We start from the raw sequence: 140,707 nt of genomic DNA, 5'->3' as shown, positions 1-140,707 counted from the left end.
ACCTGGACAGGTAAGGTCACACCCACCTCTAGTCACATGCAAAGGAAGTATGTCCCAGGAGATAACAGGAAGTTTTCGACTGGCTGGACCAAAAATTGCCCCGCATGTCCACTCTAGGGAAACAAGGAATGTTGTACTTGACTGCTACTTATGTATCACATCCCACAATAACAAGATCCCAGGGGGTTCCAGGCACTCACCCAAGGTCTGTGTTTCTTTGGAGAATTGAGACACAGTGGAGACTGTCATAGCTTTAAGAAATAGGGTTATTCACCTATTTACACCTTCAGTATACAGTGGTACCTCGGGTTACATACGCTTCACGTTACATATGCTTCAGGTTACAGACTCTGCCAACTCAGAAATAGTACCTCGGGTTAAGAACTTTGCTTCAGGATGAGAACAGAAATCGTGCTCCGGCGGTGCGGCAGCAGCAGGAGGCCCCATTAGCTAAAGTGGTGCTTCAGGTTAAGAACAGTTTCAGGTTAAGAACGGACCTCCGGAATGAATTAAGTTCTTAACCCGAGGTACCACTGTACATGGAGTTGGAAGGAACCATGAAAGTCATCTAGTCCAACCCCTTGCAAAGCAAGAATCTTTCGCCCAATGTGGGACTCACATCTATGGCCATGAGATTAAGAGTCTGAAGCTCTACCCACTGAGAAAGATAGCTGTGTCTTCACCTGGAGGACCACAGGTGGCCCACTTCTGTCCTAAAACAATGTCCATTCATCCTAGCCTGCACTGCCTCTTTGCAGAAAGATATGGGCAGAGACTACAGGTATAAGTCAAGACTAGGGATACAAGGATCTGTCAGTTTCAATTCTCTTAATTTCCAATTTTTCCAATCTTAAATTCATTCTCCACATTTCTGCAGCAATTCACCATTTAGAAAAAGAAAACCTCATGAGAATTCTTCTGCATTTTGATACAAATTTATCCTACTATACACATCTCCCCAAATGCAAATAACTTCCATAGCCTTCTAGTTATGACGCATTTCCCCACGCGATACAAATACAGCAGCTAAAGTGTAGCCCCGAGATTTTGGATCCCCTCCAAACCGATGCCAAAGTTTTGTGCTCATTTTTGCGCTGTGTTGTGTCAATTACTCCGCTGGGGAGCAGCACAAAACATTGGGTCTTTTTCCCCCCTCTTCCCGTTTTGCAAACTAATTGCAAAATTGTTTAAGCATCTTGTAAACGGTATGGCTGTGCTATAAGTCATCTGCTACATATGTCATTTTACTTGCTCTTCAGACTTGCTTTGAACAGTTTAATACAGACTGTAGGACAAATAATATAATTTATTTCACACACGCACACTTCCCATTAAATATATTTCAGTGTTTTGACAATAAAAACACCAGCAACGAACACAACTAAATATACAAAACAAAGCAATTTGTCATACTAAAAAAAAAAAATCAGGTCCAATACAGACGGAAATGTTACAAAGGTTTAGGAAAAAACAGACTGTTAATTGGTGAAAGGAGGGAAAGTAAAGCTATATTAATATTAAGATAAATTACAGGACAAAAATTTGAAAAGAGGGAAAGGATTTGCTGAAATGGATAATCGATCTAGAATACAAAAAAAGGAGGTATGAGGAGGTCAAGGAAACAAGTAAATGAAAGATAAGTTATGGGAAGATTTGCTGTGTTTTTTAATTGTTTGTATTTTTCTGTTTTTTTTCTTTTTGTTTTTTTCTTTCTTTTTTACTTATTGTGATGTGTTGTTTTGCTTATGTTTAATATGGTGTCTTTATTTTTGCTTTTTGTAACTTTAATAAATATTACTTTAAAACAACAACCAGATGTACCTCCAGATGACACCGGGTCTGTGGTGTGTCCCTCCCCGCCGCGAAAAACGCAATGCATGATTGAGTATATAAGGAGTGCTACTAACATGAGTTTGACCAAATTGCGGGAACAAAACAAATTTCCTTCCAGTAGCACCTTAAAGACCAACTAAGTTAGTTCTTGGTATGAGCTTTCGTGTGCATGCACACTTCTTCAGATACACGAAAGCTCATACCAAGAACTAACTTATTTGGTCTTTAAGGTGCTACTGGAAGGAAATTTGTTTTGTTTTGACTATGGCAGACCAACACGGCTACCTATCTGTAACTCAAATTGCGGGAGGCAGTGGAAGACAGGAGTGCCTGCCTGGCGTGCTCTGGTCCATGGGGTCACGAAGAGTCGGACACGACTAAACAACAACAACAAGAGTTTTCAGCAGCTTTGAGCACAGGCGACCCCACTTGACGAACTAGACTAGGTTGGGGGTTTCCATTCCGAGCACGGACCACGAACAGAACTGCACCACCTACTCCCTCAAATTGGATGGACTGTGACTTTCCACCCTCTTCTCTTTTTCTTTCTTTCTTTCTTTCTTTCTTTCTTTCTTTCTTTCTTTCTTTCTTTCTTTCTTTCTTTCTTTCTTTCTTTCTTTCTTTCTTTCTTTCTTTCTTTCTTTCTTTCCTTCCTTCCTTCCTTCCTTCCTTCCTTCCTTCCTTCCTTCCTTCCTTCCTTCCTTCCTTCCTTCCTTCCTTCCTTCCTTCCTTCCTTCCTTCCTTCCTTCCTTCCTTCCTTCCTTCCTTCCTTCCTTCCTTCCTTCCTTCCTTCCTTCCTTCCTTCCTTCCTTCCTTTCTCTTTCTATTTATCTACACTGCCCCTCCACCCCTAAAGGAGCTGCCCCCATGCTGGTCTTGCCAGCCAGTCACCCTTCAATCCCGGAATCAGAAGAGGCTGCCTGTCGAGGCACCTGAACCAGCCCTCTCCCGACGTGAACCTCGGGGCTGCGCTACGTCTCCAGCTTTGGGTTGGAGAGAAGCCTCCGGTCCCCGCCCCGCCGCCCCAATGGCTGAGCTTCAGCGTCTAAAAGCGAAACCTCTCTCTCACTTTTCTCTGCGCTTCACCGCGGGCGGTTGTAAGTGGCGCGCGGCTTCTGCAGACTCGAGGGATGCGGGTTGGTTTTGCCTAACTCTGCTAAGGACGAGGGATCTCAGAGCGAAGACTCCGCTTGCAGAAAGAACCGACCCGCTTCAGTTGCAGAGCGAGCGAAAGTTCAGGTATGCGGTGGAATCCCTCGCGCAAAATCCCGGAGGCGGGCGACCCCGGGGTGTCAAGCGCACCTTCAGGCTCGGAAGCGGGGGCTGGAGGAAAGAGGGTTTCCTTCTGATTTTTTTTCTGCTTTCTCTGGTCGCTGTTGCATTTTAGGTGCTGGTTCTTGCACGCGCGTCCATGTCTCCCGACTGCTGTTTCCTAACTAGTTTTCATTTTATTGCTTTGCATTTTATATTCGTGTTTTGAGATGTTGGGAGCCGCCTTGAATCCCAACTTGGGAGAAAGGCGGGATAGAAATACACTGACCAGTAAGAATATCCCTGGATGGCTCAGTTGGTTAGCATGGTGCTGATAATGTCAAGGTTGCAGGTTTGATCCCCGTGTGGGATCGCTGCAAATTCCTGTATTGCAGGCGGTTGGACTGGATGGTCATTACTCTGGAGACACCAGGGGTTGTTCCAGAGATCTCCAGTCTGTAGAGCATGGCGGGCTGTTTCTTTAAAGAAGCTGGATGTGTGCCAAGGTGGCGGCTAACCCTTAACCCATACTGTTTTCCTCACTGTCAATCATGGAATTGTAGAGTTGGAAGGGACCCCGCAGGACATCAACCTCCTGAATTGCAGAAATCTCAACACGTGGTCCCTCGACCAATTTCAAACAGGCTTGGACGCTGCTTAGCTTTGCAGATATGCTAGTAGTTTTATTGCTGCTTCACCGCTAGGAGGCTTTCATCCCCTTCTGTGCTTTCTTTGATTCACTTAACTGAAATTGCCATGTGGGGTAAACTGGTATAAGGGACTGTAAAATCAAGGCAGGTGTCAACACTGATAGCAAGGCTTTTTTTCAGCCAGAACTCAGTTCTGGCACCTCTTAGGTTGGTGCCATTATAAGAGAACATGGGAGGGTTGGTTTTTTGTTTTGGTATTTTATTTATTTATTAACGTTCTTATGTTACATAGGTAAAGAATATCATATTACAATACAATGCTTATGATCATATAATTTTCAACATGTATACAAAATTTATATACAAAGTTTATATACCTAAGGATAACAAAAAGGGGGGGGGGGACAAGGACAAAAAACTATTCCAAAGTCATATCTGTACCAACACTTTGGACCTTCAGGAACTTAGGGCCTCATCAAACCTAAATCCGACCCGGACTGGATGCATTTTGAACACAGTTCCGGCTCCTCTCAGGTGGGTGCCATTGCCAGTTCCAAGAGAACGAGGGAGGTGTTCATGGTGAGCTCTGGCACTTGTTTTTCTAGAAAAATAGGACTGGTTTTATGGTGTGAATTTGCCCACAGGGCTAAAATTGGAAAGTCCCTAGTAGTTCATGTTGAGGCATGCCCTTGCCACGGTGTAGCTGCTACCTCAAGCAGCTTCCTATCCCATGCCACATCCTGCCTCACCTGCAATAAAGACTTTAAACAAGCCTTCAGGAGTGGTTTATTATTATTATTATTATCTTGTTCAGCATCTGGGTTTGTGTTTTAAATTGTGTTAATGTATTTTTGTGCGGAGACACAAGCATACATTACCTCCACCCACAGATACAACAACTCCAAGCCGCTTCCTTCTTTGCTTCAGACTTCTCCAACTCCTTTACTTAATATTTCTTGCTGTTTGTCTCCTTGCTTTAATTCCTTATTTTGAATCTCTTAAATCCTGTATATATCTTTAACAATTTCAGTTGATACCCCCATCTCCCTCCTCCAAAACCCATTGCTTCCCTCCACCCGTGAGCAACCTTCTTTACCTAATATTATTTTTGTTATTGTTGCATTACTCACTGTTTATATTTGTTGTTATCCTATCTCCTTGCGCCTTTTAAGCTACTGCATATTAATTTTTAAGCTCCAGCAGCTTACCTATAGAGGCTAGTGACATGGGGTGCTGGGGTGCCAAGTTCTGGAGAGCGCCAGGGAAGAGGTGGAGGCTGGACATGGCGCCTCCCGGCCCCAGTTTGCCACCCTCACCCACCTCCGCCATGCCTTGCCAAAGCAGGGCAGCGCCCAGAGCCTCCATCTGCTGTGGCCACCGCAGCCAGGCCCAGACGGGGGGGGGGGGGATATGGGCCACTTGGCCCGGGCCTCCGATTCCAAAGGGGGCCTCGGTCAGCATATTTATCTATATTTTCCATTTTGTCTTTATATGCAGATACGGTCAATCATTGAAATAAAATTATTTGTCAGCATAACTTTTCTGAAAATTATTTATATACTTACTTATTTATAAGACTTCAGTTATCCCCAGGGTAAAAAAAGGGGGGGCACATTATCTACCTGGACCAGACCTCTGCCTGGCTCTGCAAGGCCCTGACCACAGCACGAAGCTGCCAGCTGAGCCAGGAGGCACTGCGTCCAGCCCCCTCTTCCCCGCTGGAGAAGCAGCCCTCCAGTCACTGGCCGCCTCCTCCAGCCCTGCCAGCAGCACCCTCCTCCCTAAAAAACTCTGGGAAACAGGGTGGGGGCAGGCGCCTGAGGGAGCTTTGCACCACAACGTCGGATATGCTTAAGATGGCCCTTTGTGGACTCAACAAGGTTGAAAACCTTTGGGCTAAGAGATGGTGACTGGCTCAAGGTCACCCTGTGAGCTTTATGGCTGAGTGAGGATTTGACCCCTAGTCTCCCAGATCAGTCCAACGCTCTAACCATTATGCCACACTGGCATCACTCAGACACAGATTTCTCCCTTGTCTATCACTGCCCTCCCTTCCCCCTCCATTTCCACTGGCTGAAATGGATTTCTTCACCTTTGGTTCTTGGTAGGGCTTTGATGAATAGGGTGGTGGGTTGGTGGAGACCCTGGCAAGACTTACATCTCCTCTCCTTTCCTTGGCTCAGGAGCACTCACAGGTTTGTGCTTGTATTCCCTTGTAGTTAACAAGATGAGCTGCAAATGTCCATCAGGTAATAAAAAAGCATTCGTTGTTTTTTCTGTCATTGCGGCCCTGGTAATCGGAATCGGAATTGGTGTTGGAATTGGTAAGTTGTCCAAACTGTTGCTACCTTAAATGAACAAACTAAATGAGCTGTGTTAGATGGGTGTCCCTTTTCTCCAGCAACTTGCCTCCCTCTTCCTTGGTGTGTGTGGGGGAGGGAAGCTTTGGAAAGGGCAAAACAGGGGAAATGATAATGACAATAATTTTATTATTTGTACCCATCTGAATGTGAGTTCACCTTTAGCATGGAAGTGGGTGCACGGATGAACACTGGCCTTGGGTAGGGATTTTTCAGGGAAGTGTCAGCAGGAAAAGGGTTGTGTCCCCCTAACTCATGGGTAGGCAAACTAAGGCCCGGGGGCCGGATGCGGCTCAATCACCTTCTAAATCCGGCCCGTGGACGGTCCAGGAATCAGCGTGTTTTTACATGAGTAGAATGTGTCTTTTTATTTAAAATGCATCTCTGGGTTATTTGTGGGGCCTGCCTGGTGTTTTTACATGAGTAGAATGTATGCTTTTATTTAAAATGCATTTCTGGGTTATTTGTGGGGCATAGGAATTCGTTCATTTCCTCCCCTCCCCCCCCACACAAAAAATATAGTCTGGCCCCCCACAAGGTCTGAGGGACAGTGGACCAGCCCACAGCTGAAAGAGTTTGCTGACCCCTGTCCTAACTGATTCTCCCATACAAATGAAAAATCAGAGAGCGGGGTTCTCAAAGAACCCTAAAAAGTTTGTTGCAATTGTTGACATGTTTCAGAAAAAGGTACCTTATAAGAGCACCTGAAGCACTTACCAAATCCCCCCCCCCCAGTAATACCAGGGATGGGTAACCTCTGGTCCATGTGCCAGATTTCAGCTGCCAGGGGTCCCAATTTGGCCTGTGAGGCTGTTTTCTCCTGACCACACTGGCCTATGCTGTCATACCTGATATCAGGTATGGGACAGGAACAAATGTGGCTTCAAATGAATGATGGTGAGCTCATAAAGTATGCTTCTGCTTGGAGCAAGTTCTGCTCTCACTGCCTATCTGCTGGTGGGTGGTGGTGGGGTGCTTGGTCAAGTAGGGGCAGTGCCAGTGTTATTTAGGCAGCCTGAGATGGTTGTCTCAGGTGGCAGAATCCTGGGGGGATCCAGGAACAGCAGATCCTGCTGCTGCGCCCGCTGCTTCTGAGGTGCCAGCTTTGGAGGCAGCTGAGATCTGCACCTGCTTCTCTTCTCTGCCCTTGGTGGCAGGACTGAGGACAGAGAAGGGCAGCAGCTGGAGAAGCAGCCCAAAGACCAAACCACAGTTTCTTCAATAGTCTTCTGGCTTCCGGCTCACCTGATTGGTTTGCCTCCTCTTCCTTTCTCTTCTGATTGGCTCTTTTCCCCCTGGGCTTCCATTCACTTTGTGTTCGCTGCTGCCGGGAGCAACAAGGAGTTACTTTTTTCCGCTGCACTGAGAGGTGCAGGTATATTGATGCTTTTAAGAAAACTATGCATTTACTCAGAAGTAAGCCCAGCTGATTGCATTGAAATTTGTTTTCCGCTCCCAGTAAAAGTGCATGATCACCATCATTTTATTACCTCACCCCTCTGACTGGGTTGCCCCAGCCACTCTGGGTGGCTTCCAGCATAAGGTTAAAGCTTGACTCGGGGGCATTTATAGACATGTATAGGATTGGGATGATGCAAGGCTCCACTCTGGTCCCAGTACAATACAAATACACTTCTTATTCTTGTGGTTCTGACTGTAGCAGGTGTGTGTTCCCTTGGGTTGTGTGGGTGGGTGTGCTCAGTATTTTAGAAATAACAAAAAGTATGTCCCCCCCTGACTTAATGTATTCCACGGCCAGAGCTGGTGAGTAACTATGTGCTATGGACAAATTTGGTGGGGGCAGTTTAGTGTCCCTTAAGTGTTCAATGTCCTTCTCAGGTCAGGTTACATTATTTTTGTGAGCTTTATTGGGGGGGGGGCACTACAGAGTGGTGTGTTTTGGAGGGTTGCTGTTGTTGTTTTGGAAGCCTTGTGCTTTTTCCAGATAAGCAAAACAACAAACCTGTGGTTACGTGAAACATACTCAATAAACACACAAGACGTAACCGGCTGTACTTTTGAATAAATACGGTATACTATTCATTGTATCAAATTGTAGGTTACAACGGAAGTCTCATAAAATTCAACGAAAAAAGCAGAAGACCCAGTGGATCGGTTCATTCTCTAGTCAGTTCATGCCTAAGATCCATACATGTATAAGTGTCTATTCCACCTGTCTGTTCATAGAGTCCAATAATCCACATGAAGGGTTGTTACAGTTCCACAGAATCCTTTCACAGAGTCTAAGACAAGGATTTCCGGAATATTAGCCTTGTTTCCCCATCCTAGGCTTCATCAGTAGAACAGGCTCATGTGTAATATTACAGGATAGTGGATCTTATAGCATAGTAGTGGCTATAAATTTTCAATTTTACGTTCGCACATATCAACGAAAATGTGGGTTTAACATCGACTTCCCTTCCCCCTCCCTTCCGTATTCCTGCTGCCATGCTTTAGCAAATATATCGTTGGAAGAAAATACTAAACCACATTGTTTGCTTTCTGGAATGCATCGAAGCTCATTCAGATAGCCCTTACAGTAACAGCTACCGTAATCTGATCCCCTCTGTTTTTCATCAGAGAGGTCCAACGAGAGAAAACACAAGGAGACAGGCTCTGACTTAAAATCTGCTCTGCCTGCGCACAGCATCCTGCCATGTCCACCTTTGTGGCTTTGGTATGAGGGAATATGCTATTTCTTCTCCGATAAAGAAAAGAGCTGGATATCTAGCCAGGAATACTGCTTGTCATTTAATGCTTCCTTGGCTGTTATTCCAAACAACGAAAAGGTGAGAGGTGTAACTAATGATATTTTCTGGGTAACATGCAAAGCAAGGCATGGACGGATCATGTTGAGTTTGCCTGCGGCAAACATTTGCCATACTATAAAATTGTTGGCTAATTCTAAACGCCTGTGAGTGAGTTACAGTTAACTAGCATAAAGGTTATGTATGTATGTATGTATGTGTGTGTGTGTGTGTGTGTGTGTGTATGTGTATTTAAATGACATTTATTTAATTAAACAATGCATATGCTGTGTGACTGCAATAGTCTCTAAGCAGTTTACAAGGATACAATATGAAAAATGAAGATCAGGTCAAACTATAAAATCTAGCATCAATTAAAATGCCTACTGGAAAAAGAAAAAACAAAGTCTTCAGCAGGCACCAGAAATATAGATAGATATAACTGGGTGAGAAATATTGCAAGTCAGGGCTCTAACATCTGTCTCTTCTGGTATTTGAAGGACATTGTCAAGCGTTGGAAAGGCACAAATTCCTACTGGATTGGCCTGAGAAGAGATCCTGGTCAGCCCTGGAAATGGACAAATGGAGAAAATTCCACGTGCGTCCTTCTCCTCTTCCTCTTCCTCCTCCTCCTCCTAATATTTAATGCTGTATTGTTTTTAACACTTGATTGGAAGCTGCCCAGAGTGGCTGGGGAAACTCAGCCAGATGGGCGGGGTATAAATAATAAATTATTATTATATGTGAGTTCCACTCTGTAGAATAAGCTAGTTGCTGCACACATATACATGTTTTCATGCAGGCAGTCAAGAGATAGTATTGGGGGGCAAGGACACCTTCAAGCCAAGGAAAAAATAAAACAAAAGGGAGGGTGCAAAGCAGGGCTGGTGAGGAGTATGATTTGGAATGAGTCCCAAGGGACAGTGAGAGCCCCAAAGACCCATAACTGGCTCTTGAACCTGAGTTTTCCCACCTCTGGTCTAGAGTCCGCACTCAAGGACACGTGGCCTATCTGTTTGAAATAAATTCGCCCATTTCCAATGTGATTCTACTGCTATAGTCTCTCTTATCAGCTGCTGTCGGAGAAATGCTCAGCCCTTACTTGACACCGGCTTCGTTGACCTTGCGTTTCAGGTTTGAGGTACTTGGCGATGGAGGTGACTGTGCATATCTGGGTGATAAGGGCCAAGCATATGTTTCAAGGTGCAACATGGAGCATCACTGGATGTGCCGCAAACCGGATCCTCCTGCAAGCACAGACGTTGCGAGGAAGGGGTATAACCCTCACACAATTGAAACTGAAATGTGAAACTTTATGTAATTAATTCTTTTTTTTATATAATATTTTTTATTACGTTTCTTTTCATAAGTTCATACATTCCAGAAAATACATAGAAAACAAAGCAAGAAACAGATTTTTTTTTCTTTTTTACAAAAAGATACAAAAAAGATTATAAATGTTTGATAATTCAACTGTTCATAGATCCCTTTTGGACTTCCCCACACCTTCTAGATCTGCGTTCTTTATATTGAACAATGTCAGCAATTTGTTACCTTGTTTCATACCTTATTGTATCTTTCAGTTATTATGTTTCCAAATTCATTATATTGTAACTCAGTTTTAATACCTTTAAAATAAACATAATATGTTTGGTTCACATTGTCTCTTTTTCTCTTTTGTAACTTATTTTGCCGTTTACCTAATCATATTACTATAACATAGCATTTTCTAATCGTGCACCGTCTCAAGATTCATACAACTTATAGTATTTCTGCAGATAGTCTTTAAATTTTTCCAATCCACCTCAATTGTTTCTTCGTCCAAATCTCGGATTCTGCCAGTCATTTCGGCTAATTCCATATAGTCCATCAACTGCGTCTGCCATTCCTCCAGCGTGGGTAAATCTTGTGTCTTCCAATGCTTTGCGATAAGTATTCTTGCTGCTGTACTAGCATACATAAACAAAATTCTGTCCTTCTTTAACACCTTCTGGTCCACCATGCCCAGCAGGAAGGCCTCTGGTTTCTTGGGGAAGGTATACCTAAATACCTTTTTCAATTCATTATATATCATTTCCCAGAAGGCCTTCACTTTTGGACAGGTCCACCAGAGGTGAAAAAAGGTCCCTTCTGCCTCTTTACATTTCCAACATTTATTGTCAGACAGATGGTATATCTTAGCTAACTTGACTGGGGTCATGTACCACCGGTATATCATTTTCATAATATTTTCCTTCAGGGCACTACATGCCGTGAATTTCATTCCGGTGTTCCATAACCTTTCCCAGTCTTCAAACATAATGTTATGTCCAACATCCTGTGCCCATTTTATCATGGCAGATTTGACTGTCTCATCCTGTGTATTCCACTTAAGCAGCAAGTTATACATTCTCGATAGTGTCTTAGTCTTTGGTTCTAACAATTCTGTCTCCAATTTCGATTTTTCCACCTGGAAACCAACTTTTTTATCCATTTTAAAAACCTCTTGAATTTGAGCATAATGTAACCAGTTTCGCACCTTATTTTTTAATTTATCTTGGCTCTGCAATTTCCATTTGTCTCCAATTCTTTCAATTATTTCCCAATATTTCGGCCAGTAGGCCTCCATATTGGGTCTTTTTCGAGCCTTGGCCTCCACCGGTGATAGCCACCTTGGGGTCTTACTCTCTAGTAAGTCTTTATATTTCATCCAGACCGCAAAAATTGCTTTTCTGACAACATGATTTTTAAACAATTTATGAACTTTAACCTTGTCGTACCATAGATATGCATGCCAACCAAAAGCATTGTCAAAACCTTCCAGATCTAGGACATCAGTGTTTTCCAACAGAAACCAATCTTTCAACCAGCAGAAGGCTGCAGATTCATAATATAACCTCAAGTCCGGCAGGGCAAACCCCCCTCTTTCTTTCGAATCAGTTAATATTTTAAACTTTATTCGGGGCTTGTTGCCCTGCCAAACAAACCTAGATATATCCTTCTGCCATTTTCCAAAACATTCCACTCTGTCCACGATCTGTAAGGTTTGAAACAAAAATAACATTTTCGGCAATACATTCATTTTTATAGCTGCGATTCTACCCAACAAGGAAAGTTTCAATCTTGACCAAATTTCTTAATTAATTCTTTACTTTTTGTAAGCACCTTACCGTTATAAGCTATTAAAATGTATTAAACCAAAAACATCTGTTTAGGGGGTTTTTTTAGGTCACAAATAAGCCATCAATTGAGATGGAGTTATCTCTTTCTGTGAAATACATTGTGTTGCATCCTTCGGTGCAACAGTTCGATGGATGGTGTTGACAGGAATGAAGTGTCTGTTATCTGCTAGGAAGTTTTGTGGCAAATATTCCCATTTTGGATGGTTCTGGAGATGTTGGAACAGGCCCTACAGTTGATTTTCTTTACCCCAGTGCAGCACAACTAAACTTACTGAAATGGGAATAGGGTTGTATTAAGCCAGTATATAGGTTTAAGAAACTCCTTGCTGGAGTAAATAAGCTTCTGAATCTACAGTTCTCTGATTCTAACTGCCCCATTATTTGTTCAGTGTTAAGCCAAATATGAGAAACTGTCATTAACTTGACCATCTTTATATGTTAACTCGCTTTATTCTAAAACCAGAGTTGACACACAGTTCAGGGCAAACTGTTTTAGATGGCTAGCATATTGCTACATGTGTCCCGCTTCTAGTAGTGAGACTTCCAGGTACAGTGGTACCTTGGGTTACATACGCTTCAGGTTACAGACACTTCAGGTTACAGACTCCGCTAACCCAGAAATAGTGCTTCAGGTTAAGAACTTCGCTTCAGGATGAGAACAGAAATTGTGCTCCGGCAGCGTGGCGGCAGCAGGAAGCCCCATTAGCTAAAGTGGTGCTTCAGGTTAAGAACAGTTTCAGGTTAAGTACGGACCTCCGGAACGAATTAAGTACTTAACCCGAGGTACCACTGTACAGTTTCCTTGGAATTTTGAGTGTTGGTGTAGTTTGAAAAACTGAGTGCTTGATCCCTGTCTTGAGCAGCCCATTCCTGACTCTGGATTCTGTTTGGAGTCAGCAGCCAACTGCACTGGGTGCTTTAGAAACAGCCCAAGGCTAAATCCACTCTCCCTTTCTCTCATGCTGTGAACAGCCCTGAAATCTACTGATCTAGCCTGGGGCAAAATTTCACAGCTTTTACACACAGAATCTCCCCTGGCTGTGGTGCTGAATACCAGACATAAGGTTTGAAAACAGTCAGCCTTTTTTTTTTTTTTTTTTTTGTTAATGGCTGGCTGTCCATAACATAAAGGAACATATTGTTACACAAGTTGGGTGCCAGCCCCACTGTCTGCCGAGTGATAACTGTGGGAATGTTCAGGGTGGCAGGAGAGGATATATTGTTTATTAATATCCTTCCTAACTTGCGCTAGCAAGTTCCTTTACTTAGCAGAGTTTTACATTCCCCTTTTAAACGCACAGCGGGTAGCTGGTTGCAGGCTTGTATAAGCCTCTCAATATTAGGTTCCTAGTAAGTTCCCTTAGTAAAGGTAAAGGGACCCCTGAACATTAGGTCCAGCCATGACCGACTCTGGGGTTGCGGTGCTCAGCTCGCTTTATTGGCCGAGGGAGCCGGCGTACAGCTTCTGGGTCATGTGGCCAGCATGACTAAGCTGCTTCTGGCAAACCAGAGCAGCGCACGGAAACGCTGTTTACCTTCCCACCGGAGCGGTACCTATTTATCTGCTTGCACTTTGATGTGCTTTCAAACTGCTAGGTTGGCAGGAGCAGGGACCGAGCAACGGGAGCTCACCCCATTGCGGGGATTCGAACCGCCGACCTTCTGATCAGCAAGTTCTAGGCTCTGTGGTTTAACCCACAGCACCACCCGTGTCCCAGTAAGTTCCCTTATATCCCTCTTAAAACAATAAACACACGGCAATCTTATTTAAAGTCAGTAAAAGAAGTTTACTCACATCATCAGTTCACAGTTGGATCCCTGAAGGCAGACTTAGTTACAAAGTATATGCATGTGGATCTTTCAATCCCATGTGGGGATAATCCCTGTGTCCTCTATTGGTTGAAAGCCAACAGAGCATTTCTAGCTAAAAAGCTGCTCCAACGATGGAGGAAGTCAAAGAGAGAGAGTGAGTGCTGCATGCCTTGTCTTTTTGTTACCTGGACAGGTAAGGTCACACCCACCTCTAGTCACATGCAAAGGAAGTATGTCCCAGGAGATAACAGGAAGTTTTCGACTGGCTGGACCAAAAATTGCCCCGCATGTCCACTCTAGGGAAACAAGGAATGTTGTACTTGACTGCTACTTATGTATCACATCCCACAATAACAAGATCCCAGGGGGTTCCAGGCACTCACCCAAGGTCTGTGTTTCTTTGGAGAATTGAGACACAGTGGAGACTGTCATAGCTTTAAGAAATAGGGTTATTCACCTATTTACACCTTCAGTATACAGTGGTACCTCGGGTTACATACGCTTCACGTTACATATGCTTCAGGTTACAGACTCTGCCAACTCAGAAATAGTACCTCGGGTTAAGAACTTTGCTTCAGGATGAGAACAGAAATCGTGCTCCGGCGGTGCGGCAGCAGCAGGAGGCCCCATTAGCTAAAGTGGTGCTTCAGGTTAAGAACAGTTTCAGGTTAAGAACGGACCTCCGGAATGAATTAAGTTCTTAACCCGAGGTACCACTGTACATGGAGTTGGAAGGAACCATGAAAGTCATCTAGTCCAACCCCTTGCAAAGCAAGAATCTTTCGCCCAATGTGGGACTCACATCTATGGCCATGAGATTAAGAGTCTGAAGCTCTACCCACTGAGAAAGATAGCTGTGTCTTCACCTGGAGGACCACAGGTGGCCCACTTCTGTCCTAAAACAATGTCCATTCATCCTAGCCTGCACTGCCTCTTTGCAGAAAGATATGGGCAGAGACTACAGGTATAAGTCAAGACTAGGGATACAAGGATCTGTCAGTTTCAATTCTCTTAATTTCCAATTTTTCCAATCTTAAATTCATTCTCCACATTTCTGCAGCAATTCACCATTTAGAAAAAGAAAACCTCATGAGAATTCTTCTGCATTTTGATACAAATTTATCCTACTATACACATCTTTGTATGCAGTTTTAACGAATGTGCACATTTCCGAAAGAAATTTCTCTTAATGTGAATAATTTTTGCATGTTACTTTCTCTAGTACAGTGGTACCTTGGTTCTCAAACTTAATCTGTTCCAGAAGTCCGTTCCAAAACCCAAGTGTTCCAAAACCAAGGTGTGTTTTCTCATAGAAAGTAATGCAAAACGGATTAATCCGTTCCAGACTTTTAAAAGCAACCCCTAATACAGCAATTTAACATGAATTTTACTAACTAACAGGACCCTTGATCCATAAAATGAAAGCAATAATCAATGTACTGTACTATAAAAGAAATAAGTCAGTATTGTAGATGATAAAATTTTTTATTTTTTTCTTCTTACCTGCACTGATGATAGTCATTGTTTGGACGGGGGGCTTTTATCCATTTCTGCAGTCACACAATCAATCAACCAGTAGCTGAACTGGATTCCACACAGTCACAAAAGCAAATTAACCGAAAAAAACCTCAAAAAGAAAAATGCAAAATAAATAGCAAAAACAAGAGTGCCAAACTTAATCCATTCTGGAAGTCCGTTTGACTTCCGAAATGTTTGAAAACCAAAGCACAGCTTCTGATTGGTGCAGTAAACAATATCTGACAATCACATCAGACGTTCAGCTTCTGAAAAACATTTGAAAAACTGGAACACTTACTTCCGAGTTTTCAGCATATGAGAACCAAGGCGTTTAAGAATCAAGGTACCACTGTATATTATTTTCTATGCACATTTACCCCTAATAAGTGCATTGGCTGAATAATGGCATCACAAAATTTGGTTAAGTGTGAATTTTGAAGGCATCATGTTTTGGTTCTCATATTGTTTCAGAAAGTACAATTTATTCCGCCCCTCCAACTCTTTCCCCCTTTTCTTCCTAATGTAACACTAATGTCTCCCAACAAATGAAACTGATCTGTAGAAAATGCATCTGGGAAAAGCGACGTTGCACATACTTTTGTAAACTAAGAAATCTTTAATAACCTGCCAAGGAAAATAAAGAATTTATTTATGTATGCTACAACAGCGGCAAGAGTCTTGATAGCACAAGGATGGAAGAATGAGGAAACCCTGACAAAAGAACAGTGGCAAGAGAAATGGATGAACTATCCAGAACTGGATAAATTGACATATAAACTGTGAGATAAGGACAACTGTAACTTTAAAAAAGAATGGGAACTTTTTACAAATTGTTTAAAAAGACAACAAAATGAATTGGACTCCTTGGCAGATTTTGAATAAACATACACAAATTTATTAAGGGTTAATATAATAGATAGATAATAAAAGGATATGTACAATTTTACAATATGCAGAGAATAACATAGTTGTGAAATCAGAGAGAGGAGCTGAGGGAAGTCTTGGGGGAGGGTTCTTTGGGAAGGGGGGGAGGGGGAAAATAATTAAGGTGATTTGTTTTGATGATTTGTTATGTTGAAATTGTTAATATTATTTTTTTAAAAAAAGAAATCTTTAATAAAAATAAATTTTAAAAAAGAGAAAAAGGAAGTGCAACTTATACAGTGGTACCTCAGGTTACATACGCTTCAGGTTACAGACTCCACTAATCCAGAAATAGTACCTCTGGTTAAGAACTTTGCTTCAGGATGAGAACAGAAATCATGCTCCGGCGGCGAGGCAGCAGCAGGAGGCCCCATTAGTTAAAGTGGTACTTCAGGTTAAGAACAGTTTCAGGTTAAGAACGGACCTCCGGAACAAATTAAGTACTGAACCCGAGGTACCGCTGTATTAATTTGGTTGTAAATGAGAATTTATTTGGATTACTCCCTCATGACATGAGCTACACCTGTCAGAAAAGGGGTAGGGTGAAGTTAAAGGGGGACTGTGTCTTTTACATGATCCATTAATTTGTCTGTCCAGCTCCGGAAGGTGGGCAAGTTTTGGCATTTTCTAAGAACCCCCAAGACCAGCAAGAAACCACTGCACTAACATTACTATTTCCACTTTGCAAAGGGTATCCAAGGATTTCAGATGTAACTTAGGGTATGGAAATTCTGACTTTCCATGTTCCACCTCTTCCAAGCTAAGTGGGTGAGTCACTGTGGCCAGTCCTGGACTTCAACACTGTCTCCAGCATTTCTGGGAAAGAATCACACCCAACAGGGACACTTCTGCAAAGTTTTAAAAGACCCACTGATTTTGACATAGAAGCGCTTTTCACAAAGAACAAACACTGTCTCAAAAGCAATCTTTCCCCCCTTTGATTCGGCTCCACGTGTCAGGACAATCGTCGCAGGATCTTGCCATCGTTCTTGCATGGGCTGACGTCTTCTCTTTCCCTCCTTTGTTATTATTTACACCAGACGAACTTCCGTCTCGCAGATCCACTTGGCTATGGCACTGCAGGCTTCTGAATTAACTCTGTTCCCCTTCAGCATCCCGCAGCTGTTCGCTTCAGCAAGACCCGTGACTTGCAATCTGCAGAATAGAGGAGAAAGTCAAGCAAAGAGCATATGTTTGGCCAAAGCTGCTTTTTCACCTTGACAGTGATGGCATCTCTCCCTGCCCCCTTTATACTCCTAAGCTGAGTTTCCAAATGTGCACTGTCCATTTTTAGCTATCATGAACAAAGCTTCTGGAACTGAGCACCAGTTCCTTTCTCTTTAATTATTCTTATTACTTCTCTTCAAGGAGCTCAAGGTGGTGTATAGTAGGGAGGTTCATAAAAAACTTTTTTTTTTTTTTTGAAAATGCTTACTCCAAAGGTCTTATCTTACTACACTAGGAATTGTATAAGCCATATCTGAAATTTCATGCATATCAGTTAATATCTTGACCCTGCTCCACTGAATTGAAATTTCAATCTTCACAACATAGGAAAACAGCCAAGTAAACAGCTATTTTCATGGAGGAGGGTCAAGATATTAACCGATATGCATGAAATTTCAGATATAGCTATATAATCCCTAGTGTAGTAAGATAAGACTTTTGGAGTCATTTTCCAAAAAAAAGAGAGGTTTTTTATGAACCGCCCTAGTGTACATGGTTCTTGCCCTCACAATAACCCTGCGAAGCAGACAGAGACTGGCCCAAATTCACCCAGGGAACTTCATGGCCAAGAGGAGATTGAACTCTGGTCTCCCGGATCCCAGTCCAACATTCTAACCACTACACTACAGTGGCTCTCTCAGTGCTGATGTGCAGGTGTGTTGCAGATATAAATGGCTTACTCTGATGCTTGGAGTTTTTTCTGTGCCTGTTTCTTTCTGTTGAAGTGGGGGTGGTGGTTTCCCCTGTTGGAGTTTTCTTGTTTGCTTTATGTATGGTTTATGGCTGGCTTACTGTGTAATGTGTGTTTTCTTGCATCTGTTTCTCACTCTTGATGTGGCACTTTTTTGATGATGTTGTTCTACTCCTCTTTATTGGTTTTTTAGAATGTATGGAAGACATCGCAATTTGACTGGAGAGTGTAATTGACTGATTGGCTCCCCACACAGTGAAATTGTTACATGTATTGTGAATTCATGTATTGTGTATTCCACAGATGAGCAAGCCAGGATATTAGCAATATAACAAGAACAAGAACATCCCATTTCAATGGCAATCAGAAAAGGAAGGAAGGAAGGAAGGAAGGAAGGAAGGAAGGAAGGAAGGAAGGAAGGAAGGAAGGAAGGAAGGAAGGAAGGAAGGAAAAGAAAAGAAAAAGGAGAAAATGAGAGAGAGAGAGAGAGAGAGAGAGAGAGAGAGAGAGAGAGAGAGAGAGAGAGAGAGAGAGAGAGAGAGAGAAAATTATCTGCTCTCATCATGGTTTGAGCCTTTGGTGTCTGCATATTTAAAGATAAATCAGCACAACCAAGTGTAATGAAGCAGATAATGATCTCAAAGGGTAGATAACTGTACAGTAAAATGGAAGAAAACTGTAGAGGAGGTGCAGAATAACACTGCGGGTAGAAGAACCAACACACATTTCCAGCCAAAACCAGTATGAAACTGTAGGATGGAAATACTCACAGTGTGTCATTTAGTGGGGAGCCATCAACCCAAGACCATTCATGAGCAGGAGGTATGGTGGTCACTCCAATCCACAGAAGTTGCCCTCCATCAGTTTTATGACGGATGAAATCCTGTCAAGGATACAAGAAGGACATTGTAGGGTTGACGCATGTCCTCTTTCTCCCAGACACACCCTATTTTTCAGGATTAAAATTTCTTTCTGGGCAAATTTAAAAAATTTGTCCAAATATCCAGGTGTTTTATTTGTTTGTTTACAGTAACCCATTTTTTAAAAAAATAAAATAAAAGCAATTTTAAAAGCCCCAAGTGCCGCACTCCCATCCATTGCCATTTTTCATGAATGGAACGGGAGCATTCCACAGCATGCACATGCCCTCTTCTCCAGGGCCAATGAGGATCAGCAGCTGTAGGCCAGCGTTGTGGTCACATGGGCATTTTGAATTACAGTCAGTGGCAGAGCTTCATACTCTGGCACCGGGGGGGGGGGAGGAGAGCAGGCGGGGCGGCACTGGCATGCGTCTCAGAGGCAGGGCACACATCCTGGGGGCATGGCATCCAGTGCACACATCCACAGGGGCATGGCATGCATCCTGGGGGCATGGCACCCAGTGCAGGCGGGGGGCAGCCGCGATGGCACCCCATCGGGATCGTACTGCCGGGGGCGGTGCACTCCCCCCGCACTCCTCTTCCTCCACCAGTGATTACAGTGCCTGTGGTTCTACTCTGGCAGGCCCTTTAAAGTTAAGAACATTGCTGCCAGGGTTTGTCAATCAGAAGGTCAGTGGTTTGAATCCCCGCGACGGGGTGAGCTTCCGTTGCTCGGTCCCAGCTCCTGCCAAACTATCAGTTCGAAAGCACGCCAGTGCAAGTAGATAAACAGGTACTGCTCCCGCGGGAAGGTAAATGGTGTTTCCGTGCACTGCTCTGGTTTGCCAGAAGCGGCTTAGTCATGCTGGCCACATGACCCAGAAGCTGTACGCCGGCTCCCTCGGCCAATAAAGCGAGATGAGTGCCGAAGCCCCAGAGTCGGCCACGACTGGACCTAATGGTCAGGGGTCCCTTTACCTTTACCTTTACCAGCAATATATCACAACTTTTAGAGCCTACATATACTAGGGGTGTTTAAAATGAGAGTCATCACAGCGATCCGTATTTAGGCAAAGGTGTCCTCCTTTTTTGTTCTTCACAATATAGCAACCCTAGAAATATGCATTTATAGATTGACCTTTAAGGCAGCTGGTTCTGAGGTTAGATAGACCTCACATTTAAGCTCTGCTTCTGAACAATGGCAGGGATGCGGGTGGCGCTGTGGGTTAAACCACAGAGCCTAGGACTTGCCGATCAGAAGGTTGGCAGTTCAAATCCCCACGACGGGGTGAGCTCCTGTTGCTTGGTCCCTGCTCCTGCCAACCTAGCAGTTCGAAAGCACGTCAAAGTGCAAGTAGATAAATAGGTACCGCTCCGGCGGGAAGGTAAACGGCGTTTCTGTGCGCTGCTCTGGTTCGCCAGAAGCGGGATAGTCATGCTGGCCACATGACCTGGAAGCTGTACTCCGGCTCCCTCGGCCAGTAAAGCGAGATGAGTGTCGCAACCCCAGAGTCATCCACGACTGGACCTAATGTTCAGGGGTCCCTTTACCTTTACCTTTTCTGAACAATGGCAGATTTCACAACACGCACCCCCAACTCTGCTCAGCTGTTTGGAGTGACCTCTCATAGGAAGATAGGGCCACCATTGTGACTGTGAACCACATGCTGCATTACCCCTTACCAGCTATGACCGTCATTCCAAAATTGCCCCTCCCCAGGTGCAATTAGGCTTGGGAGGAAAAAGCCTCCTTGTAGCAACAACTGAAGGCTTTTTAAAAGCCTGGTTGCTTGTGTGAACTTCTTGGAGATAGCACCTTGGGAGGGGGAAAGCTCTCGCCTCTGCAATATTCTTGGAAAAGTCACAGCTGGGGAATTCCTTTGAAGATTATTTGTGTTGCTTCATTTTAAGAGAATCTTGGCTGCGGAGAATTCTTCTTTTGTCAGAGGGTTATTCATAGGGAGAGAAGTTGGTTCCCGTGCTCAAAAATAAAGTCTGATTAAAGCATGATGCCACCGCAGTGGCATCATTTTCAGAAAATTTCCTGTTCATGTCAAGAAGACACATGACTGCTCTGCTTGGCTGCTCTGCTTTTGCCAACTTCCTGACACTGCAGGTTTTTGTGTCAACATTTTCCATTCTAACTCAGTTGCAGAGACTCTTAATAATCCACAAGAGTTTGGCAAATTTGGGGGTTGCAGTTTGCATTTGAAAAAGGAAGGAGAGGTAGCCACTTTTTAATTTTTTTACATTACTCTAATTCCAGGAAAACCTGAAAACCTTGGGAAAGGGGCCTATTTCTCTCTCAGAAAAGATGTATTGTGAGCCTACCAGTCAGAAAGCATTCAAGCATTTTTGTAAGCGTGTAAGTCTCTTATGTAGTAAACATTTTACAAAGCTGTGGACTGGATCCCATTGACTTCAACAAGGAAGTTGTACATATTATTCTCAGCACCACTCCTAAAGGCTTGACTATGGCTGTCTTGTAATGTGCACTTACTCTTTCTCAAACTTTTTTTTTTTGTATTGGTATGGTGATACTAGATTAAAAGATGATTATTTTGGGGAAACAAAAGCTCCACACTAGTTTTCAAATTCTTAGTTATAGCGTAAGCTATTTTGCTTGTTTTAGACCTTTCAGCATTCCCTTGTTCGCTGTATCCTTATCATCATTTTTTTCTCATGCAGCATAAAAATATCCAGTCGTTTAATTCCTGGTGTTCATACTAAATTGTCTGATAGCTTGGCCTTTTCATAACCCAATATATAAGGTAACACATGCTCTGAAGAAAAGGTCACTGCCTTTCCATTTCCCTGGCCTGGCCTTCACATCCTCTCAACCAGTAAGTAGAGTACAGGGACTGGCTGGCGCTATGTGCCTCCCCCACCCTACCCCGGCCAAAAAATGCCCCACTAGAAATGCAGCTGGCTACAGGGCCAAGGCATTCCATTCCATATGATGTCAGGGACTAAAATTACCTCAGTATACAGAGTCTTGAAATAACCCTTTGGAAGTCCCTCCTATTACACCTTAGAGCAGGCTTCCTCAAACTCGGCCCTCCAAATGTTTTGAGACTACAATTCCCATCATCCCTGACGACTGGTCCTGCTAGCTAGGGATCATGGGAGTTGTACGCCAAAAACATCTGGAGGGCTGAGTTTGAGAAAGCCTGCCTTAGAGAGGCATCATCTCTACGTTCTTCAGGGCACCTGGGGGATACTTTCTACCTTCAACAAATCTTCTAAGTGGAGATATCTTTCTCACGCAGCATCTATATTGAGTTTAAAACTCTTTTTATACATGTAATTGGTCTTTTATAAGTTTTAATTGTGTGGCGAAATCACGTTGAAGCGCTTCACAGGAAGTGACTGAAATCAAATAAATAAAGGTAAAAAGACCCCTGACCATTAGGTCCAGTCGTGGCCAACTCTGGGGTTGCAATGCTCATCTCGCTTTATTGGCCGAGGGAGCCGGCATACAGCTTCCAGGTCATGTGGTAAGCATGACTAAGCTGCTTCTGGTGAACCAGAGCAGCGCACGGAAACACCGTTTACCTTCCCGCTGGAGCGGTACCTATTTATCTACTTGCACTTTGATGTGCTTTCGAACTGCTAGGTTGGCAGGAGCAGGGACCGAGCAACGGGAGCTCACCCCGTCACGGGGATTCAAACCACTGACCTTCTGATCGACAAGCCCTAGGCTCTGTGGTTTAACCCACAGTGCCACCCACATCCCTCTCATCAAATAAACAAAAGAGCAGAAAACCCAGCTTGACTGCAATAAAAAGAAAAATAAAGAGGTGTAAGTACTTGTAGCATGATGAATGGGCTGTGGATGGCAGCACAAAATGGCTGCCATCCACAGCCACAGCAAAAAAAGGAGGTGAGCGTACGCCAAACCAGTAACTATGGCCACAACAAACAAAGCACTGACTACACGCACCAACAAAAGAAAGTTATTAGTCAGGACTTACCAATTCCACCTGTTTTTGTATCACAGCAAGTTGAGAGTCTTTTGCTGCACAGTCATTCTGGCTCTTGTTCCAGGTTCCCTTCTCTCTGGAAATCCAGTAGCACTTGTCTCCATGGCGCTGCCAGTTTTCCGGGCAGAGCTTGCAATCTGAATTCTCTGGAAGAAGAAAAAACCACGAAGCCAGGTGTGCTGTTAGAGGGCATCCCTTAGGCTCTGAACCTCCACCTCCTCTTTCAAAAGCAGTTTTCTATATTGCTATTTACTGTGCTTACAAGATGGCTGTCTCTCTGAAAGCATACCTAAATCTGCATCTTTACATATGTCAGCACCTGCAGATTTTATGCAAAATTGTACAATGGGCTTGTGTCCTGAGGTTTTTTTTTTTACACAGCTAGCATAGCCAACCCGATGCCCGCCAGATGTTGAAAACTACTGGTACAACTTCCATTATCCATGACCAATGGCCATGCGAGCTGATGGGTGCTGTGCTCCAAAACATCTGGAGAGCACCATGTTGGCGACCCCTGATCTAGCACCACCTGCCCCCAGGCAGAAGCTCATATTGGTTTACTTGAACCAGTTCTTTTGTTAACCACATGTTTTGCAACCTTTTCGTTGGAATCAACGGGACCTGCAAGCCTTTGACTTTAGTTGGATCATCATTGTGCCTTTATCAACCAAAGGCTACTGAAAGCTCAGGTGTTACCTGCTATGTGATTGCTGTGTGGCTTGCACAGAAACTGCCGCAAAGTCTGACACTGCTCTGGGGTGGTCCTGGTCTGCTGTGTTCCATTGCTGGGTCCTGGGCAGGTTTGTGCCTTCGCCAGAGCTTGTTTCATCTGAAAAACTTTAAAAGGCATGACTATTTAGGCGATCAGCAAGATGAGGATAATGGTATGCTTAAGATTATTTGAAAAGAAAATGTGTTGTTGGAAATACAGAAAAGTTGCTGCCACACTAGTCCTTTTCTCTGGAATTGCGATCTTTTATGCAAAAGTATGGGTTGGCTTGTTCCATTTGAGTGTTTTCTCTTTTGTCCTCCAATGTTTCCTAGACCAGATTTCTGGCGTTGTGTGTGTTGCAGTTCCAGTCTCTCCAGTACGGACAGGCAGACCCAGTATCAGCAGCTGCGATGGGCTTAATACTGACACTGTTGCCCTGGGATCCTTTTTTGGGTGCTCCTTCAATGAGCAGTGTGGGGAGGGTGGCTGCCATAGTAATTGCCCATTGTTCCTGTGGGATGCAATCCACTGGGAGCAGTCAAGTATAACATTCCTTGTTTTGCTAGAGTGGACATGTAAGGGAATGTTTGGTCCAGTCAGTTGAAACTTCCTGTTCCTCCTGGCCTTCCTTCCTTGCATGTGACTACAAGGTGGGTGTGACCTTTCCAGACCTGGTGAAAGGCCAAGTCACACTGCTACCTTCCTCTTTTTGACCTTCTTGTTTGTCCTGCCTGCTTCCTGCATCACCTGGACTGTACTGCTGGCTGCCACGGAAGTTCCCCAGGTTATCTCCCATATGGGGGTAAACTTGTTTGTATATGTTTGTAACTTTAAGCCTTAAGCCTGCCTTCAGGGATCACACTGTGCTCTGCCTGACCATAAGTAACACTATTTTTTGTTACTTATGAATAAGACTGTGGTGTCTTTATTCTTTTAGGAGGGATTTAAAAGAGGCCCTACCAGGAATATTAGAACATATCTCAGTCTGAACAATCCAGCTGAATTGCTTATTGTCTTAAGAAATTCAGACAAGTTTGCAACCAGCTTTCTATTGTGTAAGAAGGGGAATGCACTCTGCTAAGTGAATGGGAGAAAAGCGATGGCAAACCTAGACAGCATTTTAAAAAGCAGAGACATCACCTTGCCAACAAAGGCCCGTATAGTTAAAGCTATGGTTTTCCCAGTAGTGATGTATGGAAGTGAGAGCTGGATCATAACGAAGGCTGATCGCCGAAGAATTGATGCTTTTGAATTATGGTGCTGGAGGAGACTCTTGAGAGTCCCATGGACTGTAAGAAGATCAAACCTCTCCATTCTGAAGGAAATCAGCCCTGAGTGCTCACTGGAAGGACAGATCCTGAATCTGAGGCTCCAATACTTTGGCCACCTCATGAGAAGAGAAGACTCCCTGGAAAAGACCCTGATGTTGGGAAAGATGGAGGGCACAAGGAGAAGGGGACGACAGAGGACGAGATGGTTGGACAGTGTTCTCGAAGCTACCAACATGAGTCTGACCAAACTGCGGGAGGCAGTGGAAGACAGGAGTGCCTGGCGTGCTCTGGTCCAGGGGGTCTGGTCCAATAGTCGGACATGACTAAACGACTAAACAACAACAACAAAGTGAAGAAACTTGCTAGCACAAGTTAGGAAGGATATTAATAACATATCCTCTCCAGCAAACCCTCAGCATTCCCACAGTTCCCACACAGTATCGCTATGTCCTCTGGGGCCTTGTGGGCAATTACCATGATGTCTCCCTGGTATTCTATCAGGGTCTTGCCACTGCCACCACAACTTCCATTCTCTTCCCCCTGTACACAGGAAGGAGGAGGGGTGGGCCGCCAGCCACCAATCAACAAAGGCAGGCAACACAGGCTCCCCACCCTGAACAGGAAAAAGCAGGATCTGCAGAAAAGAAGATTTAAGAGGGTGCCCTCTCGGTAATTCCACCTACAGCCCCCAAGTTGCAGAATTCCCTCCCCAGGGAGGTACACCTGTCTTCTCATAAAGCTTTCAGCTAATGCTGAAGATGCACCTCTTTACCCTAACCTTCGAGATCTGAGATGTTTTCAGGGTCCACCTTATTCATGCAATGGCAGTCTGTTTTAATGGTTTTTAACCCTGGATTTTAAGTACTTATAACCCACTCTGGGATCTGCTACAGCAGGGAGGGTAATCAATTTAGCCATGGTAATAACACACCCTGTTCCTCTGCCCTCTTCCTATCTCTCCTGGTTCTCCCTCCTCCTCTGATTCAGCTTCTGCCTCTCATTCTGGCCTCCTCTCTGCCACAGGCTCCTCCTGCTCACTAAGCCCTGTTACCTCTCCAGCTTCTGACACCTCCTCTTCCTAGTCTCCTCCCTCTTCTCCCTTCAACCACTCATCATCATTGTCCCACTACCAATCCCTGGGCTCTGAGCCCTTTCCCCTTGCTGCTTCCCCAGCTGGCTCCTCCCACCATTCCTTTGCGCCCAACCAGTCTATGCCACCCATGCTTTTTGGGCACAAGCCGGAGAGGTTTTCCTTTTGCACCACCACTTTCCCAGGGAAAACCCACTGTGTGCCACTGAATCGTAACGAACGTCAATCACAATTTTCTGCGCTAAGTAGCATGCTTTCCCTGGAAAGCCAGGGACAAAAGAAAAACCTCTTGAACCCGTGCCTAGAATGTCAGCAGCACTCCAGGGCTTGTAGTATCAAACCAACCCATCACTAAGAACTGCAGCCCTTACTCACTGATGGTGTGACTTGCTGCACATTACCAAACACATTCACTCACACACATACCACACAGAGGTATTTCCCCTCCTTTTCACCTGTGAAAAACTAAATTCTCTAGTTTCAAGAGAAAAATACCACCAAATATCTGCAAAGGCATTGCATCTGCAAGGCAAGCTTGCCTCAGGACTCCCCACTTAGCCCCAGGTCTCCAACAAAGGAAAATAGGGAAAGTGCCAATACCTAACTTAACAATTCGCTGATAAATGTATCTATGTACTGGCTCAATGGGAAAACTTTAGAAATTCATAAGAAATCACTTGTATCCATCTTCTCAGTTCAAATGGCATTTAGGACCCAGGGAGAGGTTAGTGAGCCCACCATCATCCCCAAGATGTACAGGTTGTAGTCCTGACGGGTGATATCCTGCCCCAAGAGTGTCAGACAAATAACCAACTCAATCACAATGCCTACCCACCCCACAGTGCGATGAAGCCCAGACAAGACAAAGTATTTGACTTGACTCAGGGACCAGGGAACTGTAAATGCTTTCCTTTGTACTGTGACAGAGTAAGTGTGAAAGACTATATTTGAGTGACAGGGACATGTCTGGATCTCAGGTTCTACCTGAGACCACACCTTTTTCTGTGACATATCTATGATATCTTGATGATGCATTCTAAGATGTATTATGGGAAACTTTAAGAAGATCAAACCTGTCCATTCTTAGGGAAATCAGCCCTGAATGCTCACTGGAAGGACAGATCGTGAAGCTGAGGCTCCAATACTTTGGCCACCTCATGAGAAGAGAAGACTCCCTGGAAAAGACCCTGATGTTGGGAAAGATGGAGGGCACAAGGAGAAGGGGACGACAGAGGACGAGATGGTTGGACAGTGTTCTCGAAGCTACCAGCATGAGTTTGACCTAACAGACAGGAGTGCCTGGCATGCTCTGGTCCAGGGGGTCACGAAGAGTCGGACACGACTAAATGACTAAACAACAAAACAAACCCTTGTTTGGGGCCTCTGGCCGCTTCGTCTTTGTGGTAGCGGGAAGTCTTGTTGCAATAATAAATATCAGGCCTACAGGCCGCTGTTTTGCTTCTATCTTCTGGCTGAAGTCTTTTGCTTGTGACCCCTGACTTGAACCTATGGGAGTCAAGGTTAAGTGATTGTGGGGTGCTCCAAGGACTCCCTGCTAGAATATGCTTTCCATTTTAAGCTTTTATGCATGAAGACTTGGTTACTGGTTGCCTGGTAGTTCCACAGCTTGCAGAACAGAATATTTATAAGAGGACGGAGACGAAACCAGTTGAAGTATCATATCTGAACAAATGTGAAAAGATAGTGAAGGTTTGCTTTGAGAGGCTGAGCTATTTTGCTTAAGAACAAGAGGCTATTTCCCATAATTTATATTTGGGTGCCTAATTGAAACCTCTTTGACTGTGTTTCACACTGCGCTTTGGTTTCATAACCAAACACACCCGGCACTTCTACAAGAGATATTTCCCTGCGCATTCTTGTGGTTTGACTATTTTAGGAACTATGAGCTGACAATGATGGTGATGATCGTGCTATCTAACATTATCTTTCCCCTTCCTGCTCAGATTAGTTTTGACTCTTAAAAAAACAAACCAAGGAGCATGTTTATCATATAAAAAGAAATGCAAGGCTTTTTTTCCTGAGGTCCTTAAGAACAATTTCCCCAATTTCATCATGAGTGAAATTTGCTGCTTGCTTTCTGAACCAGTCGTTTCCACAACCACATAAGTTGCAGACGCCACAACAGAATGTCCAGTTGCAATTTGGGGGGGCATTTTTTAAAAAAGCAATTTTACTCGTAAGTCGCACGGGGCACCATTTTCACTCTAGTGCCGCCCGCAGTGCCAGCCAGGTGACTCATGCTGTGGCGCACAGGGCAGCAGTTTTATTCTTGAGTCCCATTCACCACACATCTCAAACTGGTCACAATTAGACCAGGCCAATCTGCAAAATTTCTGTGCAGTGAGAGAAATATGGGAGTGGGGGAAGAACGCCTAGGAAAACAACCCCCTTTATTCAAATTGGTAAGGTTACAGTTCAGTCCTATATATGTCTACTCAGAAGTGTGTCCCATGGAGTTTAATGGGGGCTTACTTCCAGGTAAGAAGGTAACTCCACTTACCTTGGAGTAAGCCTCAATGAATTTAATAGGACTCCTGAGTAGACATGATTAGTCCTGCACTGTTTGTTCTCAACTCTCCTGATAATGGATCAGGAAGCTATGTCCAGATGGAGGCATTGTCTTGCAAACAGAGTCATGTGCAGAATTGACACATGAAGGGTCCTCTCTCTCTTTCTTTCTCTCTCTCTCTCTCTCTCTCTCTCTCTCTCTCTCTCTCTCTCTCTCCCTCCCTCCCTCCCTCCCTCCCTCCCTCCCATGTGGCCAGCATGACTAAACCGCTTCTGGAATAACAGAACACAGTGATGGAAACCAGAGCACATGGAAATCCCATTTAACTGCCCATCTCAGCGGTACCTATTTATCTACTTGCACCGGTGTGTTTTCGAACTGCTAGGTTAGCAGGAGCTGGGACAGAGCCACAGGAGCTCACCCCATCGAGGGGATTCAAACTGCCGACCTTCCTTTCAGAGGTGTTCGAAAAGAGTACAGTTGGCACTTTTTGAGTCTTGCCGTTTTCTGTTGCCAAAAAGTGGTATGTTCAAAGTGCTGGCTTTTTGATGCAAATGACAAATAGGGAGCAGACACTTTTCTTTTTAGCTACAGCTTTAGAAATTAAAGTTGCAAATTGAACTTTTCTCTCCCTGGCATAGTATATGATGTCAAGTCCGAGAAAGATGTGTGTGGTTTGACCAGAGTGGCTCTGGTGCTTTCCTAACCCCTGCTCTGAGTGGATATACACTGGTACCTCGGGTTACAGACACTTCAGGTTACAGATGCTTCAGGTTACAGACTCTGCTAACCCAGAAATAGTACCTCAGGTTAAGAACTTTGCTTCAGGATGAGAACAGAAATCGTGCGGCGGCAACGGGAGGCCCCATTAGCTAAAGTGGTACCTCAGGTTAAGAACAGTTTCAGTTTAAGAATGGACCTCCAGAACGAATTAAGTTCTTAACCCAAGGTACCACTGTAGAGCCTCACTGTGGCAGTAAAGTACAATTTGTGGTACTCCATTAAGTACAGTTTGTGGGCACGTGGGTAATTTTAGGCCTTAAGGTACTTACCCCAAAAGCCGAGCCCTATCACAGCTCCCACTAGAATGAGGATTGCAACACATACAGACCCAATGATGAAGCGATGCCGTCGAGCTTGTCTGAGCAGGTCATCTACAAGAGCCAGCGATAGGAGAACAAGCTTAGTATGAGGGCATCTGAACAAAGGCCTATCCATCCTGCTTGCCACAGTGCCCGATACCAGCTGTATTGCATCCTTCACTGGTGCCTAGGGTGTGAGTGCACACGCAATATGGAGGACCAGGGGCTGGGCATTGAGGGTAAACAAAACCTGCTGCACAAGGCCAACCCTCGCTGACATGTGGGCACAGAGGGTTCATGGGACTGCCCTGTACCACCTACCATATTTTTCGCTCTATAGGATGCAAGAGACCACAAAACGCACCTAGTTTTTGGAGGAGGAAAACAAGAAAAAAAATATTCTGAATCTCAGAAGCCAGAACAGCAATAGGGATCGCTGCGCAGTGAAAGCAGCAATCCCTCTTGCTGTTCTGGCTTCTGGGATAGCTGCACAGCCTGCATTCGCTCCATAAGACGCACACACATTTCCCCTTACTTTTTAGGAGGGAAAAAGTGAGTCTTATAGAGCAAAAAATACGGTGCCTGCCTGCCCACACACACACACAGGGGGAAGTCTGACTGGCTGATCTGGCTCTTAGTAGGTGCATTGCTCCAACTCTGGCCAGGCAGCTATTCAGCGAGGGGGACGAGCGCATGGGGGCAAGGCGAGGCTAGGCTAGGCTCTGGGGCCCAGAGACCCCAAGGAGCAGAAAGGGGGGATCCCTGTGTGGGAGTGACTCGCTTGTGCTCCCTCAAAATTATGAAGAAGAAGAGGAGGAGGAGGAGGAGGAGGAGGAGGAGGAGGAGGAGTTTGGATATCCCGCTTTATCACTACCCGAAGGAGTCTCAAAGCGGCTAACATTCTCCTTTCCCTTCCTCCCCCACAACAAACACTCTGTGAGGTGAGTGGGGCTGAGAGACTTCAGAGAAGTGTGACCGGCCCAAGGTCACCCAGCAGCTGCATGTGGAGGAGCGGGGAAGCGAACCCGGTTCACCAGATTACGAGTCTACCGCTCTTAACCACTACACCACGCTGGCTCATGAGCCCTTTCTAACTAAAAAACTGAAAATGTGTAATCTTTCTGCACTGAGGAATTGCTCCAGCCCCACCCCTTGATCATTTCAATTTCCCCTTTCTAGATCTACATTATCGTATTTGAGGTATTTAGGTAGAGTTTGGATGGCCATCTGCTATGGATAGTTTAGTTGAGATTTCACATTGCAGGGGGTTGGGCTAGATGACCCTTGGGGTCCCTCCCAACTCTACAATTGTATGATTCTATGATTCTAATCAGGGCTTGGGCCCTCTGAGCTGTCCCCTAACAATGCCCTGAATGAACGATAGTCCCACATTCTGATCCATTTCTAAACCTACATCAGAAACTGCCAAAAATGAGCTCTAGATAGGGCTCCAGATATCCTGGAATGGCAGCGACAATAAAGGTCAACAATTTTGCCCACATTTTCACTTTTGGAAAAGCCCTAGTGCCCTGTGGAATGCCCTCCCATCAGATGTCAAGGAAATAAGCAGCTATCCTATTTTAAAAAGACATCTGACGGCAGCCCTGCTTAGGGAAGTTTTTAATATTTAATGCTGTATTGTTTTTAACACTCGATTGGGAGCCACCCAGAGTGGCTGGGGAAACTCAGCCAGATGGGTGGGGTATAAATAATAAATAATAAATTGTTGTTGTTGTTGTTGTTGTTGTTAATCTAGTCACACCATAGATTTATGTAAGACAGGGATGTGGAATTCATGTCACTCCAAGGTGTCATTTTACTCCCGCTCACATCGTCCCCAGCCAGTGTGGCTGAAGGTCATTACTGCCCCCTGGAATCATGGTTCAGTGACAGTGCTGCCAAGAAGGAACCACATAGTCTTAAAGTATGGCTTTCATGGCAGAATACATCTGAAAGAAAACTAGGGTTGTGAATCCTGGGAACTGTGTTTTGTCAAGGAGGTAAACTAAAGTGCCCATGATTCTTTGGGGGAAGTAATATGCTATCACATGGAACAGACCCTCGGCTCCCAGAAACATTATTACCCTGGTTATAAGGTGCTAAAACTACTGATCGAGAGACAGAGATATTTCCTGGAGAATCAGTGGATATAGGAATCGTTGCTGGTGTGATTAAATGGGATTGTAAGCAAAGATGAGTTGAAAGATGACTTGGCCAACACAGGACTGATCTTAACCACTTCCTGTGAACTTACATAGGAACAGGCAATTGAAAACAGCAATATCTTATCACCCCAGACAGATTTATTGTCAGATAAGCTTCCTGCAAGTGGCCAGCCAGCCCAATACATTTTCTTGAGTGAACAAGCCAAACCCTGTGTTGCAAAATATAAGTCAGCAACATCAAAAGCAACACTGTGTTTTTGATATTGCTGACCCAAAACATTTTCTTGCCTGAACAAGATGACTCTGCTCTGGTATTCCACATACTGGTCAAAAGAAATGGCAGTTGACTCTCACTTCAACTCGGGCATTAGGGCAATCTCCTCCACACATGGAGATAGCAGGCAGCAAAAAGTAGAAATAATTTTTAAAAACAGTGAAACTATCAAAAAACAGAGAGCTTCTTTTTATACAGTGACTCATAAAGAGATCAAAACACAGACTGAAAGGTGAGAGTACAGAGTGACTCATAAAGGGATCAGATGTTTGTGTGCGCATGAATCTTAGAGGCTGTAGACAATCCTAGCACATTCAAATGTCATAATAAAAAAAAAAGATAAATGTGTGGTAAAAATAGGGTTGTGGGGGAATGCATCTCTTGAGAAAAGATGGTTCCCAAATTAGACAGATACAGGAAAAAGTCCTCTTTCATGCTTTGATCACAGAGGAGACACAGAAAAGACACTTCTTAGCAGATCTCAGGGAACAGGCAGTCTGGCAGGGCAAGAGACTGGGGGTGTAAGGAGGCAACAGTTTCCATTCCATCCTGCGCTGTTGCAACCAGCGTTGTGCAATCATTTTGCTACTGTTCAGATTCCACTAAAGCCTACATCATTCATCTCACTATTAGCTGTGGCTAAAACTAAAACACCATTAATTGCACACCCGGAAAAAAGAAAGGACTGTAAGAAACTTTTCCTTGTCTTTATATTTTCCTGGGCAACCAGCCGGAAGCTTCTGTCAGCACCCTGACACCTTATTATTGTTTTTTGAACATACAGAAAATAATACATCCATAATTGCTAGCCTACTCATGTGGACATGCGCCTACACCTGTTAAAACAGATAACTGAAATGACAGAACTGATGCGGGTTCCACAGGAAATAGCAAAACCCTCACAGTCTAGTCAGTTTTGTCAGGGGGCAAATTATTTTCCAATTCTCATATGTGTCAATCCGTCATGTCTCATGCGTGCATCACAACTCAACCACAGAGTCTTCTAAAAGGAAATAGAGAGGTGTTGGCAATTAAGTATTGTTAATACAATGGTACCTCGGGTTAAGTACTTAATTCGTTCTGGAGGTCTGTTCTCAACCTGAAACTGTTCTTAACCTGAAGCACCACTTTAGCTAATGGGGCCTCCTGTTGCCACCGCGCCGGCGGAGCACGATTTCTGTTCTTATCCTGAAGCAAAGTTCTTAACCCGAGGTACTATTTCTGGTTTAGCAGAGTCCTGAAGTGTATGTATCCTGAAGCTTATGTAACCCAAGGTATCACTGTATATATGTCTAATAAATAAATAATAAAACATATATTTTTTCTATCTAAATTTGTATTCCATCTTCACTCCAAGAAGCTCAAGTTGACAAACATACTGTAAAAAGTTAGGGGTTAAACTAAACAGGATTTTTTGTGTATGTTTTTTTCCAGTTTCCTCCAAGGCTGTGATTTTATAGCTGTAAAATGAGATTACTGCAGAGGCAGGGACTGCCAAACTCGACTTTATGGCAGATTGAGGGTCTCTCCTGACTAAAACTGCATCTCCCCATGCCGCAGTGGACTTTGGGGTCTCCAATTTTAGCGGTGCCCTGTGAGGCGCCAAAATTCAGCGCGCCCCTACCTCACCTTCCATTCTACACAATAGTTGCTGAGCCCCCTGTGGGCCCCCCTGAAGCTCCCCACCCAATGTGGCCAAACTGATCACGTTCCCCTAAATCTGCCTCTGCCCCATGTATTTCTACCCAGATACATTGGTCCTAGCCACACCACATTCCTTTACCACTTTAGCAGTCATGGAGAATCCTGGGAATGGTTGTTTGTTAAGGGTGCAGAGTTTTGTAATTCTGGAGGGTCACACCCTTACCAAACTACCTTTCCCAAGGTTCTTCATGATGGTCAAGGGGTGTAAGAGTGCTTTAAATGTATGGTGTGACCATTGTTTAACTTAGCCGAGAGGTATGAATGCTGATGGTGACAGCTCACCGTCTGTGAAATACAAGAAGCGATAAGGCCACATCACAGGTATGTGAAGCTGCACATTATGCACCAAGAGACCAAACAAAGGGCAAATCTTTTGTAACACGTACAGTGGTACCTTGGGTTACATATGCTTCAGGTTACATACGCTTCAGGTTACAGACTCCGCTAACCCAGATATAGTGCTTCAGATTAAGAACTTTGCTTCAGGATGAGAACAGAAATCGCGCGGCGGCAGCAGGAGGCCCCATTAGGTAAAGTGGTGCTTCAGGTTAAGAACAGTTTCAGGTTAAGTACGGACCTCCGGAATGAATTAAGTACTTAACCCGAGGTACCACTGTACTCTCATCTTACCATCTTTCCAGTGCCAGGTAAAAACTCACTTCTCCCAGAGGTTTGATGGATTACGGCTGCGTACCCACCATGTAGTTAAAGCACATTTACAGCACATGCCTTCCCCCAAGGAATCCTGCAAACTGTAATTTGTTAAAGGCGCTGGGAGTTGTAGCTCTGTGGGGTATAGACTACAGTCCCCTGTATTCTTTGGGGGTAAGTCGTGTGCTTCCATCTCTAGAAGAAGACTTGCCACTTGGAAGAAGGATATCAAAACCAGAAGGCACTCAATATTTAACACACATTTGAACACATGGCAGAAAAGTGGGGAAGCGCATACCTTAGTCACATCAATGCAGAAACCAAGTAGTGAAGACTGGTCACTTGAACACTCCCTACAATGTCTGTGACTTGCGATAACCCCACAGTTGCTTTCCTTAACAACTTAGAAAACTCCCAATTTGTATAGGTAAGCCGTTATTTACCTTGCATCGGGAATTTGGGCCTGTGTCTTCCTTGATTCTCCCTCGGTCGAAAGTTAAAGTAGCAGGGTGCATTTTCCACCTGGCAATGTGCCCGAGATGGATGTGATCCCTTGTTCATGATCGCAGGCTCAACTCTGATCCCTCTGATCGTCAGGCTCAACTCTGAGGGGGAAGCAGCTCTTGACAGCTTGTCAGAGGCACCAGAGAGAAGTTTGCACAGGAAATGGCGCCTCATCAAACTTGACCAACCTTCAACACCTCTGCTAATATGTCTTTTGATTACTCAATGCTGCCTATAGTCTTTAATAACAACAACAAAAAGACAGAAAAGGGAAAGAAACCAGTTTCCGTTGCAAAGTTAGGGGGGCCCAGTTTCAGAAGAAGAAAAATCTTGCTCATCCTTTGCACCACCCATCCCTTGGTTGTCTCTCTCCCTATTGTATTGCCTCTGAACCAGGGACCTTGGGCAGTGCTGTGTACATCAAGGGCGGGGGACCAGTTACCCTCTCCATGTTGTTGTGCTCCTAATTCTCATCAGCCCTATCCAGAGTGAGCAATGGTCAGGGAAGATGGGAGTTGTAGTTCAGCAATGACTGGAGGATGTTGTGCCTGGTGGTACATCAAGGCCTCCTAGACTGCAGTCCTAATCTCACATACCTGGAAGTAATTGAGCTCATTGAATACAATAGGAGTTATTTCTGAGTTTAGGATTTGCACCTCAAGTCTCTACTCTGTCAACGTACTTGAGTTGCATGTGATTCCCTAATCATGATCAAAACTGGTGAGGTGGAGCAGATCTCCAATTGTCAGGCTCAACTCTGGAGGAGGAGCTCTTCATAGCTTCTCAGAGGCAGGCAAGACGCCTCAGAAAATCTCTGACAAACTAGGCCCTGAGAGACCAGGGCTCAAATCCGCTAATCAGCCATGAAGCTCAGTGGGTGACTGTGATGGGACGATGAGCTGCTTGTGCGTAAAATGCAAGTCCCTCAGAGTTTGATCAGGTTTTCAAACCTCTGCCTGTGACGGAGCCCCTCCAGCATGGCTGCGTCAATCACTAGTAGAATCCGAAAGTGGCTGCTTTCGGAAACGTTTCCAACATAAAAGCTCCTTAACGGAAACACGTCGTCTGGCCTCTCGGCGTGACAGTTTCCGTCGAGGTGTGGGTGTCCCTATAGGAGGTCCTGAGACCTCCCCACTGGTTTCGCTTGAAGCGTCTCTGAGCCATCCCTCCGACTCACTTTCCCTTGGAGTTCTTGCTCGCCCTCTACTGGTTCCCTCTTCCGCTGCTACTGCTCTCTCAACCTCAGGGAGCCTTTGCACCTGCGGCGCTTTAGATGTCAGTTCCCTGACATCCACCTCCCCTCCAGGGCCCCCTTCACCCCCTCCCGTCTCCTCTCCTACTGGCGGTGAGGAGGTAAAACCCCTGAAAGAACCTCCCTCATCTTCCGACGTCGCGAACACTTCCTTCCACTTGTTGCTGTTCCTACTCTCTAGGTACTCTTCGTCATCAGAGTCCACTCCATCTTCCAACTCCGACTCCGCGAACCCTTCCATTTCCTCTTCCTCATCGGTGGTGCCGAAATACTCCCTCCTAAACCTTGCTATAGGCTGAGGTTTCCTCGGGAACCTTTGGTGGAACGTTTCTGTTAAAACCTCGTCATTGACTTCCTCTGCACTTACCCAGGTGTTTTCTGACTCCGGTTCCCCTTCCCACGCCACCAAATACTCCACCTGATTACCCTTCCACCTGGAATCGAGGATTTCCGCTACATGGTTGCGGCGTTCCCTCTCTTCCAAGGCTGGTCCCCTGACGTGCTCCCCTTCACGTCCCCCCCTGTATGGTGACAGTAACGACCTGTGGAACACTGGGTGCAATTTCATGTGGTTGGGTAATCGGAGTTTGAAAGCTACCGGGTTGACCTGCTGAATCACCTCAAAGGGTCCCAATCTTCTGGGCCTCAGTTTCTTACAACCCCCTTTGAACGGCAACCCTTGGGTTGACAACCACACTTGATCCCCCACCCTTATGGTTTCACCTTCCCTTCTGTTCTTGTCTGCCTGCTTCTTATATTGTGCCTTGGCCCTTTCTAAGTTGAGCTGGAGCTGCTGATGGATGGCTTCCATCTCTTCTACAAAATGTTCAGCCGCTGGAACGCTCCCTCTCTCCCCTCCTTCCCCTGGAAATGCCCTGGGGTGACACCCGTAATTAGCCAAAAAGGGACTCATCCCTGTGGACACATTCTCCGCATTATTGTAGGCAAATTCTGCCAACGCCAACTTTTCGACCCAATCGTTCTCTCTGTCATTGACATAACACCTAAGATATTGTTGAAGAATGCCATTTGCCCTTTCCGCCTGCCCGTTGGTTTCAGGGTGCCGGGCAGTTGAAAAATTAACTTCCACGTGTAGCAAGCTCATGAGCTTCCTCCAGAACCTGGAAGTAAATTGTTTGCCTCGATCTGAGATCACCCTCGAGGGAGCCCCGTGCAACCTAAAGATATGTTCCACAAACAACTTCGCCGTTTCTTCCGCTGTGACTGCATGTGAGCATGCTACAAAATGGCACATCTTAGTTAACAGGTCTACTACTACCATGATGGCTGTTTTCCCCTTGGACCTTGGCAGATCCGTCATAAAATCTATTGATATCGCTTCCCAAGGCCGTTCTGGTGTGGGTAAAGGTTCTAATAACCCTGCCGGCGCCCTTCTTTCCCCTTTGGCTCGCTGACATTGGTCACACCCTCTTACATACTCCCTTACATCTTCCCTCACCTTAGGCCACCAAAATTCCCTGGTAACCAACCACATGGTTTTGTGTTGCCCAAAATGTCCCGCCGTGGGGCTATCATGCAACTGCTTGAGTACTCTCCCCCTCAATTCACCTTCGGGTATATACAGTGCCCCTTTGTAATACAATGCCCCATTTCTTTCCTCAAAACCTCCGGGGCTCTCGCCCTCCCCCCTGAGACCTCTGAGCTTATCCTGGGCATATTCATCATTTTCCGTTTCCTCCACCAGTTCCCGTTGCCCCACCAGCGCCGCCCCACACACCCAGCGGTCCTCCGGGATGACATGTCTCTCTTCGATCACCTCCTCCCCTTCCCAATATTCTGGTTTGCGTGAGAGCGCATCCGCCCTGACGTTTTCTGGGCCTGGCACATAACAAATCTCAAAGTTAAATTTGGAGAATTCCTGTGCCCATCTCACTTGTCGTTGGTTGAGCACTCGAGCTGTTCTCCAATACTCTAAATTTTTGTGGTCGGTGCACACTTGCACCTTGTGTTGTGCCCCAATTAATAAATGTCTCCACCTCCGGAATGCTTCGTGAATGGCAAGTAGTTCCCTGTCATACACCGTGTAATTCCTCTCGGACTTATTCAGTTTCCGCGAGAAGAATGCACACGGTCTCCACTCCGACGCACTCCTCCCCGGTTGAAGAAGGACCGCCCCTATAGCCCGGTCGGATGCATCTGTTTCCACTCTCATGGGTTTTTGTAAATCCACATGCAGAAGTTGTTCTTCCGAGGCGAAAGCCCTTTTCAGTTCTTCAAAGGCTCGATCCGCCTCCACCGTCCAAACAAATTTCTTCTTGCTGCTGAGGCAGTCGGTGATGGGCGCCGTCAAGTGGGCAAAGTTCTTGATGAACTTCCGATAAAAGTTCCCAAACCCCAAGAATCTTTGCACGTCCTTCTTGGTCTTCGGTGTCTTCCATTCCAGTACCGCTTGAACCTTGCCTGGATCCATGGCCAATCCCTTGTCTGACAAGCGGTACCCCAGGAATTCCACCTCCTTGGTATGAAACTGGCACTTCTCCAGTTTCACCCACAGCTGGTTGGCTTGCAGCCTGCCCAACACTTCTCGAACGTCCCTCACATGCTGTTCCTCATCTTCCGAATACACCAACACGTCGTCTAAAAAGGCCACACAGTTCTTGTAGAGCAAAGGTCCCAGAACGTGGTTTATAAAAGCTTGAAAACAGGCGGAGCCCCCTTGTAGACCGAAGGGCATAACGAGGTATTCAAAGGCTCCCAAAGGGGTAAACATGGTGGTCTTCCATTCATCTCCCTTCCTTATGCGTATCAGATTGTACGCCCCCCGCAGGTCCAGTTTTGTAAAAATCTTTCCCTTCCTTACTCTGGTCAAAATGTCGTCAATTCGGGGCATAGGGAAAGCCAGGGGCTCCGACACTGCATTGAGGGCCCTGAAGTCACACACCAGTCTCGGTTTGTCTGTGTTCTTTTTGTCCACAAAGAACACTGGGCTGCCCCCCACCGCTCGGGACTCTCTGATGAAACCTCGCTTCAAGTTTTTGTCAATGAACTCCCTCAGCTCCTGCATCTCCCTGTCTGACATGGCGTACAGCTTGCCTACTGGGAGTTGGGCCCCTGGGAGTAGGTTGATTTGACAGTCAAAGGGTCTATGCGGTGGCAGTTTGTCTGCTTCCCTTTCGCTGAATACGTTGCTCAGATCTGCGTATTGCGGGGGCACCTTCCCTTTGCCCATCACTTCCATCCCCGCTAGGGTGACTCTGTCTCCTCCCGAGACCTTCCCCTCCTTGCAGTGTTCTAGGCAATGCGCTGACCCAAAGGAGACCACCCTCTGATGCCAGCCCACTAGCGGATCGTGTAGCGCCAGCCAGCTCATCCCCAAAATGATGGGCGCTCCTCCCAGGATGGCCACATTAAACGCTATCTGTTCGGTGTGCCTTGCCACTCTCATTATCATCGGGACAGTCTGTTGGCTAACTTCTCCCCCCAACAGCTCTCTGCCGTCAATCGTAGTCACCTGCAAGGGGTTACTTAAAGGGATGGTCTGTATCTGGTGCTCAGCTGCAAACTCCTTACTCATGAAATTACAGGAGCTGCCTGAATCCAAAAGCGCCTTGACCTTTAGTGGGTGTCCGTTTGGCAGTTCTAGTAACACCTCTATCACTAAAGCAGGTCTGGGAGGTTCTGGCATGGGCACTTTCATTGCTCTTTGGCCTGGCTGCTGTGCCCCGACGGTGGCAGCCAGGCGTTGGCTTTTACTTGCTCCTTGCTTTCCTCTTCCTTTCCCCCAACAGCTCCTGCCATCCCTTGCCATTCCTTTCTTTGTGGGCAGACTCTGGCAAAGTGCCCTGGCTGTTGGCAGAGATAACATCTCTTGGCGCTCTTTCCCTCCTTCTTCCGCCCTTCACTGGGATTTGAAACTGCGCGCGCCCGCGCTGTTCCAACTTCCATCGGCTCTGCCGGCGGGAAAGATGGCTCTGGAATGTCTGGAATGCGGAACTCCCTCCAACGGTCTCCTTTCCCTTCCCGCCTTTCCAAAGCCCTCGCCTCCTGGCGCGCTCCTATGGCCAGCGCAGATTTGGTTAATTGGTCCATAGACTCCGCCCTGGGCCCCCGGGAAAGCTCATCTTTGACGGTTGAAGAAAGCCCCTCTTCGAAAAGCATTTGGATGGGCTCCGCCGATAGGTCCCACCCCAATTTATGAATCAGCATAGTAAATTCAGTCCAGTACTCACGGACAGATCTGCTTCCTTGCTGGCAAGCCATTAACTGCCTTCGCACCACTCCCTGCTCAATATCGCTGGAAAACATCAGGTCCATGGCACGAAAAAACTTCCTCGTGTCCTTTAAGATCTCATTATTCGCTGCCATCAGGGGTCTAACCCAATCTTTCGCCCCGGATTCGAGATGGCCAATCACATACGCCACTCGCGATTCCTCGTCGGGGAAGTCATCAAACTGCAAGTTTAGAGCGTATTGCATCTCTGTTCTAAAGGCATGATAGTTCCTGGGATCCCCCCCGAATTTCTGCACCAATCCTGGTACCTTTCTGGCGAGCGGGGTGGTTTTCTCCTTTCCCTTTTCTGCATCCTGAGCCCTCCTCTCCTCAAGCCTCGCCGTTTGCAGCGCCAACTGGATCTCCAACGCTCTGTACCTTTCTTCCAGGCTTGGACCCCCTCCAGCTGCTCCTGCACCCCCGGTTCCGGCTGGGTTGCTCATGATGCTTCTCTCTGCACAAGCTGGCTTTCGGTGACTTTCGGATTGCTGTGATGGGACGATGAGCTGCTTGTGCGTAAAATGCAAGTCCCTCAGAGTTTGATCAGGTTTTCAAACCTCTGCCTGTGACGGAGCCCCTCCAGCATGGCTGCGTCAATCACTAGTAGAATCCGAAAGTGGCTGCTTTCGGAAACGTTTCCAACATAAAAGCTCCTTAACGGAAACACGTCGTCTGGCCTCTCGGCGTGACAGTTTCCGTCGAGGTGTGGGTGTCCCTATAGGAGGTCCTGAGACCTCCCCACTGGTTTCGCTTGAAGCGTCTCTGAGCCATCCCTCCGACTCACTTTCCCTTGGAGTTCTTGCTCGCCCTCTACTGGTTCCCTCTTCCGCTGCTACTGCTCTCTCAACCTCAGGGAGCCTTTGCACCTGCGGCGCTTTAGATGTCAGTTCCCTGACAGTGACCTTGGAACAGGCATAATAATAATAATAATAATAATAATAATAATAATAATAATAATAACAATAATTTATACCCCGCCCTCCCCAGCCAAGCCCGGGCTCAGGGCAGCTAACAAGCAATAATAAAAACATGTTGAATGATTACAACTTAAAAACAAAATTAAAATACAACATTAAAATATTGAAACATTAAAATATTAAAATGTAGCCTCATTGCAGGAGGAGAAAGGAAAAGAAAAAAGAAAGAAAGCGAGGGAATCAAATTGGCTCCAAGCCAAAAGCCAGGCGGAACAGCTCTGTCTTACAGGCCCTGTGGAAAGAAATCAGATCCTGCAGGGCCCTGGTCTCATGAGGCAGAGCGTTCCACCAGGCCGGAGCCAGTGTTGAAAAGGCCCTGGCTCTGGTTGAAGCCAATCTAACTTCCTTGGGGCCCAGGACCACTAGGGTGTTGCTATTTATGGACCTTGAGGCTCTCCGTGGGGCATACCAGGAGAGGCGGTCCTGTAGGTACAAGGGTCCTAGGCCGTTAAGGGCTTTAAAGGTCAAAACCAGCACCTTAAATCTGACCCTGTACTTCACCGGGAGCCAGTGCAGCTGGAAAAGCACTGGGTGAATATGCTCCCATGGCAGAGACCCCGTGAGGAGCCTCGCTGCAGCATTCTGCACCCGCTGGAGTTTCTGGGACAGCTTCAAGGGGAGCCCCGTGTAGAGCGAATTACAGTAGTCAAGCCTGGAGGTGACCGTTGCATGGATCACTGTGGCATAGGCAAACTCGGCCCTCCAGATGTTTTGGGACTACAATTCCCATCATCCCTGACCACTGGTCCTGTTAGCTGGGGATCATGGGAGTTATAGTCCCAAAACACCTGGAGGGCCGAGTTTGCCTATGCCTGCCTTGGAGTCAGTCACAGGTTCTCACTTACCTCACATGCTTGTTGCGAGGATGAAATCTCTTCTTCTTCACTGGTGATCACTCATAGCTGAGTAAAATTGTCTTCCATAAACACAGTTTTAGCAGTGAGTCCGTAAGTGACCGTGGAGGCCAAATCTGGATCCACACGTCCTTCCACAGTGGGGACATTGGTTTCCGGGCGGGAGTTGATCACTGTGAGGGTTTGCCAAGCATGCCTTCTGAAGGAGCATATTACAATAATATTGTTCTATTATTGAAGGGCAATGCTTAAATGTTACATTGCAAACGGGGCCTCTCGGAATAATGGGGCCTCTTGGAATGTCTAGCTTGGCAGATAAAGATAAAGAACAAGGATTCATTGTCATACCAGGGATGAGGATTCATTGTCATACCAGGGATGAGGGAGGGAGATAAAGACCTTATATGGTAATAGGAACTTATTATAAGTTTCGATTTCCCAGAAATCAGGTGACTTTCCTAGAGACCAGGTGATATTCCATTTGCAAATCTATATAAAGGGGGCGCACCCTGACTGGGTGTGCAGGTTGCGTACTTTATCGCCCTGTACCTTTGTTCTGCATATGCAATTCAAATAAAAATTCCTGTTAATAACCTGCAAGAGTGTTTTGCTGCTTTGTGTGAATCTGTGCCTCAGGGACCCACATAGCAGATATGTGTGGTCCTTCACTTCCACGTAGCATGTTCCTCCTTTTCGTCCTGGAGGAATGGTGGGATATAAATGTCATAACAAATAAAATAATAATCCTGAGGTGGGGCCTCTCAAGCCCAGGGGACAAAAAACATTAAGGAGATGAGGCAACCACCAATAAAACTGCCACTTGTCAGGCATATTGTTTGTAACTGTAATCTGACTCTCACCCAAGTTCCTATATCCTTTCAGAGATGACTCAGCCAAGGATGAGTGGAACAGCAAACACTCCTCCCTGGTCCTGATTCCTCTCACCAAACAGTGTCCTCAGGCAATGATAAAAGATCAAAGGGTAAGAGATTAAACACCCCACCCTCTCCTCATCCTGAGCTAGACCTTCACTTGACTGCTATACAGTGGTACCTCTGGTTACAAACCCTTCTGGTTATTAAAGCTTCAGGTTACGAACTCCACTAACCCGGAAGTAGCTGCTCCTGGTTGTGATCTTTGCCCCAGGATGTGAACGGAAATCGTGCACCAGAGGCGCGCACACAGCGGGGAAACCCTATTAGCGAAAGGGCGCCTCAGGATAAGAACGGTTTCAGCTTAAGAACGGACCTCCAGAACAAATTACAGTGGTACCTCTGGTTGCGAACAGGATCCATTCCGGAGGCCCATTCGCAACATGAAAAGAATGCAACCCGCGTCTGTGTGTCTGTGCACGCACAGGTTGCAATTCGCCATTTCTGCACATGCGCGTGACATCATTTTGCGCTTCTGCACATGCGCAAGCGGCGAAACCCAGAAGTAACCCTTTCCGGTACTTCCAGGTTGCCACAGGACGTAACCTGAAAGAACGTAACATGAAGCAAACATAACATGAGGTATGACTGTAAGTTCGTAACCAGAGGTACCACTGTATACTCTTTTTAAAACATACACACATTTGCACAGTTGATAATGTTATGGTGCCACTGTACATCTAACCTCTATGTGCAAGGAGTGATAGCAGCCCAAGCTTTATTATGAATGATTTTTTCACATTTTAATAGAAACAGAGATTTGTAGAGTTGGAAGGAACCCAGTCACCCAGTTCAACCCCTTGCAATGCAGGAATCTTGACTAAAACATCTATGACCAGGGGTGCCAACTTGAATATTATAGGGGGGCAGGTAAGCCCCACACACACACATAATTGATCACATGATACGGCATATACACACCATTTGAATGGCAATGCCCATTAACATGGGGGGCAACCGCCTTAAATATTTTATTGGGGGGGGCGAAGGGACCTCAGCCCCTAGAAGTTGGCTCATATTTCCATGACAGATGGCAATCACCCTTTGTTTAAAAACCTCCAATGAAAGCAGTGCTGGATTTACTTATAAGCTAAACAAGCTATAGCTCTGGGCCCCACTCTCTTGGGACCCCCAAACATTTTTTAAAGAAAAAAAACTGGATGTACATTTCCAAAATATAAGATAAAAAAGAATTAAAATAAAACCTACATACAGCAACAGTGTGTTGTGTTGTGTATGAACCTATTAGGTCCATAAATTACCATATAGCATATATTCAACACAAAAAACAGTGAAATTTTGTTGTTGACAAAGGACAGCTGGACATATAAAAGACCCCATTACCTTCAGGAGCTTAGGGCCTCATCAAACCTAAATCCGGCCCTGTTTATGGCATATATGCCTTATGCCTTGGTTTATGGCATATGTGCTTAATCTCTTATGCTTTATGGCATATATCCCTTATATCTATTAGCCTTATGCCTTAAACACATCGTCATTGTGTTTTGCTTTGTATCTGGTGATCAGTACCCATTGTTTGTGTTGTTTCATGTTATCCTTAATGAAAACGATACTGTTTTTAGAATGGCATAATATTATTTAAGAGATTTGCGCTTTCTATTGAAACTTGCAATTTCTCAGTGATGCATTACACGAATGAGCAGTCTTTCGTGTAATGAAAGTTAGCGGTGGTTACTTCAAGGATGTGGTTAAAATGTGGGGAATTCCAAACTCCGCTTACCTGCTCAATTCCTTGGGTGACCTCGCACCAGTCACTGTCTCTCGGTTTCAGCCCGGCTAAACTCACAGGGTCGGTTGCAAGAGTTAGGCCTCTAGGTTGCAAGAATAACTTATGGAGGGATAACATTGTATGAACATCTGGACAATTTGTGAGGTTCTGTTGCTGTGAAGGTTTTATTATTGGTTTTTTATTGTTTGTTGCAGTTTTGAAAGGGGGGGAGCTACCCTTAACCAAGACTTAGGAGCAACAGGGGCAACCTCACAAGTGCTGGCCATCTGTCATGGAAGCTTTTTAGCCGCGATTGGACTAGATGACCCTTGGGTCCCTTCCAACTAAGATTCTTTGATTCTGCTCTTGGTTAACTTCGGAGGCCAGTTAACCATGTGGGCTTTCTGTGCCTCAGCTGTTTGTGACAAGCAGATCTTCAACAGGTTCAGCTTCCTCACCTGCTGATACGCTGTCTTCCTAACCCAAGGAAATGATGGACCAGTCGTAAAAAGGAAGACAAGCCTATTATTCTGCCTGCTTTAAATATGCTGCTAGGTGCACCATCGCCAAAAGGAGCTGCTGCCCATTTCTTCTTGCAAATAGGAGGCCTAATTCCTTATACTTTGTGTCATGTATGCCTAATCCCTTATGCTTTACGGTTTATATGCCTTATCCCTTATGGCATATGCTGTATGCTGAATCCCTTATGCCTTATTGCATATATGCCTCATTCCTTATACTTGATGTGATATATGGCTAATCCATTATCCCTTACTGCATATCTACCTAATCCCTTCTGCTTTATGGTATATGTGCCTTATGCCTCACATCTTATATGCCTTATGGCATATAAAGGTAAAGGTAAAGGGACCCCTGGCCATTAGGTCCAGTCGTGGCCGACTCTGGGGTTGCGGCGCTCATCTCGCTTTATTGGCCAAGGGAGTCAGTGTACAGCTTCCGGGTCATGTGGCCAGCATGACTAAGCTGCTTCTGGCGAACCAGAGCAGCGCACGGAAACGCCATTTACCTTCCCACCGGAGCAATACCTATTTATCTACTTGCACTTTGACATGCTTTCAAACTGCTAGGTTGGCAGGAGCAGGGACCGAGCAATGGCTTATGGCCAGGGGCGCTGACTTATAAAAAATATTGGGGGGGCCCAAGACCTCCAAACCGCTGCTGCTGGGGGAACGAAAGGGGCGAGCCCCGGGCTGCCCCGACCTTAAGTGAACCTGTGAGGGCCCGCCCTTTGCGGCAGCCGATTGGCTGCCGCCGTGGGCGGTGAATATTAATGATGTATCATTTTTGTGCTTCATGCTGTGGCCACAGACATGTGATCTGATGGTGAATTTGGGGTGACCCAATGCAAAAATCCTGAGAATCCCTGTGGATCCATGCTTTGTAACCACGTTTTTGCACCATTGCAGCCCCAGGCAACAGTGGGTGCGTGATTTTTGGGGGGCAGGCTCTAGCCATGGACATGCTATGTGATCTGATGGTGAATTTGGGGTAACTCAATGCAAAGATCCTGAGGATCCATGTGGATCCATGCTTTTTAACCACATTTTTGCACCACTGCAGCCCCAGGCAACAGTGGGTGCGTGATTTTGGGGGGGCAGGCTGTAGCCATGGACATGCTATGTGATCTGTTGGTGAATTTGGGGTGACCCAATGCAAAGATCCTGAGGATCCATGTGGATCCATGCTTTTTAACCACATTTTAAGTGGGGAGGGAAGGAAAAGCACAGAACGGACAAGGAGCACGAGAGGGGTGTGCAGAGAAGCAGCTGGCTAAGAATGCAGGGGAGGGGTATAACGGCAGGGAGGAAAGGAAGGCAAAAGTTTTCCCTCACCTACCCACCCAAGCCAGCCAGCTCGCACGCCCTCTCTCTCTCTCTCTCTCTCTCTTTCTCTCCCTCCTGCCTGCTTGCCTGGAGGGGAGGGGCTTTCCCTGCTCTTTGTTCCGTTTGAGCAAACACAGCAAGGAAACAGAGGAGGGTGGGCAGTAAGACCCTGAGGCAGAATGCAGGAAAGCAGCCGCTTCCTCTTTTCAGGTTTCCCTTCTCCGACGCGCCGTTTGATTTCTGCCTGATTTTTCGGCTCCAGGGACCACACATTCGCTCTATAACACGCTGTATAACACACGTGTTATAGAGGGGAAAATACGGTAATAATTTTCTTAAATTATTGGGGGGGCAGAGCCCCCCCAAACGAATTTTTGAGGGGGCTCGGGCCCCCTCAGGCCCCATGGAGTCGGCGCCTATGCTTATGGCATATACTGTATGCCTAATGCCTTATGCCTTACGGTTTATATACCTTATGTCGTATACTGAATGCCTAATCCCTTATGCCTTACGGTTTATGTGCCTTATGCCTTAGGGCATATACTGTAGGCCTAATTCCGTATGCCTTGTGGCATATATGCCTAATGCCTTATTGCATATATGCCTAATCCCTTATTCCATATGGCATATATGCCTATTGCCTTATGGCATATATGCTTTATGCCTTATGGCCAGTGCCGTATTTATGTATAAACTAAACAGGCTATAGCTTAGGGCCCCACTCTCTTGGGGGCCCCAAAAATTCAAAGGGGAAAAAACCCTGAATGTACATTTCCACAATATAAGATAGAAACAAGTAAAATAAAACCTACAAACAGCAACAGTGTTTTGTGTTGTGTTGGACCTATTAGCTCCATAAATTACCATATAGCATATGTTCAACACAAAAAACAGTGACAATTTGTTGTTGACGAAGGAGAGCAGGACATATAAAGGGCCCCATTACCTTCAGGAGCTTAGGGCCTCATCAAATCTCAATCCGGCCCTGAATGAGGGAGAGTCTACCACCTTTTCGAGGGAGTCCCTCCCACTGTCAAATAGTTCTAACTTTCAGAAAGTTCTTCCTAATGTTTCATCAGAATCTACCACTCCAAAGCAGGAGAAGGCAAGTTTGCTCCCTTGCGACAGCCCTTAAAACATTTGAAGATGGCTATCCTATCTCCTCTCGCTCTCCTCTTTTCCAGGCTACTCCTGCAGCCATTCCTCACAAGGCTTTGTTTCCAGACCCTTGACCATCTTGGTCGCCCTCCTCTGCACGTGTTCCAGCTTGCAAACACCCTTCTTAAATTGTGGCACCCAGAACTGGACACAATACTCCAGGTGTGGTCTGCCCAAGGCATAATAGAGCAATACTATTTGGGGGCTATCAGAGTGTCGCCCGACATGAAGGGAGAGTGCTCTTCTGCTTGGACCCTGCTTGCAAGTTTCCCACAGGCGTCTGGTTGGCCCCTTTGAGAACAGGAAGCTGGACTAGATGGGTGGTTGGCTTGACCTGGCAGGCTGTTCTTACATGAATAGTCATCACCACCATAATTTCACTTCTCCTTTATACAGCTGCCAGCATTCTTTGAGTCAATTGGGGAGTGTGTGTGGTTTGTGGGGGTTCTTATGCTGCTGCCCTGACAAGCCCCTGCATGTCGATGTATCACCACATCACTGCACACCAGGTGGAAACTCTCACCAAAATCCCCAGAGACAAGGGGAAAGGACCCAGCAGATTGATTTTGTGTAATACACGATAAAAGCAGTTTTCTATAAATAATACCCATGTGGCGTTTAGCTTAAACAAGTGCAGTAGTTTGTTCTAGGGTAGGAGTGTCTAAATTCTAGCCTGGATTTGGCTGAAAGAAGGCCAATTGTTAAAAAGTAAATAAATGGTGATAACAATGAAATAATGGTTTTTTATGATGTTATTTTAATGATGTGTTTGCTGCCCGCGGCTCCCTTGGGAGGAAGGGCACAATGTCAATTGAATGAATAAGAAACAGGAGGATATTAAAGGGACTAATTTAACAGCACTGTGCAGTTAGCCCTGATACAGAAACCTTACATGAAAGCCAAGATTATTGGGAGGAAATAAACATGTAGAGAGATATGACTGCAAAAAACCAGATAAGAGTTGAATTGCCTCTATACATTCTTCAGACAACATAAGCAAAGTCCCTAGGACAGCGGTTCTCAAAGGGCCTGCCATGCCATGGGAAGTGTTGCAGGAAGAATCAAGGACAATCAAAGAAACATTTAAACATTTCAATGTAACATAGTATAGTATAGCTCTCATAGTACAGAATACAGTGGTACCTCGGGTTAAGTACTTAATTCGTTCCAGAGGTCCGTTCTTAACCTGAAACTGTTCTTAACCTGAAGCACCACTTTAGCTAATGGGGCCTCCTGCTGCTGCCGCGCTGCCGGAGCACAATTTCTGTTCTCATCCTAAAGCAAGGCAGGACAACAAGGACAAATTTTTGCTGGGCATCCAGCCCAGTGAACTATTATGGAGTAGTTAAAAGGTTGCTTGTTATTTTGTGACATTTTGGATTGTATCCTGTTGTTTTTTTTCTTTATTTGAATATATCTGGGTGACATCTGACTGGCCACTGCAAAAACAGGGTGTTAGTAGACTTGCTTGGCCTCCAACAGGTTCCTCTCAAGTTCATATTTTTGTCTGCTGCAGAAGATGGCTCATTTCCTGAACACTTACAGACATTAAGAGGGTTTGTACTGTGTGTGGTTTCTGCAGGCAAGTGAAGGCCTCTTTAGGCAGGTTTTGAACACAACAAAAAGTGGTCATTAACTGGTGAGAAGGGGAACGCTCCTCGCAACAGGAGCAAAGCCCAGCGGTCCATCCATGACATGAAATAAAAATCTGCATGGCTGGAAAAATGAAGGTGGTTCTTTCTTGCCTGGATGGAAGATGGAGAGATGAGTGGGTGTGTAGAAACCAATGAATTTTTTGGGGGGGGGGTCATTTGAATGGAGCCTACTGAACAAAGGTAGGAGTCACATCCCTAGTTTTGCCTCTGACTCACCTGCCCTGGCATACAGATCCAAGAATGCTCTCCATGAAGGGACCACACACACCCCAGCTGAAAATGGATTCCTGCTCCCTGTTTAATGACACCTAGGGGTGGCGCTGTGGGTTAAACCAGTGTTTCCCAACCTTGGGCCTCCAGCTGTTTTTGGACTACAACTCCCATCATCCCTAGCTAGCAGGACCAGTGGTCAGGGATGATGGGAATTGTAGTTCAAAAACAGCTGGAGGCCCAAGGTTGGGAAACACTGGGTTAAACCACAGAGCCTAGGACTTGCCGATCCGAAGGTTGGCGGTTCGAATCCCAGTGACGGGGTGAGCTCCCATTGCTCGTTCCCTGCTCCTGCCAACCTAGCAGTTTGAAAGCACATCAAAGTGCAAGTAGATCAATAGGTACCACTCCGGCAGGTAGGTAAACGTGTTTCCGTGCGCTGCTCTGGTTCGCCAGAAGTGGCTTAGTCATGCTGGCCACATGGCCTGGAAGCTGTATGCTGGCTCCCTCTGCCAATAAAGCGAGATGAGCGCCGCAACCCCAGAGTCGGCCACGACCGGACCTAATGGTCAGGGGTCCTTTACCTTTAGGGGTGCCTCTGTTACTATAAAGCACCAAAGCTGCAGCAAGCAAAGGCTCTAGCAGCTCAGGCAGCTGCTTGTGGCTGCAAAGCCAAACGGGATGTTTGTGACTGTTGCCATGGGAACAAAGGGGCAGTCCATTCTGTACTGAGCACCGGATGTTAGCTCAGTGTGTGTGTCAGACCCGTACATGGAAGTACGTGGGTGGAGTTTATTCTTACTGCTGTGGAGTGCAGACATGTTTCTCTGTACTGATATAAGAGACAGAAATAAAAGATGTAAATAGTTTTCTGTCTGCTTCTTTCCCCTCCCTGGGGGACACCAAAGGGGAAAGAGAAGAACGGTGTGTTCCTCTCACACTTCTGGGAAGAATCGCCGAGACCTAGCTGCTTATCAGCAGAGTGGAGCAGCGGGGAGGTCGCCAAGGAATATCTGCCGGTGCCTACGCTGTGGCACATTCCTCTGACCCAGGCAGAATTCCAACAGCCTCCAGGCTCTCAGTATTTTGCATGCCTGGAAATTTAGGTTTGCACAATCAATGGATTAAAGGGTTATATTAGGAAGACAAGTCTACTTTTAAAAAGGAACAACAGCTTTTTTTTATGACATGAGAGAAATGAGCAAAGGAAGATTTTTTTATGCCCTCCAAGCAAACCAGGGATGAATGAAGGATGAAGCCTCATTGATGTTTAACCTCCTCACAAACAAATTGGAACAAATGCACAATAAAGACAGGATATAATCTAACCTCCACTTAAGTTTTGTGCAAGCAAATCAGGATGAATCTTCATCATCATCATCATTTATTATTTATACCCCGCCATTTGGCTGGGTTTCCCCAGCCACTCTGGGTGTTTTCCAACATAATATTAAAATACAATAACCTGTTAAACATTAAAAGCTTCCCTGAACAGGGCTGCCTTCAGATGTCTTCTAAAAGTCTGGTAGTTGTTTTTCTCTTTGACATCTGGTGGGAGGGCGTTCTGCAGGGCGGGTGCCACCACTGAGAAGGCCCTCTGCCTGGTTCCCTGTAAGTTCTTCTTCATCATCATCATCATGCTGCCTTACCATAGTTAAAACAATGCTCAAGTCGGCTTACAACATGACAAGATTTACATAATTACCAACATAACCAAAGTCATAAACAATAAATAAAACGCATCAAAAGGTACACAACCAAATGGAAAAGAACTCCCACATAAATCATAAAATCTAAAACTAAAAATACAACTTTAATTTCAATAATAATTTGAAAGGACATAGATAAAAAATAAAAACAATATTAAAAAAGGAGCCCTCTCTGTCGAGCAGCAGCAGTCTTTTAGGGAGCCTGTCAAGCCCCACCCCAATCTTCAACAAATAGTTTTGTGCAGGTAATCAAGAGAGAGGCCATCTCCAACCAATGGAGGTTCAGCCTAACCTGACCCCTAAACTGACTCCCCCGCCCACCAACCAATTTCATCAAGAAGTTTCTTCTAACCCATAGGTAGGCAAACTAAGACCCAGGGGCCGGAACTGGCCCAGTTGCCTTCTAAATTTGTCCCACGGATGGTCTGGGAATCAGCATGTTTTTACATGAGTAGAATGTGTCCTTTTATTTAAAATGCATCTCTGGGTTATTTGTGGGGCATAGGAATTCATTCTTTCCCCCAAAAAATATATAGTCCAGCCCCCAACAAGGTCTGAGGGACAGTGGACTGGCCCCCTGCTGAAAAAGTTTGCTGACCCCTGTTCTAAAAATATCCCCTGCTGTATCAGAATCCCATTTGATCAAAGGCGGTTAACCTTTTTGGTTAAATCTTTCGGGCAGCAGGTGTGTGTGTTTGAATTATCACACGAGGGAAGACCTTTTGTGAAGGGAGATTCAGGCTGAATAGCATAACTGTAAAGAAAGCAGCAACCACCACCACAACAACACACACACACAGCTTTTCAAAATCACGACCATTTCATTAGATTTAGCTTAACTTTTGAATGAAAGTTAGCTCCCTCCACAACTCCAATGTAGTTTTGCAGAAGTCTGTTAATTAACTTCAGAAGTGCAACTGCGCCTTAGTTTAATAATCTTTCTCCTTTGGCTGAGAAATTGATCTTTTGGTAAGTATCATTCATTTGGCAGAAAAAGCCTATATAAGGGATTTGTATAATATATGTACAGTGGTACCTCGGGTTAAGAACTTAATTCATTCTGGAGGTCTGTTCTTAACCTGAAACTGTTATTAACCTGAAGCACCACTTTAGCTAATGGGGCCTCCTGCTGCCGCTGCGCCGCCAGAGCACAATTTCTGTTCTCATCCTAAAGCAAAGTTCTTAACCTGAAGCACTATTTCTGGGTTAGCGGAGTCTGTAACTTGATGCGTATGTAACCTGAAGCGTACGTAACCCAAGGTACCACTGTATATTTCTAATGTTAAAAATGACCCCCCTTAAGATTGTTTCTTAGAGGGCAGGGGAAAATTCCAGGAAACTTTTTTAAAAATGCACCCATGAAAGTTCCTTTTCTCTGTCTGCCTCCCATCTTCCAGACTCTTCTTGAAGAGCAAATCAGCATGTGATCTTGGAGCATGGATGGCCACAGAGAAGAGAGCATTATGTATGTTTATTTAATGCAGAGGCCTGTGCTGTTCTTGCTTGGTTTTGTGGTTTTTACACACAGGGAGCCAGAGGGATTTTCCTCTCTTTTTCCTAGTGACTGAGGAATGTTGTGCAATATTTTGGAACAGGACAAGGGGTTGTTTATAGATTTGGGGAAGGGAATTTTGCAAAAGCTTTGCTGTTCACTCCTTGTTTCAATGTGCAGCTTTAGTCACTCTGTTCCAGGGCACCTCCAGGAAATAGGCCTTACCTCTGAGTAGGAGGAGGCAGCGTGTGAGCCAAGTTCCCTGACAGCCACGTCAATCATCGCCCCACAACTGACTGCACAGAAGTGTTTTTACCATCACCAAGCATGGTTTGAATACAGCAGAGAATGCGTGGGGAGGGCTGAATGGGAGCACTTTTTCTGTATGTGCGACTGTACTGTACACCGCCAGTGCGGTGTAGTGGTTAAGAGCGGTAGTCTTGTAATCTGGGGAACCGGGTTCGCATCTCCGCTTCTCCACATGCAGCTGCTGGGTGACCTTGGGCCAGTCACACTTCTCTGAAGTCTCTCAGCCCCACTCACCTCACAGAGTGTTTGTTGTGGGGGAGGAAGGGAAAGGAGAATGTTAGCCGCTTTGAGACTCCTGAAGGGGAGTGAAAGGCGGGATATCAAATCTAAACTCTTCTTCTTCTTCTTCTTCTTCTTCTTCTTCTTCTTCTTCTTCTTCTTCTTCTTCTTCTTCTTCTTCTTCTTGCTTTATTGGCCGAGGGAGCCGGTGTACAGCTTCCAGGTCAAGTGGCCAGCATGACTAAGCCGCTTCTGGCGAACCAGAGCAGCACACAGAAACGCCGTTTACCTTCCCTCCGGAGCGGTGCCTATTTATCTACTTGCACTTTGACGTGCTTTTGAACTGCTAGGTTGGCAGGAGCAGGGACCGAACAACGGAAGCTCACCCCATCGCGGGGATTCAAACTGCTGACCTTCTGATCGGCAAGTCCTAGGCTTTGTGGTTTAACCCACAGCGCCACCCGCGTCCCCCTAAAGCATTAACTAGGCTTTTGGAAGGAGCAATGCCACAACTGCGGGTGAAAATGGGGGCAATCAAGGCAGAACCCCGAGGCGCCTTTACAAAAATAGAATTGTAGAATTGGAAAGGGCCCTAGGGTCATCTAGTCCAACCCCCTACATTGCAGGAATCTCAGCTAAAGCATCCATGGCAGGTGGCCATCCAAGCGTTGCCTAAAAACCTCCAAGGAAGCAGAGTCCACCGCCTCTACTGTCTTCCACTTTCTCCTACTGTCAGAAAGTTCTTTCTGATATTTCATCACAGGAGCGCAAAAGCCCAAGTAACATTTTCAGCAAAGACTTCAGGCTGTTTTGTTTGGGCGACTGCCAAGTCCAGAAAAACCACAGAAAGGAAAAATGTGTGGGCCTGGGTTTCCCCGATCACATCAGTCCACCCGGTTACGCTAACTCGTCTCCGTAGACGCTAACTTGGGCATAGTCGGCCAATTGGTACCAAAGAAGGATAGAACTTTCTTTATGTATGCCACAACAGCAGCAAGAATACTTATTGCAAAGTATTGGAAGAAACAAGATCTACCCATCCTGGAAGAGTGGCAGATGAAGGTGATGGACTATATGGAACTGGCGGAAATGACTGGCAGAATCCGAGACCTGGGAGAAGAGTTGGTGGAAGAAGACTGGAAGAAATTTAAAGACTATCTGCAGAAACACTGTAAAATTAATGAATGCTAGAATGATGTTGGATTGAAAATAAGTGGCATTAGCAACAAAGTTAATAAGAATATGCAAAAATGAATGGAAATATAGAGTTATAATATGTTAAGATATAGAGTTAAGATAAATGAAAGAGGGAAAGGATTTGCTGATTTGATTATGTAAATGGGATTACAAAAAGGGGAGGTGAGAGGAGGTCAAGGAAACAAGCTAATGAGTTTAAAGTTATAAAAAACGGATTTGTTTAAAGTTATAAAAAACGGGTTTGTTTTTAATTTTTTCTTATCTTTTCGTCTTTTGTATTTTGTATTTTATTTTTTCATGTATTTTTGTATTTATGTCTTTGTAAAATCTTAATAAATCTTCTATAAATATTCTATAAAAAAAAACAAGCTTTGCCTAAAAACCTCCCAAGGAAGGAGAGTCCACCGCCTCTACTGTCACTTTCTTCTACTGTCAGAAAGTTCTTTCTGATATTTCATCACAGGAGCGCAAAAGCCCAAGTAACATTTTCAGCAAAGACTTCAGGCTGTTTTGTTTGGGCGGCTGCCCAGTCCAGAAAAACCACAGAAAGGAAAAGTGTGTGGGCCTGGGTTTCCCCGATCACATCAGTCCACCCGCTTACGCTAACTCGTCTCCGTATGGGATGAGTTGAAGGCGGGGACAGGAGGGGGGGTTGCTACCCCCACCCCCGGTCACGTTTCTTTCCTCGCTGCAAAGCGGCTGTTGGATGGGGAATAGAGGGAAGGCTGCGATCCAACCAAGTAAGTCAGGGTCTTTTCCCATAACCGAACGTAGTGACGGGACAGGCGAGTCTGAATCTCCACCTGCTTTCGCGGTCTGGAGTGGGGGCCGGGGAAAAGCAAAAGCCCGTGGCTGTTTGCGACGAGGCTTGTCCCAGAGGAAAGCCCGGCTGCAGCAGCTCTGCGCGCGCGCCGTTGCTGGGATAACGAGAAGTCCCATGCTGCCAAGGTGATGGGACTTCTGAGTAGTCCTGCGGAACGCTAGTCCACTGGGTCTACTCTGGAGTAGGACTGGCATAGCAGCCAACTGCTGGGGGGGCAGTTGACCCCCAAAGCAAGTAAATAAATAAAAATACTTAAGTAACAGGCCAATTGCGCTGCGGATAACTCGGTTCTTCCCCCTCCCCCAGCATAAAGCCTGCCCTCTCCATGGGTCGAGGCCCCTTGCTTCCCCCATAAAATAATTGAGGGAGCTGGGTTCCCCCCAAAATGGATGAGCATTGCCATTCAAATGGTGTGTGTTGTGATCATTTTTGTGCCCCCCTCCATATTTTATTCAAGTCAGCATCCTTACCTAGGACTCTGCCTTACACCAAGTGCATCAAACTCAGTCTTGTCTACACGGGCTGGCAGCAGTTCTTCAGAGTTTCAGAGGTGGGGGGGGGTATTCCCAGCCCTACTTTTGTTACTGAGGGTCGCATCTGGGCCCTTGTGCGTGCAAAGCTGGTGCTCCACTGCTAAGCGAGGGCCCTGCCCCGTTCAGATGTTCCAGGAGGGTCTCCCTTTCCAAATTCAGGAAGAGTGGTTGATTCAAATGTTAAGGGCAATTGCCAGCGGACTTTGGGCAAAGAGAAACGAGGATCCCCGCGTCCGTTTTGCCTCCTCCTTGATAGGAAGTTTAGCGTAGGCGCTGCGGGTTCTGGGCTCCCCAACTCCTTTCCACGACTTTCTTTCTCTCTTGATTTGTGTGTGCAGGGGTGCAAACTTTAATAATAATAATAATAATAATAATAATAATAATAATAATAATAATAATAATAATAATAATAATAATTTATTTATACCCCGCCCATCCCCAGCCACTCTGGGCAGCTTCCAACAGAATATTAAAATACAATAACCTATTAAACATTAAAAGCTTCCCTAAACAAGGCTGCCTTCAGATGTATTCTAAAAGTCTGGTAGTTGTTTTTTTCTCTGACATCTGGTGGGAGGGCGTTCCGCAGGGCGGGTGCCCTACCGAGAAGGCCCTCTGCCTGGTTCCCTGTAACTTGGCTTCTCGCAACGAGGGAACCGCCAGAAGGCCCTCAGCGCTGGATCTCAGGTAGAACGACGGGGGGTGGAGACACTCCTTCAGGTATACTGGACCGAGGCCATTTAGGGGTTTAAAGGTCAGCACCAACACTTTGAATTGTGCTCGGAAACATACTGGGAGCCAGTGTAAGTCTTGCAAGACCGGTGTTATATGGTCTCGGTGGCCACTCCCAGTCACCAGTCTAGCTGCCACATTATGGATTAGTTGTAGTTTCCGGGTCACCTTCAAAGGTAGCCCCACATAGAGAGCATTGCAGTAGTCCAAGCGAGCAATGACTAGAGCATGCACCACTCTGGCGAGACAGTCTGCGGGCAGGTAGAGTCTCAGCCTGCGTACCAGATGCAGCTGATAAACAGCTGCCCTGGACACAGAATTGACCTGCGCCTCCATGGACAGCTGTTTGTCCAAAATGACTTCCAGGCTGCGCAACTGGTACTTCAGGGGCACAGTTACCCCATTCAGGACCAGGGAATCCTTTGCACCCACCCACCTCCTGCCCCCCCAAAACAGTACTTCTGTCTTGTCAGGATTCAACCTCAATCTGTTAGACGCCATCCATCCTCCAACCGCCTCTAGACACTCACACAAGACCTTCACTGCCTTCACGGGTTCTGATTTGAAAGAAAATAAAATATTGGGGAGGGGGTAAGCCGCTCCACATAATCAATCACATGATTGGGTACACACACACTATTTGAATGGCAATGCCAATCAACTTGGGGGGTGGGGTGCGGCCCTATAAAATATTCCATGGGGGGTGGGGGACAAACACCCCTCTGCCCCTAGGAGTTTGCTCCTGTGTGTGCGTGTAGATTCCAGATCATCTGTTTTTACATCTGTCATTCATTCATTTCCCCCCTGTGAACTAAAGGCAGAGTGGAAATAGCGCTTCCCGCGGCATTATGCTCCTTAAGGATATGATGTCCCTTCCATGTGACACCTAAGGCCATCCACTCACGTCTGCCTGCGGTCGTTTCTTCTGTCTAAAGAAAAAAAGAGTTTTGAAGTTTCCGGGTTTCTGCACACACACGCGCTTGCGCCCAGGCGTACACTCCGCGCCGCCTCCCTCCCTTTCCTTTCCTTTCCTACCCGAAGCAGAGCGCCATCGAGCCGAGTAGCGGCAAAGGCAGCCCTCTTCTAACAGGTCGGTAGGTGATGAGCCTGTGCGCGGGGCCGGGGCGAGTCTCTTAACTTGAAAATCTCCTCTAGCTGCTAATTGCTTCAACTATTTTCTTCCTTTCTGAACTTTTATCCGGGATGGGAGGTGGGGAGAAGTCTTGTTCAAAACGATGGGGATTCCCGAGGAAACATTCGAGCAGGGTGTCCTTTAAGAGGAATGGCATTTAAGAAGAGAAGTTTTTTTAAAAAAAGTTTCGTGCATTTGATGCCAATTGGTTTATGTTTATTTTTTTATTAGCTGTCATCCAGAGGAACCTACACCCTCTGTAACGCATACATGTTTGGGGCTTAACTTAACATGTTGCTATAATCTTCTGCCATTGTTTGTGTTGTTTCGTGTTATTCTGAATGAAAACGCTATTGTTTTTAGAATTGCATAATATTATTTCAGAGATTTGCACTTTCTGCTGAAACTTGCAATTTCTCACAATAGAGTAATGAGCAGCCTTTCTTGTAATGAAAGTTAGCGGTGGTTAAAAGATGGGGAATTCCAAACTCCACTTACCTGCTCAATTCCTTGAGTAACCTTGGGCCAGTCACTGTCTCTCAGTTTCAGCCCCGCCAACCTCAGAGTCGGTTGCCAAAGTTCAGTAGGTAGTGAAGTTGCGCTGAACTCCATGGAATAACTTGGGGTGGGAAAGCAATATATGAACATCTGGACAATTTGTGAGGTTCTGTAGCTGTGAAGGTTTTATTATTGGTTTTTTATTGTTCATTGCAGTTTTGAAAGGGGGGAAAAAAGCTACCCTTAACCAAGACTTAGGAGCAACAGGGGCAACCTCACAAGTGATGGCCATCTGTCATGGAAGCGTTTTAGCCGCGATTGGACTAGATGACCCGTGGGTCCCTTCCAACTAAGATTCTTTGATTCTGCTCTTGGTTAACTGAGGAGGCCAGTTAACCATGCGGGCTTTCTGTGCCTCAGCTGTTTGTGACAAGCAGATCTTCAACAGGTTCAGCTTCCTCACCTGCTGATAGGCTGTCTTCCTAACCCAAGGAAATGATGGGCCAGTCGTAAAAAGGAAGCCTATTATTCTGCCTGCTTTAAATATGCTGCTAGGTGCACCATCGCCAAAAGGAGCTGCTGCCCATTCCTTCTTGCAAATGGTTAATCATGATGTCTCTGTGTTATTTGAAAGTACAGTGGTACCTCGGGTTACAGACGCTTCAGGTTACAAACTCTGCTAACCCAGAAATAGTACCTTGGGTTAAGAACTTTGCTTCAGGATGAGAACAGAAACTGCTCGGCAGTGGCGCAGTGGCAGCGGGAGGCCCCATTAGCTAAAGTGGTCTTCAGGTTAAGAACAGTTTCAGGTTAAGAACAGACGTCCGGAACGAATGAAGTTCTTAACCTGGGGTACCACTGTACTTGTCCCTGAGGTAGCTTGAAGGATTGCAGCCCACAAGATGTCTTATTCTGAGACAGACCGTTGGCACAATTAGCTTTGTATCGTCTACATTGGCTCTCAAATTTGTCATCGCAAGACCCCTGTGATGCGCTCTGCTGGCTTGTCGCCCCAGCCCTGGCCTCACCACTGCCCTGCTTTGCCCCAACACCACCCGGGTAGGCTGGGTCATAGGCCAACACTCTGACCAGTATGCAACAGAAGCGTTTTGTATTGACTATCTTTTGGCTGACCAGTTTCCTGAGATTACTGCAAAGGTAGCTTGTTTTTGTGCTGCAGCAGTTGCTTGTCGGCGTAGGACCCTGTCTTAGTTTTAAAATTACCGTACATTTTTTTTTACCATTTAAATATAATTATTCTATATTTCTCATTTTAAAAAGAAAATATTTTACATTGTTTTTAACTCTACATTTAATAGCATGCTTAAGATATTATATTGTGTTTTATGTGCTCTGGTTTTTTCCTATCTTCTCTACTGGTTATTGACTGAAATAGATAGATGATAGATAGATAGATGATAGATAGATAGATAGATAGATAGATAGATAGATAGATAGATAGATGTAGATATACATTTATAAAGAAACATTTTTTCAATTCTTTAATTTTGCAAGATTAAAACAGTTAACCAATTAATGATGAAATACAGAAAGCAAAACCCATCTCAAATCACTGCTGATAACGTGTCAATGGTGGATTTGCTGAATAAATAGTCTGTGTTTCTGAACTGCCAGAATAGCACCCTCTCAAGTAGCAGGGCATTGACCCACTCGGCAGGCCAGTATCTGCTAATAAGAGCCTAAGAAGATGAGCCACACTGGACCAGCTCAATGACCCATGTGGTCTAGCATCCTCTTGTCCCAGCCAGCAGCCAGATGTTTGTGGGAAGCCCACATGCAAGATGGGAATGCAACACCGCAACTCCCCACTGGTGCTCCCCAACAACTCATCTTCCTCAGCAATGAGCTACCAGTTGGCCATCAATGAGGTTAAGGTGAAATCAGAATCACAGGATACCTGATTTTGGATCCAATATCTGGAAAGTGTGTGTGTGTGTGTGTGTTGGTGGCCTCAGTTCACAAGCCAGTACCTTTCTGTTGGCTTCATTTTGTTTCTGTTTCAGGTGACCTAAGACCAGAATTGCCCTTGGAGTGCAATTTTCCTCAGAAATGTCTGTGTGTGAAAGAGCTCACATGACAGTCCAAGATGATCATGACCAGGTGGAGTCTCCCTTTGTCTCCAATGGACCCACCACACAAAGTCAAAGAGCAGGTAACTGTGGCCTCCCTATTTGGCAGTAAGGCATTTGGAGCGGAGATGAGGAACTGGTGGCCTTCCAGATGTTGTCCTTCCAGCCCATTGGTCATGCTGGCTGGCGATGCTGGCAGTCTAACAATATCTAAAGGGGCACAGATTCTCCATCCCTGATTTGGAGCAACCAACAGCTGCCTGTGCAAAAAGATTCTGCTCTAGGAAATAACAGCTGGATTTAGGAGTACAGTGGTACTTATTTTTCTGATATCAGTCCTAACCCTGGAGAGCTGCAGCCAGTAGACCATTCTCAGCTCGGTGGGTCAAGGGATTGACTCATTATAAGGCAGATTCCCAAGTCCTGCTGGCATTGGAGGCAGCTGGAGACTTGGGAACGTAGCAATCTGCCTTCTACAAGCATTGGTCCATTACAGTGGTACCTCGGGTTAAGAACTTTGCTTCAGGATGAGAACAGAAATCATGCACCGGCGGTGCGGTGGCAGTGGGAGGCCCCATTAGCTAAAGTGGTGCTTCGGGTTAAGAACAGTTTCAGGTTAAGAACGGACCTCCGGAACGAATTAAGTACTTAACCCGAGGTACCACTGTAGTTCAGTGTTGCTACACCTCGGATGCAAAGAAAGCCATTATAGCAGAAATTCTGGTCATACTCTTGCATGTAAGCCTTAGGCCAATTAAGCTCAAATAACACTCAGCTACAGTATTTGGGCCTGTAATAGAAACCATCAAAACGCAGCGCAGTCATACACCACACACTATTCATTGGATTAAGGTGGTGATAGAGCGGATTGAGTTGCCATCCAATCCCTCAATGGCAAAAAATAACTGGCGTCTTACAAACTTGCAAACTTTCCAACAAGTATAAACCTCCATTCTCCAGCTAATCACTAAACTTTTCCAGGTCAAGGAACAGGGGTATCTTAAGCATATGTGACGCTGGGGTGCAAAGATCTGCCTAGTGCCCCTAGGTTGCCCAGAGTTGACAACCTTTTTTTAGAAGGGGACCCCAAAGTTGTTCACCTTTTTAAAAGAAATGGTTGTTTACCTTAAGAACGATTGTGGGACACAGGGACTCACAGCGCCAACCAATGGGGGTGCCAGCGCCCCCCGCACAGGGGCATACGAAGGTGGGCGCAGGTTCCATGCTGGAGGGGGACAAAATGTTGGGCGGCACAGTCGCCACACTGTCCACCCGCTGCCTCCCCCCCCCCCCCCCCGCATGGTGGCTAACTGTTGATTTCTGAACTTTGAATTTTATTGCTATTCATGTTTTTATACTGTATTTTATGCTGCTTTTACAATGTAGTGTTTTAAATTTGTTGTTATCTGCCCTGAGCGCAGTTTTTGAACCGGGAAGGGTGGGGTATAAATAAAAAATATTATTATTATTATGGAAAAATTTAGTGAGTAGCTGGAGCATGGAGGTGGAGGTGTCTACAGTAAAAATGTGTTTATACTTGTGGAAAAGCTTGCATGTTGCTCACCATAAGATGCCAGCTATTGCTCCTGGTAAGTTTCCCCTTACGTTTCCGGCTTAAAATAATAATACAACACTCTTCATTAAAAGTAACAGGAAATGTTGTATTTGACTGCTTCAGTGATGTTACATTCTACCATCAGCAGCCTCTGCCCCCTGCCCCCCCCTCCGCCCCCGGGCATGTCAGCACCGGTGTGTCAGCGAAAGAGACTGGGTGAGCATGGAGGGCTCCCTCAGTGCGCTCACGCACTGCCAGTGTAAAACATGAAGCAAAAATGATTTCCCCCACCCTTGTAGATGCACTTGATTTCTTTTTAAAGGGGCCAGCCCTAGCAAGCCTGCCAATTGGACTATGCCCTAAGCAGCAAAATGTCTTGGGCTGACACCGTGAGCCTGGCTCTGGTGGCTGGGTGTCCTACTTGGCAGAGTACAGTCCTCTACTTCGTAATGGCTGCTGTTCATTTGGGAGGGTTGGGTTAAAGACAAGAGTGAAGACTAGAAAAGTTTGAAACTCTTGCCACTTCCCCACCCTTTTGGGTATAAGCTAATGCAACATATCCCCCAACCCACCCACCCAATCCCTTTCACGGGAGCAGGCAAGGAGTGCTGATGTGTCTTCTTCTCCCCCACACCTTTTGTGGTTAGGACACAATGAGTATGCAGCTGTTTTATGCCGGCACAGCGGCGTAGCTAGCCACTCGGGTGCCTGGCATGGGGGCATGTCCTGCAGCCAGGGGTGAAGCAAGCCAGCCATGGGGGCAGGGTGAGCCTCTCCGATGCTTGGAGCCTCTCCACCGCCTCCCCCTCAGCTGTTAGGTGGCTGAGGGAGAAGCAGTAGGCAGACGCAAGTCTCCCACGCTGCCATTTTAGGCAGCGCGGAACCTGCAGGCGCCTAAGCCACCACATCACTCCTAAAAAGTTCCCTGAGCCCAATTTTTTAAAAATACTCATTTTGTCACACACCCTCCCAGTGACGACACCTGGAGTGGACTGCACCCCCTCTCTTCTGCCACCGCGCCGGCAGACCATCTGCATCATCATCCTTCTTGTCTTTATGGTCATCCTCATCATTGTCATTGTCATCCTCAGCATTCTCCTTGGCGCTGGAGCTGGTAAGTAGTCCAACTGTCCATGCTGCTGCCTTGATACATTTTTCCTTTGACCTTCCCCCCCCCCATTCCCTTAGCCATGTATCTTCCGCTACTAGGTCTGAATTACAGATTTGGCCCTTCCCTGGATTTCAGCCATTGCCACAGCCTTGCTGCCTGCCAGTCTCTGTGCTACAGCCAGCCTGCCACCAGCTTTCCATAGTGCAGCTATGAGATGGCACCCATTATCAATGCATGACTGAAAATTCCTATTGTTACAGGTTTTGGGTGGGTGGGTGGGAAGCAAGACCTCCCCAAATGCTTAGACTTGGTAATAGTTAGAAAATCAAATTTAGTTGAAAACTGAACCCTGTGGACTCAGCAGGGATAGTGGAGATCAGCCATTACGGAACAAAAATGAGTCACTGAGACAAAGGGAGTGGCTCTGACCACAGAGCACAGAGAAGAAGGTTGCTGGGGCAACCAGGCATGATGTCAGAGAAGAACTGTAAGAAAGACGGAGCAAGCAGACACAAAGGGGGAAGTCCTCTGCAAGGGCTGCTGGGAAGGAGGAGGAGGAGAAGGAGGAGGAGGAGGAGAAGGAGGAGGAGGAAGAGTCTGGACTTGATATTCTGCCTTTCACTCCCCTTAAGGAGTCTCAAAGTGGCTAACAATCTCCTTTCACAGAATGCCGCTGCAAGGCTCCTTACAGGGTCCTTGCCATGGGATCACATTCATCCAGTGCTTTACCAACTGCACTGGCTCCCGGTGGAGTACAGGTGCTGTACGGTGCTGGTTTTGACCTTTAAAGTCCTGTGTGACCTAGGACCCAAATACCTACAGGACCGCCTCTCCTGGTATGCCCTGCGGAGGACCTTAAGGTCCACAAATGACAACATTTTGGAGGTCCCAGTTCACAAGATGGTTAGATTGGTTTTCAGTACTGGACCTGACTTGGTGGAACACTCTTGTCACAAGAAACTAGGGCCCTGCAGGACTTGACATCTTTCCGCAGGGCCTGCAAGACAGAGCTGTTCCACCTGGCCTTTGGTTTAGACTCAGTCTGACCCTTCTGTTTCCCTCCCCTTATGGTCTTGATTTATCAGCTGCTTTTAAAATGAGGCTGCATTTTAAATTGCATTTTTAACCTGTATTTTAAATAGTTTTTTTGTTTTTTCCCTATTATGTTTTTACTGTGATTTTATTGGTGTTAGCCGCCCTGAGCCCTGCTCTGGCCGGGGAGGGCGGGGTATAAATAAAATTTATTATTATTATTACTTTCCCTTTCTCCCCCACCACAAACACTCTGTGAGGTGAGTGAGGCTGAGAGACTTCAGAGAAGGGTGACTAGCCGAAGGTCACCCAGCAGCTGCATGTGGAGGAGCAGGGAAGCGAACCTGGTTCACCAGATTACGAGTCCACTGCTCTTAACCACTACACCACAGTGGCTCTCACACTGGAGGAGAAGAAAGGCAGAATCTTCTGGGCTGGTGGGCTGGCCGGTTGAAGGCAGTTTGGGAGAGATGCCTTGGCCTCCAGAGTGGCCCTGCTGTGGAGGACAAGTCTCTCTTGAGATAGCCATGCTTTAAGATCTGAACTCCCTCCATCCAAACTCAGCTATAAAGATGTGAATAAAACATACTTCTTAAAGCCACTGTGGCCTCTGCTGCACCTTCATTTCCCCAGACCCTGGAAGAAGGCCAAGACCCCTGGAATCTTGTGCACTACTGGGCAGAGATTGGGGTGGCCTCTAACAGTACTCCATAAAAGGCAGGAAATGGCTAAGGTCAGCACTGGGTGACTTTCCTTGTGGTAAGTGTTGCTTTGATAGACATGGCAAAATAATGAATTATAACTTTGGGCCCATGTAGACTACTGTTTTATTCTGGGCTTATTCTGATTCATTCATTCATTCATTCATTCAGCCGTGCTTCCCCAATGCTCCCACATTGCCGCAGCAGAAGGAGGTGAGTGGGAGGCAGCTTCATCAGGGCAGTAGAGGCAGAGAATCTATCCTCAGCCCCCCTGCCAGCCACAAGCTGAGCTTCTGACTAGGAGCTCCTCACCTCCCACACCTGGTGGCCCCAGAGCATCATCTCCCCTACACAACAAAACCCCCTAAACAAATAATGGAAACCTCTGAATAGCATGCAAAATTGTGGTTGGGGAAAAATACCTAAAGCAGTGGTTAGAAAAAAACAAAGCAGTGGTTGGGAGAGGGGGGAGGAAATCCCCTAAAATACAGTTTGTAATGTGTCAAGGATTACAGATCTGCTCCAGGCAATCCTTTGTATTGTTACAAAAGTTGGGTGCCAACCCCACCTCCCCTCTCTACTGAGCAGTAGCAAGATCCAAGGGGGTTCCAGGCACTCACCCAGGGTCTCTGTTCATTTGGAGAATTGAGACATGGCAGAGACTGTTGTTGTTGTTTAGTCGTTTAGTCATTTAGTCGTTTCCGACTCTTCGTGACCCCATGGACCAGAGCACGCCAGGCACTCCTGTCTTCTACTGCCTCCCGCAGTTTGGTCAGACTCATGCTAGTAGCTTCGAAAACACTGTCCAACCATCTCGTCCTCTGTCGTCCCCTTCTCCTTGTGCCCTCCATCTTTCCCAACATCAGGGTCTTTTCCAGGGAGTCTTCTCTTCTCATGAGCTGGCCAAAGTATTGGAATCTCAGCTTCAGGATCTGTCCTTCCAGTGAGCACTCAGGGCTGATTTCCTTAAGAATGGAGAGGTTTGATCTTCTTGCAGTCCATGGGACTCTCAAGAGTCTCCTCCAGCACCATAATTCAAAAGCATCAATTCTTTGGTGATCAGCCTTCTTTATGGTCCAGCTCTCACTTAAAACAGAGACTGTTGTAGCTTTAAGAAATATGGTTCATTCACCTACAGTATTTACACCTTCAGTCTGCATCTAGGGAGTTCAGATCTTACAGCATGGTCATTTCAAGAGGGGTTTGTCCCCCACAGCAGGGCAGCTCCGGAGTCTAAGGCATCTCTCCCATCTCTTCAACCACTCTGCCCAAGATGGATGATGATGATGATGATGATTTATTGTTTATACCCCGCCCATCTGGCTGAGTTTTCCCAACCACTCTGGGCGGCTCCCAATCGAGTGTTAAAAACAATACTGCATTAAATATTAAAAGCTTCCCTAAACAGGGCTGCCTTCAGGTGTCTTTTAAAGATAAGATAGCTGCTTATTTCCTTCACATCTGAAGGGAGGGCGTTCCACAGGGCAGGTGCCACTACCGAGAAGGCCCTCCATCTGGTTTCCTGTAACTTCGCTTCTCTCAATGAGGGAACCGCCAGAAGGCCCTCGGCGCTGGATCTCAGTGTCCGGGCTGAACGATAGGGGTCTTTCTTTCTCCTCCTCCTCCTTCCCAGAACACCTTACTAAAATACTCCCATTTCCCGTCACCTCACGCCCAGCTACCCTGACACCATCTGCCTCCCCAGGCCAAAGGACCCCTTTTGTCGTATTAACAGATTTGCTCTTTGCTAGGCCAGCCAGGCTGCTTTGCATAAGCCAGCCCAGGGATTCCTTGTCTGGGCACAATTCTCCAGCATGTACTTTCACCCATATCCCAATTAATCAATTGATTAATCACAATCTAGGTTTTAGGTGGGTCGTCCCCCCCCCCAAGAAAAACACTATAACGCCATGTTTACTCAGGAATAAGTCCCACCATGTTCAATACAGTGGTACCTCGGGTTACATATGCTTCAGGTTACATACGCTTCAGGTTACAGACTCCGCTAACACAGAAATACTACGTCAGGTTAAGAACTTTACCTCAGGATGAGAACAGAAATCATGCGGCGGCAGCGGCAGCAGGAGGCCCCATTAGCTAAAGTGGTGCTTCAGGTTAAGAACAGTTTCAGGTTAAGAATGGACCCCCGGAACGAATAAAGTACGTAACCAGAGGTACCACTGTACATGATTCAATTCAAGGCACAGGGAACACATTTCTGTATGAAGGGTGTGCCAGCTGCCTTGAATGGTGTGGCCGCTCCTCAAAAATACTCACCCTGGATCACCCTGGTGACATTTAGCAAACACTGTCCTATTGCAAATGCCCCTCCTCCCAGGGCAGGGTGCCTGAGAGGGTTGGGTGACACAGCTGCAGGCATTCCTGGAGGAAGCTAACTGGGCGAGGCTGGGACATGAAGAGCACCCTCCATGACCCCCCCCTTGCTGGCCCCCCTCAATGTGTTGGGGGAGTCAGCCCCCTGAGCCTCAGGGTCCCTTTCAACTCTGTGATTCTAAGAATCTCTGATTCTGCCCATGGTACTCAAAAAGAGGAGGTTGGATAAGACAGCATCTAACTCTGTGTGTTTTTCTCCGGCCTAGGAAAAGTGCCTGAGCAGCCAGTCTGTTCTTGTAAGGCGCATGCATGTCCATCTGGTTGGAAAGCCTACGAGCAGAAATGCTACTACTTTTCAGATGTGGAAAAGAACTGGACCCTCAGCCAGAGCTTCTGCGCTTCACAGAATGCCTCCTTGGCTGTGTTGGAAAGCGAGGACGAAATGGTGAGAAATGCCAGTATTTTGGCTGCTGAACATGAATGTCCTTTGCGATAGTGATAAAGATGCTCAGCCATTAGGGGCTTTGATGGACTTTATAATAAAGTCTTTATCGGTCATAGGCAAACTCGGCCCTCCAGATGTTTTGGGACTACAACTCCCATGATCCCTAGCTAACGGGACCAGCGGTCAGGGATGATGGGAATTGTAGTCCCCAAAATGTCTAGAGTGCCGAGTTTGCCTATGCCTGGTCTTTATAATAATATAAAGCCTCTTAGAATTTTACCCGCAAAACACGTATACATCATATAGATATTGGCAAAAGAGGTTTGCAATGCAATTTCTAGCCATGCCTATGCATAAGTAAGTTCTATTGAATTGCTCTTCTACTTCCAACGCCATGAGCAATTAGTCTATCACAACCCACAACAACCATAATATGAACCTCTGCAATTATTATTCTCCTAACTACTGGTTTAATTTACGAATGAACTCAAGGCGGTCTAGACTGAGCTGAATATGGGGGTTAGTCTAACCAAGACAATTAATTTCGACTTAATAAATTCTAAAACTATTAGAACCCCTAACATGTCAATAATTCTATTTCTATTAAATACCATGTTTTTACTTAGTCTTCTAGGCTTATCCATCCACTGAACCCACTTCATATCTATTTTGATCTGTCTCGAAGGAATAATGCTAACTCTTTTTCTAATAATAGCTACATTTACAACCTCTACAAACACCCCAACTACTGCCATATTACCTATTTTACTTTTAGCACTATCCGCCTGTGAAGCCAGCACTGGCCTTGCCCTCCTAGTTGCTACCTCTCGAACACATGGAACCGACCATATAAAAACCCTAAACTTACTAAAATGCTAAAAATCATTATCCCACCTGCTTTTTTAATTCCCTCAGCCTTTTTACTTAGTTCAAACACCCTGTTTCCAGCTATAACTGGATATTCTATATTATTAGCACTCTCAAGTCTTATATTATTTAATCATCCTATACTCCTAAAAATTTCTAACACAACCATATACTTTAATATTGATACTACCTCCACCCCCCTAATTATTCTCTCCTGTTGACTACTCCCACTCATAATTTTAGCTAGCCAAAATCACTTAAAAATTGAACCCCCTAAACCGAAAACGGACTTTCCTAATAATTTTAACAACATTACAAACAACCTTAATCATAACTTTTGCTGCCTCAGAGTTTATTTTATTTTATATTTTATTTGAAACAACCTTAATCCCCACCCTAATTATTATTACACGCTGAGGAAACCAAGCTGAATGCTTAAGCGCTGGCCTTTATTTTTTATTTTATACTCTAGCAAGCTCCCTACCACTCTTAATTACACTCTTATATTTTAATAACAAATATTTTCACACCTCAGTAGAACTTCTCTTTATAACTCAACCAGAACTACTTATTTCTTCAATGGAGATCCTGCAGTCCTAGGCCAAAGTAGGCTGCAGTAGATGGCAGGTCACAGCTGGTAACCTATCTAAGAAGGTAGGGGTTCACTCATTTATTTGAATGCTTAATAATAATAATAATAATAATTTATTTATACCCCACCCATCTGGATGGGCTTCCCCAGCCACTTCCAACAAAATAATAAAATACAGTAATGCATCAAACATTAAAAGCTTCCCTAATTTGTTTGCCTGGCACCTTCATTATACACCTTTAGCCACCAGGCAAAAACGTTCCTTTTTAACCAGGCCTTTGGTTGATCTGATTGACATCCTATGCCCTTTTTAAAATGTGTTTTTTGTGAGAGAGAGCTATTGGGTTGTTGTTTATATTTTTATTATGTATTTTGTAGTTTTTCATCTTGATACCTGAGACCCCTGGGTATAGGGCAGTATAGAAAATCAACAAACAAAGGGTGGTATATAAGTGTATTTTAATCCACATTTCAGGCAACAACAATGAAATAACCGTGTGCAATATAAAAACAGAAAATTTGTATAGAGTCCAAGATATAAATCTCATCGAAGTACTTGCATATGTTCAGCTGCTGCACGATTTGCCTGTGATTCTAGCAACCCACATCCCTTAACATTCATTTATTCTGATCATTAAAGCACTTTGTGATGGGTCTAAAAGGCAAGAATTCCTTTTGGATCGGTGTCAGCAGAGAGCCAGGACAGCTCCATGGAAACAGCTCGGCGTAAGTCCTCTCTTTTCTCTTCTGTCCTTCAGTGGTGAGACCACAAAACCAGACGCATCGTCCTTGGGTAGTTGCACAGTTTGTGACTGATGCCAGAAGAAGACTGATATCCTTAGTTCCCCCAGCGGTTTTTAAAAACAAAACAACCCAATAATAATATTCAACGGTATGATGCAAACTTTCGCTCAGATTTGCACCTGTAGCTGTGTCCTGTAGGCGCTCACAAAAAACAAGGTGGGGTTAAGTATGTTTCCGAGCACAATTCAAAGTGCCTCGGTCCTGTATACCTGAAGGAGTGTCTCCACCCCATCGTTCTGCCCGGACACTGAGATCCAGCACCCAGGGCCTTCTGGCGGTTCCCTCATTGCGAGAAGTAAGGTTACAGGGAACCAAACAGAGGGCCTTCTCGGTAGTGGCGCCCGCCCTGTGGAACGCCCTCCCTTCAGATGTGAAGGAAATAAGTAGCTATCCTATCTTTAAAAGACATCTGAAGGCAGCCCTGTTCAGGGAAGTTTTTAATATTTAACGCTGTATTGTCTTTAATACTTGATTGGGAGCCGCCCAGAGTGGCTGGGGAAACTCAGCCAGATGGGCGGGGTATAAATAATAAATTATTATTATATTATAAGTCAGCACCCATAAGCAGATCAGCTGAGCAAGAATCAGTAGGCTAGGCAGAATCCATTCTGTTATGCACCAGGCACAAATGTCTCTGTGCTATCTCTGTTCTTTGTGGGAACTTGGTATATAAATAAGGAGGCTTTCAGCACCCTGGACAGGTCACTGGGAGCTGATTCTACATCCCACCTGGACTACCCCTCCTAGGCTCCCTTCAGCTGAACGCAAAGCCTTAAAGCAGCAACCCTCTGGCCATGGCCTCTCCATCTAATCTTGCTTATGCTGTAGAGAAGGAACTGAGAGCATCAAACACCTGACTATAGTTCTTTTGGGGAATCCAGCTAAGGGGCTGTTGTTTCTGGTGGAACAAGTTTGCATTGTTTTGGACTCCAATACTACCGATGTACATAACTGTTATGTGCAAGTGATGGTAAGCCATCTTAGCAGATCAGTGTGTTGGCCAGGATCAGTTCCAGCATAACATTTTGCTTTGGTGTAATTACTCTCTGGTGTAAAGCTATGAGAGTGTGACGGGGTGAGCTCCTGTTGCTCGGTCCCTGCTCCTGCCAACCTAGCAGTTCGAAAGCACGTCAAAGTGCAAGTAGATAAATAGGTACCGCTCCGGAGGGAAGGTAAATGGCGTTCCATGCGCTGCTTTGGCTCACCAGAAGCAGCTTAGTCATGCTGACCACATGACCCGGAAGCTGTACGTCGGCTCCCTCAGCCTATAGAGCGAGATGAGCGCCGCAACCCCAGAGTTGTCGGTGATTGGACCTAACAGTCAGGGGTACCTTTACCTTTACCTTACATTTCTAGGAAAAATCAGTGGGCAATCTAGATGCTCAAGGATTTTCCCTGCCCATTTCTCTCCTCCCTGAAGGTTCACGGCTTACCAATCTGGGTGAAATTTCCCTGTTAGTAACTGTGTTCTCAGTACTGTAACTGTGTGCTCAGAAGTTTTCTATTTACTGCTGTCAGGGAAATACCAACTCTTGCATAACTCTTGCTTGTGTTGAAGGTTGGATGTCAGTGGAAATGGAGGAAACTGCCCCTGTCTGTATGATGAACCCAAACCCAACTTCTTAAGATGCAGCAATGAACACCACTTCATCTGCGCCAAAACTATGTAAGAGGCTGGAGCAGTGCCTGGTGTGAACCACACAGAGTGATATTTATATAAACTATTTTCTGATTCATATTCTATAGCCTTTTAAATGTGTTTTCGTTTTTACATTCAGCTATGTTCTTAAGGGTTCGGGGCCTTACGGAAAGAAAACAGCAGGCATATTTCAAGCTCTTCTGAGGTAATGTGAGGTAGCACAACTGAGGTAGTGCCTGTAGTTGCAGCTGCTTCCTGACTCAACTTGCCCATTGAGCAAGTTCTGACCTTTCAGCAGTCATATGCAGCAGAGGGTGAAACTTCTTGCTTCTCCCCTCCTCCCTCCTTCGACCTTACTTTCCTGAGCCTCTTCTTTAGCCCGCTCTAGCCAAGTCGGAGGGGCTGCGCTCCTTGCACTGCAGATCCGAGGGCGCGTCCTCCTGGTGGCGCAGAGTAGCGGGCGCATACTCAGACGCAGAGGGAAGCGGCTCCTTCAACTGAGTTCCTCTACCACTGGTGCACAGAGGCAAGGCATGCTCTTTAGCAGGCTTCCTCAAACTCGGCCCTCCATGTGTTTTGAGACTACAATTCCCATCATCTCTGACCACTGGTCCTTCTAGCTAGGGATCATGGGAGTTGTAGGCCAAAAACACCTGGAGGGATGAGTTTGAGGAAGGCTGCTCTTTAGCATGCAGTGGCGTAGCGTGGGGGGTGCAGGGGGGCCGCACTGGGCACAACATCTGGGGGTTAGGATTAGGGAGCGCAAATCCACGGGTTAGGGGGCGCAAATTACTTGCCTTGCCCCAGGTGCTGACAACCCACGCTACGCCACTGTTAGCATGGAAAGGGACTTGGTTGAAGGAGCCGCTTCCCTCCACGTCTAACCATGCGCCGTCAGAACTGTTGCTTGCGGCAGTGTGTATTGATTTATTTATTTTTCCTTTCCCTTTTTTTTTTACAAGGGAAACGAATCACGTGAGCACCCCTGAGATCTCCCCTGCCTTCTATGCATTGCTTTCCCCCCTCGTCTCTCGCACCCCCCAATGCTTTTGCCTCCACCTCTATTAGTGCCTGCCAGGGGCTGCTGTGTGTGTCTCTGTCTGTACTGGTGCCAGTGCCTTCTCTGGCCCCAGGCGCAGATTTTTGAGGTGGCGTGCGAAGCAGGCATCCCCATGCGGGCGCCCTGGGAGCCGGATGCAAGAGACTCAGAGAAAGAGAGCAGAGGAGAGTGTCAGAGAGAAACGGCTCTGCTCAGCTGCCGGGAGGGCGAGGGAGGGATGGAGGGTGGTGCCAAGGGGAAATCTGCACGGTCAAGTTTGCGCGCCGCTTTGCTTTTTGTTTTTAAATCATTTTTATTGAATTTCCAATAAATACAGCCAGTCAACATGTCCACGTCATAATCTATTTAAAAACAACAAACTAAAATAAAAAAAGACCAAATTGCAACCCAAATTGTAATTATTAATTTTTCTGGGCTCCCCATAGTCTGGACCTCTGAAGCATATCTGCAAATCTTCAATCCTGCCTCCTCTTGTTGTTTTTCATATTTTCCACATTCCGATCTTAACGCTTTAAAGTTCTCCGTCCCTGGCTCTATGATTCTCAGTCATGTCAAAAATCATATATCCTTTCGTCTGTCGAATACAGCTTTATTTCTGTACAGTGGTACCTCAGGTTACATACGCTTCAGGTTACAGATTCCACTAACCCAGAAATATTACCTCATATTAAGAACTTTGCTTCAGGATGAGAACAGAAATTGCGTGGCGGCAGATCATGCAGCATGGCTTGCCGATCAGAAGGTCGGCAGTTCAACTCCCTGCGACGGGGTGAGCTCCCGTTGCTCGGTCCCTGCTCCTGCCAACCTAGCAGTTCAGAAGCACCTCAAAGTGCAAGTAGATAAATAGGGACCGCTCCGGCGGGAAGGTAAACGGCGTTTCCGTGCGCTACTCTGGTTCACCGGAAACGGCTTAGTCATACCATAAATTACATATCAATGGAAAGATAACTTAATGAAGAATGTAATGCAACAAAGTTGGTTCAATTATCTGTATTCTATCAAAAGTTATAGCCAAATAACCAGAAAAAGGAGTGTTTATAGAGAGGCAATCAAGTGTCATCTTGTTTTGACAAAGATGGCTCATAACACCACTTTTTCTTTCTTTTTCTTTTTAGTAATACAGTACCATAAAATTATACATCAATGGAAAGATAACTGAACCATCAGACCTCGGAAATACACTTTTTCCAAAAGGTTTCCACAATTTTGGCCACTAGTGTAACTTCTGCCTGCTCAAGGCCATTCTAGAGTTAGGGGATAGGAGGGTCTAGGAGTGGGGGATTCCCATGTGTAGGATATCTGTGTGTGTGTTTTAAACAAATCAAGTGATTAAGTGCTGTGAAGGTGTGGTCGCTCTGTTCTAATACTTTCCCCTGCCAAATATTGGATGCATTGGATGGTGTAAAAGCAGCTCCACTGAACGCCGACTATTGGGCAGATCCTGCAACTATTCTAAAAAAAATGATGGCTACTGGCTATGGTGTAGTTTGCCAAGGCAATTGTTCCCCTACAAAAAACAACTCAGACATTGTATATACTGGGGTAGCCAACACGGTGCCCTTAAAACGACATGGACTACAGCACCCAATTGGTAGGGGTGACTGGAGTTGTCATTTTGGCTACCCTGTGTTGGCATGCACAGCAATTATCCCACTATCTTCCCTAGCACACTGGTGTTCCAGGCTCTTGTATGTTTCTTATTTCTCAGGTAATTTATTAAACTGGTTTTTTTTTTTTAAATAAAAAAATATTTCAACTGGCTTCCTCAAAACATTGCATGAGTCACAAAATTCAGCCACCAAAAATATCCCAGGACTCTTCAGTTCTCAAAAACAGCAGGATTTTGCTTCTCACCTGGTTTAAATGATGAGGTACCTTAAGCCAGTTTCCTCAGATCTGGTGGGGAGGCTTTTCTCTATCCCCCACCTTGGAATGGGTGAAACAGTCAATGTATGTTTCTCTTACTTTCCCATTTTTTCCAGTTTAGTTATCCACATTTCCGTCTCAATTTGTGATATTATTATTATTATTATTATTATTATTATTATTATTATTATTAGTGTCGTAGTTAAGAGTGCTAGACTCATAATCTGGTGAACCGGGTTCGATTCCCTGCTCCTCCACATGCAGCTGCTGGGTGACCTTGGGCCAGTCCCACTTCTCTGAAGTCTCTCAGCCTCACTCACCTCACAGAGTGTTTGTTGTGGGGCAGGAAGGGAAAGGAGAATGTTAGCCGCTTTGAGACTCCTTCAGGTAGTGATAAAGCGGGATATCAAGTCCAAACGCCGCCTCTTCTTCTTCCTCCTCTTCTTCTTCTTCTTCTTCTTCTTCTTCTTCTTCTTCTTCTTCTTCTTCTTCTTCTTCTTCTTCTTCTTCTTATTTTATAAACTCCTCATGGAAATGCATCAGCATTGTAGTGGGAATGTCTCATAATATATGCATTTGAATGCAAATTTCCCCTAATGTATACATTTTTGTAAGGCAAATGTAGCAGACAGAAAGGGTGGGATGCAAATGAGCAGAATCCACTCCTGGTGCCTGTTCAATGTGGGCTGGCTTGCCTACTTTCTTGCAGGCCGCAGGAAACTGAGCAGACTCACCTACGTAAATGCTCAGCTATGCTAAAGGCATCCACACTTCTCCTTTTTACTTTCATGACATCATGTATGGCCCTCATATTCAGCAGCAAGGATTTTGTAATGTCATTGCAAAATGGCTGTGTGCTTTTGAAAGAGGGGTGGGAAGCTGAATACTTGTGAGGGAAGGAACTAATGCGTGGGAAACAAAGGCTGGTGCTGTACACATACATACAAACACACACACACACACACACACACACACACACACACACTGTCATGTAATTCTACTCAATATTGATCCAGAGCAGAACTCGGACGTATAGTTAGCAGAGTAAAAACTTAAACACGTTGCAGAATTCCCAAAAAGTAGACCAGAGGCAATTAATATTTCATCCAGCAGAGCTTTCCTGAAGGCAAATGAGCATAATGGTCACATTCAGGATTGGCACAGCCCATAAGTCTAGTTGCAACAGACTTAACTTAAACTTACAATAACTTATAATAAGTCTAAACCTTAACACTATAGTACAGAACACCACACCAGAAGGAAGAGAGATGGAAAGAGGAAATAAAACCCAGGCTCCTTCTGGCCTGACTTTGATAGTCAGCATGACCTTGACAGAAGAGATAACAAAACCAGTTTAAGCCAGCTGTACTCAGCTTCTCTGAAGGAATAACCCAAACACCATGAGCCAGTGTGGTGTAGTGGTTAAGAGCGGTAGACTCATAATCTGGTGAGCCGGGTTCGCATCTCCGCTCCTCCACAGGCAGCTGTATGGTGACCTTGGGCCGGTCACACTTCTCTGAAGTCTCTCAGCCTCACTCACCTCACAGAGTATTTGTTGTGGGGGAGAAAGGGAAAGGAGAATGTTGGCCGCTTTGAGACTCCTTCGGGTAGTGATAAAGCGGGATATCAAATCCAAACTTTTCTTCTTTTGCTTGTTTCTTTCACAGAGAAGCTTCCAAAACCCTCTTGAATCAATTAGAATAGGAAAGATCTCTACGCATCAAATCAATACTTTCTGTACTAAGAAATGTAAACTGATACAAACACACAAACGTCATCTGTGGATTTATTTATTTTTTTACAACAAACACTGCATGGAACTAGATGTTTCATCAGATGAGAGGCTGCCACAGAAACTAAATGCACTGCCTCTGGTTCCCGGCTCTTTTCTGTTGCACGCCTCTTTCTGTTTTTGGAGGCAGGCATGTAACAGCCATTAAAGGGCAAGGTGGGAAGCAAGGAAGGAAGGACTTTGTCTTGCAGCAGGATCCACAGGGGCAGCAGATTCTTGCGTAGATCTTTATTCCCTCTCTTGTTCCTGATCAGATGCACCGACTCGGGAAAGAGATTGGGGGAAGGGGGCTGACGTCACTTGACGACATCACACCTGGGTGCCTTGCGCAATGTTGCGACATTGTGCATGACACCCGGATGTCATACATGTGGGAATGTTCAGGGAGGCAGGAGAGGATATCTTGTTTAATTATATCCTTCCCAACTTGTGTTAACAAGTTCTATGATTTAGCAGAGTAACATTCCCCTTTTAAACTTACACATCAGATAACGTCTTTGCCAAGCTTGCATAAGCCTCTAAAATACGGTAAGTTTCCTGGTAATTCCCCTTTATTCCCTCTTAAAAGAACAGACACGACACAGACTTGTATAAAAGTATATGTTATGTACTGGGTTGAATAGGATCCAAAAGGCAGCAGTCTGATTGGTCCTAGAACAATAGGATCCAAAATGCAGCAATCTGATTGGTCCCAGAACAATAGGATTCAGAATGCAGCAGTCTGATTGGTCCTAGAACAATGCAGCAGTATGATTGGTCTGCAGGAGCCACCCAATCCAGCTCCAGATGGAAGTGAATGCACAACCTGATTGGCCTACAGGAGAATTCCGGAATTAGCCAATCATGTGCAGCCCATTGTGTAAATAATGTATATAAAGCAGATACTTTGAGGGGACTTTCATTCCCTCCTCACCACTGTGTGCTGAATAAAGAGCATGAAATCCACTCTTGACTCTGAGTATATTTCAGTATATAAAATAGTTTACTCACATTCTGTTCACAGAAGGTTCCCAGAAGGCACGCTTAGGTTACAAAATATATACACGTGGAGTCTATCCCATAAGGGGATAGTTCCTTTGTCCTCTCTGGCTGGAAGCCAAGAGAGCATCTCAGGCTAAGATGTTGCTTCTTTGAGAAATGGAGTCAGAGAGAGACATGGCTGCCTCCCTGTGCTATTTTGTTACCTCCACAGGTGAGGTCACGCCCACCTCTGGTCACATGTAAAGGAAGTTTGTCCCAGCCCAGGAGGAAACAGGAAGTTCTGACTGGCTGGTCCAGATATCCCCTTTTTATGTCCGCTCTAGGAATGTTGTACTTGACTGCTCTGTGTTTCACACCCCACAATATTCAGGGCTTGGACATAACACCACCAGGCGTGAGTGTCACAAGGCAGCTCAACTTCTCTGTCTCCTTTTCCTCCTCCTTCTGCCACCACCATGGGCCAGGGGTTCCTTCCCCACAAGAGGAGGAGGTGCCACCGCGTTCCTGGCTCATGCAACCCCCAAACATCACACGCGACAGTGTTGCATCTGGTTGTTGTGCACGACAGTGTCACATCCAGGCATCATGGACAATGTCATGACATCATGCGTGATGCCTGGGCAAACATTGAGGGGGCCCAGTGTCCCACTAAGAAATATTGTGGAGATGCCACATGAGCGAGATGAATAAACGCCCAGCAATAAAAGATAATGGGAGAGGATTTAGCCCAGCAAATTATTTGTCAAAATTACAAATACCCAAATACAGACGGTCATTTACCCTCGCTAGATTGAACGTGCTGCCATCTGCCTTATTGCAGGGCAGATTCGAGGGTAAACCATACGTGGAACGAGTCTGCCCCTGCAGCTCGATGGAGGTAGAAACTGTCTCTTATGTCTTGTTATGCGGCCGTTTCTACAGGGATATACACTCGGTATTTATTACTCCTGTTATACAAAAATCTCCAAATGGGTCCGAACTTCAATGTCTAAAACTCCTGGTAGAGGACAAGGATCTAGAGATCACGCCAAGGGTGGCCAAATTCTGTGTGACTGCCATAAAACGTAGGGGAAAAGCTGTACTACCAAAATGATTAAGGTTTTAAATTATAATTTTAGTTTATATTTTAGTGATCAAGATTTAATATATATTTTTAACTGCCGCTGTATCTGAATTGTCTCTGTTATATCCAATTACAATTCAATGTATTCCTGTTGTGTTTTGTGATTTTCCTGATATTGTAAGTGAGCCGGAACTGGCCTGTGACCGCAATAATAAAATTCAATTCAATATTGCAGAGGGGTTCAGTCCCTAGGAATCAGCACCCTTGTTCCTGAAGTAGTTACTCCTTGGTGACGAGGGGTGCACCAGTTTCTAGTTCACCACAGGTGCCAAAATGTCTTGGGCCTGCCCTGCAACAAATAAACAATTCTTATTTCTTTTCTCCTTTTTCTCTTTTTCCTCCTTTTTCTCTTTTTCTTTCTTTTTTCTTTTTTTTTAAATAATTTTTATTAAGGATTTTACATTACAAAAACTGAAAAAAGAAAAAAGAAAAAATATCAAACAAAAATTGTTAAAAACAATCAATCTTTCCATCTCCTTATTTTTCATTTACTTGTTTCTCGGACCTCCTCATACCACCCTTTTTTTGTATTCCAAATCAAATTATTAATTCAACAATTTCTTTTTCTCTTTTTACTACCCGGATCTTATTCTTAAATTATTACAATCTTAGATTTTTACTTATATAAACCCATTTTTTCATATTCTTTTAACCCATCACAGCTAGAAACCACTTGGTTCCAATCCAACATTATTCTAAAATTCCTTAATTTTACAATATCTCTGTAAATAGTCTTTAAATTTCTTCCAGTCTTCCTCCACTGACTCTTCTCCCTGGTTCTCTTTTTCTTTCTTAAAGTGGATGGGAGTGTGTCTAATGCAACATATTTTTGTTTTGGTTATAGCAGGCAGGAAATACATCTCTAGATTGTGTATGCTTGACAATGCATGGTAGCAGATCAGAGGCACAACAAGGGCGTGTTCAACAATACGCTTCCTTCCCCTCTGTCTGAGAGTGCAAAGAACATGCTGCAGCTACTGCTGCCACTGTAGCAGAGGCAGAGGCCAAGGCATTCATTGGAGGCCGAATCTGATGCATCCTCAGTAGTCCCCTCCCTGGCCCCCAACCCGTGGATCCTTCCACCTCAAGCCTCATGCTCCCATCAGTCCCAGCCAGCACCATGGTCAGCAATGAGGGGAGCTGGAGTCATAGAATCATAGAAGCATCGCATTATAGAGTTGGAAGGGACCCCAAGGGTCATCTAGTCCAACCCCCTGCAAGGAAGGAATCTTTTGCCCAAGTGGGGCGCAAACCCCAAGATTAAGTGTCTCGTGCTCTACTGGGTGTGCTATCCCAGGACCACTGGTTCCCCACCTCCCTCTGTAAAGGGCAGTGTACACTCATGCAAACAGGACAGACAGATAGACAAGTCCTGCAATCCCACACCCATTAAAGCCTTGTCTGTCGCTTTTACAAAATAATAATAATCAAAAAATTGTAGAATTGGAAGGGATCCTGAGGATCATCTAGTCCAACCCCCTGCAATGAAGGACTATGCAGCTGCCCCGTACGGGAATCCACCCTGGAGCCTCGGCGGTATTAGCACCATGCTCTAACCAAATGAGTAATAATAATAATAACAGCAGCAACAACAACAACCCATCTGATTGGCTTGCCCCAACCAGTCTTCCAACAAATTTAAACACAGGAAAACATCACACATTTTAAACATCCCTCTACAGGGCTGCCTTCAGATACCTTCTAAAACTATATTTCCTTGGCATCTAATGGAAGGACCTTGCACTTCTACCGAGAAGGCCCTCTGCGTGGTGTTTGAAGAGCACACAAAATAAGATGCAAAGGGGAGGGACGCCTTGTCTTGCATGAGGGCTGAAGCAGAGTTGCGGCTGGGGCACTTCTGAGAACTTGCCTGAAAGAGGGGGGGAGAGGGGGGGAGGGAGGGAGAGGGGAGGGGCTACTGAGTTTCCTCTCCGAGCGGAGAGGAGAAGCCGAGGCTTGACTTCCCGAGCGACTGCTTATCTTTCGCGTTGAGGCTGAGAACTTGGCAGCGCCTCGCAAGACGGGAGCAGCGGGAAACTATGCGCCAGGTTCTTCCCAGAGCCTTGCAGCTGGCAAAGATCCCGGAAAAAGCTGGTCAGGATGGAAAGGGAAGGGGGGGAGGTCGAAGGACCATTCATCCCACCCCCCAGCTCCAGTGAAGAGAGAAGTGAGGGGAATGTAGCCAGTCGTCTTCGCAACGAGACTGGAACGAATAGATGGAGGTAGGTCGTGGGAAGCTTTTGTGAATCCACAGGGGCTAACATAAAGAGCAGGTGTCTAGGTGTGGTTCATGGGCATAGCAAAGTGGGGAGGCTGGGAGGGACAGCTGTCCCCGCAATCAATAAAAATATATAAAAACACATAGCTAACTGAGGTTCTCCCCCCCCCCCCAACTAAAGACCTAACGCGCCCCAACAAAAATCTTGGCTACGCCCAAGTGGTGGTTGGAATTGGCACCGATTGTGGGTTTAGGAACGAGAAGACCACAGAAGAAAGGATGCTAAGGGATTGATTGGGGAAAGGGAAGCTGGAGGAAGCGAGAAGGAGACAGAGGCAAGGCTAGAGAGAGAAGCAAAAAGGACAGGAGACAAATGTAGGAGGAGAAATAAATAAGGAAGGAAGGTTCTCTTGTGGAGCACTGGGGCTAGATCTCCCGGCACATGTGAATTGCACTGTGGGTTCAACCACAGAGCCTAGGGCTTGCCGATCAGAAGGTCAACGGTTCGAATCCCCACCATGGGGTGAGCTCCCGTTGCTCGGTCCCTGCTCCTGCCAACCTAGCAGTTCAAAAGCACCTTTAGGTGCAAGTAGATAAATAGGTACCGCTTTATAGCAGGAAGGTTAATGGCGTTTCCGTGTGCTGCACTGGTGCTGGCTCGCCAGAGCAGCGATGTCACGCTGGCCACGTGACCCAGAAGTGTCTGCAGACAGCGCTGGCCCCCGGCCTCTTAAGTGAGATGGGCGCACAACCCTAGAGTCGGACACGACTGGCCCGTATGGGCAGGGGTACCTTTACCTTTACCGTTATGTCTCCACTATAACCCTCGCTGCAGCAGGCACCATTTTACGATCTCATTTATTTGTAAAATAGGCCTTATGGGCAGGACCTGACAAGAAGGAAGTGGAGAAGGTTAGGGTAGAGAAAGGTGGTGGAGAGTTTTAAAGGTAGGGGTGAAAAGTTTGCTATGGGTGCTGAAAGATGTGAAACGACAGCACAAAGATATGAGGAGAGTTTGGCTTGGCAACGGGGTGGCAAAAATTATGTGGATTATACAGTGGTACCTCGGGTTACAGACGCTTCAGGTTACAGACTGTGCTAACCCAGAAATAGTACCTCGGGTTAAGAACTTTGCTTCAGTGTGAGAACAGAAATCGTGCTTTGGCAGCGTGGCGGCAGCAGGAGGCCCCATTAGCTAAAGTAGTGCCTCAGGTTAAGAACAGTTTCAGGTTAAGAACGGACCTCCGGAACAAATTAAGTTCTTAACCCGAGGTACCACTGTATTCAGGTAGGTAGCCATGTTGGTCTGATTCAGTAGAAATAATAATAAAAAAATGTCCAGTAGCACCTTAGAGACCAACTAACATAGGCGCCGACGCCATGGGGCCTGAGGGGGCCCGAGCCCCCTCAAAAATTCGTTTGGGGGGGCTCTGCCCCCCCAATAATTTAAGAAAATTATTAGTTATATTATGCTTTGTAAAATCACAAAATTATGTTGGTATTTTTTATTTTCCTTGTTTGACGATAGTTACCTTTTAAAATACATACAATAATGAGTTAAAACAAAGCCACTCCCGATCTAGAGAGGGGGTGGGGTTGCGGGCTCTCGACCTATCAACAATCTCACGGGGCTGGCGTCAGCCCCGTGAGGAGCGGGGATTCCCCCTCGGTCATTAATATTCACCGCCCACGGCGGCAGCCAATTGGCTGCCGTAAAGGGCGGGCCCTCACAGGTTCACTTAAGGTCGGGGCAGCCCGGGGCTCGCCCCTTTCGTTCCCCCAGCAGCAGCGGTTTGGAGGTCTTGGGCCCCCCCAATATTTTTTATAAGTCGCTACGGGCCCCCGCCTCCCCAATATTTTTTATAAGTCGGCACCCCTGCCAACTAAGTTTGTTCTTGGTATGAGCTGAAGAAGTGTGCATGCACACAAAAGCATGTGGCATATGGTCTAAACCACAGAGCCTAGGGCTTGCCAATCAGAAGGTCGGCAGTTCAAATCCCCACAACGGGGTGAGCTCCCGTTGCTCAGTCCCTGCTCCTGCCAACCTAGCAGTTTGAAAGCACGTCAAAGTGCAAGTAGATAAATAGGTACCACTCTGGCGGGAAGGTAAACGGTGTTTCCGTGTGCTGCTCTGGTTCTCCAGAAGCAGCTTAGTCATGCTGGCCACATGACCTGGAAGCTGTACGCTGGCTCCCTTGGCCAATAAAGCAAGATGAGCACTGCAAACCCAGAGTCGTCTGCAACTGGATCTAATGGTCAGAGGTCCCTTTACCTTTAAGGTGCTACTGGACAGTTTTTTTATTTTATTTTTATTTCTAGTGGATTATATTGGCATTGCTGAATTGCTGCTTACATCACTGAAGGCAAACATAGAGGTGTGGCATCAGAGCAAGAGACCCCCGTGCTTGCTTTGGTGCTCCCCAAATCTGTGCTCTGCTGAAGATGAGTTGACTCTAGGCTCTCATTTAAGGGGAAATCCTTTCAGAAAGCCCAGTAAGCACCGAGCAATTGGTCCTGCCTGAGCTGCTTACTGCTTAGAGCAGAGTTTTCCAAACTGTGTGTTTTATGGGATCTCACAGAGTCACGCCCATCTACCTAGTCACATGCAGGGAGAGGATGCTCCAGACCAGGTGTGACAGGAGGTCCTCCTGGCTGGAGTAACATCCTCCTGTGTGTCCACTCTGGGCAAATAGGAATACTTGACTGCTTATGTTACATCCCACATCCAGTTCCTAGTAAAACTGTGTTGCGAAATGATGCATTTCTAAAAAGTGTGTCACCAGCACGAAAAGTTTGGAAAGCTCTGGCTTAGACTATTCTGCAGGAGGGCATGGAGGCCGCAACCTTGAGGAGAGTCCTCCTGCTTTGTGGTGAGGATATTATACTGCAACATTTTGTTGCTGGTCCCACCAGTTCAATATTTGACTATTTTAAGCTGTCATACAGAACTGCCTTTGAGTTGTAGCTGTTGAATGGTTTCTTTAAATGTAAAGGTTCATCATTGTTCCACTCGATGTGTATGTCTTTAAGGGGCCAGAGCAAGGGCCAGAGCAAGATAACGAGACCCAGCTTTGCAGCTGTGGAGCATAGCAGGTGCTGCTGAGTTGTATTTGATTAAGGTGTGTCAGCATCTGGGTGTAGTATATAAGGAGCAGCACCTAGCTTTCCCATTTCCCTGGGGGTTGGGTTGGTGGTTGGGTCTGGTTTGTTGTTAATGTATTTAGTGTATAAGGAGTTTTTGTAATTAAAACCTTGTTTAAGTTATTTTTGAGTCCCTTTTTAATGCATGGTCTCCCCAGCAAGCTCTCTGCAGCACTACCATACTACAAATAGCCAACAGTAGCATCCCACAAAGCTGTTAAACATAGAGTTCTCCAAAGCTCTGTTAGATCAGTCTCATGAGCGCTTATGGATATATGTTTTATTTGTTCCCTACCACACAGGCAATGTTCACGGCTAAAGTCTTCCATTGTTCTCAGTGTTGTCTTCTTTATCATCATCATCATCATCATCATCATCATTCCCCTTGCAGTAGGTAAGTTGCAGAAACTTGGATGCTACTTTCCTTGTAGTTTCTCTTCAGCCACCTGGGATAGCTCAGTCAGTAGAACATGAAGCTCAAGGTTGTGAGTTCATGACCCGTGTTGGGCAAAAGTTTTCATCTTCAGCACTAAAGGGATTACAGTGGTACCTCAGGTTAAGTACTCAATTGGTTCCGGAAGTCCGTTCTTAACCTGAAGCGTTCTTAACCTGAAGCAGACTTTCCCATTGAAAGTAATGGAAAGTGGATTGATCCGTTCCAGATGATGAAAAACACCCCCTAAAACAGCAATTTAACACGAATTTTACTGTTTCATGAGACCATTGATCCATAAAATGAAGGCAATAATCAATGTACTGTACTATAAAATAAATAAGACAGTATTTTATATTTTAAAAAAGAACATTTATTTCTTTTATTACGTGCACTCATTGTTTGGATGGGGGCTCAGGGTCGTCTTCCACAATCACAATTGGCTTGGCTCCCGGCATTCGCGGAGGCCTCAGAGAGCTCCTGCGGCTGGAGCCCTGTCACGGAGCCTCTGCAGGCCCTGCAGGCACCACGGATGTTGAGGCTTGGCTCCTGGCATTTGCAGAGCCTCTCTAGGCACCACTGATGTCGGGGCTTGGTTCCTGGCATTCATGGAGGCCTCAGAGAGCTCCATAGTCCCCGTGGACGTCTGGGTTTGCCTCCAGGCAGCAGCAAGGCCTCCAAGACCTCGGACAACTTTTGAATGAAGAAATATTGGGAAGGTATTTATAATGAGTTAAAAAAAATATTTAAATATACATTCACTAAAAGACCGGAGGCCTTCCTATTGGGTATAATCGGGGACGAAATTAAAAAAGAAGATAAAACATTATTTCAATATGCCACAGCTGCTGCCAGATTATTAATTGCCCAAAATTGGAAAAGCCAAAGTATCCCAGAAATTAGAGATTGGCAAACAAAGTTATTTGAATTTGTACAACTTGCAAAAATGACACAAAAAATTAGAAACCAAAAAAATACAAAGTTTACGAATGACTGGAAAAAATTCATGACCTACATTGAAGAGAACTACAAGAACATAAAAACCACAGCAGGACCGATTTAGATCTTATGATGTGTAAGTCTATTATAATTATTAACTGCAAGAGAAATAAATTATTTAATGTAAAAAGCCTGAAACCAGTAGGGATGGAAGTCAATAGGTGTACAAAGGAAGGAATAAGGTATCTAAAGATATAAAGAGACAATTGAAAAAGCAAAGAAGTGTAAAAGGAAATGGTCGTTATGTTTAGAAATTTATTCTATTTTATTGTGATGTAATGGTTGTAACTGTTTTTCTTTTCGTGTTTTTTGTTTTTCGTGCTGTTATTGTTTTTCTTTTTGATCACTTAAGCAAAAATTAATAAAAAGAATTTTTTTTTAAAAAAAGACCTCGGACAACTTACTTCTGGGTTACAATCGTTCATAACCCGAAAAAACGTAAGTTGATGCGTTCGTAACCCGAGGTACCACTGTATAAGAGTTCCAGCAGAATTTGCTTTAGATTGGCAAATACTATGGGACAGGAGAACGTCATATGTACAGCACCCCAAAAAGGCACCTACATCCAGCACTGAATGCCTGTTATCACAGTGTGTACACAAAGGGAACTTTTCCATAATTCCCAATTTTTCTTCCCTTCGTCTTGGAAATTGAGATTACCAAGCTCTCAGTTCTCCTGCTCCCCTTTGTCTCCCAGCAAAGGGGCAAATTCCTGAGCTGTATCCTCCTCAGCCTGCATGAGTGTTCCCTGCAGGGCCAGCCCTATCATGAGGCAGAGTGAAGCAGCTGCCTCGGGTAGGAGATGGGTGGGAGAAAGTAATGGTGAGCTGTTGGAGAAGAGAGCTCTCTGTGCTGCTATTATCTGCCCTGCGGCCCCATAGCTCCTGCCCTCAGATGTGGTGGAGGACATTGTCTAGTTACAAGTGTAAGATTCAAGTGCCTATCTGTGCATGGAATTGAAAGTGAATGCTTTCTTGTCTTTCACTTTAAACAGCAAGTTATTAGGGCCAACTCCTGGCTTCCGGAGAGGCTTCCTGTAGGTGTGGTTGTCATCCTGCCCTTGGCAACAAAACGTTCTTTAGAGACTGTGTGCCTCACTTTTGTTACTTTCAGCTAATCTTCCAAGATGGCTGGCGGATGCAGTGTATTGTAGATGTATAGTAAAAAGGGATACAGTGGTACCTTGGGTTAAGTACTTAATTCGTTCTGGAGGTCTGTTCTTAACCTGAAACTGTTCTTAACCTGAAGCACCACTTTAGCTAATGGGGCCTCCTGCTGCTGCCCGATTTCTGTTCTTATCCTGAAGCAAAGCTCTTAACCTGAAGCACTATTTCTGGGTTAGTGGAGTCTGTAACCTGAAGCGTATGTAACCCGAGGTACCACTGTACATATGTGCTTAAGATATACAGGTATGTGACTTGTGTTTTGCACTTGGGAATTGCAAAAGAATACAAAAAAGTTATGTTTTAAGGAGTTGTGGGGTAGATAGCTAGGCCCTACTCTGTTTCAGCCGAACGATCCCAATTTCTGTCTGTGCTTCTCGGCGACAGCTGAATCTGGTATCACTGAATTCTCTGTACCTATTTTAGTTCTTTCTAACAGAACAGAGCAACCAAGTTACAACCCTGTTTTTGCTGAATATTGCCCATACAACTGGACTGGCTTTAGAAACAAATGCTACTACTTTTCGGAAGAAGAAGGGGATTGGAACTCCAGCTACATGTTTTGCTTCTCAAACAATGCGTCTCTTGCTAGGATTGAAGAGAATGAAAAGGTGAGGTGTGGAAACATTGTCTGTCTGTCCCAGTATGTTTCTGAACACAATTCAAAGTGTTGATGTTGACCTTTAAAGCCCTAAACGACCTCGGTCCAGTATACCTGAAGGAGCGTCTCCACCTCCATCGTTCTACCGGACACTGAGGTCCAACGCCGAGGGCCTTCTGGTGGTTCCCTCGCTGTGAGAAGCCAAGTTACAGGGAAGCAGGCAGAGGGCCTTCTTGGTAGTGGCGCCCGCCCTGTGGAACGCCCTCCCACCAGATGTCAAAGAGAACAACAACTACCAGACTTTTAGAAGACATCTGAAGGCAGCCCTGTTTAGGGAAGCTTTTAATGTTTAATAGGTTATTGTATTTTCAAAGCCATGGTTTGTTCGAGAAACCACAAGTTAACCATGAGTTGTCCTATGGGTGGTCAAAGAAACCATGGTTTGGCTCATTTCCCAACTGCTTTTTCCATCCAACACTCACTGTTAATTAAACAAATGCAGGAAGTAGAATGAGGATGTTAAAATGATGAAAAAACAATAATTATGTTTAAAAATGTTAGCGAATAGTTCTTTTAAATATGTTTTTAAATTTTTGTGTGTTATATTTGTTATAAACTTGGAAAACTAATTGAAAATTGAAAAAAAAGTTAGAGAATACGAACAACTAATAAGCAGGATAAGATAATGTGTCAAAAAAACAGAATGGGAAGCTGGGGGAAGTCGTGGGGGGAGGGGGAAATTGGGGAACAATATTTTTGTTATATATTGTAATGGTTATATGGGGTGGCTCGTGCGCAAGTTGCCGCCACTCCTGGCTAGGTAGCCTGGTTAAACCTTTCCTGGCTGGACAGCCCTTCACTTCGTGGCTGTCTCAGTCGCTAGCAGAATCCGTCAGTGGGCGTTTCTTGAACTTATTCCAGCAAAGAAGTTCTTTGACGCCAAGTCTATGCCTACTTTCCCTGCGCGGAAGTCTTCTGCGCGGGGTGGGTGTGGTTAGCAGAGGACCTGTGCTCTCCCCGCTGATCTCCGGCGAAGAGTCCTGGAGCCCTCTCTCCGATTCCCCCATCTGCCCCCCTTTATCCCTGGTGTTACGCTGATTTCCTTCCCCAGTCGATGAGTTCCCTCTCCCTGCTTGGCCCTTCTCCGGCATCGCTTGGGAGCCTTGCCTCCACTTCTGGCTCCGATGTCAGTTCCCTGACATATATTATATGATATTATATGATATAAAAATTATTTATATAAAAAAAGAACTCCATCCAACAAGTTGCTCTTTCTTTTTTAAAAAAGAAACTGATAAACATTTTGGATTTGTGTAATATTTTTAGTTGCACTGTGAACATGGCAGTTCAAGGCTCTGATACCTTCTGGTCTTTTAAAGGCTTATTGTAAACGTCATGACATGAAGAGGAGCTACTGGATTGGCATCCAACCAGGGATGGGAGAGACCCGGAAATGGCTAAATGGAGACACTGCGACGTGAGTCCTTTCCATAAAAACTGATAATCAAAAATGAAATGTTTCCCAAGACAGCTCCATATATAATTGTTAACGAAGGGCTTCTTCCCTAAGGAACATAATTTTGAACAAAATCACAACTCCCCTGAAATGGGAGTTTAGAATGCAATTTATTTGAAATCCTGCAGGTGATGTGCTTCAGATCACAGCAGGTGCTACAATAACTATGTTCTACTTTCACTGTTGGGACACGGGTGGCGCTGCGGGTTAAACCACAGAGCCTAGGGCTTGTCAATCAGAAGGTCTGTGGTTCAAATCCCCGCGACAGGGTGAGCTCCCGATGCTCGGTCCCTGCTCCTGCCAACCTAGTAGTTCAAAAGCACGTCAAAGTGCAAGTAGATAAATAGGTACCACTCCGGCAGGAAGGTAAATGGCGCTGCTCCGGTTCGCCAGAAGCGGCTTAGTCATGTTGGCCACATGACCCAGAAGCTGTACCCCGGCTCCCTTGGCCAATAAAGCGAGATGAGTGCCACAACCCCAGAGTCGGCCATGACTGGACCTAATGGTCAGGGGTCCATTTACCTTTACTTTCACTGTCAGAGGCAACCAGTTGAGGGGAATTGCAAGTGGGCAGAGTGGTGCTGCACTCAGGTCTGGCTTGCAGGCTTCCCACTGTGAGAACAGGACGTTGGACTAGGTGGGCCATTGACCTGACCCAAGGGTAGGCAACCTAAGGCCCTAGGGCAGGATGCGGCCCAATCGCCTTCTCAACCCGGCCCACAAACGGTCCAGGAATCAGCGTGTTTTTACATGGGTAGAATGTGTCCTTTTATTTAAAATGCATCTCTGGGTTATTTGTGAGGCCTGCCTGGTGTTTTTACATGAGTAGAATGTGTGCTTTTATTTAAAATGCATCTCTGAGTTATTTATGGGGCATAGGAATTTGTTCATTTTCCCCCTTCAAAATACAGTCCGGCCCACTACATGCTCTGAGGGACAGTGGACTGACCCATGGCTGAAAAAGTTTGCTGACCCCTGACCTGGACTGTATTTCGTAGAGTTAAGTTTTTATCTCTATCTTCAGTACATTTTATTTTGTGGCTGTGGCTGATGCAAATAAAGATACTTCTGATTCCGATTCTTTTTACAAGTCTCACAAAGCAGTGCCGGGCTTGCGGGGTGCTGCAAGTACACCCCTCAAAGCAGGGCAGGATCAGCCAGCCAAGCTCCTCACTTTACGGCCAGGCAGGTGCCAGCAGGGAACACTCTGCCACTGCGCTATTCACATGTGTTCCAGGTGCCAAGTGAATTGAGCTGCATTATCCTAACTTGTCAGTACGAATTTATTGTTGTAGGGGAGACATTTGACCCTTGCCTGACTCTATATTTTGTGCTGCAGGATGAAAGTCATTGGAGAAGGAAAATGTGCCTATTGGAAAGCGCAAGATGGCAACGCCACAGCCTCAAGGTGCACCTCAGGACATCAGTGGATTTGCAGCAAATCTAAAAGTCACGATGAAATATGAATGAAAAACGTGTTAAAGCTAATAAACGTAGTTTCTTCCTCCATAGTGTTGCGCTATGGCTACCATCATCCCTGTCCATGCTGGCTGTGGTTAATGGGTGCTTACATCTTGTTCGCCACCCACCCCTGTGTTATACAGAGGTACCTCTGGTTATGAACTTAATTCATTCCGGAGGTCCGTTCTTAACCTGAAACCGTTCTTAACCTGAGGTACCACTTTAGCTAATGGGGCCTCCCGCTGCCGCCACTGGTGAGCGATTTTTGTTCTCATCCTGGGGCAAAGTTCTTAACCCGAGGTACTACTTCCAGTTTAGTGGAATCTGTAACCCGAAGTGTTTGTAATCTGAGGTGTTTTTAACCCGAAGTACCACTGTATAGGGATGCCATACGACCCAATTTCCTCCGAAAATGGCATCCTGGATAATTTTTCGAAAAGTGGGCAAATGTCCTGGGAAACTGGCAATGGGGTTTAAATTGTGCCAGAAATGCTTTAGAAAGTTCCAAAAGTGGAAAATAACCCCCACGCCACACTGGTTCCCATAGCTAGAGTCTGCAAAAGCAGAGGGACACATGACTCTCAATAAAGGACCAAGCTCATTACTAACACATACACACAGCCACACGCACCCGGAACCCCACACAGTATTTCCCCACACAAAGAGGCAAGTCTGTCGTCAGACGGGGGGGGGGGGGATGGACCTCTGTGACCTTCCAGATGCAGTTCGACTCCAACTCCCAGCAGCCCTTGTCAGCATAGCTGTCAACGTTTCCCTTTTTTTAAGGGAAATTCCCTTATTCCGAATAGAATTCCTCGCAAGAAAAGGGAAAAGTTGACAGCTATGCTTGTCAGGATGCCCAGTGGACAGCGGTGTTGGGAACTGCAGTCCAGCAACGAGAGAGACCCGCAGATCACACTTGGGCGAGAATGCTTCTTGCGCATAGCGCTGCGAGATCTGTCACCCAACCCAGAGCAAGGCGAGGGGAGATCAGCGATTCCCATTACTCAACCGCAAGCCTGTGCGCTTTTCTGGGCGTCAGGGTGCCTTGTAGTCGGAGTCGATTCTCTCTCCCGGCCGAAATGGAAGGCGCTCGGAGGCGGCGCACACTTCGCTCGCTCGGTCCCCTGCTGCCCTGCGCGCCCTGGAGCTGCCGAGCAGCCGGCAAAGAGGAGGCGGAGGCGACCTCGCTTGGCTACAAACGGCGCAGACTCCTCCTCCTCCTCCTCCTCCTTCCTGGAGCTCCTCCTATCAAAGGATGACGAACTGCAATTGGAAACCCCGCAGCGAATCCGGAGCGCCGCTTTCCTTTGCGCGCAAATTCAAATTGCCGAGCTCCTCCGGACATCTCCCGTCTTGGAGAAAGCGCGTGCAGAGCACGGGCCAACCTGTGCAGGTACGGCGATTAAAAGCCAGGGAATCGGGAGCGCGGGGGTCTCGACGTGGGGGCGACAGTAGCGGCGGTGGCCGCCAGCCGCGATTGGGGTGGGGGGGGTGTCGTTGCATGGCAGTGCAGGGATCTCGGCTAAAGCATCCAGGACAGATGGCCTTAAGCTCTGCTTAAGAACCTTGCGAAGATCCACTTGCGAAGCTAAGCAGGGTAAGGTATGTTTTCAAATGGGTTGGGGAAACAAATGGTGACATCCCTGCATCGCATGGACTAGATGACCCTCGCGGTCCCTTCCAACTCCGCGTAGTTTTTCTTGAGAGGAGCGAGAGCACAGGTTTTTTTTACCTTGTATGGCTACAGGAAAGATGGAAGCCGGATCAAAATCCGAGGAAGAGCATTTGGACTCTCCCCACCCGCATGTTGACCTTGAGCAAAAGGAGGCATCAGGTAAGCGCATCTCCTTTGCTCCAAGTCTTTGTTCCTGCAGGTGCCGCCTAAACACTTTGCTTTTTTTCTGGCAGCCCTTTGGCTTCAAGACCAGCTTATAGCTCTGCATTGCACTGGTCTCTCGGCCTGCGAGGCTATTGTTTCTGTTCTTCTTAATACAGTCATACCTCTTGTTACGTTTGCTTCAGGTTAAATCATTTCAGGTTGCATCCCACGGCAACCCGGAAGTACCGGAAAGGGTTACTTCCAGGTTTCGCCGCATGCACAGACGCTCAAAATGACGCCATGCGCAGAAGCTGCGAATCGCGACCCGCACATGCGCAGACCTGGGTTGCGTTCTGCTCATGTTGCGAACACGGCTCTAGAACACATCCCGTTCGCAACCAGAGGTACCACTGTACTGCCTTACTATACAGTCCAGGCCATGTCTGCTCAGATGTACGCCTCGCTTTGTACAGTAGACCTTCTTCTCTTGCAAGCCTGGTTTGCCCTGCTGCCACCCAGCACTCTGCTTTCTTCCCCTTTCTCCTTGTCCCAGTTGGTTCCAGTCAAAATACGCCTGGTTTTGAAGCCCTCATTGCAAGAAGCAGTGCAGGAACTGCTTGTCTCTTCTTCGATCTGTGTTTCATCTTCCAAGACATTCTGTATAAAATGAAGCTCTGTTTCCTGTTCACTATAACTTAAAAGCAACTACAGCTTTTTCTCCTTTTGGCCAGATCAGGTGACAGCAGAAACTGTAAGGTTTTTAGTGGAGGAAATTAGAATAAGATCTGTTATTTGATTATTGATGTAAACTAAGGTTACCAGACGTCCCCGTTTCCCTGACAAAATCCATCTATTTAGTTAGGAACTTGAAAAGTGTCCCCGGATTCATTGAAAAAAAAATCTAGTAACCTTAATGTAACCCCCCAAAACGTATTTTCTATAGTTAAGTTTTTACCTCTATCTTCAGAACATTTTATTTTATTTTATTGCTACGGCTAGTGACTGATGCAAATAAAGATTCTTCTGCTCTGCTCTGCCTTTTGACCAGAATGAACGAGCTGAGTAGATTAAGCAGATCCAGTGTTTGGTTTTTGCTGGGGGAGTAAAAGGGATTCACTTTCCCCCATGATCCCTTATAAGGAGGGATCCTTATCCAGCCTGCCCTTCTTAAGTTCTTACAAATGCTCATGCATTTAGCTGTTCTTTTCCCCCTTTCCTCTGTAGCATCTTCCAAGATCTGGAAATACCTATCAATTAAAGATATTCTCATAGGCGTCCTCGTTTTCCTGGTCATCGCACTTACCATTACCATTATAGCAGGTAAGTTTTCTGAACCTCAGTGTTACTCCCTTAAGCTTTTTCTCTTCCCTCTTGGGTCTGAGGTCGCTGCATGCCTTCAGCCAGCTTCTCAAAATCAGAACTTAGGCTATTGCCTGGCTTTCAGCCACTGCCATGTCTGACAGCCTTGCCCCAAATCAGCAGTTCAATGATCCATATTCTTACAAGGACACACTGAGACCATGTGCTTTGGCCACAGGTGGGAACATCTGGCATTGGAGGGAAAGAGATGCTTAGCCAGAGGGTTAGAGCAGGCGCTGGCAACCTAAGGCCCCGGGGGCCGGATCCGGGCCCAATCGCCTTCTCAATCCGGCCCGCGGACAGTCTGGGAATCAGCGTGTTTATACATGAGTAGAATGTTTCCTTTTATTTAAGATGCATCTCTGGGTTATTTGTGGGGTCTGCCTGGTGTTTTGACATGAGTAGAATGTGTGCTTTTATTTAAAATACATCTCTGGGTTATTTGTGGGGCATAGGAATTCATTCATTTCCCCCCCCCCAAAAAAAATACAGTGGTACCTCGGGTTAAGAACTTAATTTGTTCCGGAGGTCTGTTCTTAACCTGAAGCTGTTCTTAACCTGAAGCACCACTTTAGCTAATGGGGCCTCCCGCTGCTGCCACACCGCCGGAGCATGATTTCTGTTCTCAACATGAAGCAAAGTTCTTAACCCGAGGTAATATTTCTGGGTTAGCGGAGTCTGTAACCTGAAGCGTATGTAACCCAAGTTACCACTGTATAGTCCAGTCCCCCACAAGGTCTGAGGGATAGTGGACCGGGCCATGGCTGAAAAAGTCCCTGCCCCCTGGGTTAGAGGGTGGTATGGTGGTGAGGTCAGAGCAGTGTGGATGCACCAGCAGAGCCTATCTGACACTCCTGCCCAGCCCTGACCTCGCCACCTTCTCAGCGCCCAGATAACACTGGTCAACAACAAATTTGTTGTCTGCGTTTTTTCAGTTGATTTAGGACGAATCTGATGCGCTGAATCCAAAAATCACATTGGTTTTGCTCAATCAGGTCAAGTTTTGGAGCTACGGCCACATGCCGTTTTTTTATGTTTTTGTTCACATGTACGCTTGTGTGGAGCATTTTAGAAGAAGTGGGTGGGGGTAAATTGCCATGTCGATCTGGTCGCTGAGAAGGTGGCAAGGTCAGGGCTGTGCAGGAGTGTACTATTTCTGGGTTAGCAGAGTCTATAACCTGAAGCGTATGTAACCTGAAGCGTCTGTAACCTGAGGTACCACTGTATGCCTCTCCAAATGGGTGGTTTGGGCAGGTTACCCCAGTTTTCTATTCCTTCCACAGTGACAGCCCCCAGAGAAGCCAAGGAACTGGGTCATCAGCAGGTTCCCTCCGCACTCTGCGGTCTACCATGTCCACACCACTGGATTGGCTATGCGGGAAACTGCTATCACTTTTCGAAGAAGAAAAGGAATTGGAACTCCAGCAGAAGCTACTGCGAGTCCCACAATGCTTCCTTGGCTAGGATTGAAAGTGAAGAGCAGGTAAGAGAGGGGTCCTTTGTCCCCTCTTTGGCAGCATGATGAAACGAGTCGCCTTATCTATGAAGTTAACTACGCATCGTAACCTTGAATATCTTGCAGAATTTCAGTGGCTGCTTTTAAGGGCAAAGCGACTTTGGTGTTGGAGACAATCTGGAGAAATGTTGGAAGGAAGGAAGAATGTGTGTGTGTGTGTGTGTGTGTATTTGTGTGTGTGTGTGTGTGTGTATACATATCCGTTTCCCCCTAACAGCTGTTTTCCCACTCAGCATCATTTCCCCCCAAATCCTTGCTTACCAGGCAAAAAAGCACATGGGGCACGGAAAATAATACAGTGGTGCCCCGCAAGACGAACGCCTCGCAAGACGGAAAACCCGCAAGGCGAAAGGGTTTTCCGTTTTGGAGGCACTTCCCAAAACGAATTTCCCTATGGGCTTGCTTCGCAAGACGAAAATGTCTTGCGAGTTCCTGCGGGGTTTTTTCCCCTTTTTCCCCCCTTTTCCTAAGCCCTAAGCCGCTTATCAGCTGATCCGCTAAAAGCCGCTAATCCGCTAAGCTGTCAATGGGCTTACTTCGCAAGACGAAAAAACCGCTATACGAAGAGCCTCACGGAACGGATTAATTTCGTCTTGCGAGGCACGACTATAATAATAATAATAATAATAATAATAATAATAATAATAATAAATTTATTTACAGCCCACCCATCTGACTGGGTTGCCTCAGCCAATCAGGGCGGCTTCTAACATAACATAAAAATACAACTATGCATCACACATTTTTTTAAAAAACCCCACTCCTGTCATTTCTCTGCTCTAAATTTCCTACTCCTGGTGCTGCTTCACTTAAAAAAAAAGAAGGTGGGTTACTAAACTCCTGGTTTATATGACGTATCATGCAAAGCCCACGAGCAATAAGAATATTATTCTGCAGAAAAAGAAGTAAATCCCATTGAGTTCAACAAGGCATAATAATAATAATAATAATAATAATAATAATAATAATAATATTTATTATTTATGCCCCGCCCATCTGGCAGGGCTTCCCCAGCCACTTGGGCGGCTTCCAACAAAATATTAAAATACAGTAATGCATCAAACATTAAAAGCTTCCCTAAACAGGGCTGCCTTCAAATGTCTTCTAAAAGTCTGGGGGTTGTTGTTCTCTTTGACATCTGGTGGGAGGGCCTTCCACAGGGCGGGTGCCACTACCGAAAAGGCCCTCTGCCTGGTTCCATGTAACTTGGCTTCTCTCAGTGAGGGAACTGCCAGAAGGCCCTCAGAGCTGGACCTCAGCGTCCAGGCAGAAGGATGGGGGTGGAGACGCTCCTTCAGGTATACTGGACAGAGTGGATCTGGCCAAGAGTTCAAATCCTGCCTGTGGGCAACTTTGACAGCTGGGGAGCAAAAGCACAGGGCTCTGCAGGTGCCAACAGTGATAAAGCCAAGGACAGAACAGGTGAATGTGGTTGAGCCAAACAGAGACACGGGGAAATTAGGACCCGGCCCAGGCCTAGTTGGGTACATGAGCTGGAAGTTTATAGGATTAGCTACCATTGTATATACACCATGGCAGCTGCTGGGAAGTGAAGAAAAGGAAGGCAAAAGAGAAAAGGGTGTTGGGAGAAGGGAGTGGCACTGGTGAAGTTGTGGACTCTCCTTCCAGGGAGGTTATTAAGCAGAGGTTGGGTGGCCATCTGTCATGGATGCTTGAGTTGAGATTCCTGCTTTTCAGGGGGTTGGACTAGATGACCCTTGGGGTCCCTTCCAACTCTACGATTCTGTGACCATTGGCTTTCTCTCCACCCACAACAAACATGTGGCTTCAAGACATTACCCCAAAGGGAATGCAGCCCTTGAAAGAAAAATAGGTTGCCTACTCTTGCGTTACACATGCTAGGGAGTAAGCCCCATTGAACGCATTGAAATGAATGCATATATTATTATTATTGTAAATTAATAATAATAATAATAATAATAATAATAATTTATTTATATCCCGCCCTCCCCAGCTGAAGGCGGGCTCAGAGCAGCTAACAACAATAAAAGTAACACAGTTTACATAAAATCACAATCAATTAATTGAAATGCATTCTAAAATCAATGCATTCTAAAATCAATTCAAAATCAAATTAATGGCAACCATGACCGTTATCATCAACTAGGTATGCTTGCTGACGTTTTCATCTGACATGTTGACATGTGCCTGCGTGTTTACTGGCCTAAGTGCTTATCTGTGAATAGCGCAGGGCAGAATTCTAACATCCATTTTCTCTGGTCTTCAAAGGAATATGTGAAGCGTCTCGCTGGCAACCATGACTTCTGGATCGGTCTCAGAAGAGACCCAGGTCAACCCTGGAGATGGCTAAATGGAGAAAATTCAACGTGAGTCCCTTTCAGTTTTCGGTGCTGAGGCATCAGCAACCAAAACTTCGCCAATTCACTGTTAATGGGATGGATTCTGTGGCTGTTATTCTTCCCAGTATAATTCTGAATCAGATGTCAACATGTATGCGCAGCTGAAAGCCAGGCACATCACATCTGAAAATACAAAATCAGAAACTCAGTTTCGCTGGATCTCTGTAGGTAAACAGTTCCCTTTATCTTTCATAGTTTGCTTTCTTTCATAGATCGCTTTCCCCTACAATAAGTCCAAAGCAACGGATGGATTTATAAACAATATTTAAAATAAGAAAGCAATGGCAGACTTTATAGGGATTTGTTTATTATTTTTGGTGTGCTGTCTATAATCTTAACACATTTATGATATGCTGACGGCCGCAACCTTAGATAGAGGAAAAACCTGAAAACTTGTATGAGCCACAAGTATGACAAGTGATTGAGGCCTGTTGAAGCAGTCACATCTTTGGTTATGAGTTTCATGAAAATCAGCTTGTAGAGGCTCCGAGGGCCTTCTGGCAGTTCCCTCACTGTGAGAAGAGAGATTACAGGGAACCAGGCAGAGGCCCTTCTTGGTAGTGGCCCCCGCCCTGTGGAACGCCCTCCCATCAGATGCCAAGGAAATAAACAACTATCTGACTTTTAGAAGACATCTGAAGGCAGCCCTGTTTAGGGAAGTTTTTAATGTTTCATCGCTTTTTGATTTTATTGTTAATATTCTGTTGGGAGGCACCCAGAGCGGCTGGGGAAACCCAGCGAGATGGGCGGGGTATAAATTATATCTTTATATTATTATTATACAGTGGAACCTTGGGTTACAGACGCTTCAGGTTACAGACTCTGCTAACCCAGAAATAGTACCTCAGGTTAAGAATTTTGCTTCAGGATGAGAACAGAAATCGTGTGGTGACGGCACAGCGGGAAGCCCCATTAGCTAAAGTGGTACCTCAGGTTAAGAATAGTTTCAGGTTAAGAATGGACCTCCAGAACGAATTAAACTTAACCCGAGGTACCACTCTATTATAGTAGAGATGTTTCAACAATGAGCTTGTTTCCTTTTATTAAACTCTGCTTACATCTCCATCCTTTTCTGGGCCATTTTATTTTAGTCTGCCAGGTTTTTCTCCCACCCACCACCTTTGTGCTAGACTTTAGAAAAAGCCTGAAGAAAGATCATCTTGAGACATGTGTCTGCCGCTTCGATACAGGTTTGTGATGCTTTGTGTTGCAGACTCAGAATCGCAGGAAAAGGTGGGGAATGTGTCCATCTCGACAATGAAGCCATAGCTGCCGCCTCGGGCTGCCACACAGAACTTCCTTGCATCTGCAGCAAACCTTCTGCATGTACAAGTTCTAATTGTTTATCAGCCTCATAGCCCAGACACTGGAGGAGAGCTGGAGTGAGTGAGTAAAGTCAAGAAAATAAGGAGCCAAGATGACGAATGGATGAACTGGGTAGGATACCACCCTAAGTATGGCTAGGAATTTGTTCTTAAATGCAAATACACTCAGAATCTGTACTATTTGGGCAGCCTTGGAGGCTACTATTAGATACTCCCCAGCAACTGCTTTGTGGAGCATCTAGTAGGATGGGGTACAATTTAAACTAATTATCTCGTATTTAAAAAATACTCAGCTATGCAGTTAGAATACTTAGAAAGAGTGATACTAAAATGAAATGAAAATGGAGTTCATCGTAAGGGAAAGGACAACGTGCACTTAGAATTTTGCCATGTAATATAGAAGTTTTGTGTGTGTGTAATTTTTATTAGTTTTTTTAACATATTATTTTCAACAGTAATTAAACATACTTTTACATCTTATTCAAATTTTTGACTTCCATCAATCCTGTCTGAAAATTTTCCAATCTAATCTCTCAGTATGCATTTCTTATCTTCCCTATTACATTTCAAACTCATAACCAATATCTCTATCTTTTTCTACTTTGTAACACTTTGTATATTTCTCCTTACAAAGCTTCTTGTAGTCCTACTAGCGTAATTTGTTGATTACAGTTGCTCTTCAAATAATTCATATACTTCTTCCAATCTTCTGTGAAACTCTGGTCCCGCAGGTTTCAAATCCTTCCTGTCATTTTGTCCAATTCTGCATAGTCCATTAATTTCGCCTGCCATTCTACTTTCATTGGAATTTCTTCTTGTTTCCATTTCTGGGCTAAAAAATGTAATATTGAAGTTTAAGCTGAAATTTGAAGGTTTGTAATAAGTGACAGCACTGAGACAGTTTGGTGTAACGGTTAGAGTGTTGGACTAGGACCTGCGAGACCAGGGTTCAAATCCCCGCTCAGCGACAAAATTCACCACCTTGGACCAGACACTGTCTCTCAGACTAACCTACCTCCCAGGGTTCTAGTGAGGATGAAATGGAGTGGGGAAGAACCCAGTATGCGGCCTTGTGGACACTGACACGTTGATCTACCCTCACCAAATAGTAATTATTGTTTTGCAAACTTAATTTTTCTTTATTTTTATACTTTTGCAACCTAAATAATTGTATTTTTCAAATCAGACCATGGCTTCTTCAAGTAGACAAACATGTATAAACAAACCTGAGGCCTTTTGTTATGTATGTGGCTGCTACGCACTTCCTCGTCAAAGATGCAATGTAACAGCGTTTGTGAGGCGTGCCTATAACAGCTATTTTGAAATCCCCCTGGGCCACCAAGGCAAGAAATGGGCTCCGCATATTGTTTGTCACAATTGTGAGGAAATACTTAGGGACTGGACAAAAGGAAAACGGAAGAGTATGCCTTTTGGAGGTCCTATGGTTTGGCGAGAACCCAAGGATCACACAAGGGACTGCTATTTTGGTTTCCCAGTGGTATCTACAAGCCGTTGTTATTCAGGTACAGTGGTACCTTGGGTTACATACGCTTCAGGTTACAGACTCCGCTAACCCAGAAATAGTACCTCAGGTTAAGAACTTTGCTTCAGGATGAGAACAGAAATCGTGCTCCAGTGGTGCGGCGGCAGTGGGAGGCCCTGTTAGCTAAAGTGGTGCTTCAGGTTAAGAACAGTTTCAGGTTAAGAACGGACCTCCGGAACATATTAAATACTTAACCCGAGGTACCACTGTACTTGGTAAAGCCTTTCTGTTGTCCAAGCAAGAAGTTGACCATTTTGAGATCAACACAGATGGTCCAGTTGTGCTCCTCACCATGTTCAGTTCCTTCATCTTCAGAAGAGACAAACCCCTTATAAACTGGAGTAGGGAGTTCCTCAGGGTGCAGGATAGGTCTAATTGCTGAAGTAATACTGGGATAGGCATCAGAATGTCAGTTGTTCTTGCCGATAGCCTTCGTATTAACCAGACAAAAATAGCATAACAAAAGGCATCAGGCTTGTTTACACATTTTTGTCTACTTGAAGAAGCCATGGTCCGATCAGAAAAATACAGTGGTGCCTCGCAAGACGAAATTAATCCGTTCCACGAGTCTCTTCGTCTAGCGGTTTTTTCATCTTGCGAAGCAAGCCCATTGACGGATTAGCGCTATTAGCGGCTATTAGCGGATAAGCAGATAAGCGGCTTAGAAAAGGGGGGGAAGGGGGAAAAAACGCAGGAACTCGCAAGACATTTTCGTCTTGCGAAGCAAGCCCATAGGAAATTCGTTTTGCGAAGCACCTCCAAAACGGAAAACCCTTTTGTCTAGCGGGTTTTCCGTCTTGCGAGGCATTCGTCTTGCGGGGCACCACTGTAGAAATATTTAGGTTACAAATCTATAAAAATAAAGAAAAATTGAGTTTGCAAAACAATAATTACCATGTGGTTAGGGTAGATCAACGTGCCAGTGTCCACTTATCCCCAGTGTAAATATGACATATCAGCAAAAGTCAGAAATTGAAGGATAACTATAGCATGTAGATGGAAATCGATTTCATATTTGAAATCAGCATTGAAAGAACATATAAGAACACTTGAAAAATCTCATGCAAAAGAAAAAAATTCCCCAGTATAATAATAATAATAATAATAATAATAATAATAATAATAATAATAATATCTTTATTGTCATACTGTGTATCCCAAGGGAATACATTTTTTTGCATACCTCCAACTGTACATAGATGTCATTTTCAATGCTATACATGTCATGTTCAATGCTATATGTCACTTACATTTATACTCATATTGTACTACTTTGGCTATGTGTTTAATAAAATATTGAATTCTTGCATTGTGAAAAGCAGATTATGGTGAAAAGTGAAAAACATGAATTGCAAAAAAAACACAAAAACCACTAGAGCTTACAGAACAAAACTTCAGATATGAAAGCAGCATGTCGAAATTAGGTTAGAACAACTGCAGGTGTCAATGCAACAAAAAATTTCTTTCTCAATGTTGTAAATGTAACACTAAAGAGAGAAAATTAGTATTTCTATATTTTTTAAATCAGCCCCTTTGTAACAAAACTTTATAATAAATATTGCTTCACAGCATTTTGGCTCTTAATCCTACTTTGATGCATGCTTCAGCCACTTGTATTATATTGTCTATAAACCTAGAAATCCAGAACAGCGAGTAGACAATAATAAAACATGCTTGTGGGTCATAGAATTTCAGTTCTTTTATTATCAACAATACTTTAAGAATTCAACTTCTGAAGGCTCCCAAATCCCCCACGGAACTCAGATCTTTAGCCGAAGGCCAAGGCTGTCCAACCTCCCCAATCCACCCCTGTCATCAGAGGAGCTCATCGTATTTTAGCCAGGTGACATCAATACCACTCAGCCGATTGGATCAAGAGAAGTTGGTGAGGCAGAGAGGGCGAGAAGCAGGGGTACTCAATGGCCTCTGGTCCTTGTAGTTATTTGAAGAGCTTTCTTTTCGCAGACCCATCTGGCTACAGTAGTACATGTCTCAGAAATAGTTTTGTTCCCATTAAGTCTCCCGCAGCAGTTTTCTTGAGCCGGAGCTAGGTCTTTCAACCTGAAAAAGGAAGGAGAAAGCCAACAGCATTTGTCAAAGGCTGAACATATCCACCTGCTTGGCTATTCTTTGCGAGAGAGGGGCAGGACTCACTCTGAGGGCCTTCTGGCGTTCCCTCACTGCGAAAAGAGAGGTTACAGGGAACCAGGCAGAGGGCCTTCTCGGTAGTGGCGCCCACCCTGTGGAAGGCCTTCCCACCAGATGTCAAGGAAATAAACAACAAACTGACTTTTAGAAGACATCTGAAGGCAGCTCTGTTTAGGGAAGTTTTTAATGTTTGATGTTTTATTGTGTTTTTAATATTCTGCTGAGAGCCACCCAGAATGGGCAAGGTTTAAATAATAATAATAATAATAATAATAATAATAATAGTTGTTGTTGTTGTTGTATGTTGTTATTACTCACTGCACAATTACGTTGCCTAGGCTTGCTATTAGGTGCGATCCTATCATGTGGAATCAAGACTTGTGGTTCTCAAATGTTTTGCCAATGGGTTTCCCTGGGCTGCAAGAACTTCCTGTGGTTTAACTAAGGTTTTCCCTCATGCTCCCAGTGAACCACAGGAGGAGAACTTGCACGCATTTCTCTTTGAAGGGTGTGGACGTATGCCCCCTTCTTTCTGCCCTTTTGCAAAGGAATTCAAGGCAGTGCAAATTTGTTTCGCTTATTTCCACAATAACCTTGGGAGGCATTTACTGTATAGGTAAAGGGACCCCTGACCATTAGGTCCAGTCGTGACCGACTCTGGGGTTGCAGCGCTCATCTCACTCTATAGGCCGAGGGAGCTGGCGTACAGCTTCCGGGTCATGTGGCCAGCATGTCTAAGCCACTTCTGGTGAACCAGAGCAGCACACGGAAACGCCATTTACCTTCCCGCCGGAGCAGTACCTATTTATCTACTTGCACTTTGATGTGCTTTCAAACTACTAGGTTGGCAGGAGCAGGGACAGAGCAACAGGAGCTCACCCCGTCGCAGGGATTCGAAACGCCGACCTTCTGACTGGCAAGTCCTAGGCTCTGTGGTTTAACCCACAGCGCCACCCGTGTCCCCTGAGGCATTTACTTACTATACAGTATATTAAAGTTGCTTTATTTTGCCCAAGGTAACTCAAAGCAACTTACAGACAAACAAACAAAACCCCTCACTAGGATACATTAAAACCAAGAGGAAAAAAGAAATACATTTTTTAAAACCCATCCTGCCCACTTCTAAAAGGCCACAGACCAAACATAGATTTTGGTGAGAGAGACTGGTGCAAGATTACCTAGTGAGCTTCATAAGTGAGCACCAGGTAGTTCAGAGGTGCATTTGGCATCTTTCATTACATATATAGCTTCTGGTGGATGCGGAAGAGTCACCTCTACCTTGGCTTCTGACATTTGAAGGGTATGTTTTTAGGACCCACCTTACTTCTGTGGTCATAAGTTGTTTTCAACTGTGTAACCCACCTTGGTACTTTAGGGTACACTAAAAGGGTGTATTTTGACAGGTGTCAATGACCTGATGTGATTAGTATGGCATATGACTGAGTAGAGGGTTTGGGGAGATGAAGATCTGGTCCCCCCCACCCCTGCTCTGCAGAGTAAGATGAGATACTCACAGTTTGTCATCTAATGGGGAGCCGTCCACCCAGGTCCATTTCCAGTCAGGAGGTGTGGCTTGTAATCCAATCCAAAGCAGTGGATATTGGATATTACTCAGTATAAAGTCCTGTAAACAATGCAATTAGTCTCTACTATAATATCTAGTAAAAGGTAAAGGTACCCCTGCCCGTACGGGCCAGTTGTGTCCGACTCTAGGGTTGCGTGCTCATCTCGCTCAAGAGGCCGTGAGCCGGCGGCGTCCGAAGACACTTCCGGGTCATGTGGCCAGCGTGACGAAGCTGCAGCTGGCGAGCCAGCACCAGCGCAGCACACGGAAATGCCGTTTACCTTCCTGCTATAAAGCGGTACCTATTTATCTACTTGTACTTAAGGGGGCTTTCGAACTGCTAGGTGGGCAGGAGCTGGGACCGAGCGACGGGAGCTCACCTCGCCGCAGGTATTCGAACCGCCGACCATGCGATCAGCAAGTCCTAGGCACTGAGGTTTTACCCACAGCGCCACCCGTGTCCCACGACAGCATCTTAAAAACCTAGACAGCATTTTAAAAAGCAAAGACATCACCTTGCCAACAAAGGTCCGTATCGTTAAAGCTATGGTTTTCCCAGTAGTGATGTATGGAAGTGAGAGCTGGACCATAAAGAAGGCTGATCGCCGAAGAATGGATGCTTTTGAATTATGGTGCTGGAGGAAACAAGTATGCACAAGTATGCTGTATAATTTTCATGGGAACTACAGTGGTACCTTGGGATGCGAACGGGATCCGTTCTGGAGCCCCATTCGCATCCTGAAGCAAACGCAACCTGCATCTGCGTGGGTCGCGTTTCGCCGCTTCTGCACATGCGCGTGGCGTCATTTTGATCGTATGTGCATGCGCGCATGGCGAAACCCAGAAGTAACGCGCTCCGTTACTTCCAGGTCGCCACAGAGCACAACCCGAAAATACTTAACTTGAAGCACATTTATCCCGAGGTATGACTATGTTTTTTTAATTAGAAAGAAAGAGAGAGAGAGAGAGAGAGAAAGAAAGAAAGAAAGAAAGAAAGAAAGAAAGAAAGAAAGAAAGAAAGAAAGAAAGAAAGAAAGAAAGAAAGAAAGAAAGAAAGAAAGAAAGAAACCAATATGGAAAACTGAAAGGAGGAATTGCACTTCAAAATTCATAGAACTGTGAATTTTAAAGGATATTTACTCCTCAAATGCGTAATGCAGATTTCTTGGCACCCTGCAATGGGAGCTGAGGAACCAACAAAAAGGTTAAATAAGCTATTTCAATGCCCCCCTAATCTTTCCCAAGGCTCCCTATTGTATTTTGAAAAAGAAACTACATGTGACTGAACATAATTTTTAGTTTGGCTGTAAGTAAAATCAAACAGAGTCCCAGTATAAGGGAATGAAAAGTTCCCTTGTAGTAGATTCCTAGCATATCCTAAAATTATTTGGCCAGCCCACTACACTACAGAGTCACATATTAGATGCATTATGTACATGGGCTTAGATAAACAATGTGATTGAAACACAGTGGAATACATTTACCCCCTTTTATTTATCTTTGGATTTCGAAAGTATGGACTATAAATAAATATATGCAAGATGGAATGGTCCTCATCATGGCAGTGGCTCCCCTCCACCCCATCAATAAGGAATGTGGATCTAACTCTTGTTTACTTACCACTTCTTCTTGATTTTGTATCACCAACAATTGAGAGTCTTTTGTTCTGCAGTTGTCTTTGCTTTTGGTCCAGTCTCCTTTTTCACTGGAGGACCAGTAGCACTTGCTGTTGAGACGGAACCAATTCTCAGGGCAGACTGCGCAGTCAGAACTCTCTGGGAGTAGGGCAGGGTGGGCGGGTGGAAGCATAAAAAATTGCAAGTTTACACCAGATAAAATGACAAACCATGGTTTGTAACTGACAGGAGCAAGCCTACACAACCCTTTGTTTGCATCCTCACTAATCCACTTTTCGCCTTCACACACAATAAGGTATTAAATCGTCTCTTTAATATTTTAATATTCTGTTGGGAGCTGCTGAGGTACCACTGTACAAAGAAAAGTTCATCTTTCGCAAGTACTGCTCCTTAAAGTTGTTACGTTTGACACTTGTATTCGCTAAGACATACATGGAGCACAAGAGCTTCTATTTGGTCATTACGTATATAAGAACTGGTCTATTTGTATTTCCTGTCCTAAATGTTGCTGCTTACTTGCTTCTACTCAATTAGATAATGTGAAAAGAGTTATGCTTATATGATGTATAAAGAATTTATATAGTTAAACACAGCCAGTTACATTGTGGGTATACAGTGGTACCTCTGGTTAAGTACTTAATTCGTTACAGAGGTCCATTCTTAACCTGAAACTGTTCTTAAACTGAAGCACCACTTTAGCTAATGGGGCCTCCTGCTGCCGCTGCGCTGCCATCGGGCGATTTCTGTTCTCATCCTGAAGCAAATTTCTTAACCCGAGGTACTATTTCTGGGTTAGCTGAGTCTGTAACCTGAAGCGTATGTAACCTGAAGTGTATGCAACCTGAGGTACCACTGTATATGTTTGGGAAGAGGATAGGGACCAAACGACAATTAGTTGGCTCAGCCTCTCTTTGACTGTGGCTCCCTCGCTCTGTGGTCTTCCCGCCTTCTACCCTGCCCCAGTCCCAAAAGGCAGCAGCCCCCATTTTTTTTATATGTGTTCCTTGAGCCTTATTGAGAAACAACACTCCAGTTACCTGCTGAGCTGTTTTCAAGCGGCTTACAGAAAAATTGCTTCAGCGAAGTCACGTTCTCTAGGCATAGATCATTTTCCATTTCACCCTGGGGTCCCTGAGGGACACAGGATTTCTTCGGTTCACCCATGAAGTACCTTGTATGAAAACCTTCAAATAAGGAGGTTAATTAATAGTCATCAACAAACTGTGAAGGAATTCAAAGAACGTTTAGTGTTTTTTGTTATGGTACCTAATTGTATTTCTTTTCCTTTCTTGAATCCAGTGTTCCACATGGATTTTCCCTTCATCATTGAAATAAAACGTGTTTGTTGTTTTTTAATTAAAGGAGAATATCACAGTATGTCCTTTAAGATAACAGCTCAGGTTCGGAAAGATTGCCTGTAACTTTCCAATATTTAGAATTCGTGTATGATCAATTGTTCAAGACAAATCTTAAGGCTGTGAAAACCAGACGACCCAATTTTTGACAATAACTTAAATAGCCAGACACTGAGCCACTCAAGAACAACTGCAGTCACACTTTCTGTCAACTCACTATACTGCATAGGTGCCAACTCCCTAAGGTCCTGGGTGCCCAAGCACCCATAAAATTACCCATGAAGGGGCCGGGCACCCACAAATTTTGGTGCACGCTGCATGGCACCCAAGGCCCCAGAGACCCACAGTCATGGGGCCAAGCTGGTACAGCTACTACACTGTGACACCTTTATTTGTTCACAAGCAATAAACAGGAAACAAAGCAAAAAAAGTTTTTTATTATTATTATTATTAGTATTATTATTTTCCCTTGTTAGTTTATTGCAATGTGAACCAGTTACAGCTACCTAGGTTTTCAAACACAATCCATTCCAGAAGTCCATTCAAGTTCCAAAATGTTTGAAAACCAAAAACTGAAAGCGGAAGTGTCAATACAGAAAACTCAAAATGGAAGCCGCATTTCCTGTTCAGCTTCCGAGGCGCGTTCGAAAACTGAGGCATTTACTTCTGGGTTTTCAGCATTCGAGTTCCAAAGCGTTCGACTGTGGAGGTGTTCGAAAACCAAGGTACCCCTGCATTCTGAATTCTTGACACATGGAACTTCTGAACATATAACCTGTTTTTATGTCGCAGCTCAGTACAGTACGATAAAATCTGTTTATACGAAATACTCTATTGGCTTTATAATTATATATATATATATATATATATATATGCTTTCGTAGATATATTCTAAAGTATGAAAATACCCTGACCTGTTCCTTTTTGTACAATTTTTGAGCAGAATGCAATGGTTTTGGCAGAGGGTGGCACATTCCCTGTTTCACCTCTGAGGCAAAAATGGAACAGGCCAACTTTGCTCCCAGGAACTGCTGCCAAATTATGTTTTGACTATTAATGAAGACCTTCCTATTTCAACAACCCCTTTGAGTGCAGATTTTCATTGCAGCCTGTATCTGTGTTGGATTTGAAATGGGTTTTTATATTTGTCTTTAATTGTTTCATATTTGAAATCTCTGCCATTGCTGTTGCTATTTTAAATGGTTGACGGTTCTATTGTTAAGTCACTTCACAAGAAACAACCTATAAGTGGAAATAAATAAATAAATAAATAAAAGTGCTCTGTACTTACACAGGGCTATCACGGTGACCCCTAGGATGACATTTCCAGCCCATCCAATCCAGAGAGCAGTCCGTCGCCCCTGGGAATGTGGCGAGGCACCTGTAAATTTGACTTTATTAATACTAGGTTCCCCAACACAAGGGTACAGAACCTCAGACCTGAAGCCCAAACCTGGCCCTCAAGGCTTCTCTGTGTGCCCTCCCCTTGTCACCCTCCCCCTCTTCCCAGGCTCAAACCCCTCCAGCCCTGCACAACGCTCCTAGAGTGCTTTTGCTCGGCTGAAATGTGTCCCTGGGGCTTTCCGCAATTTGCAAGTTGAGAAAACACTCCTGAAATTAATAGTTATTTAACATCATACAGTGGTGCCTCGCAAGACGAAATTAATTCGTTCTGCGAGTTGTTTCGCCTTGCAATTTTTTCGTCTTGCGGAGCGCGTATTCCCTGGGTATTAACGGCTTTAAGAAAAAGGAAACAAACTCGCAAGACGTTTTCGTCTTGCGAAGCAAGCCCATAGGGAAATTCGTCTTGCGAAGCAACTCAAAAAACGAAAAACCCTTTCATCTTGCACGTTTTTCGTCTAGCGAGGTATTCGTCTTGCGAGGTACCACTGTATCCATATCAGGGCAATACCTTTACAGTGGACACTCGGGTTGCGAACATGGTCCGTGCGGGATGCATGTTCGCAACCTGCAGCGGCGCATCTGCGCATGTGCAAAGCACAATTTAGCGCATCTGCGCATGCATGACCGCTGACCCTTTCCGGTACTTCCAGGTTTCAGCAGTCTGCAACCCAAAAAAAGCGCAACCTGAAGTGTCTGTAACCCGAGGTATGGCTGTATTTGGCAAAGCGAAATGCTATAAAATAGTGTGAAAGCCTTTGAGTTCTCCAGAATTCTTCATCAATCTGGATTTGAAAAAGGCAAGATGGGGCGGGGGAGGGAGGGAGGGAGGGAGACGGCCAGTGTTATTTCGAGCCATCTATGCTTGAATAAATTGTATTCAGAAGCAGAAATATAGCTATTTTTTGTTCTTTACAAAGTTTTGGGCAGGTCCTTGAAGCTTTTACTAATCAATTAAAATGTGTTGACATCAGGGTTGGAGATATGTTAGGGTTAGGGTTAAGGTTAGGGTTAAATTTAGCGTTAGGGTTGGGTTTAGAGTTAGGGTTGGGTTTAGGGTTAGGGTTGGGTTTAGAGTTAGGGTTGGGTTTAGGGTTAGGGTTGGGTTTAGAGTTAGGGTTGGGTTTAGAGTTAGGGTTGGGTTTAGCGTTAGGGTTGGGTTTAGAGTTAGGGTTGGGTTTAGGGTTAGGGTAGGGTTTAGAGTTAGGGTTGGGTTTAGGGTTAGGGTTACAGGTAGGGTTAGGGTTAAGGTATGAGGTAGGGTTGGGGTTAGTATTAGTGTTGGAGGTAGGGTGAGGGTTGGGTTTAGGGTCAGTGTTAGTTTTAGGGTTAGGGTTGGAAGTAGGGTTAGGGTTGCATTAAGCGTAAGGAGTAGGGTTGGGGTTAGGGTTAGCATTGGTGTTAGGGTTAGGTGGTGCTTTTTTTTCATGGGGTACTCAAGGGTACACAGTACCAGAACCTCTTGTTGTTGTTAAAAAAAAGTGTAACAACTTCATGGTTAAAAAAACTGCAACAACTTCATGGTGAGTACGGCACCTCTCTTATTTTGGTTATAGAAAATGTGACATTTACTGTAACAAGTTCATCGTAAGTACCAGCCCCTATTTTTCTAGGGGGGGGGAGCACTGAATATGCTCAAAGAACAAGCAGTTTTGCTGCACCAGAGATATAGAAACAAGTTTAATTTAGCAAGGTCTGACCATGTCCTTCCTTTCACACACTAATCTCCGGAACTGTAGGTTACACAGGTTACATGTGATTCTTTATTTAGTGGGTTTGCATTTATACAGTGCAACCACAGTGCCTGCAAATGGGAGCTTATCATCCGGGGAAGGGCACGGGCTTTTAACCCTTTCCCCCCTGCATTTATTCCACTGAGGGCAGGGCATATAGCTAGGGATGGGCAAATTTGTCCATTTCAGTTTCTTAGTTTTCCATTTTTCCAGTCCACATTTCCATATCTGTTTGCTGGTGAAAAAATAACCAGCCTTTCATTTTTACTTTCTCCTAATATACATGCTTTTGCAAAATATGCACATATTTGCAAAATAATTTCCCCTAATATAATGCCTTGTTATTATCACAAATAGGTGCATTTTAACAACACACTTTTACCCCAGTACATACATTTTTGTACACGTTACTGGTGTACAAAAATGTATGGTGCTTTGTTTATTGTTTATGACAAATGAATTATAGTTGTGCAATTAGGCAAATTGATAATTCTTCAGCATCTTAGTCTGATTCCCCCCCCCCTAATAGGCACATTTCTGTATTCCATTTCAGAAAATGTACATTTTGGGTAGCATTTTTTCTAATGCAACACATGTTATACCATTTATATGAACTCTTCACCCTAACATATGCCCATTGCTACACATTCCTCAGCTGCAGGACTGAATTGCAAAATTCAGAAAATGGCGCATTTCAAAAAGTGTCTTTGTTCCCCATCACATACAGTTTCTGAAAGTGTAGATCGGGTAAGATTGCCTGCAAATGCAAACTGAACTGAATCCCTAGTTCTGATGTTCTTATGCCCACCAACTTTAAGAACTAGATAGCTTGCATTGCTTTACTTCCCTCAAGGAGGTTTGTCATTTCTCCCTGCTCTTTTATTATTATATATTTGCTTATTAAATCTGTATGTGTTTTGAAAGTCTTCTGTTGGGCAGATAAGCAGGATATAAGTTTTAGAATAAATAAAATACCAACGGTTCAGGACCTGCTTTCAGACAGGAATGATTACTGTATTTTTTGCTCTATAAGACTCACTTTTTCCCTCCTAAAAAGTAAGGGGAAATGTGTGTGCGTCTTATGGAGCGAATGCAGCTATAACAGAAGCCAGAACAGCAAGAGGGATTGCGGCTTTCACTGTGCAGTGATCCCTCTTGCTGTTCTGGCTTCTGAGATTCAGAATATTTTTCTTCTTGTTTTCCTCCTCCAAAAACTAGGTGCGTCTTGTAGTCTGGTGCGTCTTATAGAGCGAAAAATATGGTAAATTACTTGAAGAAGAAGAAGAGTTTGGATTTGATATCCCGCCTTTCACTCCCTTTAAGGAGTCTCAAAGCGGCTAAGTGTGACTGGCCCAAGGTCACCCAGCAGCTGCATGTGGAGGAGCGGAGACGCGAACCCGGTTCCCCAGATTAGGAGTCTACCGCTCTTAACCACTACACCACACTGGCTCTCAATAGTGGCTGAACTTTTGAGTGCTGTCCATGTAGAAAGACTGGGTCATTATAAAGAGAATTAGTGGTTCTTAATTGATTGGGGATTAGATAGTGCTGTATTGTATTATTTATGCAAATTAATTTTCTCTGGAGTTAAAGATCTGACCGGGACAAACCTTGTTATGTTGAGCTTGTATTTTGCACAATTTGTATATGGTGTCTCTTTGATAATGTGTCATTTGCTATGCCTAATAAAGGATAACTAAATAAAATAAAATATAGGAACTGGGCAGGCTAGCAGTAGGGAACTTGAAGCCTTTCGGGTGTATCTAGATTACAATTTTCTTCATTTCTGCTTATTGACCATGCTGACTAGGGCTGATGGGAACTGTAGTCCAACAATATTTAAGGAGGATATTGAGAAGCTAGAACGTGTGGAGAGGAGGGCAACCAAGATGGTCAAGGGTCGGGAAACAAAGGCTTAGGAGGAAGGTTTGAAGGAGCTGGGTATGTGGGGAAGAGGAGACTGAGAGGAGATAGGATAGACATCTTCAAATATCTAAAGGCCGTGGAAGATGGAGCAAGCTTGCTTTAACCCAGGGGTCAGCAAACTTTTTCAGCAGGGGGCCGGTCCACTGTCCCTCGGACCTTGTGGGGGGCTGTACTATATTTTTTTTGGGGGGGGAGGGAAATGAACGAATTTCTATGCCCCACAAATAACCCAGAGATGTGTTTTAAATAAAAGGGCACATTCTACTCATGTAAAAACACGCTGATTCCCAGACTGTCCGGAGGCCGGATTTAGAAGGCGATTGGGCCAGATCCGGCCCCCGGGCCTTTGTTTGCCTACCCATGTTTTAACCTGTTCCAGAGGTAGGACTTGAACCAGTGGCTTCAAGTTACAAGAAAGGAGATTCCAACTAAACTTCACGAAGACCTTTCTGACAGTTAAGAGCTGTTTGACAGTGGAACGGACTCCCTAGGAAGGCGGCGGACTCTCTTTCCTTTGAGGATTTTAAGCAGAGGTTGAATGGCCACTTGTCATGGATGCTTTAGTAGAGATTCCTGCATTGCAGGGGGTTGGACTAGATGACCCTTGGTGTCCCTCACCTCTCGACAGTTCTATGATTCTATGAATATCTGAATGGGGATTAAATTGGGGGAAACTGGATTAGATACTAGCAAAATGAGCACTGCTTTTGTTTCTCTGAAATCCTTTCTGCCTTCCCTTTTATTTTAATTTGAAATATTGCTGAAGTGATGGAATAAAAGGAAACATCTTGGCAGAATTAGACTGATCACTGTGTTGTATAAATATAAGTTTGTAGGGATGTACAAAGAAATTATCTAAGAAATATGTAACTGTGCGGTATAAAGTAATGGATAGACAAAGTACAGTGAGATTAATTGGAAGTCAGTTTTAAATTTCTTTTCTATAAATTTTGTAATTGTGTTCAATACCAGGAGTACATATGATGATAATTATATTAATCTTCTTATATCTTATAGTGTGGTGGTTTGTTTGATTTTTCTGTTATTTGTTTGTTTGATTGTATGTTTGCTTACTTGTATGCACATCTGTTTTTCATAAATGTATTTATTTTAAATGAATAAAGATATGAAAATGAAATATTGCTGAAGTGTCCATCTTTATAGCAACCCTCTACAGTTAGTTATTTCGACTAACTACATGCTCACACAAAAGGCAACACACCCTCCTTCTGTGGCTACATTTGCTCTAAAAATATTTCAGCCCCTGCAGACCTGCTGTTTTTTCCGTGCTGTAAGTAACAGCTTGGAGCCTTGCCAAAAAACATCCTCTCCCCGCTCCCCAACATTAAAACTTACCTGATCCTTGTGAGGGGTGAAGCAGCCTGGCAGAGGTTGGAGCTGAAGGGAGAGCAAGGTCAACATAGATAGAGCCATCTGTCATTCCGCTGGAAGCAAAGAAGGCCAAGAGATTGTGTGTGATATGGGACAACTTAGCTGCTGCAAGGGAAGTGTATATATTAGTCAAGCCGGCCAACCAATGTACAGTAATTCGTTGAAGGAAGCGCTGCTGCTAACCAATGTAGTTGAAGTCAGGTTAAGTTTTCTGGTCTTCGAAAAACTGAAGCAGAGCTTCCTGGTGCAGAAAGGTGAGGGTAACAAGATGGTTCCTTTTTCTTCCTCATCAAAATAGATGTCTGCCTTTTATTTTATTTATTTAGCAAGATTCACACACCACTTATTTTTAAAAAAATCTTTAAGTGGTTCATTTAAAAAAAGCAATAAGAAAAAAGAAGCAATAAGAAAAGAAACTGAAATCAGCAGAGATAAATTGACGAAATGTGGATAAAATCAACCAGTTTAACATGCACTTAAAAAGAAATTTACATGGTAAAAGTTCATGTCTGGTTAGTAATTATTTTATTTATTTATACATATATACATACATAAATACATGTATACATACATACATCTTCTTTGGCGATCACTCGTAGCCAAGTAAGATTGTCTTCCATAAACACGGTTTTAACAATGAGTCCATAAGTGACTGTGGAGGCCAATTCTGGATCCACACGTCCTTCCACAGTGGGGGCATTGGTTTCCGGGTGGGAGTTGATCACTGAGAGGGTTTGCCAAGCGTGCCTTCCTCTTAGCACGTTTCCCCCTTGCGTTCTGAGTTCGAGTGTCTTCAAAGTCCATGACACCTTTGGTAAAGGCTGTTCTCCAACTGGAGCGCTCGCAGGCCAGTGTTTCCCAGGTGTCAGTGTTTATACTACATTTTTTTATATTTGCCTTGAGACAGTCTTTAAACCTCTTTTGTTGACCACCAGCATTACGCTTACCACTTTTAAATTCAGAATAGAGTAGTTGCTTTGGAAGACATCCACACAACATGACCAGTCCAACGAAGTTGATGTTGAAGAATCATTGCTTTGACACTGGTGATCTTTGCTTCGTCCAGTACACTGATATTAGTTCGCCTGTCTTCCCAAGTGATGTGTAAAAATTTTCAGAGACACCATTGATGGAATCTTTTGAGGAGTTGGAGATGGCGTTTGTAAGTGGTCCATGTTTCACAAGCATATAGTCCCGTTGGTAGTACAATAGCTTTGTAAACAAGCAATTGGGAGAAAGCAGCATTCACAGAGCTCAGGCGATGCTGGATTTCGGCATCAGTGTTGGCCCTTGTGAAAAGATAACTGCCTAGGTAGGAGAAGTGATCAACATTTTCCAGTGTTACGCCACTGAGTTGGATTTGTGGTGCTCTGTTATGTGGAGCAAACACCGTGCCTTGGGAGTGGGAGGTGCTGCCAGGCTTCCAGCAGAAACACTGCTGCTAAGTCTGTTACCTGCCTTTGCTCTGCGCTGAGACACCAGCTTGTTTCTTCCTTTCCCTCATCCTCCAAGCTGCCAATCTTTACTACCTCCCAGGTCTTCTCCTTCTCTGGGATGTGTCCAGTTGTCCACCACCAGGAGCCCTGATCCAAATCCTCTTCCTTTGCGCTATCCCTGGGGGGCTCTTAGTCAGGTGGTTTCCACTGTTCCTCCTCCAGGTCTTAAGAAATAAAATGATTGACCGATTGACTTCTTTTCTAAGAACGAAAATACTTTATGATTTATTTTTATTTCAGTCATTTATAAACCACTTACCAATGCACCTTCTAAGCAATATTCAACAAGGTTACGACTTATTATAACTGACTGGAGTTAGTGAAAATTAACCATAAAATTGGGGAAACTTGCTGAAATGAAACAAGTTTTCACCAAGGAAGAGGCCTGATCAACACACATGAACACAAACCATACAGCAGTTGTTAAATGGCCATACTTTGTAAGTTTGGTCTTTGCAAGTTGATCGATGTAGTGCTAAACATTTTTTTAATAACACCAAGCATTGTTGTCAAGTGCTGTGCCTTGATAAAGCAAGTTCAACTTCTGGGCAAATTGTTGAGAACCTTGTTAGAAAATGGTCTTCTTCTTCTTTGGCGATCACTCATAGCCAAGTAAGATTGTCTTCCATAAAATGAAATGGAATAAAACAGTGGGAAAAGATCAGTGCTTGGAGCAAGACGGGCAGCCAGTGCACAGATTGAGAAGGTGCTGTGAAAGTTGATGGACCATCAACTATGTTCACAACTTATTTTTAGGGAGCACACGCTAGATATGCAATTGCAGATAGGGACCCCACACAACAGTTGGGCTAATTTGTAATTTTTGGTTTCTCACTCTTAAATTCAGTTCTCCACATTTACACATCCGTTAGTAATTTTTTTAAAGTCCTTTTGAAAATTCACCAGCATTTTACTGTTAATCTGTCTGAATAAACACATCTTTCTGTGCAATTTTGCCTAAAATACACAATTTTTAGCTGTCTTAAACCCCTTATATAATGCATTCTTGTATGCTCTTTTCACTAATATATGCATTTTTGCACAGTTTCCCCTAAGAAGTGCATTTGTACAGAAGACTTGGCAGGAAAGCTGCATTGCAAGCACAAATTCTGCAGGATGACTTCGTTGCCCTATAACCGTGAATTTGATCTGCTGCCAAGGTCTTGAGCAGCTGTAAAAGTCACCATATGATCTGACTTTGACATCTGTTCCAGAAAGTCCAACAAGTTAAGTGAAAGCAAGCTCATATCAGAATTTGACCACACCCTGCATTGCCACTTTCCTCAAGCAAACATAGCTTGTCTTTCCCTGTCACTGTTTCTATAGCTGCTCATTTTCTCTTCCACAACTGAGAAGAGTGACTCAGACAACAAATATCGAGGAGAGCACTCTGACAGCACCCAGGACAGCAAAACAACGGGTGACAGCTTCCTTCTAGCTTCCACATACACTTTCTGCAATTCTGAAGTTTGCTGCTGGAGCCAAATAGCTTCTAAACTGGTAAGTAGAAAGACAATCAGGGAAAGAATGGGATTGTGTGAATGAGAGTAATGTGATTTGGTGTTGCTACAGTGTCTACTTAATGTCCCTGTGGAACTGCTTTGCTGGTTTGAAGTACAGTATAAGTACAAGGAGCCAGTGTGGTGTAGAGGATAAGAGTGGTGGACTCGTAATCTGGTGAACCGGGTTTGATTCCCCGCTTCTCCACATGCAGCTGCTGGGTGACCTTGGGCTAGTCACACTTCCTTGAAGTCTCTCAGCCTCACTCACCTCACAGAGTGTTTGTTGTGGGGGAGGAGGGGAAAAGGAGATTGTTAGCCGCTTTTAGACTCCTTAGGGTAGTGATAAAACGGGATATCAAATCCAAACTCTATAGCATATTTACAGCAACTGCTGTTGTTTAGCTTGCCTTCCCTCTTGCTCCACTCCCTGACTTAATGCAACTCCAGGATCGTGGTGAGGCACTAGAAATCCTCCACTGGGGTCTATAGTCTGACTTTCTGACTTCATCCAAATCCAGGATTGTGATACAGCGCTGCAGGGCCTGAATGATGAAAACCTTACATATATATATTTGCTGTTGCATTGTCTCTTCATTACATGATTATGAAATTGTTCTTATGGTGGTTTGCAGAGAAGGGGTAGTGACATAGCTGTCAACTTACAGATTTGAAAATAAGGGATCAGCAGCCAAAATAAGGGATCAACAATTACTTTGATAAAATACATATTTTGTTGCGTGCAAATGGCTTTAGATACCTATTAGGCCCATAAATTACCATATAGCATATATTCAACACAAAAAAACAGCAACAATTTGTTGTTGACAAAGGACAGCTGGACATAGAAAGGACCCCATTACCTTCAGTAGCTTATTTAAGGGACATCATCAATAAGGGACAGCAGCGGGACATGGCGCTGGGATAAGGGACTGTCCCTCCAAATAAGGGACGCTTGACAGCTATGGGTAGTGAACAGTGGAATTATGGGATGGAAGGGAGAAAAGTCAAAGAAGGGGGTGGGGGGCATGTTTCAAAGACTGTGAAAGAACATTGAAGGAATGTGGGCACATCAAACAGAAGGCGATGCCTGAGCCACGTTTTTCAGGAAGGGAGCCTGAAAAACTGAATCAAATAGTAACCAAAGATCCAACTACCGTCATATCAGAGCTCAGCTGGGGTCCGGCTGCCAGTTCCAACTCTCCTGACCTTGGACAGGAGAGTCCAGGTCCTGCTGTCTTGAAGGAAGAAATGGACAATGGTCAGCCAGAGAGAAATGTCCTACGCCAGAGAAGGTAAAAACAAATAAAATGTTGCCCCAACTCTCTCTCCAGCTTGCTGCTTTTCCTCTGGCTCACATCCCTGCAACTTTCTGTCCTCAACTCTGGTTTTGTCTGTTGAGGGAGGTGGCAAAATTCATTTTCCATCTGGCACAAGCCCCTTAATACCCCATCGTCTCACCAGGAAGCTACCTTGGCTACTCCAGGAATTAGAAGGCTTGGTAAACTTTTAACACTTGCTGGATCCAGGGATTAGAGGGGTCTGGCGTACAGCTTAACACACACACACACACCAAATTTATAATGCTATGTTTGGGGGAGAACCATGACATCACAAGCCCATGCACGTAATGTGTATCTCACACAGATTTGTGGAAAGCATTACGAAACCTAGAATTACTAAGCAAATTAACAAACCAGGAAGAGGAAAATGAAACATAGTTTCAAAAAACAAAAACAGTCTTTCTGAATCCTTCTTAACAAACATGTAGATAAAGCTGATCCATTAAACATTACACTCACTCTCTCTCTCTCTCTCTCTCTCTCTCTCTCTCTCTCTCTATATATATATATATATATATACTTTTGCAAAATCCCTTACCAAAAATACCCCCACATTTGAACTCATGCAGGAGCAGGTTTCCTCCAATTTACTATTTGAAGAACAAAGTATAAAAGTAATCATCATCATCTTAATTTTATTAGTACCCGGACCATCTGACTGGGTTGTCCCAGCGACTCTGGATGGATTCCAACAGGATATACAAACACGGTAAAACATCAAACATTAAAAACCTTCCCAATACAGGGCTGCCTTCAGATGTCTTCTGAATGTCAGTTAGCTGTTTATCTCCTTATCTGATGGGAGGGCGTTCCACAGGGCGGGTGCCACTACCGAGAAGGCCCTCTGCCTGCTTCCTTGTAACTTCACTTCTTGCAGGGAGGGAACCGCCAGATGGTCCTTGGTGCTGGATCTCAGGGTCCAGGCTGAGCAAAACTGGGAGAAATATGCAGTGGGGTCCCCCAAGGGATTATTTGTACTGGATTTATTCAGTAGCACCTTAAAGACCAACTAAGTTAGTTCTTGGTATGAGCTTTCGTGTGCATGCACACTTCTTCAGATACACTGAAACAGAAGTCACCAGGCCCTTCTATATAGTGAGAAGGTGGGGAGGGGTATTACTCAGAAGGGTGGTGGGAATGGGTGATTGGCAGATAGCTGTAATGAGCCTGTTGACGACTCTTAACGACCTGGTCTCTCGACCTAACGACCTGGTCTCTCGACCTGGTCTGAACAAAGACATTGGATTCTTATCTTATTATACATGACAAAGCCATTTTTCACCTTCTCACCCCTTGCTTTTTCCTGTAAGACCTATTGCAGTCGTTAAGAGTCGTCAACAGGCTCATCACAGCTATCTGCCAATCACCCATTCCCACCACCCTTCTGAGTAATACCCCTCCCCACCTTCTCACTATATAGAAGGGTCTGGAAACTTCTGTTTCAGTGTATCTGAAGAAGTGTGCATGCACACGAAAGCTCATACCAAGAACTAACTTAGTTGGTCTTTAAGGTGCTACTGGAAGGAATTTTTTTGTTTTGACTATGGCAGACCAACACAGCTACCTATCTGTAACTGGATTTATTCAGTAATGACTGTTGAGTCAGGTAAGAGGGCAAAGGGGAAGACAACAGCAAAGCATTGTTTATTGTTTTAAAAAATGAAAACAACCCCTAAGCAGACTACAGTGGTACCTCAGGTTACAGACGCTTCAGGATACAGACACTTCAGGATACAGACTCCGCTAACCCAGAAATATTACCTTGGGTTAAGAACTTTGCTTCAGGATGAGAACAGAAATCGTGCTCCGGCAGCGTGGCAGCAGCAGGAGGCCCCTTTAGCTAAAGTGGTGTCTCAAGTTAAGAACAGTTTCAGGTTAAGAACAGACCTCCGGAACGAGGTCTTAACCCGAGGTACCACTATATAAAGAGCTTCCAAAGGTACCCAACAGCAGAGCAATTTAAGATGGGCGAGACTGGGCAATAAAATGGCAAGTGCATTTCAGTTTGAGTGAATGCAAAGTGGGTCACATCTTCACATTTACTGTGATGGAGCCTGAGAACTAGCTGCAAGCATCCAGGAAAGAGATGTTTCACGGCAGCTAGCTCAAAGGAGATCCAGTGGGACCACCAAACAACAAAGGAGTGCAAGGAATAATAAGAGCAATGTGGATAAATTAGAAGGACCCTCGATCCGATCAAGCATGTTCTTTTGTTTAAGGAATCATCCCGAAGCAAGAGCGCATGAAGGGCCTGCAATGCAAGGTGAGTATGAAAGGCCTTACGATGTTGTGAGACACTGGAAACAAAATACTACTGAATAGGGGGACCTCAATATACTGTTGAATATTGGAGGACCATATTACAGTGGTACCTCGGGTTACATACGCTTCAGGTTACAGACTCCGCTAACCCAGAAATAGTGCTTCAGGATAAGAACTTTGCTTCAGGATGAGAACAAAAATCGTGCTCTGGTGGCGCGGCAGCAGCAGGAGGCCCCATTAGCTAAAGTGGTGCTTCAGGTTAAGAACAGTTTCAGGTTAAGTACGGACCTCCAGAACGAATTAAGTTCTTAACCCGAGGTACCACTGTATATCTATATCAAGGTTTGTTTGTTTTTTTTTTTTAAAAAAGCACATGATAGAGGAGCAGGTTGATTACACTGCTGCTCTGTCCGTCTTCAAAAGAGGTTCGGGCAGGAGAACATTTGAGTGGGGAAGACCACTTTTGATTTACCAGAGCTGTCACATTCCAGCACCGGGGCGGGGGGTGGGGAGGCGAGACGGCATGAATATGCATGCTTTTATGCCCAATCATCTGTGATTTTTCTACACAAGATGGGGAGAGAGCTAAGAAACCAGAAGATATCATAGAACTGTTTAACATTTCAAAAGCAAAAAAACCCCCACAAAACCCTGGCTTATGTAGTGTCATGGGGCGGGGGGATCAGATGGAAACATATTTGGTGCCCGAGGCAGAGCAGCAAAAATAACAGCAACAATAATACATTCAGTGATGAATAATTTGCACCCTCTCTCATGATATCCCAAACTGGCTGCCTAACAGTAGGGCCGGCCGTGCTGTTAGGTTAAATCAAGCGTACTTCTGTGCATTTGCAGTTTCCCTCGTTTTCTTACAGTTTGGTAGTTTCTCCCCCTCCCCAAATTTGTTCATTTTGTTCCTATGACCAGAACTGCAAAATGCCACTGAGATAAAATAAATTATATATTCTCCTTGCCCCATTTTAGGCATTAGCACAGCCCTCATCATTTGTCTGTTTTATTTCCTTTCAGAGAATCAACAAAGAACTATTATCATAGCTGTAATCATAAGCATCCTATTCATAGTTTGGTGGGCAGGTGAGTTTTCTGAATTATTATTATTTTTTAGTGCTTTGTTCTAGGCCTCTGCCCGCTGGCCATTGCCCCCTGCTGCTGGTGGGTGCCAGTGCTAGGTCTGCCAAGTGGAGATGCCACAGCAACCCCTGCTCAGCTACCCTAGGGAAGAAATGGCAAGGACTGTCCTCTGGGGTCTCCTGGCATGATTCAGATCCCTTTCCCCATTACAACGGGCCTTCGATTCCCACTTCAACCATCAGGTGAGGTTGATTTGATTTCCCTCCCTGCTTGTTCCTGATGTATATCTTCACTCACCCCTTCTTCCCTGTCAGGAAGGGACACACCATTTTGTAGTTCGCCTCAGGTGGCAAAATGTCTTGGGCCAGGTGTGAATGTAAGGGGGGTGGAATTCTGCACAACTATTCATCATTTTATGATCATATCTACTCATATTTTAGCATTGGTAATCTTAAACTAATAATAATAATGTAGGCAAGTTCAGAGGAGAGTTTTCTTTCTTTTACATTTGCAGCACAGTATACTAATCAGCCATACTGTGAGGTGTCATCTGTTCGAGCCTGTCCAGCTTTGTGGATCAACTATGAGGGAAAATGCTACTTTTTCTCAGAGGAAAAAGGAGATTGGGCTTCCAGTCAGATATTTTGTGATTCACATAATTCCGTCCTGGCTGTGATTGACAGTGAGCAAGAAAAGGTACGTCCAACCAATGACATTTGAGAGGCTATTAAGTCTGTGAGAGAATTACTGCTATACAGCCCTGACAGAAACACAAAGTCAACTCTTGATTCATCTTGAATCGTCATAACTTGGGACATGAGCAAATTCTCCATCTCAGCCACCAGCGAACCATTTTCTTTGCCATGTTTTCAAATATATTGATAGGCAGGATTTTGGAAAGGTGACGAAAGACTAGGATTTCGTTGGGTCACCTATGATGTACGTCATTGTAGATAAATGTTTAAACAAGTATTACAGTGAGCAGGGCTGATGGTAATACAGAATCCATGTACAGTGGTACCTCGGGTTACAAACACCTCAGGTTACAGACTCCACTAACCCAGAAGTCAGGTTAGGAACTTTACCTCAAGATGAGATCAGAAATCGCGCACTGGCGGCGCGGCAACAGCGGGAGGCCCCATTAGCTAAAGTGGTACCTCAGGTTAAGAACGGACTCTGGAACAAATTAAGTTCATAACCAGAGGTACCATTCTCATCCTGGCAAATACAGAGTGCGGCCACCACATCACCCACACAATGCTGCTGCTGTATAGGCAGCCTGCTAAGATCAACTCCACTACAGAATCATAGAATCACACCAACACAGAGGGATAAGAAGGGATTTCTTTGAAGACAGCAGTTCTAAATCTGAATTTTGTGTGGCTTTAAGGCATTCATTCTGCGCTACATCAGGGACACTGGTCACTGGATTGGCCTGAGGAAGGACTCTGGACAAACCTGGAAATGGGGAAATGGGCAAGAATTCAAGAACATGTGAGTCCTTGTTCTCTTCAGTGTCTGAACTCTGGGATGGAAACCACCAAGTAGCCTGACAATTGCCTAGAGACAGATCTGCCATTCTTCCACATTTTTACATGGATATAATATTTCTTAGATACTATTAAAAGTAAAGGGTCCAGTCGTGACCGGCTCTGGGGTTGTGGCACTCATCTCGCTTTATTGGCTGAGGAAGCTGGCGTACAGCTTCCGGGTCATGTGGCCAGCATGACTAAGCCGCTTCTGGAGAACCAGAGCAGCGCACGGAAACGCCGTTTACCTTCCCGCAGAAGCAGTACCTATTTATCTACTTGCACTTTGATGTGCTTTTGAACTGCTAGGTTGGCAGGAGCAGGGACTGAGCAACGGGAGCTCACCCCGTCGCGGGGATTCGAACTGCCTACCTTCTGATCGGCAAGTCCTAGGCTCTGTGGTTTAACCCACAGCACCACCCGCGTCCCTTAGATACTATTAGATTCTCAATAAAACCCAATTCTCAAACTAATGTACCACAAAGGGATGGAGTTAGGGAGGGTTGGAATCAAAATTGAGATGGGTGGGTGTGGGGGACTCTTGTGGAACAACCAACAGAATAGGTTTGTGAATGAAGAAGGAAGAGTTCATGTTTTCTGTCTTGGAAAGATCAAACTAGCCCTGACCATGCAGAGAAGAGAAGTATGTTGTGTAGATATGAAGTAAACACAGAGAGTTAGCAAAATATCTTTTTTATTATTTGTAATGAGTTCTAGCACAACTTTCACCAGCTCGTTGCAGAAGCTTACATACGGTACACAAAATAAAAATAGCACTAGAAACCTATTACAAGTAGAACCACAGCAACACTGTAATCAGGGCAAAACATAATGCTTAATTGTTTATTAAAAAGTAGGCAAGATTAAGTGAGGAATATCGGTGATTTTATAAATATGTCCATTTAAAATGGGAAGATGGAGGACCTTGTTAACATACTTTCCCATTTTTAGATGGATATTGAAAAAAATATTTTAAAAATTGCATAATAGACAACCGGGAGAGAATTCTCTAACTGCTGGTGCCAGCACCAAGGAGGCCCTACCTCTTATCACTAAAGAGGGACCACTGTAGTCAATCTTAAGGTTCCTATGAGCACAGACAGAAGTACAATACATCTGTGCTCTGAGATATGTCATTTTGGACACTTTCCTCCTTCTGTGAAACAGAGAATGGCCCCCTTGGCTTGATCCTGTTTTCTTGGTTCTTTTGCTGCAGGTTGGAGCTGAAAGAAGACGGAGAGTGTGCATTTCTGAGCACTGACATTGCCGTGTCAGATTGTCAGGTAGCAAGAAACTGGATCTGTAGCCAGCCTGATACTTATACAAGGAGCAGAAGTTAGGGCGCCATCCTAACCCAAGATCCACTGCGGTGAACGGGCAGCATAGGAGATCCAAATGAGAACTCCAGCCAGTAATCTGGTCTCTGCATTTTTGGACCAACTAAACTTTCCAAGTCATCATCAAGGGCAGCTTTTCCTCTCTTTGAAACAGAGAGTGGCCAACTTGGCTTAATCATGCTGTTGTCTTGGGTCTTTTGTTGGAGGTGAAAGAAGAAAATCAAGTGTGCATTTCTGAGCTTCTTTGTAACCCCACTTTCTAAAGCAGCGCCCATATATTTTGTTTATTTCATTTCCATGTAATAAACCAAATCCTTACAACTTCCTTGTATGACAAATTCTTGATTAGGCAACAGTGTTAAAGGCATGCACACATTTTAAATGGACGGATATCCTGGCCCCATGCAAAAGGCTCCATTCCTCTCGAGAGTGTACGCCAAGTCTATACACGTATGTGGGTTTAGACATACTATTGACACGTATGTGCAAACAGACGGACCCCTGGGAACAAGTGGTTCCATTCCAATGTGTGGTCTAGTCCAGAGAGTAGCATTGAGATAGTGCTCTTTTGAACCCCTGGCATTTGTGCTATTGGGTTTTGTAGGGCACTTCCTGCCCCCAGTTCTACTTAATATGAAGCCATTGGGAGTTCTGGAATATGGTGCCATCAGCACTCTAATGACATGTAGCTCCATAAGTTCTGCATCGGGAGAGGCTGCGGAAGCCCTGGGAATCAAAGAGGTGGAAGGTACTTCCAAGGGTTCAACCCCCTACAATGCAGGAATCTCAACTAAAGCAGCCGTGACAGATGGCAACCCCCGTTTTGGTGGGGGTTGCATTCTGGGTCATCGCACGCAATGGTGGAGCACATGTAAGCCCACCCCTCCCCGCTATGACCCTACCCCATTCCACCCCCTTTTCCTTCACTTCTGGGTCCACAGCGATGCGTGGGTGCATGGTTGTGTGTGCTTTGAACATAAGGAAAATGGTTGTTGCCTGTAAATAACTTGTGGGTACTCCTGGGTGCAAGGGACGCGGGTGGCGCTGTGGGTTAAACCACAGAGCCTAGGACTTGCTGATCAGAAGGTTGGCGGTTCGAATCCCCGCGACGGGGTGAGCTCCCGTTGCTCGGTCCCTGCTCCTGTCAACCTAGCAGTTTGAAAGCACGTCAAAGTGCAAGTAGACAAATAGGTACCGCTCCGGCGGGAAGGTAAACGGCGTTTCCGTGCGCTGCTCTGGTTTGCCAGAAGTGGCTTAGTCATGCTGTACGCCGGCTTCCTCGGCCAATAAAGCGAGATGAGCACTGCAAACAGAAGATGATAGAAGATGATGGCAAACAGAGCTGAGATAGATTGGTTTGATCCCACGACACAGTCCGCCTCTATTGAAGACGCACGAATAGACAGCTGCCAAATCACTCCTCCAGCCTCTCAGAAAATGGAAATGCTGGGATTTGGCCTTGTGATTGGCAGTGAAAAGCCCTCAGCATTGTGCCCTGACAGATATGGCAATCCTTCTATTTAAATTATACTCCTACTCCCTTTTGTACCATGTGGTTCTCAAAGCAGTTATGTCTGGCCACTGGATGGGCAGAAACATAGACATATTTGAAGGAAATAAAGTTCTTGATTTAATCCACTTTTTAATTCCTCATAGAAATATTTACCCTGCACTTGCAACAGAAGGGTTTGTCTTCTTTGATCTATGATTGGTTGAATTCTATGCACCACAAAGCCTTCTCATCCTCTATTTGGAAATATGCTTTTATGGTCGATTCCTCAACAGGTGAAACAACCCCTTAACTGGCAAAAGACTGACAGAATAATAGACCTTTTCTGAAACTGAGAACCAAATTCAGCGATGAATGAAAAGGTGCACTCCCTGACCAATGCTCAGATAAAAGGAGGAGGAGGAGAACAGCCACACAGGAAATGTGGCCTCTGAACACTTGGCCACTTCTCAGAATTTCTGCTATGCTCTTTACAATGGAAAATGTAATAGTTTTTTATTTCCCGAAACAGTGGTGAGGCAAAGACACGGTGTCTTAACAGAACTCTTAGCTGGTTGTCTTGTGGTTTCATTTATTTATTTTTAAAAAGGCGTGGCATTACACATATTATCTGAAACCATGGGGGGGAAATGTAAAATAAAGATACTTGCTTTGGGAGAAAATATGCAGTCCTGGCATAGAGTAAAATCTAATAAGGGTGGTAAGGAGTGGGTGGCACCACTGGGCCCCTTGGACTTGCCAATCAGAAGGTCGGCGGTTTGAATCCCCGCGATGGGGTGAGCTCCCGTTGCTCAGTCCCTGCTCCTGCCAACGTAGCAGTTCGAAAGCACACCAGTGCAAGTAGATAAATAGGTACCGCTGCGGCGGGAAGGTAAACGGCATTTCAGTGTGCTCTGGTTTCCATTACGGTGCCCTGTTGCTCCAGAAGAGGTTTAGTCATGTTGGCCACATGACCCAGAAAACTGTCTGTGGACAAACACTGGTTCCCTCGGCCTGAAAGTATGTTGAGCGCCACACCCCACAGTCGCCTTTGACTGAACTTAAACCATCCAGGGGTCCTTTACCTTTTAGCTTTACCTAATATCTGGTAAATTCCCCTTTGCCTTTGTCTACAGATTCTTCACTTAATTGCATTAGAATAGTATTATATTAATATGAATCAATGAAAGGGAACTCAAGGGAACTAACAAACTGGCTGCTTTTAGTCCAATACACTAGCAAAGGTTTGGATTTTAATGACAGTTGCCCATTTGAGGCATAAAACATTACCCATAATACACAAATTATTACTAGGGCTTTTGGCTTCCTGCTGTAAGTCAATTAAGGAGCATCCTGGCAACTGCAGACTGTTCTGGGCTGTAGGCAATCTTGCAAGCTGCACAAGTGGCCAACTCATTGTTCAGAATGAGATTGTTTCTTACTTCCAACACTTGACCCCATTTTGTGCTTATATCTGGAAAGCTGATTTCATGCACATCCAATGAAATAAAGAACTGCATGCATCAGAATTAACACCATTTTGCCTTATCATCCCACAGCTGTTTGCTTCAGCAGGGCCCGATACTGAAAACCTGCAAAATAAAGGAAATGATTTGTTGTTATCAGGATACTGTTTTCATTCCCACATCAAAACTTTTCCTTTCACTCCAAGAGGTGAGCTATTTATTCTCAACTAAGATGGATAGTATCTGTCTAGCACTTCTGATAATAAATTTGACAGACTTTTCTTTTGTAGTCAGAGGTGCAAATTTAGTTAGCCCTGCCTGCTGCTCAACAGCAACTTTATGCACAGACCTTAATTAGCAGGTGGTGGTGCTTTCCGCCCTGCAAAGTTTGCCAGTTCATTTTTGCAGATCAACCTCCTAAAAGAGCTACCCTGGCAATCCCTGCTTTGGGGGAGTGGGGAGGGCAGGTTATAAATGGGGGGGGGGGATAGTTTATAACACTTTAAGGCTTGCTGGTTTTTTTGAATATGGCCTTTAGAAGTTAAGCAAAACCCAACATTATGATTTTGTCTTTTGCTGAAAACCATTCATTTTATACAATCATAGAATTAAAGAGTTGGAAGGGACGCCTGAGGGTAATCTAGTATCCAACCCCCAACGTTGCAGGAATCACAGTCTCTTCACTCTCAGCAGTGCAAAATTAGTGCTGTTTGTTTCTATTGCTTAATTATTTGCGGTCGTTATGTCGGGCTGCCATATGTCCAAATTTTCAATTGACACCCAGAGGGAAATTTTTGAAAAATCACAACTTCTGGTGTATCCTGGTTTTTAACTGATTGAAATATGGCAACCCTAATTTATGTCTTGATACTGTTATGATTTCCATTTTAAATTCTGTGCTCCACTTTTTAAGCTGGCTTATTGCTTAGTTGTACTGTATTTTTTATTTCTAGTTGTTATTGCCAAGTTTCTGTTGGAGAGTGTAAGCTGCTTTACAGAAGAAGTTAAGGAGTTAACCAGGGCTATTGACTGTCTGGCTCCGAAGCGCCCTCCCCGACTGCATGGAGCCCGGACAGCCCCGTGGTTTTCCCCGGAGCTGAGGGCGATGAAACAATTGTTGAGACGGCTAGAGTGCCGGTGGCGGAAAACTCATTCTGAATCAGACCGGACACGGGCTAGAGCTCAACATCGAGCCTACCAAGTGGCAATGGCGACGGTGAAGAAGGCTTTCTTCACTGCCTCTATTGCATCTGCAGAAAACAGCAGCAGGAGACTCTTTCAGGTGGTTCGCAATCTATCGGAACCACCTGCATCACCGGGACGGCAGATTCCTCAAGAGTAACTGTGCCCCTGAAGGACCAGGTGACCAGCCTGGGAGTCATTTTGGACTCACAGCTGTCCATGGAGGTGCAGGTCAATTCTGTGTCCAGGGCAGCTGTCTACCAGGTCTACCTGGTATGCAGGCTAAGACCCTACCTGCCCACAGACTGTCTCACCAGAGTGGTGCAGGCTCTAGTTATCTCCCGCTTGGACTACTGCAATGCGCTCTACGTGGGGCTACCTTTGAAGGTGACCCAGAAACTGCAATTAATGCGACAGCTAGACTGGTGACTAGGAGTGGCCGCTGGGACCACATAACACCGGTCCTGAGAGATCTCCATTGGCTCCCAGTACGTTTCCAAGCACAATTCAAAGTGTTGGTGCTGACTTTTAAAGCCCTAAATGGCCTCGGTCCTGTATACCTGGAGGAGCGTCTCCACCCCCATCGTTCAGCCCAGACACTGAGGTCCAGCACCGAGGGTCTTCTGGCGGATCCCTCAGTCCAAGAACTGAAGTTACAGGGAACCAGGCAGAGGGCCTTCTCTGTAGTGGCGCCTGCCCTGTGGAACGCCCTCCCAGCAGATGTCAAGGCAATAAACAACTACCGTATTTTTCGCTCTATAAGACGCACCAGACCACAAGACGCACCTAGTTTTTGGAGGAGGAAAACAAAGAAAAAAAATATCCTGGATCTCAGAAGCCAGAACAGCAAGAGGGATCGCTGCGCAGTGAAAGCAGCAATCCCTCTTGCTGTTCTGGCTTCTGGGATAGCTGCGCATCCTGCATTCGCTCCATAAGATGCCCAGAGTGCCTGGGGAAACTCAGCCAGATGGGCTGGGTATAAATAATAAATTATTATTATTATTATTATTATTATTATTATTATTATTATTATTATTATTCCTCAAAAAGTATACATTTCCCCATCAGCTCTGATTTGGGGGGGGGGGAGGTGACTGCAAAACCAGACTCTTTTTCATGCAATAAGGTTAAATTTTACCTCAAGGTTAGATATTTGTTTGTATATTTGTTTATACGTAGGTCTGCCTCTGAAGACTGTTCAGAAACTTCAGCTGGTGCAGAATTCAGCGGCCAGGTTGCTCACCAGGGCAAGATGGTTTGAGCATATTACACCGATCCTGGTCTGACTGCACTGACTGGGCTGAATTCAAAACACTGGTTTTGACCTATAAAGCCTTAAATGGCTCAGGACCACAATGCCTCAAGGACCGCCTCTTTCCATATGAACCTACCCAGAACCTGACATCATCTTCTGAGGCCCTCCTTCGTGTGTCCCCTCCTTGAGAGGTCCAGAGGGTGGTAACACGAGACTGGGCATTCTCTGCAAAATGCTCTCCCTAGGGAGGTTTGCCTGGCGCCTTTATTATACATATTAAGTGTCAGGCAAAAACATTCCTCTTTAACTAGGCCTTTGGCTGATTAACATCTACAGTGGTGCCCCACAAGACGAACGCCTCGCAAGACGAAAAACCCGCTAGACGAAAGGGTTTTCCGTTTTTGGAGGTGCTTCGCTAAACAAATTTCTCTATGGGGTTGCTTCGCAAGACGAAAAAATCTTGCGAGTTCCCGCTTTCCCCCCCGCTTTTTTACGCCCTTTCCCTAAGCGCTAAGCCGCTTATCAGCTGTTCCGCTGATAAGCCGCTTCTCAGCTGATCGCTAAAAGCCGCTAGACCGCTAACAGCGCTAATCCGCTAAGCTGTCAATGGGCTTGCTTCGCAAGACGAAAAAACCGCTAGACGAAGAAAATCGCGGAACGGATTAATTTCGTCTTGCGAGGCACCACTGTAATACCCTTTTAAAATGTATTGGAGAGAGGAGGTGTTATTGGGCTGCTTTTATAAAAATGTACCAGTATTTGGTGTTTTTATATTGTGATTTTAAGTTGCAACTACCCTGAGACCTGTGGCTATACAAATTTAATAACTAAAAATAATACCAACAGACGTTACCAGATGAAATATGTAGCTTATACCCTGGCATCAGTAAAGACATCTCTTTTATTTATATTGCTGGTTCACCCTTTGTGTATGCATTGATTTCAAAGTTGGGACATTCTGTCAGAAAGTTTAGGATTCCCTCTTCTTTTTATTTCTGTGCTTTATTTACATCACCAGGTCTATGCTTCTTTGCTAACATGTACATAAAATCAATAAAAATGCTTTTTTAATAAATAAAAAAAACACAACTCCAATGATCTGTGCCCCTTTCACAGAAATTACATTTATTCTGTGCACACCTGGAACTACTCACAGTTCTCCCTTGAAGGAGGATCCATCAATCCATTCCCAGGTCCACTCTTCAGAGAGTCTGGCTGTTTTGAGTCCCAACCAATAGCGGGTTTCCTTTGTCAAATTCTTTACAATTGCCTATAATGGAACAGACAAGGGTGTTGCCAGGGCTTTTCGTTCAGCTGGAACTTGCTGGAACTCAGTTCTGGCACCTCTCAGGTGGGAACCATTACCATTATAAGAAAACAAGGGAGGTCTTCATGATGAGTTCAGGCACCAAGTTTTCAAGAAAAATAGCACTGGATGTTGCCATTCTGACCGTTGTATTAACAGCTCATGCTCAGTTCCATCAGCTTCATTGCTCCACATCCTGCTTCTTAGCCATCTTCAACTGACCCAGCTGGAAATCCTTTTAGATGAGTGAAGGAGGGGGTCCCCTACTTCTGTATGTGTGTATAAGGACATTCTGTGCAAATCTGCGTGCATTTTAACTAATGTGTGATTAATATTGTGGAGATGTGTATCTGATTTCAGCAGTGGCTGGCTAAAGCAGCTTTTAGGCCAAGGCAGGATTGACAGCAAGGCTCAAGGGATTGGATTGATTGATTGATTGATTGATTGATTGCAATTTAAGTGCATTTTTTGCCACTTTTTATACACCTCGTTGGAGGGTGAACCAGGAAGTCCCTGTTTTGAATTTCACCTCTGCCATAACATGAACACACTAGGTGGCCTTAGGGAAGCTACTCTCTGAGCCTCTAGTCTTCCAACTGCACTACGGAACATTGACCATTTAAAAAGGTTGCTATAAGGATTACAGTTGGATCATGCATGTAAAGCCCTCTGAACACTTACAAGATCTATACAAATGTTACTAAGCAAAGTTACATGTGCTGTTGAGGAATAAAGCATCCTGATGGATGGTCAGTACTTATGGGACCTGGAATCCAACAACTGTAGGACCACAGGTCCCACATCCCTGCCCAGAAGTCTCACTCTCTTGTGGGCTTTGCTTCACTGGATCCCTTTTGGCTAGACTTTTCTCACAAGTTGCATATTTACCATCTCCTGCTGGTCCTGAATCACAAGCAGGGTGGAGTTCTTTCCTTTGCAGTCATCTTGGCTCTCGGTCCAGGTTTTTTGCCCTTGAGAGATCCAGTAGCAGGTATTCCTGTGCAGTTCCCAGTCATTGGGGCATATTTTGCAGTTTGGGGCATCCTCTGGTGGTAGAGAGGGAAAGCAAGAGGCAGAATATTTCTGTGCATAAATGGATGCTTTTATTTTCCCCGTCCTGGGAGAATCTGAGAATTTATTGCATATTGCAAAATGTCTCATTGCAAAGGGGAGCTTTATTTATTTCAGTAAATTAATGTCCTTCCCTTCTTCCCAGGAGTTTTCAGTAACATATGTAGACTCCCAAGTGGTCTCAGTTAAGCATTTCCCCCTCTTTTGAGAGGAAACTACGTTGGAACCTGACTTCACACTGCCTTTGTGATGCTGCAAGGCTGCATGAGGAGGAAATGTACCCGGGGCCAACACCCCTCTGGCCCTCCCACACAATGCCACTGCTGATGAACTCAGCGTGTGAAGAGGCTAAGCTGGTTGCTCTAGCCAGGCTGCATGACACTCACAAGCCAATCTTGTGCTCCTATACCAAGGATTTATGAACTTTCCCCACTTTTGAACTAAACTAAGTTTTACTGCCTGTGCAACCTTTCTGAGTGGTATATGGAAAGGAATGTGAACCTGACCTTAAGGAGTTTGTAAGTAAACTATTTCTAACATACTAAACGTGATCTTTTCCTATGCTGAGGGAAGACAGGACTTTTTTGGAACGCAGTTGGAAAGACATATTTTCGAGGTCTAACAGCCTTTATTTCCAGACTTTACTTTGCCCCAAACTTGGATCTGGGCACCCAGGAATTTCCCTTTCTATATACCGTATTTTTCGCCCTATATGAAGCACTTTTTCCCCTCCAAAAATGAAGGGGAAATGTGTGTGCGTCCTATGGGGTGAATACAGGCTTTCGCTGAAGCCTGGAGAGCGAGAGAAGTCGGTGCGCACTGACACCTCTTGCTCTCCAGGCTTCCCGCAGCTCCGCGCAACCCTCCGGAGCCCGGCGCGAAGCCGCGCTGGGCTCCCAAGGGTTGTGCAGAGCTGCCTGCACTCCAGGGCTTCACGCAGCTCTCTGCAAGCCTGGGGAGACCGGCGCGGCTCCCTAGGCTTGCGGATAGCAGGCTGTTCTGGGGGCTGGGGTCGGGGGAAGCTCGGGCTTCCCCCGCGCCAGCCCCGTGCTTTTTTCTTTATTTCCCCCCCCCCCCAAAAAAGAACTAGGTGCATCCTATGGGGCGGTGCGTCCTATGGGACAAAAAGTACGGTATATCATGTTTTAACTTGCAGCAACAGTTTCAACATTCCTCAGTTCCAATTCTTCAGTATCGTCCGCCAAAGCAATCATCCCATCCTGAGTGTGTGTGTGTGTGTGTGTGTGTGTGTGTGGCTGTGCCTTCAGATCTGTTTTTGACGTGTGTGTGTGTGTGTGTGTGTAACTGTTTAAGAAACCACCCTCTGGTCTTCCATGTCCGGTGCTGCACCTAGTGAGCCCAGGCAGGGAGAGCAGGCTAGAGTTGTGCTGAACTTTACACCCTCTATCACATCTTACACCTTGTTTGCATGCTCCTTATCTGTATGTTGTGTGTTAGTTTAATAAGGCTTAGGGTTATTTAGTGCATATTGTGACTGAGCTACCCCCACTGATGTTAATGGTTACGTATTATTGCTGAACTATTCCCACAGAAGTGCTGAAATGTGTGTGTTTTGATTGTGTGCGCGCTTAATAAATATCCCCATTTTTAAAAGCTGTGTGAGTGAGAGTTACTAGGGAAATCTGCCAAGATACACTATTGCCAACACTGAAAAATCCTAATTCACAAGACTCCTAGAACGTGCAAAAGTGAAACATTTGTCGACTGTGGAGAGTTGCTAACACACGTCTGGGAAAGGACTGGCCATAGGCCGGTGAACCTAGCAGTTCTTCTGACCAGGGCATAACTAGAAGCACACTGGCCATTACATAGAAGGCAGCACTATGTGAACATCCCATTGGCTCCTGGCTATCCTGGGGTTTGTGGGTTAATGAAGCCTGCAAGGTTCTTTCCATTACAGAGATATGAAAAGACATTTGCCAACCACAGCATAATCGCTTAGGCTGAGAATTAATTTGAGCAGCCCTTCTAGGAGGATGCGGAAGTCAATACATCTGAATTCTGTGTCATATTTTAAAAGTAAAACTTTTAAATGGTGTTTTAATAGTAGGTCTCATTTGGAAGATGCAAGGGGCTGGTGTCCAGACAGTGTTTCTGGTACACATACACAAAGCATGAGTCATCCATGAGTGGCTGGGGTTACCTGTTGCGCTGTTGTTTGGAGAGCTGCACATATAGCTTTTCAGCTGCAGCTTAAATTCAGAGTCAGTGGCGCTGTTGATGGTGGCGGTGTCCTCTGGTCTTTCTTTAGGCTGCAAAACTAAATACATTTTATAGTGTTGCGTTGTTATGGGTAACTGTTGGGATACAGTTTGTTTTTCTTGCACAGGAAAAGAAACATAGCCATTTTGTTTTGTTACATAGCCAAATGTAATTCATGAAGACATGTTGTTGTTGTTGTTGTTGTTGTTGTTGTTATTTAGTCGTTTAGTTGTGTCCGACTCTTCATGACCCCATGGACCAGAACATGCCAGGCACTCCTGTCTTCCACTTCCTCCCTCAGTTTGGTCAAACTCATGTTGGTAGCTTCGAGAACCCTGTCCAGCCATCTCGTCCTCTGTCGTCCCCTTCTCCTTGTGCCCTCCATCTTTCCCAACATCAGGGTCTTTTCCAGAGAGTCTTCTCTTCTCATGAGGTGGCCAAAGAATTGGAGCCTCAGCTTCACAATCTGTCCTTCCAGTGAGCACTCAGGGCTGATTTCCTTAAGAATGGATACGTTTGATCTTCTTGCAGTCCATGGGACTCTCAAGAGTCTCCTCCAGCACCAGAATTCAAAAGCATCAATTCTTCAGCGATCAGCCTTCTTTATGGTCCAGCTCTCACTTCCATACATCACTACTGGGAATACCATAGCTTTAACTACACAGACCTTTGTTGGCAAGGTGATGTCTCTGCTTTTTAAGATGCTGTCTAGGTTTGTCACTGCTTTTCTCCCAAGAAGCAGGCGTCATGAAGGCATAGGATACTGTTATGGCTATCGGGTGCTTGCTCAAGAGCAATCAGGCAAGATGTCTCACTGGTCTATCCTAGAGCTTTATTATTGGTGCTAAAAACCTTTACAATGCAGAGCACCTCTATTACATGTCTTGCTCATTCACTAGCAGAATCTGAGAGTGGGCAGTCCTTAAATCTTCCCCAGCAGAGTAGTTTATTGACCCCCAGTCTACGCCTCCCCTCTCTGCGTGAAAGCCTACTGTGCAAGGAAGGCTTGGGTAAAGGGGGGCCTCCCTCCTCCCTGCTTTGCTCAGGCAAGGTGTCCTGGCATCGCCTTGCCTCCTCTGAGCCCTGCCTCTCCTCCCCACTAGAGGTGTGGCTTCCTTCCTCCACTGAGGAAGTGCTGCTTCCCACGATCTTTGGGGGCTCTCTGTAATCCATCCGTTTTCCCCCTCTCGCCCCTGAGCCAATGGCAGTTCCCTGACAGATACATATGTTTGGAGTGCCTGGCGTGCTCTGGTCCATGGGGTCACGAAGAGTTGGACACAACCAAACGACTAAACAACAACAACAAACCTGTCAACAAATGATGAAGAATCCTGCTGTTGGGACAAAACAAGCAGGACATCAAGGAGCATTCTTAGGAATATTAAAATATCCCAACAGGCATCTGGTTGGCCACAGTGAGAACAGCATGCTGCACTAGATGGGCCACTTGGCCTGATCCAGCAAACTTTTTTATATTCTTCTGTGGTAACAGAAGCCACCTAGCATGTTGGCCTGGCAGGTTATGGTCACAGATGGATCTGAAACTGTAGTTTTTATCCAACTGAATTCAGTGGATTTTATTTCTGATCCTTGTAAATAGGCAAAGGATCGCAGCTTGTGTGTGTGCATGTTTTCTTTGCCGCTTCGTTTGTTGCTGTGTGTGTTTTTTCATATGGTTTATTGTTATGCTATCTTTACTTGTATGGTTTTCGCAAATTAACCCGAACATTTTGGACAAATGGAATACAAATCTGTTTCTCAAATAAATAAATAAACACGTGTGATATGTCCACACTATTTTCTATTCACCAGCTGATCAGTGCCTTTGAGGAATAGCAGAGTAACAGTAGCCTTCCACGATGACTCCAGGATGGCCAACTTTTCCTGGACTGTGCCAGGAAACGTTACCTGTATTCACACTCTCAGGCTGCAATCCTATTCCCACCTGGGAGCAAACGCTACTAAATTCAATGGGGCTTGACTTGCACAGGATTGCAAATATTCTTGGAGAAACCAACATTAAGCACTCAGCTACTCACCCAAAACTATCAGCGTTAGTACAGCCAGAGTGAGGAGGAGAATCACAGCACAGGCAGTTCCAAGAGCAACGCGAAGGCCCTGTGTATACTTATGGACATCTGTAAGAATGAAAAGCTGATAAAAGAACTATGCTTTTTGGTTTAAAGAGATTGCAACTGATGATGGTGTGACATTATGAATTATGGGTCCTACTGCCTGCACAAACAACCTTGTTTTATATTAAGTCGGGGTTTGGGGGGGATTTACACTCAAATTGTTTTATTTAAATATGATATTCACAATGCATGAGAAGTACAAGATTCAGTAGCTACAGAGCAGTTTTAATTCACACAAGCTTTTGTACCGTTCTAAAAGAGATCCAAAAGAAAGCCTTCATTTTTGCTTTTTTAAAAGGCTAGCAATTCAGCTACTATAGATAGAAGATCAACTTACATCAAATCAATTACTTATTTATACAGTGCATAACTACAACATTGAATGCAGTAGACGAACCCAAATTATAAAGGATAATGGATCAAACCTAAGATTCTTAGTACAGAATTCTGTTTGCAATTATGAAAACCTAATTCTCTCTGGATCAAAGCTATGACATTCTGCCATAGTATATTTTTTTACTTATTGGGTTTTATAAACAAGAATAATGTTATGCAAATAAGTATACCAAGTTTTCTCGTGTCATTTGTATATCACAAAAATAGCATAATAAATGTGGGAAAATACCTACAACATATGTTTCATTATTAAAGGTAAAGGTAAAGGGACCCCTGACCATTAGGTACAGTCATGGCTGACTCTGGGGTTGCGGCACTCTACTCGCTTTATTGGCCGAGGGAGCCGGCGTACAGCTTCCAGGTTATGTGGCCAGCATTCAACCTCGCCATCGCTCCTGGAGTTTGCGGGGCTGGGGGCGGGGGAAGCCGGAGCTTCCCCCAACCCCAGCCCCTAGAACAGGTCTGGGAGCGATAGCGAGGTTGCGCTCAACCTCGCCATCGCTCCCAGAGCTTGCGGAAGGAAAATAATACTTTCATTAGCCTCTCTTGCTTCCAATTATTTTTATTAGGTGGCTTCAAGGTTATAGAATTATGCAAAGGAGAGGAAAAAACAAACCCCTTTCTAGTCTCTCCATACTGTTCATGTATTGTAAACCTCTAGCATATCCATCCTTTGTAGTAAAATTTGATTTTCTAGAATAAAAGAAGGATGCATCAGTCTGAAGACTATCCAGGCAACTACATTGGGGAGCAAAGAAAAGAGGATTTAGCAGAGACCCACAAACAGAACCTGAGGGCTTCAGATTCTGCAACCCGCCTGCAGATTAATTACCCTGCACAAAAGAAAAATACATGAATAAGTGAGCCACTTACTGGAGTTCCTGCCAGGATGAGGCATCGGAATCCTTGAACAGGAAGGCATTTCCCGAATGTTTAGGTCCGCATATGCTATTTCCCCAGCCATGTGCAGAGAAGGCTGAACGTGAACTGAAGGAAGGAAGCTGAGCGACAGCAACAGTAGCTGCAGAGGCAAATGTTCGACTCCAAGTGACAGCGACTAGCACGCTCAGCATCACAGGGTCCAAGTGGTCTCTGTCAAAGTTTTTTTTTAGACTTCCTTTTCTCATAAGAATCAATTGGTTGAAACCAGTGAGTGCATCTCTGTTTTATTACAACTGCACCGGCGTACTTGGCCACTGACTCCACCCAATTCTGCAGGTGCCTGCACAGAGTTGCTTCTCTGCCAGAAACTGCACTTGCTGGCATCCTGTGACCCCTTTATGTTTGGGGACTGGGGATTTGCCATCTGGTATTCTTGAGGACTAGTAACCCACTTTTATTTGATTAACCTTGTGGTTTTTAGCTGATTGATTCAATCCACAATACATTTGCTCATTGTTTTATAGGTGTCTTTTGAGATATTGAATTCTCGAGTTAAATGTTGACATCCAGTCTTAGAATGGAACACCTTTCGTTGCTGGGACTTAACAGTAGCAACATTGCTTCAGAAGGTCTTCCCTGGGGAATATAAGAAAAGCTCTCCGATCAATGGCCTCTCAAGATCAGGGGCAATGAGATAGTGAATTTTGTTTGAGTTAAAACTTAGGTAAAATCCAATTGGGAAGCCCATTTATTGATAGTCTTTATATACTATCTCTATGTGGCTATAGACCAGCAGTACTGTTCACAACAGAGAAAGGTAACCGACTGCACCAGTTGGAATAATATAGCTAGGTATGAAGCACAAATTCGGCACCCAGCAGCATAGTAGGAGAACAGGTGCACCTATTAAATCAGTACAGCAACCAAGAAGAGCCCTGCTGGACCAAAACAAAGATCTATCTCCTCCAGCATCCTGTTTCTCAGAGCGACTAAACTGGTGCTTATGGGAAGCTGGGATCTACTTCTGGGGAAAGAGCACATCAACAGAAACTTGCCTATGCTTTCCACAGGTCACATTTGGCCAAGGTGTCCAAAAAGGCATCTGCTCAAATCTGGTATGCTGTAGGATTTATCTCAGGAACATTTCTCCACTTGTTCCTCTGGGAACATGTTTCACCCCTAGGCCAGATTCCTGTCAGCAGCCCTCTTCTTCCAAGGTGGCCCCTTCAGAGACTCCATTTTCCAGTCCTGTCTCCTCAAGGGTGAATTCCAAATTTTGGGAACATGTAGACCTTCCTAGAATCACGCCAGGGATCCAGAAAAGGCTTTTACCAAAGTGGGCAGAGATATTTTGCTTCAGTGCCTTTGAGTAAAGCAGGTTTACATCCAAGATTCATTTGTCTCCCCAGTGAACAGGGGACTAGGTAAACATAGACTGCTGGCATTCCCTTTCTGGCTATGCACAGTGGGGCTTAAAGGGACACTAGCAGGGGAGCAAGAACCAAGACCCTCCCCCAATCTCTGTGGAGAAGTGTTATTAGGTACACAGCCTGTTCCCTGCATCTCCCCATGGCATCTCTTCCATCACTCTGCGGCTTCTTACACCCATGCCGTCTCTTCCACCCTTCATTTTGCCTGAGCCACAGCAGCTGGACTCCTCCCCTGCTATCAGGCATATGACTGAGACTGCTCCAACCTTCTTTTCTTATAGGTAGAGCCGGATTAACACTGTTAGAGGACTTTAAGCACTTGAAAGATTTGGGTGCCCCCATATATATCCAACTCAAAATATAATCACAAGTAATCCGTAAAATTATTTTTTATTTTTCAAAATGAAACAAAGCTTACAGCAAGATGGGAAACCATGTTTATTTTTGTATACTTCCACATTATCTATATTTGAACTTTTTCTCCTCCTTTTTTTCTAATTGTAGAGTCTATGATCAGATCCCCAAAACTAATCTTATGTAATACATCTGCTTCTGGCAACGGAAAATTTCTGTAGTGTTCCCCTTTTTCCCTTGAAGCCCTAAGCATGTGCTTAGCTTGCTTAATGGTTAATCCAGCCCTGGGTGGGGCCTCCAGGAAACGTCCACAGGTGGCCCCTTCATGATCCAGTGCGTGGTTGGTGTGGATTGAGGCCTACTTAAAAGGCCAAGCACTGGCAAAGGACTGGTGAACCCTGAGAGCCCGTCACAGAAGCCAGCAACCATAGATGAGCCATGCATTCCATATTAAAGACACAAATTCTGGCAGAATACAGATGGCAGCAACATGCCACTGGACAATGCCAGGTGAAATGAAAGGAATTGGACAGCGTTTTGCCTAGGATGTCCAACTGTGCCGCCCAAGAATGTATGCCAAAAACACGTGAACTGCCAGTCTGAGTCAGTATAATGAACTCTTCAGTCACCAGCTAGATGTCCCCCAGAAAACTCACAAGTAAGAAATAATGGAGATAAGCATCCCCTCTGAGTGTCCTCAGAAAACAAAGTTGTACACCTGCCTCTGAATGGGGTGGTCCATAGCTGTCGATACGCCTGTGCTCTTTGAACTAAGGATAGTCTGCTTTGAAAGTCGCTTAGGCTTGCGGCCATCATAACATCCTATAGCAATGATCACGTGACAACTTCCTGTGGCAAGCCACCAGAGCAGAGTTGCACGTTCTCATTGCATTCAGCCTGCACCAAATGAACTTTTGTGTAGGTATCTGCTTTGAAGGCTGGTGAGGAGGCGTTTTCCGTAGGAGGCATGAACGAAAAGGTTACTTTTAAAGTCTGAAGTGGGGGCGTTGTAGTGCTCAAGGAAATGACATGTGGATGCACAATAAAGCCAGTGACTTGGGGAAAGGTCTTAAAGATCCAAATATATTTCTGTGCCCTATCTATTGGAGGGGGGAGGTAAAGGACCCCTGGATGGTTAGGTCCAGTCAAAGGCGACTATGGGGTGTGGCGCTCATCTCGCTTTCAGGCCGAGGGAGGCGGTGTTTGTCCACAGACAGCTTTCTGGATCATGTGGGCAGCATGACTAAACCACAACAGAACATGGTGATGGAAACCAGAGTGCATGGAAATGCTGTTTACCTTCCCACCACAGCGGTACCTATTTATCTACTTGTACTGGTGTGCTTTCAAACTGCTAAGTTGCCAGAAACTGGGACAGAGCAACGGGAGCTCACCACCATCGCGGGGATTCGAACCGCCAACCTTCCGATCAGCAAGCCAAAGAGGCTCAGTGGTTTAAACCACAGCGCCACCTGCTCCCTTCCAAACAAGAACAAAGCACAACCCAGATGGAACTCGAATCCACAATCCCCAGCTCTGGTGGCTGATCCATTAGGCCACTGGGTCTCCTCATATATGGGTGCTCCCACCCTTGAATAAATTATACTTAGCTAAACTTTAAAAGGTCCTGAATCCATTTTTGAGAGCAATGTTGTTGTCCTTATTCCACAAACATTCTGAGATCTTGGGGAAAGCACAGCAGTACAGAGGAGGCATATATATGACTTGCTTGTGGCTGGTTGGCCCCTAGATGGCGCTTATGTAGCTAACCTATCGAAAAACATGACATAATTGGCTGCAAATAATCGAGATGCAGACGTCTTGCAAAGCTCTAAAAAGAAGTGTCTA

The 140,707-nt window shown here is 45.1% G+C and overlaps 8 protein-coding genes across 15 annotated transcripts; 5 read left to right on the top strand and 3 right to left on the bottom strand.

Annotated features, from left to right (window-relative positions):
* The first annotated feature begins 3,000 nt into the window (after positions 1–3,000).
* LOC309365178 (C-type lectin domain family 2 member D-like) lies at positions 3,001–10,503 on the top strand. The gene is made up of 5 exons (XM_081903385.1): positions 3,001–3,072; positions 5,954–6,058; positions 8,675–8,883; positions 9,342–9,439; positions 9,976–10,503. The coding sequence occupies exons 2-5, from the start codon at positions 5,962–5,964 to the stop codon at positions 10,148–10,150; spliced, it is 579 nt and encodes a 192-aa protein (XP_081759511.1). The 5' UTR covers positions 3,001–3,072; positions 5,954–5,961; the 3' UTR covers positions 10,151–10,503.
* Positions 10,504–16,343: 5,840 nt separating this feature from the next.
* Positions 16,344–35,280, bottom strand: LOC309365085 (killer cell lectin-like receptor subfamily B member 1B allele B). Of its 2 annotated transcripts, XM_081903227.1 has the most exons (6): positions 34,940–35,279; positions 29,673–29,774; positions 23,714–23,854; positions 23,009–23,163; positions 18,945–19,057; positions 16,344–17,411 (listed from the first exon to the last, which is right to left on the bottom strand). In XM_081903227.1, the coding sequence occupies exons 1-6, from the start codon at positions 35,172–35,174 to the stop codon at positions 17,288–17,290; spliced, it is 870 nt and encodes a 289-aa protein (XP_081759353.1). In that variant the 5' UTR covers positions 35,175–35,279; the 3' UTR covers positions 16,344–17,287. The 2 variants fall into 2 exon arrangements, with proteins under 2 accessions (XP_081759353.1, XP_081759354.1); XM_081903228.1 differs by lacking the exon at positions 29,673–29,774 and having other exon boundaries at positions 34,940–35,280.
* Positions 35,281–60,518: 25,238 nt separating this feature from the next.
* LOC309365168 (C-type lectin domain family 2 member D-like) lies at positions 60,519–71,772 on the top strand. Of its 3 annotated transcripts, XM_081903369.1 has the most exons (5): positions 60,519–60,659; positions 63,105–63,245; positions 67,576–67,754; positions 69,854–69,939; positions 71,576–71,772. In XM_081903369.1, exons 1-5 carry the CDS (start codon positions 60,557–60,559, stop codon positions 71,685–71,687), a joined length of 621 nt encoding a protein of 206 aa, XP_081759495.1. In that variant the 5' UTR covers positions 60,519–60,556; the 3' UTR covers positions 71,688–71,772. The 3 variants fall into 3 exon arrangements, 2 of the variants coding, with proteins under 2 accessions (XP_081759495.1, XP_081759496.1); XM_081903370.1 differs by lacking the exon at positions 69,854–69,939; XR_014165927.1 differs by lacking the exons at positions 60,519–60,659; positions 63,105–63,245 and adding an exon at positions 63,851–64,078.
* A 7,622-nt stretch (positions 71,773–79,394) lies between these two features.
* On the bottom strand, positions 79,395–137,209 carry LOC309365142 (killer cell lectin-like receptor subfamily B member 1B allele A). Of its 3 annotated transcripts, XM_081903328.1 has the most exons (6): positions 137,067–137,209; positions 135,702–135,800; positions 133,604–133,720; positions 131,257–131,414; positions 130,217–130,332; positions 126,253–126,751 (listed from the first exon to the last, which is right to left on the bottom strand). In XM_081903328.1, exons 1-6 carry the CDS (start codon positions 137,155–137,157, stop codon positions 126,628–126,630), a joined length of 705 nt encoding a protein of 234 aa, XP_081759454.1. In that variant the 5' UTR covers positions 137,158–137,209; the 3' UTR covers positions 126,253–126,627. The 3 variants fall into 3 exon arrangements, with proteins under 3 accessions (XP_081759455.1, XP_081759454.1, XP_081759456.1); XM_081903329.1 differs by lacking the exons at positions 126,253–126,751; positions 130,217–130,332 and adding an exon at positions 79,395–80,348; XM_081903330.1 differs by lacking the exon at positions 126,253–126,751 and having other exon boundaries at positions 130,202–130,332.
* LOC309359390 (C-type lectin domain family 2 member B-like) lies at positions 80,579–90,058 on the top strand (the record flags this gene model as incomplete). The annotated part of the gene is made up of 5 exons (XM_081892948.1): positions 80,579–80,700; positions 84,140–84,231; positions 86,859–87,043; positions 88,413–88,510; positions 89,889–90,058. The coding sequence occupies 5 exons, from the start codon at positions 80,579–80,581 to the stop codon at positions 90,013–90,015; spliced, it is 624 nt and encodes a 207-aa protein (XP_081749074.1). The 3' UTR covers positions 90,016–90,058.
* LOC309365162 (C-type lectin domain family 2 member D-like) lies at positions 91,532–101,325 on the top strand. Its single transcript, XM_081903363.1, has 6 exons — positions 91,532–91,847; positions 93,057–93,152; positions 94,475–94,674; positions 96,958–97,055; positions 98,302–100,489; positions 100,799–101,325. The coding sequence occupies exons 1-5, from the start codon at positions 91,751–91,753 to the stop codon at positions 98,444–98,446; spliced, it is 636 nt and encodes a 211-aa protein (XP_081759489.1). The 5' UTR covers positions 91,532–91,750; the 3' UTR covers positions 98,447–100,489; positions 100,799–101,325.
* On the bottom strand, positions 101,652–113,198 carry LOC309365126 (killer cell lectin-like receptor subfamily B member 1B allele A). The gene is made up of 6 exons (XM_081903297.1): positions 113,077–113,198; positions 107,952–108,041; positions 106,343–106,489; positions 105,289–105,443; positions 103,619–103,728; positions 101,652–102,017 (listed from the first exon to the last, which is right to left on the bottom strand). Exons 1-6 carry the CDS (start codon positions 113,159–113,161, stop codon positions 101,873–101,875), a joined length of 732 nt encoding a protein of 243 aa, XP_081759423.1. The 5' UTR covers positions 113,162–113,198; the 3' UTR covers positions 101,652–101,872.
* Positions 115,951–123,991, top strand: LOC309365184 (early activation antigen CD69-like). 3 transcript variants are annotated; one of them, XM_081903396.1, is made up of 7 exons: positions 115,951–116,108; positions 117,276–117,402; positions 119,670–119,713; positions 120,742–120,807; positions 121,319–121,500; positions 122,195–122,298; positions 123,550–123,991. In XM_081903396.1, the coding sequence occupies exons 2-7, from the start codon at positions 117,359–117,361 to the stop codon at positions 123,671–123,673; spliced, it is 564 nt and encodes a 187-aa protein (XP_081759522.1). In that variant the 5' UTR covers positions 115,951–116,108; positions 117,276–117,358; the 3' UTR covers positions 123,674–123,991. The 3 variants fall into 3 exon arrangements, with proteins under 3 accessions (XP_081759522.1, XP_081759523.1, XP_081759524.1); XM_081903397.1 differs by lacking the exon at positions 117,276–117,402 and having other exon boundaries at positions 115,952–116,108; XM_081903398.1 differs by lacking the exons at positions 115,951–116,108; positions 117,276–117,402 and adding an exon at positions 118,020–118,159.
* Positions 137,210–140,707: the final 3,498 nt, after the last annotated feature.

The sequence above is a fragment of the Podarcis melisellensis genome, assembly GCF_964234715.1.
Source record: "Podarcis melisellensis genome assembly, chromosome: 2".
NCBI lineage: Eukaryota > Metazoa > Chordata > Lepidosauria > Squamata > Lacertidae > Podarcis > Podarcis melisellensis.
The sequence above is the reverse complement of the archived record's forward strand: the minus strand, read 5'-3'. Positions and strand labels throughout refer to the sequence as shown.

Coding starts and splice junctions, on each gene's coding strand:
- LOC309365162 (XM_081903363.1), top strand. CDS start 91,751: ATGGCTACAGGAAAGATGGAAGCCGGATCAAAATCCGAGGAAGAGCAT. Junction 91,848..93,056: donor TGAGCAAAAGGAGGCATCAG/GTAAGCGCATCT, acceptor TTTCCTCTGTAG/CATCTTCCAAGATCTGGAAA. Junction 97,056..98,301: donor CTAAATGGAGAAAATTCAAC/GTGAGTCCCTTT, acceptor TTTGTGTTGCAG/ACTCAGAATCGCAGGAAAAG.
- LOC309365168 (XM_081903369.1), top strand. CDS start 60,557: ATGTCTGTGTGTGAAAGAGCTCACATGACAGTCCAAGATGATCATGAC. Junction 67,755..69,853: donor TGGAAAGCGAGGACGAAATG/GTGAGAAATGCC, acceptor TGATCATTAAAG/CACTTTGTGATGGGTCTAAA. Junction 69,940..71,575: donor CTCCATGGAAACAGCTCGGC/GTAAGTCCTCTC, acceptor CTTGTGTTGAAG/GTTGGATGTCAGTGGAAATG.
- LOC309365126 (XM_081903297.1), bottom strand. CDS start 113,161: ATGACAGATGGCTCTATCTATGTTGACCTTGCTCTCCCTTCAGCTCCA. Junction 106,490..107,951: donor GGTCACCGTGATAGCCCTGT/GTAAGTACAGAG, acceptor CCTTATTTGAAG/GTTTTCATACAAGGTACTTC. Junction 103,729..105,288: donor TACAAAATCAAGAAGAAGTG/GTAAGTAAACAA, acceptor CATTGTTTACAG/GACTTTATACTGAGTAATAT.
- LOC309365178 (XM_081903385.1), top strand. CDS start 5,962: ATGAGCTGCAAATGTCCATCAGGTAATAAAAAAGCATTCGTTGTTTTT. Junction 6,059..8,674: donor CGGAATTGGTGTTGGAATTG/GTAAGTTGTCCA, acceptor GTTTTTCATCAG/AGAGGTCCAACGAGAGAAAA. Junction 9,440..9,975: donor ACAAATGGAGAAAATTCCAC/GTGCGTCCTTCT, acceptor CTTGCGTTTCAG/GTTTGAGGTACTTGGCGATG.
- LOC309365184 (XM_081903396.1), top strand. CDS start 117,359: ATGGACAATGGTCAGCCAGAGAGAAATGTCCTACGCCAGAGAAG. Junction 117,403..119,669: donor AATGTCCTACGCCAGAGAAG/GTAAAAACAAAT, acceptor CTTTTGTTTAAG/GAATCATCCCGAAGCAAGAG. Junction 119,714..120,741: donor TGAAGGGCCTGCAATGCAAG/GTGAGTATGAAA, acceptor ATTTCCTTTCAG/AGAATCAACAAAGAACTATT.
- LOC309365085 (XM_081903227.1), bottom strand. CDS start 35,174: ATGAGGCGCCATTTCCTGTGCAAACTTCTCTCTGGTGCCTCTGACAAG. Junction 23,164..23,713: donor ACACAGCAATCACATAGCAG/GTAACACCTGAG, acceptor TTCTTCTTCCAG/AGAATTCAGATTGCAAGCTC. Junction 17,412..18,944: donor TCCCCACTAAATGACACACT/GTGAGTATTTCC, acceptor TCTATTCTGCAG/ATTGCAAGTCACGGGTCTTG.
- LOC309365142 (XM_081903328.1), bottom strand. CDS start 137,157: ATGGCTGGGGAAATAGCATATGCGGACCTAAACATTCGGGAAATGCCT. Junction 135,801..137,066: donor TCATCCTGGCAGGAACTCCA/GTAAGTGGCTCA, acceptor TCATTCTTACAG/ATGTCCATAAGTATACACAG. Junction 131,415..133,603: donor TCCAAACAACAGCGCAACAG/GTAACCCCAGCC, acceptor CTCTACCACCAG/AGGATGCCCCAAACTGCAAA.